Below are 144,179 nucleotides of genomic sequence, written 5' to 3'. Positions count from 1 at the left end.
AACTATACGACCTTCTAAGAAAAAATTTGACGATAAATAATGAACGATAACTAGTAAACATTGCAAATATGCCATAGATCCTTTTCAATAGGATTAAATCAACTACCAATAGAAAATAAGTAAAAGAACTACTTATAGATTAGCAACTGAATCTCATAGCTATATCCGAAGATATCTTGTTCGCTAGATTTCGTAATGAGTTACTTTATATGGTTGATTAAACTGATCTCTTTGACCCTTGAGATCAAACAAACTTGTCTCAATAACTCTCAAGATAATGAATTGTACCAATGAACGATAATGATACAATCAAGAAAAATCCTTAAGCGCTCAAATATTTTATCTTCTTTGATCAATGAAGAACCTTCAACAAAATCTTCACTATAGCTTCAATTCAATCCATCTAACTCTTCTAGGGTTCAAGGACTTATATAGGTTTCCACAATAGACCAGAAAACTAATTTTCAGTCTTGGACTAGTATTATTTGTAAGGCCGTTCGAACATACGAAATTCCGTTAGAATACCTATAATAAGTTGGACTCAATATGCCCGACTGTTTGGGCAAACGTGTTCCAACGCCCATGAGGGCAAACATGTTTGAACTGAGTAGACAGTTGAATGTAAAGTGGTTATTCCTATAGCCTTGGATATTTTTTTATATTATTTCAACCATCATGATATTGTTTGAGTACTTCAATAATGATTTTAAAATCATTTTAAACACTTTGACTTCAAAATTAATCTTTTACTTCAACCATTTTGTAACTTGTCAGAAGTTGTGCATATGCTCATATATAAAATCTAGACACATTATGATCTGTTTTAGGCCTAATCAGATCACCTCATAGGGGATATTAGGTTCGCTGGGTTAAACTAGGTTATCATCGAAATTTTTGTTTCAATGGTAGTAGTTTCAAGCTGTGGTGTTCAAATAATCATCAACTTTCAAACACCACATGCACATCAAAGAATAAACGATCTCGAGTTCTGGTGTTGGAATGATTGCCACCCGGTGTTCGAACGCCACAGCTCCATCGAAAAATAAGTGCTCTTGGGTTTTGGTGTTCAAACGACGGCTGCTCGATGTTTGAATGCCAAAACATGCTAACTACTCTCAAACACCAATCCAACAGCGTTAGAACACTCGATGCCAAGATCATTATGTTATAATTAATTTGAATTATTTTGAATTTTTGTTAACCTCTAAATACGTGAAAGGTAGCCATTTTGGGAGGAGGAAAGAATATCGACATTTCTATTGTCTCCTACCTCATCTTTCTCAACCTACTTCTTCTATCTAAGGCCGACGCTGTCAAGTGGACACCATTCTCTTCCTTCTCAACTGTCAATCCCCATAGTCCAACAGAGTCAACCATCTTCTCTCTCCTCCTTCAAACTGTAGCCCTCGACTAGTTTCTCCATTTTCATTCGTCGATCCCTCTTCTTTTTTAGACCGACCATCTTTTTCCCATTCTTTCTTTCTAAATCATAGATCTACCTCACGTCATCATCACCTCCATTATTCCTTCTGCTCTCATCATATAGATCTCACCATCTCCATTAATTCCACCACCAAATCACCCTCACTATCACATCAAATAAACCACTTTAGCCCAGTTCATAACATATTACATGAATAAAAATTATATTTTAAAATATAATTTATCGATTACATATTTACAAATAAAACCTAACAAAGTCATATTTCACCATTTTATTGATTCTTTTCGCATATACATATCATAATCTAGCATGTCATACACATACATTTATAACAATATTAGAAATGCTAGAATAATTATAAAAATGCCATCTAATAAATAATGTTAACTAATAAAAGGTTTTCATGAGTTATTATAGCTTGATTAAACTTTAAGGCAATTTTGTATGAGTTTTGAACTAAAAGGGGACTATTTTATCTAACTCCATATACTAAAAGCATATTTTGAAGAGTAATTCTTAAAAGTCATTCTTAAGTCTACTCACCCTTTCCCTATTGCATGTAAGCACTCATTGTTGGCTAGGACTAATCCTTCTCCAACTGAGTCCTAAAAGATAGTGAAATATGAATGATTATTACACATATATACATTTCCTCATGAATCTAGCCACCAGTCTTGACTAGTATAAAAGAGAAAATATACTTAAGATATATACATAGGATTTCTAGCTCCAAATAGTGCTAGACATTGACTTCTTTTGATATTGTTTATAGAAGTTTTGAGCCCATCTTTTTTCTTTTCTGTCCTTATGTAGTTAAACACTTCTAACATGATCATGTCATCTTGCATATGAAGTGGGGTTTTACTAAAGACATTCCATGAAGGTGAAAGTTGACTAATTAGACATGAAATCTTGTATTCCTCTAATTTTCTTTTTTATTTGTGTTTTCATTAAAATTTGTCGGCACTCATGAAGTTGCTCATTCATAGGTTTATCATCTAACATTGTGAACTTAATATATATAGAGGCATTAAATTTATTAACTCCCATATTATCTAGACCATTTTCAATTTTAAGAGTTTTCTATAATTTTTTCATATTTTCAAATTCGTGGCTGGATCACTTAGGGCACTAAGAATTCTACCATTATATTTTCTATAAATATAAATATTTTGTGATCAGATTTCAAACTCGGACAAGACTTTTTCAATGGAGATCAAGTTCTAGATTTCCTTATGAAGTATAATTTACATTAGGTGTGAGGAGAGCTATTAGATATTGATCAAGAGTATTTATGAAGTAATTAATTCCTACATATTATGGGAAAGAGATAGAACTTAAGCACATGAACGACAGAATTGTCTAAAAGCTTGTAAGTACTTCTTGCATCTAGAATGATATGAAATAGATTGATCTAATTATATAGGTCCATAGTTTTTTTACCCCTCTCAAAGAATTGAGAGTTTTGCATGTCAAAAGAATTATGGTTATATGTTTACCATGTTTCTATTTTTTTTTTCTATTATAATTTGGCTTTCTCCCTCCTACTTGGCTTTAGTTTTTCAAAGTATGATTTGCAATCGATCTTTTTAGTTTAAGTAGAATTAGTCTTTCCTAGTCCAAATTATATTTGACTTTGACTTGGACTTTGACTTTTCTTATATATTTTAATTGATATAAGTTTCTGTTATCTTAGAGAGATTGTATAGATATATTTATACTTAGAGAATATCAGCCGGCTGTCATGCCTCCAATCTTTGATCGATCTAACTCTATTTATTAGAAAGCTACTTTTTTTAAGTCTATTATATGCCACGTGCCCCCCTCCCCCCTCGGCCCTCGCTCGCTCGCTCTGGCGCGCGCGCGCTAGAATAGAGATCAAAATAAAAAGCGCCGCCTTTATTTCTCTCTTAATACTGGTAGTACATTAAAATTTAAAAAAAAGAAAAGAAATACCACTACTACTGTCACTATTATCACGTAATCTTGAGAACGTAACTCATAACATCGAACGGCGGTGGCGGCGGCTGCAGCACCTAATTTGAAATCTCGAACAGAGGAAATCGAGCATCAGGCGGCGGCGGCGGCGGTGACTTCATCACTTGGTTTGAAGGCAAGGAGGGAGGATTAAATCCCTTTGGAAGCATAGGAAATCGAGCATCCGGTGGCGGCGGCGGCCAATGTATCACTTGGTTTGAAGGCAAGGAGGGAGGATTAAATCCCTTTGGAAGCATAGGAAATCGAGCATCAGGCGGCGGAGGCGGCGACTTCATCACTTGGTTTGAAGGCAAGGAGGGAGGATTAAATCCCTTTGGAAGCATAGGAAATCGAGCATCAGGTGGCGGCGGCGGCCAATGTATCACTTCGTTTGAAGGGGAAGAGGGAGGATTAAATCCCTTCGGCAGCATAGGAAATTCAGTGTCAGGTGGCGGCGGCGGCGACTTCATCACTTGATTTGAAGGCAAGGAGGGAGGATTAAATCCCTTTGGAAGCATAGGAAATCGAGCATCAGGTGGCGGCGGCGGCCAATGTATCACTTCGTTTGAAGGCGAGGAGGGAGGATTAAATCCCTTTGGCAGCATGGGAAATCGACTATCAAACGGCGACGGGGGCACTTGGTTTGAAGGGAAGGAAGGAGGATTAAATCCCTTCGGAAGCATAGGAAATCTACTATCAATCGGCGGCGACGTCACTTGGTTGGAAGGCGGGAGAGGAAATCCAATAAACGGCCTTGCCGCGGAGCCGAAAGAGCAGCAATTCATCATCAGTATTATGATTGCGAAAGAGAGAGAAGCCCAACCTGCCATCTTTCTCGTACGTAGTAGAAGCTCCATAATTCGTCTTCTATTACGAGGAGAGGAGAGGAGAGGAGAGGAGAAGAGAGTAGTATGATCTAGGTGGGGGAGAGAAGAGGGAGTGTCGAAGGGTTTTTATAGGTGAAGAGGGTGGCACCATGCATGGTATGTCCCAGTTCCTCTGGGGTTCGTCCAGGACACGTGAGTTGCTTTTAATGGATTCACTCCTCTTAATCAATCCGTTTCCTTTTGGGTTTCGTGCGCGACAAACTAAGATTTGCAAATATTTGGTTGACTTCTCAGATTACTCGTCAATTATTGCAGGCTTAATATCTCCTAATCTTTTATTTTATTTTTCTTTTTCCTTTTTCTTTCTCTCAAGGCAGTTTTGGTTCTACGTAATGCTGCATTCGGTAAGAACTATGCTTTAGTAAATCATTATCCAGCTATACAATAGGTTCGGAGGGTTGTGACTTCATGCATCTGCAATGCCATGTTTCCAGACTTATGAACTGTTCATTTAGTTGTAAATATGTGCTTATCATGGATTCGAAATTAAGATATTTCCCTCTCCATCAACTTCTTGAAAAAGAAATAAGGATCTTAAAGTTTCTTTCAGCCAATTGACTTCCCATCCTAGGCTTCTCTTGATTTTGCTAGATCACTTCAAAAGCTGGAAGATCCCATTGCATGTTTGTGTGCACTACGTTTGATTTCATATTTGTCGTGGACAAAATGCAAATCATTGTGTGGATGTTCAGAAACTGGAAACATATGAACTCATAAAGATGTAATTTATTGGTTTCATCTCCTAATTGACCCTCTGATGAGATAATGCTGAAAACTTGCATGCCATCTCTCTCAATGCTCACAAAATTATTTCTTCCAGTTTCTGGTCCATCTTTGAGGTAGTGTGGCGGCGAAATGCAATTTCAAACTTCTAAATGCTTTATGAGAGTCTAACCATTCACTTGTACTGATTCTTAGCTCATTCCTTCTCATAGATTTTTATCTTCACCTGCCCTTTGTGTAACTTATGTTTGCAATAAATAGATAGGTGCATCAATTTGGACCACAGCAATGCCATTGTATACAGAAGCTTTAGGATATTGTTGGATGTTTCTGTAAATAGACAAGAAAGTAAGGTAAATACACCACATTTTATCAGCAGAAGGAAAAGAGATCATGTTGAAAAGATGTATTACAAATACTAACAACTATCTAATTGCATATCAGAGATGAAAAAATAAGTAGCAGGCTAGCTACAATGATTTAATATCATCTCTTTTCATGTTGTATATTTCTAATTCAATCTTTATGTAAGCCCTCCAATCTCATTCATCTCCAAGAATTTCTGACAGTAGCTTTTCTCTCAAACAGAATAAATGTACATTTATTCGGAAGCCCGATGAATGCTCCTGATATGAGAAGTGTAACAACCCTGTAGATCGTTGCGTCGAAACATTCTCTTCCACCAGAGATCCGACCGGTCGGCCGCCTCGTGCCTCCCCTTGGCCATTTGGGAGGCTTACCCTTCACAAGGGGAAGTCGAGGGCACATTATTTTTTAAAAATCTTAAGTCATCTTTTTTTTCTCTGGAGCCTACTTGGAGGATTTTTATGTCCTTTCCTATTAGTAGAATTTGAAGAAACCCAACCATCAGATTTCCATTCTTGATATCCAAGGTCAAATCCTTTGTTCTCATTCCATAGGTTTGTATTCGACAATCTTTCAGAGTTTCTACTATTCAAATTATTTGATGTAGAAGATGTATTTGCATTCCACTAACTACCCATTTCGCATGAACTATTTGTTACATTACTATCCATATGTTGACTTGGTGATTCTATCATTTCGGTCCAATCCTGTTCATTCTAACTTATAAAATATACCATCTTATCACAAGGCATATATGGTCCAATCTCCTTTATTGACTATGCAAATTCAATGGTATTTCGTTGCACTTTTTCAAACTGGGCAAATCTCCATAGCTGCTATTTACTGTTCGTTGTTGCATGAATCAGTTGGTTCTCTAGATTTGGCTGCTACTAAACTTTTTCATCTCCCAAGATAATACTTTTTCAAACATTGTAATCATCTTTAGTATTATCCTCAAATGTGGGCTTACCAAAACCACCATCCATTCAGGGGATAAGCATTTTAAAATCATTCTCCTCCTCAAGGTCATCAAAATCTTTAAAACATGCACTATTTGACTTTCTTTAACTAGATGTAGTCCTTACCAAAGACAAGAAATCATGTAAGACTTTCTAGTGTCTTTTTCATCTGCCTTGCTACTTACAACAGGAATTAGGTGAAAAAAATCACGATAATATAATACATAAAGTCTACCTAATTAATAAATGTAAGGCTTCTTAGGTGGACATACTCTAAACCCATAATAATTATTTATGGATTAATTAATTAAGTAATTTAGGTAGGTTTATGCTTATGCTTATTACTTTTATCGAAGTAGATTCATTATCATGTGAGAATGATTTGTGGCTCAGTTGAAGTTGCTTAACTTAGAAGCGATGTCAAGTAAGTGAATTCTTCTAGAAATAGTGTAATATTCAAGTGATGTTTTAATTTATAAGTTCATCACATTCATATTATACATAGGTAGATGTTATTCATTATTCAACATAATTATATTTAATTTACTACTTATAGTTATTTATGGATTATTGGAGCATTTTTTATTATCATATCTTTGATGTGCATGTCTTATGATTGATGATATTAATTACTACGCCACCTGCATGTATCACCTTGTATTTAAGTTTTATTTCGGCAGTGCCCGTTTACTCGCTCCTTCTAGAGTTAAGGGGCAGAGTGTATATTTTTTACCTACATTTATATTAGCTAATACCAAGGGTCGTGAGATCAAGAGGGGACTATCAAGCATTGCATTCGTCAATTTGAGCAGGCGTAACATTGCCGAGTACTAATAGACACTGGGTGATCTGAAATTATGATTAAGAGTTAGAAGTCGTAGACCTATCGGTAATTGATGATGTAGGGTTAAAGCGTCTATTAAGCTGTGAGCTATTTTCTGCTGTATGCAATGATTCTGCTCTATGTGATGATTCGGTTGCAAGTAATGATTCTGCTTTATGCAATGATTTACTAGAGCGGTGATGATGTTGATGATAATGGGCCTACGATTGGGGTCCTTAGTTTGATAACCACAGACAACTAGTCATATGCAGCGTTATCAGGCATGTACAGGCAGCTTACCGCTAGTTGTCTATCCTTGCTCGATGTTTGAGATGATATGTGAGCCTATATTTATTATGTTGTGGATAGTTCTTTAAGCATATTATGATAATTATTATTACGACTCAGTGTGAGTTTAATATAAATGATTTGTGAGCTTGATATAAATGATTTAATAGTTTAAATGATATATATCATATATTCTTTATTTAATGCATGTGAGCTATTGATATAAATATATTGCATAAATGCATTACTATAATCATGTTGGCATACATATACGCCATATGACATATTTCTTATCCTATTTTTGGACTGTAAAGATGTATACTTACTAGACTTTATACTCACCATCTTTTGGTGAAAATATTTTTTTCAGATCAGTAGATGACATCGAGTTTGTGGATGAGCTAGTGAAAATTTGATTATACTTTTCTTTATTTGAAATAGTATTGTAAAATAATTTATATGAATTGTAGCCCCTACGTAGGCATTTGTTTTGATGAGGTGTATGGATACGTATTTTGGGGCTTGTTGCAGCATGTGATAATTTAAACTCTATTTAGCTTATTTTTTTTGTAAAAATATTGAGTTTTATTCTTTATATTATGTACAAATATTAACCAATAAGTTATATAGAAATCACGTGGTATCTATCCACGTAAGGGTGCACGTGTATTTGGAAGTAGGTGTTTCAAGAAGTATATCAAAGTAGAACACATATTTGGAAGAGCAAACTTGTCAATTTTAAGTTAAAACTACTATAACACAATTTTGAGGTAATTGACTGATTAATGCAAGAGTTCAGCATACAAGCCTCCACAAGTATGAATATAAATACTTTTTTTCTCTTTTCATTTTTGTAGTAATTGACTAATGGTATGGTAGAAATCACCTAGGTGAAAAGCAAATCATGATAGAAGTAGGGGAAAATGCTTATTGCTGAATGAATTATGGAATACATGTAGTTGAAATTTACTTTTGCTTCAATCTCTTCTCTAAACTTGCCGGTGCTCATAGAATTGGGATAGGGGAAGTAGCTTTCCTCAAGGCAATATTTTGTAGATCAAATAATCTGGACAACATTTCCCCTTTAAGGATGTAAGCAATTTTCTACTTGTTCTCATCATTGTAGGATTACTTAGTTCTCTAATTTCTTGAGCTAATCCTTTTAAATCTCTTATCTCCAAACCAAGTATTTAGGATTAAAAAGGTAAATTAGGAGAGTAAGCACACGAAGCTAGCTCCAAACTTAGCTTGGTGGTAGGATTGGCTAGCCCAAGCTGTCTCCCAAAAGGCAATCAAAGCTTGAAGAAACAAGGCTTCGTTCATCCTTTGGTCGATGATAGTGGGAGGTAGTGAAAATAGGGTTGAAATAGGAATAACAATCATATTAATTATTATCAAAATGAGAGGTTTATTTTAGAATAATTGTTCTTATACTCACTAATATTTTGGAATAAATGTGTAATAATTATCTTTGAGTTGATATATAATAAAGAAAAGATAAAAAAAATAATATATTTTTTATAAAATTATGAGAAATATCTTTTGATTTGATATAAAGAAAATTGATAGGATATATATCAATGATTTAATTAGGTTAGTGTCTGATATAAAATGTAAATTTGATATATAGCGTTTGTATTGTAAAGCATGGCTATTATGATGTTTACATGTTATTTTGCAATAAGAGATTGTAGTGTAAAATTAAAAAAAAAAAATTATTCCTAAAGTGAAGAGCGCACTAAATAGAAAAGAAGAAATAAGCAATCATTGTACCACCATTCAAATGACACTACCAAATGGAAGAGAGCACCTAGGAGCGACATCCAATGAACAAGACTTACACTTGTGCAAGGAATCACCTCTGACATAAATATTAGATAACAAACCTCTTCAAATTTGCACCGACTACCTATAACAATATCTTGACCTACAAGCCTTCTTCTCACCTAACTTATCATTTGAGAAGTGGTTCCCTTCTTCTCTTCCTTCTCTTCTGTTCTCCTCTCCCTTCTTCTCTCCTTTAAGTGACAAGTGCTTTAGGTGTGCCTAGATGAGTTACTATGTCTCAACTTACCAAAATATAGTTTGCTTCTTCTTCCGGTGTAAGTATTTAGGGCAAGAAAGCTTCTCTTATAAACATTAAAGCTCAATGGAGGCTCTAGTGCGAGTGGAGAAAATCAACGCCTTCTTCTTGGCCCACTCGTATGTCAATGCCACCTACATCATGCTCTTTTGTGTTGTAATAGTACTTGCTAACAACTTTGTCATGGCCACTAGTATTGAGTTGGCCCTGGGAGTATGTTCGAGCAAAATGAGAATGGATATGGTGGGCTATCAAGACTAAAGAGAGCTAGTTCATTGCCACTTTTCCTACTAAAAATCTATTCTAGGAGACAAGTGCTTAGGTGTCGATTCCTAGCGATAGGAGGAGAGTTCATCCTAAAACCATGGTATGTGAACTAGAGAGCTTCAAAGATCAATTTTTCTTACTGTACTTTACTAGAGTGAGATTATTAGAGCTTTTAGCATCTTAGAGATCCTTAACATGGATTGCTGATGGCGCAAAGACTTGACCTAGTTTAGGGTAATCATCTCTTGTGATGATCTCGCATGAATACCAAAATGGATTTGGGTGATATTTATGGTGCAAAGACCTGTCACCACCTTTGACGCATATTGGGAAGCAACAAAAGTGTCTAGGTTAGTGGATTTGTTTCTCGAAGAGATTTGGTTGAGCAACTGGAAAGGAAAATGATCCTACACAAGTTGGGGACAAAATATTTTGCTTACCTGTCACTACATTTGATGACTAGGTAGACTAGGACTCTATAGGCTAATTGGTAGCCAGTGAAGCAAAAAGATGTCTCAAGATCTCATACTAAGCATACCATCTCATTACAAACTCAAGTTACCTCTTCCAACCCTGCGACTTCAGACTCTAACCTCTTTGTTTCCACCTTAATAAGATCTTTTTCTACTTGAGTTGAGCCACTAAAGCCTCCTAAGCTTCAAATGCATACCATGTTAGGCAAAATTGTTATAAGTTCAGCTTCCATCTCTAACCCTTATGATCTGACCCCTCTAATTAACACACGGGTAAGCAATCCAATGACCTCTAATTTTATAGCAAAAGCCTCACTGATTTAAGTAGTTATAGCCAACTACCTCTGTTTTACTATCTTTTTTTATCAATAATAGTGCCACTAATGCATACTATCGAGGACAATGAGCCACTACCTCAACAGAATAACCTACACATACTTTTCCTTGCTCTCCTTGCATAGAGTGCTTTCTTCAACTTCCTTAGTACCAACCATTTGGGCTCTTAGACCAAGATAAAGATCTAGAGGAGGCCGATTCATTAGATGGAACTTGATCTTCATCTTCGAAATGATAGAGAAGCAAGGCATTTTCCTCTCCTTCCTATTGCTGGACACTACCACTGAGCTTAAATTTTTTTATCACCAATTTCTATAGCCCTAATGACCACTATGCTCAAAGATCTTTTTTAGTATGATATTAATTTTTTAGGCCCAAAGGATAACGTTCTATGGTGCATTTGTGGAGATTCCAACTCCACTCGCTTTTCTATGAAACTAACATCTTCAATCTAGAATAAAATCATATACCTTGATACTCAAGAAGATGCCACCCTCTTGACCCAAACCTCCCTTGGCCTCGACATTCCCTCAAAAATGAACTTTTCAAAATTCTACAAGATGAGGAAACCATTGGCTCTAACAATTCCATCAAGTCTAGTTATAAAAAAGAAACAACAATATTAATTTTTCCACAAATTCACAAATGGCTATCATAGAAGAAACCTTATTTTATCAATTCATCCATAGGCAAGGAGATCACCTATCACAAAGCCATCCTCATATACTTCAAAAATTATTTCAACAAATTATTCAAGAAGTTTGGGCCTAGATTGGTGGTGAACTAGTCTAGACCCTATGAGACTCCTCTAAATCTGCAACATTTAAGTAGCCTATTTCAGGAAGAGAAAATTAAATGTGTCATCTTTGACCTAGCAAGATATAAAGCTCTTGAGCCAAATGGCTACACGACTCATTTCTACCAGCGATAGTGAAAAATAGTCAAGACTAATTTAACCAAAGTCATTCACAACCTCCACTCCAATGACTCTCTTCAAGAAGATGGGCTAAAACATTCATCATTCTTATCACCAAATCAAGTGAGGCTTTCTAGACTGAAGATTTTGTACGAATTAATCTAATTAATTATAATTTCAAGATCTTCACCAAAGTTTTTGTAAATCAACCGGCAACATTGCTTGATAGACTCATCCTCCCCTATTAATTAAGGTCTTTAAAGCCGACATATTCTTGCCAATTATGTGGCTGCACACAAGTTGATCCATTAGAGATCTAGGCCATTTTTGAACATCTCAAAATACTTCAATATACAGCTAATGTAAGGCAGACTCCATCAATGTCTTTAACCTTATAAATATTATATATTTATTTAAGATTGTCACAAACTTGAAATAAATTTTACCAAATCCTATATCTTGGGTGCCATTAGCAGCCTTATATTTCACAATAGATTTCTATTCTGGGTTGCCCTTTAGGAAACTTCTTCATCAAATTTCTTGGACTCTCACTTAAGATAGGTAGTCTATATAAGGAGGATTAGGAACCTCCTCTCATCTCTAAGATCGACAAAAGGCTTAGAAGGACTTCAATCACTCTTCTCAATTTGGTCATCTTTGCCATCTATTTCTACTACATCTCAATATTTTGATGTTGGTGTCCATTCTTTACAAAATTGACAACATACGTTAGGCTTTCTTGTGGCAAAAGAGAGGATTGTTAGATTTAGGTTGGAGTTTGAGTCGTAGTTCACCCAAGTCCGTGAGTCGATTGAGTCATTTTCTCCTTGTATTGGTTATTTGTTTATTATTTTTTATTTGGGTCCATGTATAGTTTAATCCAAACCAAATTTGCTATTGAATTATAAGGTGATATCCAATTTGGCTAAAGTGGCTCTAGTCGATTAGCCTCCTATATAAGTTGTGGAGTGCTATCTACTTGATGAAATTATTGAAACTAACTTAAGTGCCTCTTCTCTCTCCTCTTTTTCATCTTTCACCTATCATAGCCAAGCACTTCCCTCATGTGCACAACCACCACTCATAGTCGAGTGCCACCCTAGTTGAGAGCCCTCCTGCCCATGGTCTCTTTCCTTCCTTCCCTTATATAGCCCTATATGTGGTTGGTCTCCCCACCATCCCATGGCTAAGACTTAACCAAGCCAACTCTAATGGTAGCACACCAATCCTATGCACGTAGCTCACCGAGAGGACCCTAGCGCATCTTGGGTTGCCCTTAGCCCACTTGAATTGAGCTTGATTACTCCCTTCCCTAGGGTTGTAACAAGAACGAATAATTTTCACTGCATTATCAAATGGGACATTGTCTTCAAATCTAAAGAACAAGAAGAGCTCGACATGATCAATCTAAGATCACAAAATATGGCTGACCATATTAGGAAAATGGTGGCAAAAGTTTTAGGTTTCATCGCCAATTTTCTATGGAAAAAATTAATTTTTTAGGCTTATCATGAAAGAACAATCTTTATTTTTTTTGACGCTCATTGTGGAAGAACAATCGCCACTTCCCTCCAAAATCAGAATTTTTTCTTTTAGCTAGCAACTTTAGACAAGCTACAAACTAAGACTTAACATATCGGAAGGGTATCATAGGCCCCCCTTGTTTGCAAACACTGTTTGCAAGCACTGTATGGACGATATCGGTACTATCCAACATCTCATGTTCCAATGCTGCTTCACTAAATACTCCTTTTGGATCGAGTGGAGATTCACAAACGTCCCCTCCTCCAGTCGTCCCAGATTGCAGATGTTAATTGTCATGATCTGGTGGCAAATATGGAGGAAATAAAACAACAGGATTTTCCAGTTCAAGACCCTTACTCCAGCAGGTTCTATGCCAAAAGTGGCGGGGCTGTGATTGAAATGAAAACCCCTTCCTAGAATACCTCTCTCCTCTATCTAAGTCTTCTCTCGCATATATTTGGGTTCTAACCCCTTTCCTTCTAAAAGAAAATTAACATATGAAGCATATTATGGAAAAGTAACTCAATTTTTTTTTGACAATCATTAATAAGTGTAACAAAAGCATGCTAAACAAAATCAAGTGTGCTGCCTAAAACAATCTAATAACCCTAAAAGCTGGTAGAAGTCAAAAGTCATTTATACTGTGCAATAGAGGCTGACTGTCTTCGTCACTGCTGCAATGTTGGCAGTTGAATTAACCCGAATCAGCAGCTCATCCTTAACTGCAGTCCTGTCGACGAGATCCTGAAAGGCACATTGAGAAAAAAAAGAGGATAACCTTTGGGTAAGCATCATGGTTATAATATAAGCATAGAGAATGAAATATTTTTGCTCATCTGACATGCATTAAATAGCAATCAACCAATAAAAGACATTCCTATTCAATAAAATTTTGATAGTAGAGACTAGGAGCTGTACAAACCTCGCATCAAATGGCTCACCAGGACCTATCTGGCATTGTTCTGATCACAATCATTGGAATGGACATCACAGCCTGTAGCACAGAACTGGCAAACCCTTTTTTGGCTAAAGGTAAAACATCCTTCAACGTTGATAAAAGAAAGCTATTCCAAACTCAGGCAATCTCACATAACTTGGAGGGTAAAGCATAAAGCAAACAGTAAACCATTTTATCAAAACCTCGGATAACAAGATAAACCCTACTTGGAACAAAAAGAAACCACAAATTAGAGAAGTAATCAAACTCATCTTTGCTGGACAATACTAGTGTATGATGACTATAAATAAACATAGGGAGATGCAGTGAGCAACTATTGAGCGAACTCATAACTTTCCATCACTCCTTGTAAGTGACATTAATTTCAGGTTCTGTTTCTACCCTTTGGCTCTGAGAAGTCAGTGGCGCCTTCATTCTCAGATGTGCAGTTGTACCTGCTTGCTGTTGTTTCTGTGGATGCAACAGCTCTTGGAGATGTCGTTGATGTGCATTCACTTGATGCAGCTGCTGTTGCGGTTGAATCTGCAGTTGCTGCTGTTGTGGTTGAATCTGCAGTTGCTGCTGTTGCGGTTGAATCTGCAGTTGCTGGAGTTGCTGTGCAGCCAAGAGAGACTGCATTGCTTGGTTGTGGTGATAAATTTTCTGACTTGCTCCAAATGAGTGGGGCCCAAAATTCATTGCTCCACCATTGGCCATCTGGCCCGTTGCTATCTTCAGCTGCTGAACTTCCTCTCTCAGTGCATCGTTTAAAGCTACAACAAGACAATGTAATACTGTTTTCAGGTAGAACAAGTTGATAAATATAAGCTTATTTATCAAACGTTCAGCTTCTCTAGAGCAAGAAATCAAAAGTAAATCAGATGTGCACATGCAGGCAGACATGCACAGAGAGGAGAGACAAATCTGAAGAAAATTACTCATTTGTTGCCTGATTAGACAATACCATGGAAATATATGACCAAGAGCAATAGTAAGTGTAAATATGTAAGGAATAAAGCTTGGCAGCAGATTCCAAAATTTGTAGAGGCAAGGAATTTAATCCTAAGCTCCAAAGTTACTACAAGCTGAGTACCAAAAATTTGCAAATCTACAAACCCACCAGAAAATGCATAGTAATTTGATAAAGTTGTTATTATGAAGAACAATTTAGCAAGACAAGAAGCACGATACCAATTTTAAGAAGATAGCCAGAAAACCATGTACTCATCTTTGATGAATGAACTGCCTACACTCTTTAGCACAAGGAAACAAAAAACCTACCATCTTGCAAGTGAACCTGTTGCTCCATAGTTTGCAGATGCAGCTTTAGCTCACTGTTTTCAGCAGTCAGTCCAGTAGTGTCTCTCTGTCCAAGCAATGACGGGAAGAATTTTCAAGTCAATCTCAACATGTAACACTCTTTCTTCCAAAATGACATTTATATAGAAGAATGGATATTATAAATGTAGAGGAAAAGAAAGCATGTTTTGATTACTCATGTATTTTGTATATTTGCATATGAATTTTCGTGCTATAAATCAATTATTATTCTTCTAATTTGTCAATTTCTTATAGTATTTCACCCATAACTTAGCTTTAACTTAGACACAATTTTGTGGTCCTTTTAACTTAGCTTTCCGATGTAACTTGAATCAATTTGAATCCTACTTACACATGTCTAGTATTTCATCCATAACTTTCTCAGCAAGTCTCCGATTGAGTTAATTTGATTTGCAATCAAAAGCTAAGCTAAAGAGCCACAAAATCATGTCTAATAACTATTTCAAAATTTGAACATGTAAGGAGCCAAAAATAGGCACAAAGACAAATAAGGTGAAATTTAGCAGATTTGCAACCCCTTCCTTTGACGACCCTGCATTGCTGCTATTACCAAAGGAGAGAAGGCGTATCAAAGTTTATTATAAAGGTCAACCTTCCACCAAAACAGGGCTTTTGGCTGGTTCTCTCATTGAGGAATTTTAGTTTTATTTTTGTTGTTTTCTTCTTCTCTCTTCTTCAAGCACCATTGTAGAAACTTTAATTTAAATTTTTTAATGAGAATCGTGAGACCATCATTGTGTTATATTACTTGTGCTATGGTAATGATAACAATGAGTAACTAATTCTCCTTCTTAGGAGAAGATGAAGCCTAAGTTGAACGGCTATGTTAATGTTTAACTTTTGATATTGGTTTTATGCTTTATTTCCATAATATAATGTTATGCTTGATTAAATCAGAGAAAGATTCAAAATATTTTATGATTCTATAAACTCCTTGTATTGTGAAGATAACCTATGCCTAGGAAATAGATTTTCATAAACTAATTTATTTTTGACTTATTATTACTTCTATGCTTGTTGATACATCATGTTGCATTTCAATAGATAGAATATGCCTAGGTGAGGTCAAGTACTTTACATGATTTCACGATTCAAAGCCATGAACTTAAGTGGATTCTAACCCAACATTTTCTTAAATTGTTTTTTCCTCAAGTATTCAAGTTTATTCAGTGATTAGTTCGATCGCTTTTTAATTATTTAAATAAAATTATTCATCTCTTTTACCAATGACCTTTAATTTTAATGAAATTGTCATTTTCTCCTCGAGGATTCAACTTGATATAATGCTATAGTCAGGTTTAGAAGCATAGATCCAATTTAATATTTGATTCATGTTGTGGTTTTAATGATACCATTTTCAAATAATCATGTTAAACATATGTTCTAACACATCCATTTAAAAGCATAATGACAAAATAAATCAAATTCTATTATGGCTGAGAAGATTGAATTCACTTGTTTATGTTATGATCTATATTAGGAAATCATGTTACAATTTTCTTCTGATTGGTGGATTGAATTTATTTGTTTATCTTAATTCTTACATTACATCTTAGTTAGTAATATACTACATAATATACTAGACCTTTTGTTATGAATAGCAGTTCTTTTAATGGAAAAATTGGAGATATCCTTGTATAAACAATCATAACGAACAATATTATATAATTACTCAATTATAAATGGAAGTTCACTAATATATATATATATACATATATGAGCTACGTAACTTAAGCATATTGTATCCTTAAATTTCATGATTTATCGTATCGGCATATTTATCAGTAGCTATATCCCGTATCACGTATCCTATATCCCATATCCGTATCAATGCTTCATAGTTAACAAAGATTTATGTAGATCTAGGTTTAGACAAGATCACAGCTTTTCAATTTTATTTTTCTTTCCATACAACTGAGAAGCATTTGATTATACAAGATTTTTACCTTGTCTCAACCTGAATTCTCTTCTTCAAAAATTTTTACAAGATGATAACTATCGAATATGATTGGCAAAATGTATACCTGTAATAATGTCAGCTGAGCTGACAATGTTGTTGCTTCAGTTTGCAAAATTTGAAGTTTGCGCTCTAGCTCACCAATGTAGCGCATTTTCCTTTCCTTTGATCTTGCAGCTGACTGTCGATTGGCCCAAATCCTATCACATGATATCAAAGTACACATTAGGACAAATCATGTAAGGGATAAAAATTTAGGACCAGAACAATTCAAGAAACTGACAACACATTTTTCCAACTAGTGTTATGTCAAAGACTACAACCCTTCTTAGAATCTTAGTGCCTCGATATCATCAGTGGTGCTTGTTTTGTGTATAAGAAGTACTTATTCATGAATTAGATTTTTCTTAAATATATTTTAATCAAATGCTCATTTATGTATATTTTGATCAAATCTTGCATATCGTAAATCGCATGCACAAAATCTTATCACAAGGGGAAGAGTGCGTTAAAGTAATGCATGTTTGTTAAGTAAAATTTTTATTAGCAAAAATTGACCAAAATACTCTCCTTTTATATCTAACCCTTTTTCACTTTCCATTTCTTCCACCACAGTACAAAAACCTTATGTAGATTTCCATTAGCACCAAATGACTAAAATACCTTCTTCTATAGTTAAAGTACTTGTGATCTATTATAAATGACTAGTAAGAACAATCATCTCTGCATTGCAAGTTGTAACTATTTATCTTCTTCCATTCAGCTTCACACTATCTACTACGAGGGCATTTTAATCTTTTCATCTTAAGCCTTGTTGACCAAACTTATTCACAATAGTAACTAAAAACATATTCTCAAATAAATTTATTCAAAGTAATAATTATTGTTTTATCCACACTTTGCAACAAAATAACAAAATATGAATAAAGCTATTAAGTACCTAATTTACATTTAAAAGTTACGCATAAAGTTATCTTTGAAATATCTTATGCATAAACCAAATGAGGCCATAGCTTAACACAATCGGCCATAGTTTATCTTTAAATTATTTAAGTCAACGCGTTCACAAGCGTTCGCAGGTATTTGAACACACCCTAAAAAGTTCCACACGTTCACACATATAGAAGTGCAGTTTTGGTTGTTCGAACACACTTGGAGGCTGTTCGCACGCAATCGCAAAACTTTACAAAATTTAGAATTCTGTGAGACCTAATTTGATTTAAGTTTGGCTTTATCTTTATAAAAAATATAAGGGTTGGAATACCCTAACCCTAGAGGTAACCGGTATTGATTAGAAGAGATATTTACTTTATCTCTAAGAGATATATAACTTAACTCTAGAGAGGCAATCGATCATTATCTAAAGATCATATTTTTTATGGGTCCATCATCTTTTGAATTCATCTTTTGGAGACCATTGAAAATTATTTTTAGTCTTTAGTCAAAACGTGCTGAATTGTTCTTATCTCAACGCATCTATATAAATTACGTCTCGAGAATCACTGAGATAGAATGATTAAGCTCAAGAGTTACTGAGGTTTGAAAACCTATCAGGAAAGCAGTATGTCGTAGAGTTTAGTAAGCAAAATTTATACATGTTAAGTCGTAGGAATCGGCGGACGATCTATTAGCTTCTTATTAACTGCTACAAGTTTTAATGATTGGTTTCGATCCGAATTTAGATCTATAATTTTTTTACCCGGTTTGAAATTTTTCTACGTAAAAATCTTGATGTTTATCTTTACTTTATTCATTGATTATTATTCCGCATTTTTTCACTTAAGCAAAGAGTTAGGAATCCTGCCTAGGGTTTTTATAGATATATTCGTGTATCTTTAGTTTTTTTAATATCCGAATAACAATAAGAGTTGTAGATGGCATGGGGATTTCATGAACAAATGCCAATTCAATGTTAGCCTTATGCCTAATGCATTACATACATATATTTATTGCACTATACTGGTTAAAAAACAAAAAGACTTTCCCTTAAGTGGATATGTGGGAGAAAAAAACAATAGCGCAAGAAGACTTATGAAGTGAAAAAGGAAGAAGAGGTCACTGTTTAATATTTAAAAAACAAAAGCACTAAAATATTGAATTATTTACTTCTGGTTATGACCATGTCACCACGACATCTTAGATAATGTAAGTATAGATTTGCATGCAAAATAGTTGGATAAAAGGCTTGCTAGTTGTTGTAGCTAAAAATTGCCAAGAATTATGTAGAAATGAGAAACAACCAGAAGGTTATAAGGAGCTAATGAAAAAGGGAATTCTTGCCCTTAATTGCCAAGAATCTCTTTGGACTTGGCACAAGTCTAGAAATTATATAATATTCCATAATGGTACATGATTTCTTTGGGTATCAGGATCCTATTAATTACATTTTTCTGATTTTCCAGAACAAAAATCTGGAATATTGAATTTCCATATCTCTAGAGGGAGAGTCCAACATTTCAATCCCTTGACTCCATTCAAATTTGCTTTTCCAACAACTATCCATCAGAAAAAGTTCATTTGTTGGAGAATTCCTCTACTTTTTCCCAGAGTCAAAACAGACTTTAAAGTAAAACATGGGAGCATGAGTGTTCATAGCGCATGACAAACTTATAATATTTACATAATAATGCTGGAAAGTATTGTTATTAGATCAAGAAAGTAGATGCTTCATCGAATGTTTGTATTAAACATTGCCTAGTATAATTAAAAACTTGCTGGGAATGCTTGTAATGGAAAACAGAATCAGAAACCAGAGCATTATCATATGTAGATATTTTTCAGTTCAGTCAAAATTTTAAAGTAATGTCATGAAGAACAATAGTGAAAAGACTCAAGAGAGATTACTAAGAAGAATACTAGAAGAGCATTTAATGGATCTTGTTACATGTTAGAGCAGGCTTGTAAGTTGTAAGGCAACAATTTCAGAAACATGAGCCAATTAGCTATTCTCTATGTAGCTATTGCAGCGCCACTGCAGCTGAAATTTAGATTACACTCTCAATTCAATCAGATTACTAACGAATGTCACAAACAACAGTACATGCATAATCAACCACATATTAAGTAATTTGTTTTGATTGCCTGCTTTTTCAGTTCAAGAAAACTCAGAAAGAAAGTAGAAGTAAGTAAACCGAACCTCTTTGCCCTCTTCGGGTCTACCAGGGCAAGGTCAGCGAGCTTTGCGGCAGATATGGCCTTCTTCGTCTCCACCAGAGATGTCCCTTCTCCACTCGACCCCAGCAGCTCGGGTTTAATAGAGGTAGAGCCATCCATAGACTGGCTGTGTTGGTGCCTTGCCCTAGGTCTCTCATTAGATCTTGCCCCCAAACTCTCAGTCTGCAAAGAACCAGCAGCAGAAGCAGTAGCAGGAGTAGGAGATGCTTCCACCATCCCCGATGACTCACCCTCCATCAACCCCAACGAAGTGGCACACGAAGAATTCAATTTCTCAACGTCCATGAACATCGAGAAGAGCTCTTCGTCGTTCTCGTTCTCATCAGACAACAAGGGGCCGTCATGGCAATCAACAACCCCAAGGTCAGTATCGAAGTTTAAGTCTTCAGGGAGGCACAGGATTTCCGAGTGTGCCCGCCGGTGGCCGGGGTTCTTTGTAGGGAAATCCGGCATCCGGCTGACATCGTGACTATATTTCCCGGCGTCCGGTTGCGCCGAGTGGCCAAAATGGTCAGAATTTAGAGACGGATGAGAAGAAGAGGAAGGCGAGGGGGCGGCATAGCGTAATGAGTGAGGTGGTAAACCACTACTACCGCCGCCGCCGCCGCCTTGGATTATGGACTTGTCCCTGTCCATGGTTGTTGATCATAGACGCCTAATTGTTTCTCAAGAAGATCTCCAGATCTGAATCTCTTCTATAACGAGGAAAGATGCTTCCTTTCTAACAAAACTGCGGCAAGACTATAGTTCGCCGCAAGGAGACTCACGAACCCTAGCAGAATTGGATCTAAGGCTGACGAGAAAAGAGGGAAAGACTCACCATTTCCAACGAAACTAAAGGTGGAGTAGATGGACTCCACGGGTGGACACAAGGAAATCGAATCAGTGGTGGCTCCTTTTACTTGGATCGTAAGAGCGTATAAAGATAGGTAAAAGTAAAAGGATCGAAACCCTTGAAATGCCTCGATCTGGAGGTTCGAGGAGGCACGATAAGCCCACCGTCTTGAAAGGCGGGGAAGAAGAAGGCGAGTGACAGGAAATGTGAGTCCTAATTATTAGAAAGGGAAATTATATATATATTTTACCAATGGCAGCATTAGGCCTAAATTTTATTTTATCTCCTATAACTTTATTTATTTTTATCATATTTAACCAATCAATAAATTAATAAAATTATAAAAAATTAAATAAATTGTCGACTTATGTAAAATAATATCGATTAATTTTTAAATAATAAATATATAGCAAATACATTAAAAACATATATGTTTCTATGATTTTTGTAATCTGAAATCTAATCAATATTATTTTATATATATTGAAAATTTTATGTAATTATCTACAATTTAATATCTATGATTTAGTCAAATATAATAGAAAAAGTTATTTTAATTTTAATATGATAAAGACAGAGTAAAAGTATAATTTTCTATTGTTAGAAAGCAGATTAGTTGACACAAAAAAGTATTTTAATAAATTTTGGAATAACACCCTAAAGTAAATACAACTTTATAGATGTTGTGTATATTTTTTAATACAAATAGATTTTGAAGATAGTTTGAAACATATAATTAATAATTTTTTATCTTTGTGACTATGAATGGCTTGAAGGATTTTATAGCAATAAACATCTTAGTGTTTGGGCATATGTGAAAAGAGGAATGGAAGGATGAATGCATTCTTTGATGGCTATGAGATAACTCTTGAAATAATTTGTGGAGCAATATAACAATGGAACTTTGCTGATTATAAATCTTTCAACTCAAAGAATATCTTATGATATTGCAAAATAATTTCAAAAAAAATTATACTAATTCTAAATTCAATGAGTTTCAACATCTATCTTTATCAAACGTTTATGAAGAAAGAAGTACTTTTTTTTTCACTTAGTGAAATAAGGAAAGATTTAATTTTCAGTATCATTCTCCTTGATGAAAATGAGTTTGAAGTCCATTGCATATGTTATTATTATAAACATATTCTTTCATTACTCACTCATAGAAAATTTTAAAATGTTCATCCTGAATATATTTTGTCACAGTGGAGAGAAGACTTGAAATACAAACATGTATGACAACCATGCCACTCACACAAAAATTTGATAAATTATGTAATTCTTAAAAAAATCAAAGTCCTTTCTAATTTAATACCACTCTAAAATTTATAATTTTAATCTAACGATTATAATAATCAGTTTTAATACCAAAATGGCTCACTCCTCGATTAAATGGCTACTGCAAAGATAATTATTATATAATATTTATTTTGTAACATTATAAACCTCTATAATTTATCTTTAATTTATCCAATTAATAAATAAATATAAATCAATGAATAATATACTCAATTTTTTTTATATCTATCCTTACGAGAAATAGTGTCCATAAGATCAGCATTATATATAATGTAAGACATAGAATTTTTTAGCACTTTGTAACTTATGCGTATATAACATATAATATTTCAGCCACTTTGTAACTTACGTTGATAACTGATAACGTATTCAAGATATATTTAATAATAAATTTGGGGATAAACTAATTAAGTAAATGAGTTTATATAAAGAGGTCCAATTTGGTCAAAAACTAGAGAATCTAATGTTATCATTACAGAATTTATAGGAACATTTCTACCATAGCTATAAATAAATTGAGACATTTACTAGTAGGCCTCAAACTTATGCCATTAATCATTAAGGAGAAATTACCAAATTTATTAACATTAATATGGCGTATGTTCATTTACCAACAAATACGGATAATTTTTTAATATAGATCAAATAATTTTCAAATAGATCAAATTTTAAACAAATTAGATATTTTTTTGAGGTAATTAAAATAAAATATTAAAAATTTCACAAAAAAAAATTACATATCAAATACATAAAAATTTAGCATAATAAATCTCTACGTGCAATACAGAACATATTATTAGTAACAATATCAATATTCAACGGTTAAATATACAAACTAAAAACTATAAATTATTTCAAAAATATGTAAATAAACGGATATCCGATATTCGTATTTGAAAAATAATATTCGACAAATATCCGTCTCCGAGTTTATTACCTGTGTATGAATCTATATCCAGTTTTTTGTTAAAAAAACCTACCCTTACTCTTATCACTTACTCTCATGTATTGCTTAGAATAATTTCCATGTATAACATTAATGGTATCATTTTAGCTCTATACACTTGCATACAAGAAACATCGAACATCCAACCACATATACTTACCCTCTTAATTGCTTAAGATTTAATTAGGGTTGTCCACCAATTTGTCTAGATACTTGCTTGAGATCCAGCATTTATGTAAGCCCTATCACATGTACGGGTCCACCTTCAAGACTTTTAATTTGGAAATTCATAGTATGGCCCAAAGGAGATGCATGCAATATAAACTCACAGCCCCTCTTGCAGACCACAGTAATTCTTAATGTTTCAGTCTTTAAGAATTTGAATCCAAACCCTTACTTAATAAAATACTCCTAGGAATGTCCTAAATTTTATTGTCGTAGCAAATATTATCCCAAGTTTCAGCATACTGCATATCCTTCCTTCTCTGAACGCTAGAAAGCCAAGTGTTTTTTCCCTTCATTATGAAAACCATCTAAGTTTCTAAAATCATTATTGATCCATCGTATCATTGAAGAAAGACACAAAAAGAAATTGCTTTCTGTAGCCAGATGAAATTCCACATTTTCTTTACTCATTTGACTTTGATTGTGTAATAGCTTCACCGACTATTGTCATTTATCGTTGATGGGCAATTGCTATTGCAGACTTGCAGGTAGTAGTAGTACCTCATCAACATCTTCTTCATCACTTGAAATGTCCACCCAAGAGAAGACCCACATGCAGTCTTGATCAACCCATATTCTGCCATCATCTTTATGATCTAGTAAGTTGACTCTTGACCAGCCCCCATGTTGTCAATTTGAGATGCACTGCCAATATCTACAATAGTGACAGTCTTGATCCAATCCTACTTGAGTTGCACATTATTTTTCTATATTAACATCATCTGTCCCATGGACTTGACTATTTATTAAATATATATCAATTGTGTGCTCCTAAGAATTTACTTTGAAAATCTCCAATACATCTCTAGCACCAAGTAACACAACAAGTGGGTGGACAACAAAATAGATCAGACAAATTCATTGTTTCAATGAAAGATTTGCTTAGTAGTATTAATATTATTATTAACAAAATATATGCAGCAGTTCAACAACAAAATACCAAAATAAGAGAAAACAAGTAAAACTTCATCTGGCAAAAGAACTAAAGTGTAATGGATATGAAACAGGATTATAAATAAAGTTATGTTACTACTAAAAGAACATTAATATTGAAGCATGGAAAAACAAATTTTTTCTGATGTAGTCAATGACTATTAAATATTAATTGGTATGACCACTGGAATGATGAAACATGAACTGACCATTCCTATCAGCACGAGAAAATCAACAACCATAATATCTCTAAAGCATTAAAAAATGAAGAAAAAAGAATCTAGCTACAGAAAATCAAGAGTAGATATATCTGAAAGGAAAACTGACAAGCAAAACTATGGATGCTCATCTACAGCAATTAACGACCAGCTAAAATTTCTGAACTTTATCTTAAATAAAGTTTAGAAATAACCTCATAACAGTTCAGATTTCGCAAACTCTCGACCTCTAATAGAAGATATAACAAGAGGGAACTCTTTCCTTGGCCACTGCATGCTTGAGTGTATTTTAGTGTTATGTACAAAACAAACCAAATCTAACATTTTGGCTAAAATTAACAGATGAGTGGTAAGCTCGTGTGCATCATAAGTACCAGGTAATATCAACATCTTAATATGTTGACAGACTTCAACGACATATAGTGGATGTGTTGACGTTCTCCAAATCCTATGCAGAACTCAATAACTTACTACACTGACACATTTAAACTACATAGATAAGGATGTCAAATTTGTGCTATGAACATATTAATACCAAAAAATGGATTAAGATAAGAAATCAAAGAGGTCAAAACTCTCTAAAATAATTGACACACAAAAAACATGCCCCATTGCCTCAGGCTAGGGAGGGGAGATGTTCGCAACCTTATTCTCATTTCTGAGGAAGCTATTTTCAAAACTTAAATTTGTAATCTCCTAGATGCAAGGCGGCAACCCTTATTGTCACACCAAATGACGGCCTCAAAATTTATTTCTTCTATACTATACTAATATGGACCATCATAAATATTATTTACTACTACAATAGAGAATAACATTCAAATTCTTGATAGTAATCTGACAAGTAACCAACACTCTACTTTTTGTGCATTAATTAATCCAGAACAATCTAAATAGGGTTCATTCCCTACAGATACAGATGGTGACTAGGTCGCACTAAGTTCCTTTCTAAGAAATAGACTGTAACTATAGAAAATCAAAATCAAAATTATCAAGGTACAATCAATGAGCCAGTAAACTGCCAGATGCAACTTACGCAAGCAATTGCTCACTAGGAAAGCTTACCTAGCAATGAATTGAAGAAATTCTTAGCTATTACAACTTGAACAATCTAAGTGGCTATCCAATAACAAAAAATGTCAGCATCAAACAGCAAAGTAGACAAATTTCAGAACATAATTCTTAATTAAGCTAGTAGAAGCTCATTCCAGATGCATATGCTCCAGATTCTAGGTGCACATTACTAGTACAATTCTCAACTTATAGCATGAATTAAGCTAAATTATCTTAAAGCCTCTTATTCTTTAACAGACCTATGCTGAGACAAAAAAAAAATGAGGACACCATTTTGAATATACAGTCAAAATTAGTTCCAGACATATAAAAAAAGAAGAAAGCATTCAAATGTATTCTTACATGTTTAAAAACATCAGGTCTTTGGTATTCTCTATGGGGATTATCATTCATTTCCAAAAGAATATATAATATTTCATCACTTCCAGATCTCATGTGCCCAGATTGTGGCACAAATTTAAACTACAACCAGTAAGGAGTTGCACTAGGCTACCAGGTGGGCCTAGAGAACCAAATGTGTGCTCCTTTCTCTACCTGAATTTGTAGTCATAAATTTTCTCTTGGTATTTCAAGGGTCCAGAGGACCAGAGATCCAAATGTGTGCTCCTCTCCTATTGTGCATGCCTAAATTCCTAGGCAATCTATATCAACTCAAAAGGTCCCCCTCCCATAGACTCTCAAGGTGACAAGCCATCTATGCACAAAATTTCTAAGCTTAGAGCTAAAACTGAAACCCCAAATTTTCTTATTTGTTATGGTTCATAGACCAATAACTGTAACCTTAATTAACAAGTTTCAAGAATGAATATCAATTAACATATGATATTAGAACGTAGCAGCATGGATTATCACATAATCCGGCACGAGCCATACCAAAAGCGTACTAAGAAACACAGAAGTTCCATACTCTCACCATATCTATATCGGTTTGTACGATACTCATTGGATACTTTCGGATATGTATCATATAACTTCTTTAAATATCCTAATTTTTAAAAATAAAACTAATGTTGTGGATATTTCTTAGGAACTTCTTAGATACTTTCAAGATTCCTATTAATATTAGGCAGAAAATATAACCTTAAATTTCTTATTATATCTAGAAGGTTTCTCTTTCTGAAAAGATTTGGTTCGTTAGTTTATTTTACGATCTAATGATTTATATTAGGAAATCATGTACAATAGTCAATATCTTCTGATTTCTAGATTGAATCGCTTGTTAATCTTTAGTAATATAACATGTAATATACTAGTTATTTGTTAGGAATGGTAGCTCTTTTCATGGATAAATTGGACGATTGGATCATAGCCATCTACTTCGGTTTATAGGTAATCGACGTAGGTCCATCTAAAAAGTAAGATGCAATAAGGTCTTTAACAACAAGTTGGTCTTGCCTCAAGAGGTGGTTTTCAAGGTTACTATCCTACTCTCTCTCCCTATAGACGGAACCAAATCTGGCGGTCAGCTATGCCAGTTGAGGTGATGCAACCAAGTGCAACAACCTTCATGGGGGATTGGGAGTTTTCATCAAGCCGGGTCCTTCTGTTACCCTATCGATGAGATGTCGGTCTCCCTCGAGCATTGCATTTGCCCATTGATGGGTGAAGCAATGGCTATATTGGCGAGACTCGAGGAGGTGTGCAACCTCCAAGAGGGTGAATTGGATCAACTCGCATTAGTCTAGCCAGACTAGGTAATCAATATATCATGTAGTTCTCAATTGTAAGCACCTGCTGGTGATGAACCCTTGGCTCAAGTTAGGGTTCACCAGCAGTGCGCAGCTTGGCTAAGCATGCCATCCTAACAAGGTCACCAAGCCTCTAGTCTGATGAGCAGCCATATGCCTTTTTGTAATACTTTTTAACTACATGACAATGGTCCACGAACCTTCCCTAAAAAAACATAGACAAAAAAATCAAACGTATTAGTAGAGAAAGGTGGCTGCTCAAAAAATTGGATACACATGAAACCTACAAGTCAACTAAGCTAGTAAAGCAAGCAAAATACGATTTACTACCCATCACCTCCATCAGCTAATGCACTTGTTCAGATAATATTCGTACAACCAATTGAAACATCAATAAATTGATAAATTGCGTGTAACAAAGCAAAAGAATAGAAGGATTTATTAATTGTTTGAAGCATGAATCATCATTAGAGTGTATCTGTCGGAATTCCAAACACAGACCCAAAAAGAACTGACTAAACAAAATCAACTAACGGAGTATTAGACTCTATCAAAGAGAGACGAATAACTAGTGACAATCCTTTGATTTCCTCTCCTCATATGTGAGAGCTTCTTCAAGTTAAACCTGCAATGTAAACCAAACCAAAATTGGTTATGGTACAAGACCAAGACTTCAACTGCTTCCTGGCTTAGATGCTTCAATCACTTAGATCGTACCTCTTGTGCTCATTGGGAGGTTCTTTGGAAGATTTCACTGGACTTGGGTCTGCATGAATTGCACCTTCTTGTTCAACTCTTCCATGTCATCTGGTTCAATTTCGTGTAACAAAGCAAAAGAATAGAAGGATTTATTAATTGTTTGAAGCATGAATCATCATTAGAGTTGTATCTGTCGGAATTCCAAACACAGACCCAAAAAGAACTGACTAAACAAAATCGACTAACAGAGTATTAGACTCCATCAAAGAGAGACGAATAACTAGTGACAATCCTTTGATTTCTTCTCCTCATATGTGAGCTTCTTAAAGTTAAACCTGCAATGTAAACCAAACCAAATTGGTTATGGTACAAGGCCAAGACTTCAACTGCTTCCTGGCTTAGATGCCTCAATCACTTAGATCGTACCTCTTGTGCTCATTGGGAGGTTCTTTGGAAGATTTCACTGGACTTGGGCCTGCATGAATTGCACCTTCTTGTTCAACTCTTCCATGTCATCTGGTTCAATTTCCTTCTTAATTTATTCACTGAAATGGGTCTGGTACTTTTCAGGTTCATCCTCCATCAGAGTCTGGAAGGAAGAGCAGACACTGGAACTATGTCACTGTTGCTCAGTACATGATCAAACTTTCACAGAACCATGACATAATGAAGACCTTTCTTGATTTAGAAGAAACACAATTTCTTGTTTCGTTTTCTCGACCTATACCATAAGACTAAATTAATAGCATGATTTAAAAGTGAACTTTTATGTGCCTTCAGAGCAGCAACTAAAAGCAGAATATGGATCAGAATGCATAAGCAAAGTGACGAGTAAGATACAAACAATTGAACAATTATGATGAACCCTCATGTCAGAAGCAACATGACCACCAAATATGTACTTGCGGTGAACCTCGGCATCAAGTTGCTTGCCATTCTTCTTAAACCCAGCAAACCTCTTATCACTGTCTGGAATATCGATACCACCATCTAATGCTCCCTGCAGTCAACAAAAGGAAGTTAGCTAAGCACATGAACTAATAAGACAAATTGCTAATTATAATTCTTCAAAATATATCTCATTTAGCCATGAAAGGATAGAAGGTTCATACAAAATACTAATGGTTGGCCAACATTAACAAATCAAAAGATGATCTGGACATAGTAATCAAAAGATGATCTGGACATAGTAATCAAAGTTATATCTAGACTAAATCTAAAATAAATAAATAAATATATATATATATATTAATTATTTAATGTCTCCATTGGTTAACCGACAGTTTTGGGTATTACTGTAAAGTAAGAACTCTGCAAATCAAATGGTGTGGGACATAATGTAACTAGCAAAAGCCCAGATAGAAACAAGAAATTATAAATTTTGTGGACACCAAGTTACTTCACAGATGGACGTATTTCCTGCGACTGATTTTCAATATCAAATGATATTATCTCATTTACTTTTAACATACAAGTTATCTAGAATTATTCAGGAAACAGAAGACCCATTACCACGATAATAAGTAGAGCACTAAATGATATTTGAATATTTCAGAGTAGAAAAGGTTCTTTAAGATTAAGACAAGGAAGCAGTAGCATAAAAAGAAATTATGAGAAACAGAAGAAAGAACAGCTAAACAAAAGAGGATAAGAGGGATATGAAAAAAGTCAAAAACACAAACATATCTTGCTACTGAGAAGCAAGAACTGCACTCCAAAGAGGTCTTGAGGAAAACCACTAAAGAATGTGTTCCCAAAGGAAAGATGCAAGCAATGTATGTAATGGGCCAGATCACCAGGTAATAGTTGCATGATCTTCTAATATCAAGTTTACAACCCACTGTGCTCCATTGATGTTTGTCACTATATCATTTCTTAAGTCTCTCCAATGGTGATTAAAGAAAACTTTAATATATATAATCTCTATTACTATCATTTTAACTGATAAATTAGTTTTACAGTACAAAAATCACTTGGATAACCTAAACCACTATTCTCCCGGAGATATTAGGTAAACTATTAAAGAAAGAAAAGAGAGCTGGGAGCATAATACTTCCAACTAAATATTCAATATTTACCTTTTCTTTTAAAGGTTATCCATTGCTAAATTCTTAAAAGTAATTTTCGAGGCATGTAATAAGCAATTGATCCTACAACATATGTCATCTCTCTTGTTAGAAAGATTCATCAAGTAATTGTCAAATAGCAGTTCCATAATTAGATGCACAAGAAAGATTGTTGAGTTGACTATGAGAAAAGAACTTAGTTAACCCTTGGGAGTGCCAAAGACAAGATTTCCAGTAGTAGTCCTGACAAGGCCAACATCAAGGAGAGAACAGAAAGGCTCCTGCTTTGTGCGGGTTCAACAGAAAAGTCTTCTCCAGTAGCCTATGGGGAAGTCAATCAGACATGTAAGCCAACTAGAAACAGACCACAGATGAGCTAGGCCTGCTGTAAACGTGGAATTTAGATGGAAACCTCAACATTCCCCTCATATTCCTGGTCCATTTCAAGCATCTTCAAGACACGGCATGCCACGAGAAGCCCCGTGCAGTAAGCTACGTGTCAGAACACAAACCATTAGATTGCAAATAAAGTTTACCAGCATGTGCAAAAGATGCAAACTAAGTGATATTCTTAACAATGCATGACTGACTACCTGCAGCATATTTTCTCCAAACTTAACTTCTGCATCCTCTCTTACTAGAGAGATATTACCTACTACACCCTATGTTTTTTTTACTATCTAAAATGGCACTGGTTTATAGATCATACAACACTAACAGTTAGGAGATTGTATAATATCTGTTCGACAATCACAAATTATTGTCTTAACTCTTAAGTGACTCAAAAATGATGAAAAATTAGCATGAGAGTCAGGAGATTGTTGAAGTTAGTATCCTGGTAGCAAGAAATCAGTACAACGGGAGAACAATGTAATAGCCACATTAGGTTTCCCTATTGATGTGTTGCAATGCAACCCTAATATGATGACGAGAGACAGTCATCATCATCGCGGTCATCAACGTTGGCAATTACCACTCAATTATGCAGGCGTCACAGAGACCTGCATTCATGCACTGCACAAGAACCCATCCATTGGCTCAAAAGAACTGCATCCTATATAGTTGATTGATATGTTTCCAGTGAAGCAATTTAGCATTCATTTACTTGCAAATATAGTAGTACAGAATCTTCACACAAAAATCAGGAGTATCAGACAACATCATACATATAGCATTTGTCTCCAAAGCTAGTGATAACAAGATAGAAGGCTACAACAAGTTATTGACAAAATATTAAAGAAAGAAAAACATGAGAGGTCTGAAAATCTATTATTTTATTAAATGGAAGTTGAATGCTAAGTTCCACATTAATGGCCAAGGCAAGGATAAGGGCACCACTATGATTATTAGATAAGAAGTAAAACTTAAAGTAAAATATATACATGAGATCCACTTTGACTTGCCCACTTCTAACTGCACATACAAGATTGTGATTGCCTTGCAAGTGGCTTTTGAACCATAAACACTTCCTCTCGAGTTAGATTAGATGAAGACTAACAGTGAAGAGGGCCAGCAAGGTCTGAAACTAGCCTTGAATCTCGAGTGGTTCCAAGCATGTGGCTGTACATCCTCCAAAAATTTAAATTCTACGATCTGCAATGCATCCAGCAAATCAAATTCATGTGTTTCATCTCGATGTCAAACTATGAATGGAACTGTGAAACAGTCCAGATTAACTCTGGATCTCGACATACTGTAGCAAGTTTACTAGCACATAAAAGGGTACAGGAGCTAGAGAAATACAAATATTCACATATAACAATATCATAAAGAATAAAGATCGAAAGAATTCAATAGAGAATGGAAAAGGATAAAAGAAATTCAGAACTTCAATGAGAAACGAAAAGGAGAACTTCAATGAAAGTTACATAGACATGCCTGAGGCAAAAAACTACAGCTCCTGTTCCCAGTCCCTACCCCGTCTTCCTACCAATAGGTGCCTGATCTTCCTGCATTTAGTTATTCTAAATGCATCAATGTAAGCAGATATCCTCAAAATTAAAATGTAAGATTCCTCCTCATTACACAAAGGAAAATTTGGACAGGACATGTAAAATTATAACCTGAAGCATCTGTTGATATATCCACTGCATCCTTGAATGACTTCCAGCAGCTTGCTGCCCGAACTGGCTAAATTATAAGTGTAGATACTTTTCAGAAAATGCTTCAAGTATAATTGTTAGTAGAACTCAAAACACATAAGCGATATGGTATAGACCTGTAATGTATTTACAGACTGCAGCTGGTTGGCAATATGATGTTGGTGATTAGGATGCAGTCCAAAGTGGCTACCGAATGATAAGTAATTTGGATTAACTTCTTCCTAAAAAAGATTAGCATAATAACAAAAAAATAAGCATGTACAATATTGTATCATATCTTTCCTAAAGACGCGTACAAAAAAATGATAAATTGACAACCATAAGATCAGCGCCTCCATATGTCCTGATATGTGTGCCATGATGTGAAACAGTTGAAGATGAATGAAAGGCATTGGTTCGACTCCCATTGGATGATGCCCTCAAAGTTTCCTATTTGTAGAACATCTAAAGCCTTGTTATAATCAATAAGAAGGTCAATTAGAAAATGAATTGAAATAACTTCAACAAATTACCTTATTCTGGCTTTCAGTTAACATTGTCTCCATGTTTGTCTCTTTCCTTTTTTTGGGAGGACGCCCTCTACGCTTTGCAGGCAAAGAATTGGGAACCTTGTTTCCCTCAAAGATATCCTGCTGTGCATGGGCATTAAAGTCGTCACTCTGAATTGACCTCTCAAATGGTAAAAGTCTCCTTTGCAATTCTCGACATATGTCATCGTCTAAAAGAGACATTTGCACTTCATTTATTAATTTCAAAGTAAGTTGATACTTCTCATCAGATACCATGCCAACCTCAACAAGGCGAAGACAGCGCATAGAGAGATAATCATAACGCTCCATTTGGTTATTACTTGCAACATCTTCTAAAGAGATATCCAAAGTGTGCAACTGCTTAAAATCTCTCCTCCATCGATATAGTACATAACGACACGGAATCTCATACACTTTTTGCAGCTTCAGTACAGATAATGCATGACGACACAAAATGCCATTGAACTGGAAAGATCCACAGTTACATTGCACCTCAAATTCCTCTGAACTATGTACAACCTCATAACTCTTGTTCATTAAAATTCCACCCCCTTCAGTAAAAGCACACTCTTTGACTTCAAATGTAGAGATCGAGCCATCTATCTTTGCTAGCAAAGCATGACAGTTAAGAGTTGCTTTCAGCTCATCCTGAAATTTTCTGAAAATGTTCAGTGTATATAATTTGGATAGCTGCTCTTCCATAGGAAATTTTGACACAAGTACTCGGTTTATGTTGAATGACTCAAAATCCGCATGGGCTTCCATTTCATACTTTCTCTGTGCATGGATCAAATAAATATCAAGATAACACTTTAATGTAGTTTTTGGAGTAATAGACCCCTCAAAAAAGCTACTCAAACTCTTTTGATGTTGGACAGTAGACAACCCTGCCCAGAAAGTATCCTTCAGAAAAGCAGGGACCCACAAATGCCGATTTTCATACAAATATTGAAGCCATTCATGACCTTGAAGCCCAAACCTGTCTATCAAATTTCTCCATCTTTCATCAAATTCAATGTCTTTTAAAGAGTCATATACTGCATTCTTCAATTCCTTTTTAACTGTTTTATACTCTGTAGTTCCTCTAAACTTGTCCAAGATACTTCTCATTATATGCCATAGGCAGATGCGATGACGAACTTTTGGAAAAATTACCCCGATTGCAGCACGAAGAGTCACAGACTCATCAGTAATTATGGCAGTAGGAGCGCATCCTAACATACATGTCTGCCATGCCTTCAATAGCCATAAGTGACTTTCAGTGCTTTCATCGGAAAGTAAACCACAACCCAGCAAAACTAACTGACCATGATGATTCACTCCAACAAATATAACAAGAGGAACATCAAAGTTATTTCTTAAGCAGGTTGTATCAACACAAACAACATCATTAAAATATTGATATGCTGCTCTAGACCTGGAATCAGCCCAAAAAACATTCCTTGCATGACCTTCTACATCAAAATCTATCAAGTAAAAAAAGTTTGGCTGCTTAGCCTGCATTTGTGCAAAAAACTGATGTAAAGCTTCACTTCCACCCACTCCAAGCTTTATTTGCCCCACTTCAACAGAGTCTGTGTATTCCTTATCGCCATAAGATGAATCTTCATGTCCAGCTCTTTGTACAACAGGATCTTTAGTCATTCCACTAGACATCTTCTTATAGCATCTCAAGAAGCGCGCTGCCGAAGGACTTACTGGATGATTGTGTTCGAGATGAGCTTCTATCAAATGCAATAAACCATCACCCCACAGTTTCGCAATAATCATGGCTTGACAATTTGTCTTTGCAGTAGGCCTCGACAGGTAGCACGCATTTCCCCGTCCCTTTCCACCTTTGGTGCATACAAGTACTAGCCGGCGACAAAGTCCATAGGTTGTAAAAGATGACTTTTTAACAGCTACACCAAATCCCACATGCAGAGCATATCTCTTGTAAAAAGTAACAACTTCATCATAAGTTTTAAACACCATCCCCACCTTAGGTGTTCTATCATCATCTCCTCCCGATATTTTGCAAACTTCATCTGCCTTAGAATTGTTATCCTTTCTATCATCATCATCAGTGCCCTCGATGGCAAGCACTTCTTTATCGCCATTTACAGCAACGCTCTTTGGAGATTCAGGAAGCATATTCTGAAAACATGGAAAGACTGAAGTCAACATAGAAAAGGGCCAGAACTATTGTGACCACGAAATGTAGATGTTGAGAGCACAATGCCAGGAGAGCTAGGAACAAGATCAAAAGGTAGTCTTTGAATACCCACCAGACCAATTTCACCATCACCAGAGGCTACACCATCATCCAGCCCATCTTCTCATAATCCTTGTAAAAACAAGTACCACCTTTTGCCAAACTTAATCTTCTGTTCTAATCAAATCTCCTTTCTAAGCCAGTGTGTTGAAACATTACTGGAAATGGATAAAAAATTGAATACATGAATGGCAAGTAACACAAGCAAGGCATACGCCAGGACTCAAATAAATTAAATAGCATGGTCCGAGCACAGAAATAAAAAAATGTGGCACCAACAAACAAAATCATGTCAAAAGTCCAAACTCATGACTGATTGAAACACAAAGCAACTGTCAACAACTCTAAGCAATTACTACAACTTGTGTGCTAATCTACATCAAATATAAAATTATGAACGCAATAGATGACAATAGAAAGAAAGAAAAATTCTGAATGGCACCAAAAGTTATCAACTTTATCACAAATAGCAATGCATTGCCGGTTGACTTAGTTGCTCTGTTAAGAAAAACCAAATTCAAATTGGATTGGGCGTCAAAAGAACCTGTTTTTTACGATAAAAAATCAGCCAATGCAAGCAAGAGAGAGATACCTACAGAGAAGAGCTAGAGTTGCATATAAAATGGCCCTCACTTAAAATAGAGCAGAATAATGGAGAATCTTTTTCAATTAAAAAGAATTACTAACATTCATAGGACATAATTTGTAATTATTTTAAGTATTACGTAAATATATATGTGAGAAAGTAGGCATCCACAAGCAAATCGAGTCCGCCTTGAACAAAGATCAAATTCTCGCATACTCCTAAGATGTCCGATATGGTAAAATCACAGCTGATCTTTGTGAGAATTTAATTTGAGTCATGGTAATATCACATCTAAGAAACAAAAGAATTTGACCTTGGCGACAGCGGAAGCTAACCGCGAAGGGAGGGGGGCTCTCAAAGTGAAAGTCAAGCTCGAGGTAGAGAGGCGGAGGCAGACCTTGGCGACGGCCGAGAGACGGTGGCTTGGCGGCGGCGGAGGAGAGGCGGAGCTTGGTGACGAAGGTAGAGAGAAGCTCAAACGGAGCTTGGCGGAGAAGCAGAGACGGAGGTTGGTGAAGAGGTAGTGGCTTGGCGATGGAGGAGATGAAGGGGGTGTAGCTCGTGGTGGCTAGGGCTAGAGATGAAAGATGAATAGACGTCGGGATGAAGAAAGAGTGAGACAGAGAGTTAGAGCCTTGAATGAAAACGGGAGCTGAGGCCTCAACCCGACCCATTATTAACAGCCTAATTGGTGAGATTCTAACAGTAGCCGGGTAGGCCATATAAATATATAATAATTAAAATTATTATTTATAATTTATGTATCTGAATTCAGATATTTTATACAAACCCGACCTACATCCGAATCTGAATTGCTATCCAAGTGGGGTAGAATTTTTCAACATGAATCTGATCCGAATCAAATTGCGAGTTAGGGTTCCACGGCGAGCCAACACCGGCAGTGGCCACGGGTGGTGAATGGCGGCGACAGGAGAAACCTATATCTAATAGCAAAAATAGATAAATAAATATAAAAATTCAAGGTAGAGGAAAAGAAACCCTAACAGAACGAGGGCAGCAAGAAAGGAACTCCAATTTGATTCCTTTGTGTCTATCCAGATTAGCTTCATTTCCAGCCAAACTTGATCACGAGGAGGTTTGTTTACGCTCCTCTCGATTAGAGTTTAAACAACTCAAACTAGATTTCATCGAGATTCAATTATAAACTCGATTGTTCTTAGAGATCAGCCTTACCTCGAACGTAGGATGAAAGAAAACAAAACAACTTGATTACAGCAACTATGCTAGAAATCTATTTAAAACCAAGATTGGAAAGAACTCGGCTTTGAACAAACATGACTAGATTACATGGGCATAACAACAATCAAAGCCCGATTAATCAAATCAATCTGCAGCAAAATTAATCAAACCACCTCTGCTTTCCTGTCATGCATTATATCATACAGTACATTGTGCATGGACATTATATCATAAGAACTTCACAGAACCGATCTAAAACATCAATAATACGGAAACTGGATCCAAGTCCAACACAACAAAAGTAGAAGATAATTTATCAGATTGATCAGGCATGAAGCAAGATTAGAGTGTATTGTCGGAATTCCGAACACCAAGACCCAAAAAAGATCTAATTTAACAAAAATGACAGACTATCCGAGAATTGGACTCTGCAAAAGGAAGGAAGAAACAATGACATAACTAGCAACAATTCTGGCGACAATTTCACTCGTCGTCTTCATCCTCATCGTAGTCACCTGCACCAGCAGATGAGTTGAGGGCATTTAACCGTTCAATGAGCTTAGCTTTCCTCTCCTCATATGTGAGCTTCTTCAAGTTAAACCTGACATGTAAACAAAAAAGTAGTTATTATACAAGGCCAAAACTTCAGTTACATCCTAGCTTGGATGCTTCAATCACACTTGGTCCCAGGCTTGCAGCATAAGGATTGATAGTACCTCTTGTGCTCTTTTGGAGGTTCTTTGGTAGATTTCTTGAGACTTGGGTCTGCACGAATTGCAGCATGCACCTTCTTGTACAGCTCTTCCATATCATCTGGTTCAACTCCCCTCTTAATATATTCACTGAAATGGGTCTGGTACTTTTCAGGTTCATCCTCCATCAGAGTCTGGATGGAAAAGCAGAAACCCGAACTATGTCAATGCTGTTATTTGCAAGACTAAATTTTCACACAATACCATACAAGTGCCAAGAATATAGGTTTGAGGGATGAATATGGATGAGGAATAAATTCTACAGTGCAATCCAATTAAATGATAGCAAATACAAGTTTCACATGATGAGCATAAAAGGATAAAACATAATTATTTCTTGCAAAATGATTTTAAAAAAATTGGGTGTCCCAGTGGAAAATTCTAACAACCTAGAGGGAGATGTACAGTCATAGCTTCATTTTTTAAGAGGTAGTTTCCAAGACTTAGAACCCGTCATCTTAAAGAGTTTAAGATGCAAAGAGCAAGCTTTGCCATTGCAATGTGATTATTTCTAACCATGGTTCACCGTATTAACCGATCCCGATATGGATCGGTCAATCCGGATCGAGATCAGCCAATCCATATCAGGATCCGCCAAACTCAATCCCGGTCCAAGTCCGATCCGAACTATTTCTCTTTCACTCTTTCTTTTCACTCTCTCTTACTCTTTTTCTTTTTTTTACTCTTTCTTTCTTTTTTTCTCTCCTTACATATAATTATTGTTTCTCTTACGGAGAGATCTAACTCCGGTAAATTCCGACAAACTCCAGTATATAATTTTTTAATTAATTTTTTTATTTCTCTCTCATTTTTTTCACTTCTTCCACTCTCTCCCTTTTTCTTCTTTTTCTTCTTCTTTATTGCATCATGAATTTTTTTTATTTTCTTCCACTCACTCTTTTTTTAATCTCTTCTTTTTTTATTGCACTACATGTTTTTTTTCTTTTCTTACTTTTAGTAAGTTTTTTCTAAATTTTTAGAAGTTTTCCTGCATTTTTAAAATAATATTTAGAATTTAATGTAAGTAACCTAGATGACCGATACGGCCAACACGTATCATTTTTTCGGAAGACCAATCCCGATTTTTCGAACCTTATTTCTAACAAACTAATTTTGGAACTTACTGCAATTGTCAAAATTAAAACCAAAATAGAGAACTTTTTTGATATAAATGATAACCCTATACATTTTTCCTTCCTCTCAACCTATAGTAGAAGACTTCATTAAGTACACGATATGAAGTAAAATAGTGTTTAGACCTTCAAAACAGCAAGTGAAAGCTAGAATATGCATCAGAATACAGTAGCAAAATGAAAATTAAGCTCAAACAGAAGAAATAAAATGGCTAACCCTCATGTAAGAGGCAATATGACCACCAAAGATGTACTTGCGGTGAACCTCTGCATCGAGTTGTTTGTCATCCTTTTTAAAACCAGCAAACCTTTTATCACTGTGAGGAATATCAAGACCACCATCTAATGCTCCCTGAACTCAATAACACAAAGTTAGTTAATCACAAGGACTAATATAACAAATTACAAATCAAATGTTCAGAATTATCTATCATTCATCCACGACTACGGGTGTCACCAAGCCAAAAATGATTGATTATATTCAGCTCAAAATAAATTTGATCAAATTAGAACACGAGCTAAGCTAGAAAATAGAGCTAAATTCTAGCACGTGTTCAGATTTGAAAGAATTTGAACCAACTCATCGTCAGCTCATTTGGCTTGTTTAGCTTAACCAATCATGTCAAGTACATTATAACTTAACTTTCTTAGGTGGTAACTCAGCTCAAGGAGCTCAATTCACCTAGACCAAGTAGTGACTAGAAGAGATATTAATTAATAATCAATTTCAACCATTCCATTTGAATATGAAGACTATATATACTTATTTATTTTATTTATATAAATCATTCAAGCTATATTGAGGCAAACATGAATGAGCTAAGCTTTGCACATGTTCGGCTAGTTTATAGTCCGAGCAAAACTCATGTTCAACTAATTTATCTAATGAGCTAGTCAACCTCAATCAAAATTTTACGCCAAACACGAGCTGTTCACGAACAACAAGCTCCATTGATAGCCATAGCCATGACAAGATAGAAGGTTTATACTTTTCAATAAAACTTATTTAATGTCCCCAGTGCTTAACCGATAGTTTTGGGAATTACAATCAGGTATAAACTCTGCAAATCAAAAGGTGCGGTCCTAACATAACTAGCAAAAGTCCTGATAAAACAAAACAATATAAATTTAGTGGACATCAAATTACTTCACATATGGACAGATTTCCTGCAACTGATTTTGAACATCAAATTGTTTTTTTTTTACTATAAAGCACAGTTTATCTATAATTATTCAGGAATCATAAGACCCACCACCACAGCAATTAGAGCACTAAATGATATTTGAATATTTCAGAAAGAAAAGGATCCTTAAGGTTAAAACAAGCAGTAATAAAAACAGAATTGGTGAGATACAGAACAAGAACAGCATAACCAAGAGGCTATGAGGGAGATGAAAAAATACAAAAATATGCTGCTATTAAGAAGCAAGATCTGCACTCCAAAGAGGTAAGAGGAAAACCACTGAAGAACATGTCTGCCAAGGAAAGATGAGACAATATCTGTAATGGGCCAGATAACCAAGTAATATGCATGACTAGTAACTTCACATGTTTACAACCCACTGTGCTCCGTCAATGTTTGTCACTATATCTTTTCTCAAGTCTCTCCCACGGTGATTAGAAAAGACTTTAATATATAATCCATTTTACTATCATTACAACAGATAAACTAGTTTTACAGTACAATAATCACCTGTATAAATTCACTCTTCTCCTGGTAATATTAGGTGAACTCTTGCGAAATAAAGGAGAGATTTAGGAGCATAAATTCATAATGCTTCCAAAACAGAGATGTCATATTCTCCTTTTCTTTCTCGAAGTTATCCCCTCGTTAGATTCTTCATAAGTTAATTGAGGCATGCAATAAGCAATTAATTCTTGCAATATAGGCCATATCTATTGTTAGAAAGATTCATGAAAGTGTCAAAAATCAGTTCCTTGAAAGAGATTCAGGAAAGGCCCAATTTAGTTCATTCTCTCATTAGGGAACAGCTTGAAAAATGAAAATGTCCTCAGTTCCTTGATTCATTCCGTGGTGCGAAATTCATCTTTGGCTAAACAATCATTTGGTGTGACATTTTCGATTTTATACTTAGCAATACCAAAAAACTGCCGAATTCAATTAGAGAAAGGAAATATGTCAAACCTTGAGGGCACCAAAGACACGATTTCCAGTTGTAGTCCTGACAAGGCCAACATCAAGGAGAGCACGGAAAGGTCTGCGGCTTTCTGCAGGTTCAACAGAAAAGTCTTCTCCAGTAGCCTGCAGGGAAGTTATTTATAAATATTATCCAACTACAAAGGGACCAAAGCTGCACATATGGAATTTAGATGGATACCTCAACATTCCCCTCATATTCCTCATCCATCTCAAGCATCTTCAAGACACGGCGTGCCACGAGAAGCCCCGTGCAGTAAGCTATGTGTCGCAACATAAACTATTATATTACGAATAAAGTTTACCAACATGTGCAAAAGATGCGCACAGAATGATATTATTAAAAATGCATGACTGACTACCTGCAGCATAATTGGTGAGACCCACTTCTAGACCATAGCGAGGTAACTCATGAGAATAAGCAGCTGCAAGGACCAAATCACCAGCAATACTTGCAGAAATGATTTGTGCAGTAATGTCCTTGTTGGTCTACACAAATTGTTAGTTAAGACTAAAACTGATTTACCAATTGTGAGTTCATCATATAAAAGCATCAAAGGTTTCCAATCAAAAAACTTCAGGATACAAATCGGACGACGAATCTGTACTTGGGCGTATTATATTTGTTCTTATCCTGGTTAATAAGTCTAATCCTTGCCCGGTAATCGGTCTTCCCCTCTGCATACACATAAAAAAAATAAAGAATAAATAACAAAAATCATTATAATAACACATAACGTGTGGTAAGTGTGGTGGTCATACGTCTCCTTCTCTTGAACTTGACTTGAAAACGCTTAAAGTATGCCCTACTCTTCTGGGACTTGACGAAAACCTAAAACACACGTAACAGCACTTGAATTAGAACGTAAGCACGAAAACAAGAGATCTTACATAAAAGCCAGAAGCTTTGCAAAACAAATACATAAATAGAGCCCCAAAGAATGATCTTTCTTCCCCAACCAAACTATATGTACCATGGAGATCGATTCCATTAGAACCAACACAAAGAAACAGAATAATGCAGTTAACATTGTGAAAAACTTACCTGAGCCGCAGAATAAGTACGACATTATCACAACAAACAGCATGAGACGAATCAAAGATCCAGAATCAAAGATCCAGAATCAAACAAGAAATTTCCAGGGAAAAAAGAGATCCGAGAGAGTTGAGAGAAGGCTTACCATCTCCGCGCTGTTCTCTCTTCGGTGCTGCCTTAGCCGGGTCCGAAGGCGAGAAGAAAAGGAGTGTTTTATAACGGCGCCGCGGTATAAAACCCTAATAGCTAAGATAGACGGCCGAGATTGAATTTCTCACGTGATCGCGGCGAGGGAAGAAGTTGGAGAGTTTGCATTTCTTTTGGGTTTTTTAAGAAAAATATGATAATTTTATAAATTAGCGATTATTTAAAAATATATATAAAAAAAAACTCTAGGAAGCCATCAACTCATATATATATATATATATATATATATATATATATATATATATATATATATATATATACCTAAAACCTAAATATCTACCCATGTTAGCAAGCCAATCAGCGAAATTAGTCTCACGAATATGTGTTTAACTACACAATTATAATAATTGCTAGTTAAATTTAAAATATCATTTATGATGGATTCCACCGACCATAGAGTCAGAGAAGTACCCCTGACGATGTTGATTAGAAGAAAAGAATCAAACTTTAAATATATATTGGTAAAATTTTTATCCTTAAAAAATAAGAGTATCTCCCTCATAGCTAAGCTATCAAAATTAATCTATATTTCTCACACTTGACCCCTACAAAAATAAGATAACAGTTAGCTTGTCGAACCACAAATAATCCATCCGAATTAATTTTAAGAGTTAAATACATTTTACCTTCTTGTATTTATGTCCAAAATCACTTTACCCCCATATACTTCAAAAAGTCTCAAGTCAGTCCTCACACTTATGACTAAACTAAAATCATTAGTTTTTCCATTAAACTTAATAGAATATTATCAAAATGACCAAAATACCACTATCATGTTTGTTACAGAAGACTTATAGATTTTGATATAATGTAGCAAAATTACAAAAATAGTCGTGGTACTCGGTTAAATATAATAGAAAAACTAACAATCTCAATTTAGTCATAAGTATAAGAACTGATTTGATATTTTTTAAAGTATAGGGGCTAAAGTGATTTTAGATATAAGTACAAGGAGGTAAAATATATTTAACCCTAATCTTACTGTAGTTCGAAGAAGGAGGCTTTCGACGAACTAGAAATACCAAGTTGGGGTGGGTTTGTAAATCTAGCAGAAAAGTTTGAAAATATTTATTTGTTAAGAATAAGGAACAACTCCAACACTTTTTAATTTTTGTTGCTCATTTTTTAAGACTACCTTATTACAATATTTTCATATTTGCTAGAAAGTAATAGCAATAAGTGCTCTCATCTAAGACTTAGTCTTTGCATTGAGATCATGACTCTCTAGAAGTCAGAAACCACTAACTCACTCATCCCAAAAATTATGAGTAACATCAAAATTAACTCTCAAAAGATTTCATAAAGTATGGAATCAAAATTAACTCTTAACAGAACTCATAAAGTATGGGTCATCCTTCTAGGGAAAAATACTTTCATCCAAAACTTAGTCTTTGCATTGAGATCATGACTCTCTAGAAGTCAAAAACCACTAACCCACTCATCCCAAATATTATGAGTAACATCAAAATTAACTCTCAACAGATTTCATAAAGTATGGAATCAAAATTAACTCTTAAGAGAACTCAGAAAGTATGGGTCATCCTTCTAGGAAAAAATAAGTAGGGGACGATTTCCACCTCCAAGAAATAAAGAGGGCAAAGAGCATTAGTAACCAGATTTAGGCTATTGAGATAAGTCTTGGTAGAGTTTTTTTCCCGACAGATTTTCCAAAGAAACATTATGATTTTGAAAGGAATTTTAAGATGCTAGAGAATTTTCCAACCTTCCCATTCAATTTTCCTACCCTCAGAATAATAGATAAGATTATAGGCAAACTTGGACGAGGCATTTCCCAAGGCTACAACTTTCAAATTTAAATATCATTTTTTTTCCTAAGGTGGATAATAATACTCATAATTCTACCACCCAAAACTAAATCAAAATAGTTACAAATCAAGTCAATGTTTCACACCCCATTCAGAATAATGTTGGACACATAAGCAATGGAATTTCTGATTTCCATATTAATATAGGTAGGTCATTTATCTAAATGGATGATCGAGATCCAAGAGTCACGCCACATATTTGTAGCCATAAACAAACCCTTCTTAATCTCATTCATAGCCATAAGCAAAAGGCATCAAATTAAAAAAAGCTTATTGGCTTCTAGTAATACCAAGGATGAGAAATCACATACCTACAACAGCCACCTTAGCCCAAAGTTTGTCAGTACTATTTAACACATGCAAAAAAAATTTAGCAAACAAAAAATATCGTATAGTGAGCAACTCTCTAATAGCTAGACCATATTCACATTTAGATTTAGTGATATTATCCAAACTAATAAGCTATTTTCATATAGAAATTTTTGAGAAATCTTAGTAATACGATCAACAACCGCCAAAGGGGTCCAAGTAGATGCCATAAGAAGAACAGGCATAAAATTAAGGACCAAGTTAATGAGAACAACTTATGAGAGAAAATTCTAAAGGTCTTTTATTGTGAGATGCTTAGGCGAGATTTTTCAACCCAAATACTTAAAAGGAAGGTACCAGCTTGCATGTTTAGGATGTGGGAGAAGAAAACCTGTCCAAGTCATTAATCCTATCAAAAGCAAAAACCTCATATTTTATTTAATTTATCCTAAGGTTTGTAATTTTCTTATAGGTATCAAAAACAGTAATAAGTGATCTACAAGAGCTCATGCAAGCTTAAATAATCATTAAGAGGTCATTATCATACATCATATGAATAATTTAAATGTTAACGATAATTTGCAAGGGAACAAGTTCACTCACAGAAGTCGCGTCATTCATAAGGCCAATAAAAATCTCAGAGATAATAAAACAAATAAGGTGAAGCAGGGTCACCCTTTCGAATTCTTCTCTCCCCTTTGAGCTAGCTGGACGGACAATCATTAATCAAGGAAGCAAAGATAGCAGATGAGATATAAGCTTTTATCCAACCTACAAATTTATAATAGAAGTTCATTTTGATTAACACTATGGAAATAGCTTTCTAACTTAATCGGTCATAAACTTTCTCCATATCAACTTTAATCATAATATACTTCCTTTTACAAACAGAGGAATTAATAAATTTTACAATTTCATGAGCATTTGCAATATTATCATGAATATGCTTCCCTGTGACAAACGCAGTTTGCTCAGAACTGATAAGATCCGAAAGCAAGGGCTTGATCATATTTGCTAATAATCTAGCAAAAATCTTATAATTGACATTACAGAGAGATATAGGCTTGAAATATGTGACCTTGACCAAGTTCCCCGCTTTTAAAATAAAATCAATAAAAGTTTAACCCCAAGGAAAATGAAATGAAACCACATTTTGAAAATAAACAAGCGAATTTACCAACTCATCACTCACATTATCCCAAAATTTTTTGTAAATATCCGAATGAAAACCATCAGAACCAAGAGATTTCCCCGTCGACATAGATCCTAAGACGTTTCTCACTTCAGTCAGGAAAAAAGGTCTAAGCGATTCATCATAGTAGGAGTTATTTATATAATGGAGCTCTGGTCAGTGATCTCGGGTCTCTTGTACCTGAGCCTCCTTACTCGAGAGCTTGGTATAAAAATTAACACAGACATGCACAATATCATTATAAGCAATTACAATAGCATCATTATGATCACAATCTTAGATATAAATGTCATCCCACCTTAATAGAAATATGAAAGAATCTAGTGTTATCATCACCATCAAGAATCCATTTAATGTGAATTTTTACTTCACCATTTCAAATTAATTTATCTAAGCAAAGCAACATAGTTTCTATTCAAAATAGACAGTTGAGTACTATCATCAATGGAAAGCGGTATATTACTCTCCTGCCTCTCTAATTCAGTAATAGCTTTCTTAACCTTGTCTAGCTAAACCTCAACACCGCCTAAACAAGTTTTATTCCATTTTAAAAGTTTTTTTTGGACAAAACTTATTACCAAAAGAAAGAAGAAGAAAGGTAGAAGAGGAGGCCGAACGAATGAATTTACGAAAGCTTAAGACTAACAAAAGAAAGCGAAAAAGGTCGACCACCAACTTTATCCTCAGAAAGCTTAAATACATTTTACACCCCCACTAAAAATTATTTTACCTCTGTACAATATTATAAACCAAACCATCCCTTGCACTTAAAGTAACACTATTAATATTTTCAATCCAACTTAGCCACACAAAAAACTCATCTATCATCCCCTACAAACATTTACATTTCATCTCATCAATCTAAATCAAACATTTCCTTCCTCGCTCAAGCTCCCCTCGGCTATAATCTCAACCTCCATCAATGACTAATGGTCATAACCATCTCTTCCTCACATAAACTGATACGAACCAGATCAGATCGGATCACATCAAAGGTATATTAGGCTCAATTATCAATTGGTATCATAACTTATCATTTGGTATCAAAGCTTATCAATCTGGTACCATGTTGTCATCGACACCTAGCAAGTACACGAACTGGCTCTACGATCTCTATCTCCTCTAATGGCTTCGATAGAACCGATCCAACGATCTCATGATATCCAATCCGCTCCCTTAGTAATAAAACATGAAAGACATGATGCACTCTCGACCCCTCCGACAGCTTCAAACGAAATGCAACCGGACCAATACGCTCCAACACCCGAAACGGACCACAGTAGTGATGTACTAACTTTTAGTGTAAAGGAGGAGAAGTTGTTGTAAAAGAGGAAGGTTAAAAGCTAAAAGATGCCAACCAAAGACTTGGGCGGTGGAAGAAGGGAAGTGGGAGAGGGCGCTAATGGCTAGAGACAAGTAGAGGAGGAGATAAAGGCCAAAGCCAATTCCAATATCATCATCATCATATTTCAATTAGGGGTTTCCTCCACATATATATAGAGGCTCATCCTAGGGACTCATCAACTAAATTAAACAACTCAAACAAATCCTAACAAATCAACAACTAAGTTAAAACCCTAACAAACCAACTAAACCAATCTTCCTTATCTTCTCTGATTAACTCTCGGATTAAGCTTTCATTTTATCATAGATAGATTCCGAATCTAGAGAAGTAATGAATATCAAAGTTGTATATCTGGAGGTTGGCGACCTTATCCAATTGGTTTGATATTATTTGGACATGTGTACAATATTCTAAGAATATTTTTCTGAAACTACATAGAGCTGGATTTAGCTAATTAAATAAAATCCTAACCTACTAAAACTCTAACTAAACCAAATAACCAAATAAGATAATTAAACTCAATCCATTGAGCCTAATCTCCCTTTGATGTGATCCGATCTGATCCGGTTCATATCATAAACCCCCACCTAACAATGGGAAAAAAAAAACCTTAGCAATCAACCCCTCTTCTTTTTGTTTCTTTTTTTTGATAAAATTGGCAATTAATACCTCGAAGAGAACCAAATTTCAAGTATCGAATGAGATACTTGAAATATCCCTATACACCAAACTATGACATTTAGAGGGTATAGAACCCACTCAAAGAGCTGCAAAACCCTATTCCCATCCTTTGTTAGCTAACTAGTTAGCCATAGGATTAGCTTTCCTAAAATAGTGAAAAGGGGCACATGAATCAAAAAAGAAAAAAAAATATCAAATACAATTATGGGTGTCAAAATAAATGAGTAGCTCGGGATCGACTCGGGCTCGATTCAAGCTAAGCTAAGCTTGCACTTATTTTGATACTCAATTTAAATTCTGAGCCGAGCCTAACTTGAAGCTGGCTCGATCAGGCTCGGCCCAATAGCCTCGTTTACACCCTACTTGTCTTCTCTTATTTTTCATCCAATATAATGTAAAATAGTCACACCTACTTACAAAGAAGGATGTGCTATTCTCCTACATTGTATATGAGTCTGCCCCGTCCCATCTCGTCTAAGTTGTGTCAGCTTAGTAGACTATTTCCACCACCAACTCTCGCATTCAATTCCTCTTCGCTTCCTCCGACGCCACCTTCTCATTCTCTCTCTCCTATGACAAAAAAAATACTTAAAAAGGAGAGTTTGCTTAGTAGGCTGGATTTACTTTTTCTTCGTGCCATTTTGGAGAAATAAAAAGAGAGTAAACAAAGAGTAGGTTTTAATGAAAAATGGTGTTCTCACCGCTTTCACATCCTCCTCCTACTCATCCAGCCTCCTTCTCCTTCAACAAGCTATCGCAGCCGTCGACTCCGCCTTCAACCTCCTCGTCTGACCTCCTCCTTCAGCAAGTCATTGTCGCCACCTCCTCCTCCTTCAGCCTACTCCTCATTCGACAAGCTATCGTCGCAACCTCTTCTTCTAATTAGGCTCGGCTCTGGCTCAAACTGGCTTAACTCAAGCTCAACTCAATTTGAGCTGAACCAAGCCTAAAAATCAAACTAGGCTCGGTTGAGCCCGACCTAGAGTCAGTTCACTCAACCTTGGCTTGTTTACCACCCTAGATACAATGTGTTTGATTTGCCAAGATATAAGAGCTTATTGACACAAGACTTTGACCAAAATTTTAGAATCCACTTTAAACCTAATGATTTTCAAGTCTTTCTCATTAGCAATAGTGAGTGCCCTTCTGGTAGCCTCCGCTTCACCTTGGAGAAGGCTCGCTGCCAAGATATTGTTAGAACATAGACAGAAGAGATAATCTAAGAATTCAGACCAACCACTATGATTATAGCATGCAAAGCCTGAAATTGAAAATGGAATGTGTAACCTAGAGCTCCCCCTCCCTCTAACACAGCACAATAACCCTAGAGCAACCTCTACTAGCAACTGTCTCGGCACGCCATTGTGAGCCCAATTTGCTAGCAAATTTCAAGGCATTAGTAGCATCAGTCCTAGTTTTAAGCAAAATAAATAACTTAGGGTTAAATAAAAACTTATCTCTTTGTGTTAATTTATAGTGTCTTTTTTGGCCATACCTCTATATTTCTATGAGACTATCATCATTAATCACCGACTTGGTTGGCCAGCTTCATCGGCATACTATCCCTCGAACCCATTTTTCGCTTAGAATAAGACTCAGGGGCTTTCTTCTTAGCCTTCTTATGCATGAACTTTCGAGTACCAGCTCCATAATCCTCTCTAGATTTTATCTTGGAACTAAATTTCCTATCACCCACATCCATGTTTGCCTCCTCTCGCTCATCCTTGGAAAGCTCAATAGGCCTCTCCTCTAAGTAGATTGTCTTTGAATGACTCTCTTAGAACGACATGGACTACCTACTCAGTCAACACCTCATGGTCGTCTTTGGCAATCTCCCCTAACACTAAGTTAGATCTTTCTAGAGGCAGACAAATGCCCACCCTTTGTAATATGGGGCTTTGGATTAGCAGCCATGTTTGTCGAAATAGTAAGACAAGCTATGGGTTTAAGATAGGTGGGAATAATAAAATGACTTGACCCAGCCAGATTTCTCCTAATTGTAGGCTTCATATTTATTTTAATTTTTCCCTGATCAAGGTGCCACCATTTGTGGAGTCCGCCCGCATAGCGCTGGTCTCAACCCACACCTAGTCAAATCGAGTGAGCTTACACCAACATCCTTCACTTTAATTGATTTAGGTGTCAAACTTTGCTTAATCTTTAGTCTTGAGCTTAGAACATCTCCTAAGAGTATTTCCTAGTGTGTCGATATAATATGACACTATTACTCAAGTTTTTCTGAAATAATCCTTTTAACTCACCACTTCCACGTAGTAGTCTAGTCCCAATATTTGTGATGAAAGGTTGAAAATCAAATGGCTTCATATGTAAAGGAACTATATGAGATGATCCGTTGGATGAACTCCACCTCATTAAATAGTTACCTCATCTAATTAGGATTTGAAGTGTTTTTTTTAACTTGATGTGAGATGGCTTCGAGACCCCAAGTAGAAAGGTAATGATATAGGCAAGCATGGAGGCTTGTGTTTCATTTCGAGATGTGCAAAAAAATTTTGATTATTTTTGTGCGTTACGAGGGAACAACCTATTGCGCTTAATACTCGCATGGATAAAGTATGTATTGGTTAGTTAGCTTGTCCATTGGAGAAAAGTTTATAAGAGAGATTTTTATTTTAGAGATTTTGACTTTTGTAGTACATTTATGAGTATAGATTTGCACTCTTTGTTTGAATTTGGAGATGGGTCTAGTATATGATACTACGATTTTTTTCTTGGTTGATAAATTTTCACATAAATCTTACATCCTTGATTTACTTAGATATTTTTTATAGTTTAGACTAAGCTGTACACAATACTATTGTAAGCAATATATAGGTCTGCCTTAATTAGCGAATCTATATATTGAAAAGGGCTAGCTCTTTTATCTAGTCTATAATTATTGAAAATATTTGATAATATTGATGGAGCAAATGTAAGATCTTTAATGCAGATAGAGGAATGCTTAAACTCGAGGTGATGATCAAGTTGATATACAAATACTTTACTCCGAGATCGTTATATATATATACATATATGATGCTTTTGGATAGAGATATAGTAGTTATTAAAATCTTCTCTTAATTGAATAGACTTTTGAGAAATAATGCGTTGAGAGCATCCTAATTAGGATAAGGATGACCTATTCTAATTGAATAAAAATAATATTTCTCACTCGTCTTTCATGTGGTATCAATCTCTAAAAATAAAGAATAATCTATAAAAAAAAATAAAGCATGGACCACTAAGATTCATCTTAATAAAGAAAAATAACTATCTGAAATCATAGTTTAATTAATTATGATACATCTCATTCAACATAGTTTATTCTTAAACCATTAAATGTATATAATGAATCATCAGGTCTAACGCTGGCAACATGTCTAGCCATAATATTAGTAAGGTTTAGTGCATGTGCTATGCTAATAATTACTTGGCACAGAAAATTAAATAATTTCTTTTCTTTTAAGAAAATATAATTATATAATATATAATAGTTTTGAAAATTGGTTTTAAATTTGATTTGCAAAGTGAAAAATATAATAAAGTCAATAAATGATAGAGCTCCAAAAAAAATAAACAAGTGACAAGTAAGTACATATTTAAGTATATATTCAATAAATCATCCTCGTTCAATTCATGTCATAAAAGTATCAAGTTAGCCATTCTTAAAATACTTCCATTCGAATGCAGATATAAATGCAAATCAAATTATCATTATAAGCATATCATGCTCTCTCCATAGAAGGTGGTATGCAATACGATAGGGATATTAGGCACCCTATTGTCTAGCATGCACCAGTTCATCTTATAACATTACATTTTTTAGTGCTCCAAAACACAAATGTTCAACTATCTTACAATGACATTGCCCTTATCTCACGAACACATATGTCATAGCATCTATTGGTCATAGCATGCTCCCGCACTCAAATACACGACATGCTTAAAATGCCTTATGACTTACCCACTACGGCTAATAATATCACATTTTGCAAATGACATATAGTAAAATTTATAACATATACATTGCCACGCACTACATGACTATATATCCACACTGCGAAGCATTACATAAATATTATTAGCACTATCACACACTATATAGTTATATATCTGCACTATCACATATTGTCATATATTATATAGTTATATATCTATATCGTCATGTATTACATGACTATATATCCACACTGTAATACATTTATAAGTTCACATTTATTCTTAATGCTGATATATGGATTATTTTAAACCCGCATTTGTAATAAAAAAATATATATTTTTAAAATATATATATTATTAGTACCATTTCACACCTTATCAAATGTATTTTCGTTATTTGGTATAAAACATTACTAATTCCCTATACGAATTCACTATTCTCTAATACTTTTATATTACTTTTATGTTACATCAAATATAATTATTAATACTTATATAAAAGTTGAACTAAACAATATAATAGCTTATTCTGATGTTAACTTCCTTATACTAATTTGAACTAAATTCGTTTAGGGGATGAATAAAGCCGACTTGAATTTTTTTTTTTCTAAGGTTGAGTAGAATGATATTTCGCAAAAGGAGGCATCATTAATCCAAGAATAGCATCCAAATATTTAATGCATTTCTATCTAGCAGAATGACCTTTTTTTTTAAATAGAGAGCTATATTAAGCTTTCGCCCAGCTAAGCTGAGGAGGTGCCAGCCAATTTTGCAAATGAATGCGGGCATACAGTTTTGCTTGATTGTATCTATTTGATTAGCACGACAAATTATGTTGCAGTACTAAGAGCTACCTATTAAAAAAACCCTAAATGTGACAAATTGATGCATCAGATTGCAAAGGTCTGGCTTCCAGAAATACAATAAAAAATACCTTAGAGATATCAATTGAAGATCAACACTCGGTATACAGAACACCAATAGGTTGGCTTCTATTATGTTAACATATTATACTTTTTGCCAGTTTACAAGATAGAAACACCTAAAGTTAACAGTTCAAATAACTCATTTGCTAAACATTAAACCCTTCATACAATCATACATCCAAAACTGGAAAACCAACCAGAACCTTGTTCTTATATGAACATCACCGATGTACCCACACGCATTGCTTCTTCTCCAATTCTACATCTAAATTCTATACATTATCAGGGCAGTTCCAGGAAGGCTGCAGTCCAAGCAGAGCTGGTCAGCTCAAGAAAAAACAAAAGCATCTCAACTTATGCAGCAAGGCTCAGAAGGGGGCTCCAATTTAGCCTCGGGCAGGAGACTGTCACTTCGATTATGATGAGCTCTTAATCATGACTGAGGTGGAGAACTGGTAATATGCAATTCTGCCTCCGGAGTGTGGCCATCTCTTAATTTCAAGCTCGACTGAGGTGAAGATCCACAAGTGTTAATGGACTTCCCTTCAGGGGGCAAACATCGTTTCGAGAAGTACATAGCTATCCCTTTGGGTCCTCCACCTTTCTCTGACAAGAAAATCAACATCAGTTGTGGAAGTATTGCAGCCAAAAGCAAGAAAAAAAAACAGTTAGGACATAATTGTTTAGAAACTTCAATTCATCAGTGATGCTTATGTTGTGCATGTGAGTGCAAAAATAAACTGGGTACCTGGAGAAACAGATACGCCTAGCTTGTCCAAGACCTCCTTCTTAACCTGCATAGGCCACAGAGACAAATAAAACAATCAAGTAATAGTTGGGGTCTTTCTCATGCAGCAATATAGAGATCAGCATTCAGGGTTAAGCAGAAGCACAATTCTCAACTACCTGCCAGCGGTTATCAACGAAATCAGATATCTCACGCACTTTATTTCGCAATTGTGACTTGGAGATCATTGAGAATTTTTGTTGCAATAAATCAACCACCTTACTCAATCCATGCGAGCAAGATTGAATCACCCTAACCTGTAATCCAAAGTGTAATACTTATCCATTAAAAGAAGATGAGATCATCATCAAGGAAACAGATGGCAGGAAACAAATAGAACAAATCAGTGCCCAGCCACCACCAGTATATACTTTAGAATAAAATATTCATTTCACTCTCTTGTGTGCACTTACAAATTCTGGCAAGTCTGAATCTGGAATAGCTGATGATGAGGTTGTAGGTGTGTTTGTGTTCTTGCTATTTGACTGGCAAATACCTTGATCCTCTCTTGATGGATTTTCCTTTGTTGTCATATCAATGATGGAGCCTCCAGGATAAGCTCGCATGCAAAGAGCTTGCAAACAAAGCTGCTCAAGTTTAACCATCCCTACAAGATCTTGAGCCATCATTAATTCAGATTTTTCATGATTTAGGTTGGATATCACCAGTGGCTGGTTCTTCCGAAGAGCCTGTACAGTCAAATCATGAAGAATTTTCTGCTGACGCAGAAAACACCTAGACTCCTCAACGTCAACATCTGGCTTGCCTGGGAGGCTGCTGGCCTCATCCTCATTGACATCTGATGGACTCCCGATATGAACTCCCTGCATATAATAGGATGAAGTTGAATTATGATAAATACCACCCTTTAGTCAGAAGAAAACGAAAATTCAGCTTTATGGAGAAAGGAGTAGTTAGCTGTGTCAGCTAAAGATTTACAATATGTTTCAATCAGCTCCAACCAGAACACAGCCATTTAAAAAATTTCTAGCAAATGTAACATCTAAATCATGGAGGAACTGCAAATAAAACATAAGGACACTTGATTGATAACTGACTAAATAGAAACACAAGTTTGGTTCAAGCTACAAGGAAGCAACATCTACAGTTCCACTGGAGCTTGAAGGAGTCCAAATAAACAATTTAAAACTGGAAACCAATCTATACAAGCATCCAAATGATCAAATGCTTAAAATCGTCAAAATTCCGCAAGTATTCCTCTTACCAATTTTTCCCTTTTAATATATTCAAGTAACCCTCTTGGTAGTCTGAATAAAAATTACGAATACAAACTGCAATTCCAGTAGATGGGCCATACTTGCACATAATTATCATGCAGGCATTCTTCCAATTATATAGCTCTATGTGTTTCTAGTTTCTGAACGAAATGTAAACTCATCTCATTATGGCATCAAACACAGCAGTAGGATGGTGTACTCATGTCCTTCTAAATGCAGAGTAATTAATATAGTGAAACAATGATCAGGAAACTAAATTGAAACAGGGCAATTTAGTTATACCCACTATGTACCTCATTTTCTGAGAGATAACTATCAGGCACAACAAAACTGTCTTCACTTTCCTCTTGATCATCGGCCCTACTATTTTCTTCCTCAAGATTTTCTTCATTATCCTTGTCACAGTCAGAAAGGCTTTCACCTGGATCCTCCTGTGAATAAAATAGGAGGTTGACACAGTTTCTCTCATAAAAAACAAACAACTGTTATTATTAGTTAATTACCTCTTCCCACTCTTCATCACTATCAACATCATAGTCCAACATAGGATCCTCCTTGAGAGGGTGCCTTCCTCCAATAACATCACTGCAATGCACACATTCTGAATAAAACATCACAAATTGCAAATGCACCAAATAGTAGTGATATAAGGAAAGAAGTACTCACCTTTTCTTGCTCCAAGTACCATAATATGCTGGCCTGTGACTTTTGTCAAACTGTAAAAGCTTTTTCTTCACTAACCGAACAGAAGCTGGGGAAGTATCAGGACCAACATGACATGGCATGTCATTCACAAGAGATACTTTTAATTCATCCAAAAGTTCATCAGCACTTGGTTCACTCCCTTGGCTCTCCATATGAGAGCATAATTTTCCATTTGGAGATGCAAATTTTCCAAGAGGGTGAGCTTCAGAAGGTTTTTGCAGCTTAAGCTCCTTAACTAACTCAGTCTTAGGGTTGCGTCTAACACCCCATCTCCCAAACTTATTGCAACAAGATAATTTTCGCCAGCCCATGACATGGGATCTGCATTATGAAACAACCAATTATTCGTGAGAATAAACAACTTATTACCAAGTTATCAAAGATGTTTTCCACAATCACAGATGTGCATGTTTCAAAAGCCACATCCCATTTAAATAAATTTCTTAAAGGAAAGAAAATGAGATATGCTAGCACCAGATGTTGTAACTAACCTCCAATGGTCCTCCAGTGAACCCTTGTCTTCCTGAGAAAAGATGCAGTCCATTGATGATGTAGCAGCACCAACCACCTCTTCTCTCTGACAAAATGACTCGACGTTTGGGCCCTTGGTAGGTAACCCGTTGTCAGAATCACCTGAACTTTTGCTACTCTTCTTAGTTTTAAGAAACCGTTCCATCAAATTTGCTTGCTTCTGAATGGCGAGTTGTTTCCTCAGTTCTGCTTCTTCCTTTTCACGGCGTTTTTGTTCCCTTTCTGCTTCTTCCTGCTGCCTCTTCAGTTGCTTCTTCATTTCAGCCTCTTCTTTTTCACGAATCTTGACTTCCTTCTCAGCTTCTTCTTGCACCCGCTTAAGTTCCTTTTCCTGCAATGTGAATATGGAAACTGTTATACAAAATCTGCAAGGGTGAAAGTCTACAGAAAACAAATAGTGTTTCAGAGCAATCATTAATAAATTAATCACACATAAGAAACGGCCAACTAATCTACAGGTTAAATAGCGTTCTCCATTTCATGCTGAACACACATCTAGGTCAAAGTGAATTGATTTTGACTAATTAAAGTTAGAAAACTTATTGTACTAGTTCCTATGATAATGGAAACAGGATCATCTACTCAACTTCCATAAATATAAGAAAAAATTGCCTCCAGTCAGTTGAATTTTTCTCCAACAAGTTTGCCAAATAACGACTTTCTAATTTAAGACTAAGGCAGCACATGGAAAGTACAATAAAATGTTAAAAATAAAATCCAAACATGGAAATATAAATTATAGAACTCACAATCTGCAATTTTTCTTTCTGGATCTCCCGATCCATTTTCTTCTTTTCTTTCTCAACATTCCGTTTATTTCTCTCCATTTCCTTGATTAATTCTTTCTCTTTCAATCTGGCTTCCTTCTCAGCCCTGTCATGACAGGAGGTAACATCATTAGAAATTAGAGTATCAATCAGGAAGATGGAAAAAAGTAAAGGACACTACACAACTCTACAACGAACAGTTCCATACATTTCAACATTGTTCCTCTGTTTCAACTTTTCCAGCAATGAACGAATGCCTTCAACATTTAAAACTTTCCCAAGTTTCATTGAAGCTTTAGTTAAGTCACACTTCTTACTATCATGAGCTTCTGGAGTCGTCAACGCTGATAAAGTTGCTGCAACAAGCAGAAACATGCCATGCGCTCACAGGTAAGAACTTTTTACTTTTCCTTTTTGTGTTGCAAAAGGAAACATTCAATCTCATCAGTATTCAGAAAAAGTAACATATCTAATTTAAATTCAATATTAAAAGGACGGTATAGAACAATGCACATACAGCAGATATTCAAAAGCCTAGAGCAAGGTTCCAGGTACCAGTTTCAATCTCAGCCAATGGAGAAAATGATATATGTCACCCATATCAGCTGTTTTAATATCAGATTATTTTTAATTGTCTAAATCCTAAAACTAATCATAAACTGCGAGAAAACCCTAAAAGTTCAGAAAAATGACAAGAAAAACACGGAAATTACCCTCTCCTTATCCCTATGCCCATCTGTCTATTTAGACTGGTGCAGCAACAAAGAAAGGACTGTTGCAACATCGAAAAGGAATGCTACAGAAGAGAGGAATAAGGGAGATAGGGGCAGTGGAGGGAGGGAGATAAAAAAGGAACAAAAATCCAAACCAAAAAAGAGAGGAAAATTTTACCTCGGCTTACCAGATAACTCTTCAGAGGTCACTCACGTTGCAAAACTACTCATAATCACTTGCTATCGCCGGATCTGGATGGATGGGATGCATCAGGGAAGGACAGACCAAAGGGGAGAAAAGAAGATGGGATAGAAAAGGGAAAATAGCTATTGTGCTTTCGGGTCCAGTCGGATCTGACTCGAACAGACGAAAAGGGGCAAAAAAGCACCAGTTTAGGCTGATCCAGGCAATTCCTACCTGAAATCAGCAGGAATAAAGAAGACTCCTTGATTGTTGACCTCATTACAAAAAAATAAAGAAGCCCTAATTATATGCCCTTAGCATACTCCTTTCCATTATAATATTCTATTTCTAGCAACTCCTCTTCGGAAAAGAGAACGAGGATACAAAGTTAAGCTTTCACTTTATCAATTTAAGATAATGCTAAATTAGACAGAATTTGAATTGTAATAATTTCCACTAGACAATATCTTCCAGACACATTATTGAATCCAAACAAAGAACTAATGCTAGAGTAAGTTCTACAACTACACTTACTTTTATTCCCTATGACTAAACCAGAAAGACCTTATTATCTCATAGTTATGAGAAGGCATTAAAGGAAAATACACTTCTTTTGTCATAGCACAAATAGAAGCCTCACTATTCTTGTTCAACGAATAAATTGCTCGCACAAGCTGGTGACCACGTAACTGATTCAGATTTCAGGAAAAAAGCAAAGCTTTTCTTGGAAAATGTTAATTAATTTTGATACAGATATACAAACTCTACAAGACCGCCTACTCAAATCCTATAAGTAGTTCTTTCTTGGGATCCTTACAATATTGTAGACTTAGAATCCAACATATATTTGTGATTGATCAGCTTCAATTATGACCAAAGACTTGATTATGTTGGTTCAGTTTGTAATTGATTCTTGTTCTCCAAAAGATCATTCAGAGTATTGCTCAAAAAGATCACAATCCTCTATTAAAAGTTGACGGTATAGCCCGCATTAAAGAACTGATACAATTAAGGGCAGCCTGCTAGCGCAAATTTCTTCCCTTTCTAGTTGAATCATAACAATGTTGTCACCCCTCAGTTCAGCAAAGGCATAACATGAGAATCACAATAATTCAAACAAATTGTTTCTTTTTCTTGAGTTCTGATCTCATCAACTTACAGAAAATTAGGCACAAAAAGATAACTCTATGAACATGTATTGCTTTTACTATGCAACCAGCTCACCAAAAAAAAGAATATAAGGAATATGGACTAGTACTGGTGCATGAGGATATTATGTACTATGTACTATGCAGCTGCGCAATATTTTCCTTCTAATAAACTCCACTGCTGATCTGCTGTCATCTGCACAGCTGCTCCTCAAGAGTGACTCAAGATTCAATCATAATCCTCAAGTCCAACAAGAATTATGCTCTAAATAGGTTTCTCTTTTGTTCTCCCATTCATATTTCTCTCTAAAAGGAAAAAACTTTATTAAATGGACTACTGCTACCTTATTTTAAAAGTAAAGTTATTAGCCGGTGCCTGATATATTCACGATGAAACTTTCTACTTGCTCATTCCATGCTGTCCGCATCTCCATGGATGACCGACATTCTTCACAATGATGCCTATTGCTACAGAAATTAGTTGCAAATGCTTTCAGGAAAAGATTGCAGAAAACATATATAGGCCTGAAAGGGCTGAACTCAGTTCATACAATCAAAGTTTGGTTTTAGTTTTAGCTTGGTTAAAAAACAAAACTTATTTTTAGTTTCAGTCGGTTTCGGTTTCGGTTTTAGTTTCAAACTTCTTTTGATAAATAGTTTTTTTATCTTATTTTTTCAATGTATCACACAAAATTTAATAGCATTTGAGCAATGAGGTTGACATTGATTAGGAACAAATTGGTTTTAAGATAAATCCAGCTTAGAATTTAAAACATATATTAACACAATTATTACTAAGGTTGTTTTGGTTGGATGCTAGTTTTGGGGGCAGTTTTAGATCGGAATATAGACCGAAATGCGAAACGTTTTGATGAAATGTCTTAGTTTCAGACAAAACGTCAAACCATGCATACAATACCCAACTCTTAAATTAAAAAAGTAAGGCAATTGGACAGATTGGCAAGCAATTTCGTTTTTCCATTTCTATTGTTTTTGTCACACAATCGTTGTGAAGTGTGCAGGATTGCCTGCAATGTTACAGTCAAATAAGCTCAGCAATGAAAGACTTTTTGGCTGTGGTCTGCTATTGAAGTTATTGGACCATCCTCAACTCGTTTAAATGCAGTAATGCACACTACTGTAGATCAATAAGAAAGGATTACCAGCTGCCACCCCTCATCCTCTCAGCCGCTTCCATCATGCAATCTGCTTTAAGAAGTATCACTGCCCTCCAAATCTAAAAGACCTCTTTCAGAATATTTCCTTACACCATCAATTAAACATCCTCCTTTCTCAACAACTCTCATTGTTATAGAAAACTTCCACCTTAAAGCCTAGGCTCCCACCTTAGATAAATTATAACTCTCTGATTAGGCTTCGTCTAGGTGACTGACCGCCTTAGCATATCATCATATTTTAGTATATAGATTGACTCTAAACTTCAAAATTATAATACATGTTGATGAGTTAATGAGTTCTAAAAGCTTACTATAGTTCTTAACAAGAATATTTTTCTATATTGTTTAGATTGTATGTATTAATTTTACTAAAAATGTACTACTATAATTATTAATAAGATTGCATGTTGATGAGTTAGTGGATTCTAATAGCTTACTATAGTTCTTAACAAGAATGCATTACTATATTTCTTATTTTAATTTCTTTTTTAACCATCTTGAATTTTGGGCCCCTGCTAGGGGTTACATGATCTCTTGTCGGGCTACTGCCTCTAGTCTCCGGTCTTTTAAAACCTTGATGGCTTTTCCATTTTCCCTACACACAAATGCATGTCTGTGGAAGGCAAAAATTTAAAATAAAAGGAAAACTTGTTCCTCATTACAGAAAATAGTTACTTACTTGATATACAACCCCAATTAAAAGGAAGAAACAGTTTGATAAATGTTCAGGAACTTCTGCACTCATATGGACATTCCTCATTTTCCCGATGTCCAAAAATTTAAGCCTCAGCTATGTATAGCCATGCAAATGCTCCAGATAAAGCATCATATAAAAGTTACTATACATACAGACATGGGCAATTCGTAGAAGCAGCACCATGTAGTTCTAATATTGCCAAAATTTTCGTGGACATAATTGTAATGCCAATTAAATATCAATGGGGAAGCTACAACTTTCCAAAACAAAATTTACTTATTCCAGTGCCAGTACATAAGGAATTAAGAAAGATAAGTAATTAATTAAAGTTACTCACTATCTGAGCATTTGGAGCGCCAACCAATAATATTATGATAATCTTACCTGAAAGAGCAGATATCCTCTCATAAATTTTCTTCCGAGCAGTACGTCGGATAGCTAAAGTTCCACGTAGACCTGCCGATAACAACTTCAGGTCCCTTGTCTGTTCAACAAGCAAACAACAAGAACCGACAAATAGTAAACATCATTGTACATGCAACGGAAACAGAGAAATGACATAAACGAAGACCAAGATTTTACCTCCCAACACCATAGGCATGACTCCGACTCATCTTCCAGTACGTCAGCATCCGCATTAGATGTTCCATACATTGTTCTCTGCCCGACAAAAAGCACAGAACTGCGCACCATAGCCAATGTAATCCCGTCCCGTGCCTTCATCCTTTCAAAAATCTTATCCACCAACTTAGAAAATGGAAGGTTACTCTCCTCCAGCAAGAAAGCAATCGTTGAGTTGTTTGACAAATTCACACCCTCTTCCAAATGTAGCAAAAGCCCTGAAACCTCCTTGTAACACTCAAAAAGGTCTTCGAGCTCCTTGTGGCAATCTGTAATAAGAGCTTCCTTGTCATTATTGAATGAAGCCTCATCAATAGAAGCTCTCTTTCTCTTCAGCTGTTTCTTCACCCCCTTCTCTTTATTCTTCACAACTTGGGATCGTTCTACTGCTTCTAAATGAGATCTTTCATTAACAATGGAATCTCCTTTGACTTCAACACCTTCTCTGCCTTGTAACTCTTTAGACAATTCGGCTGGATAACTGTCGAGGATCATCGGATCGCCGTCAAAATCAGGAGCATGATTAAGAACTACGAGATCTGCTGCATTTGGTCGCAATTGTTTCAACCCATCACCTGAGGCGTTATCAACAACTATCGGGTCCCGATCGACTTCCGGGACCTCGGGATTAATAGTACCAAGAATCATTACACCTTCCACAGGAACCCCTCAATGAATCCAACACCAGAAAGCCCCAAAAATGGTGTAGAGAAATTCTAGGTAGCCAAAGTTTGGATCTTTTACTGATCCCTCAACAAATGAAGGGCTCAAATATCTACCGCTAAGAGTTCAAAGAACCCTCGCCCTTGATCCCTTTCCTCTTCTCTCCCCCGGCGTCACCTCGGGAACAGTGGCTACAGGAAAAGAAGATAGAAATTTCGAGAAAAATATAAGAAAATTCCTCCCAACACAACAAAAAAACACAAGTTCGAAATGATGTTACCCGAAAAAAGTCCTGAACCCGTTGGAAAAAATAACGTATCAAACCCCCAATTTATCCCATTTCCAACAATAAAAGAAATCGCGCAGAAATCAAGGGGGAAAACAAAAACAAAAACAAAAATTGGATTCCTTACCTCTCGATGCAAATTTGGGTGGACCGAAATTTTCGAGGAAATGGATTGCTTCGATCGAATTCCTCCGCGATTCAGCGAAGATTCACCGGCCTCCTCCCCCTTTTCCCTTCTCTTTATTCTTCACTCGAGTAGAAGGGACAGTATCCAAATTCATCTGAGGTGCCTTAACAATCGTGCAAGGCCACATCAGATCCGACGGCTAACCTCGACCGATGTTACTGCATGGGAGGATGGAGACTCGTCAGCCGTCTGATCGAAATTGATGCGAGGCGCGTCTCTTCCCGCCAATTGTTATCTTTCGTCACCTCGTGCCGCTTCGCGGAAAATTGAGCATGGAATGTCTCGCGGAGGACGTTGAGGTAAACGTGTCCGTTGATCTTGGCCGTCCATTTTGATTGATTTTGGTTACGATAGACTGATACAGAGATGGAAACTATTAATTAATCGAGTGGGTTTCAGATTAGTTCTATGGGCTGAGATTGATTATAAATAGCATATATTGTTGTATAGGAAGAAGGGCTCGTTTTTTATTATAATTATTTATAAATTGCTTATTACGCCTCGTAGGGTTTCCTAAAATAAACATCCAATGTTGCACCTACTAGATAGATAAACCCTAAATAAATATACAATGTTGCACCAACTAGCCACATTCATTGTATTGAATCCAAAATAATATGAGCCTTGTTTGTTTTGAACTCATGAGGTCAGTGAACTTGGTCAAGACCCCAAATCTGGTTCAGTATAGAATACTAAATTAACTGATAAATTAATTATTTTTTCTAATCAAATTTAGTCTCGAATAAATAAATATTAAATTTTAATATTATTTTGAAATTGATTCTAATTTTATCTTTGATATGACTTAAATCTATTAATTCTATGTCGTGTCAATTTTACCTCACATCTCTCTCTTCTTTATTCTAAAATATTTATATTTTATATTATAAAATATATCTGCATATGTGGATATATTAAATCATGTCCAATCGAGTCTCTCTCTTTTTTCAAATATACACTTAAGCTCGCAAATGTCTATTACAGACATTATATAAATCAACAAATTATTTTAGATATTATTTAAACTCACAACTGACTATTATAGACATCATAGCCATCAAATCCTTTCAAATATGCACTTAAACTCTCAAATAACTATTATAGAAACCATATAAGCCAATAATCTTTTTAAATATGCACTTAAGCTTGCAAATGTCTATTATAAATATTATATAAACTTATAGATTTTTTCAAATATGCACTTAAACCTGCAGATACATATTATAAATTTTATATAAGCTAGCAACTTCTTTCAAATATGTATTTAAATCAGTAAATCCCTATTATAAACACCATATAAATTATTAAATTATTTCAAATATGCACTTAAGCCCTTAAATGACTTTTATAGATATCATATAATATTTATATATTATAATAATGACCACTATCATGATATGAAAAAGTTATCTTTGTTTATTAAATTTACATATCATTCATTTTCCTCTATAACCAATATGTTTTCACTGTTTTATATCACATCACAAATATAAAATGCACTCTTAGCCTAATTCAAAACTAAACACCAAATTAACTTAGCCTAGTTCAATGTACCTAAATCAAAACTAAGAAATGAGGCCAACTAATCTAACTCAAAATTTAGCTTCAACCCAACCAAGGTCGAATATATTAATTAATTATTGTTTTTCAAGTTGATTTTTAAATCTCGTACAAAAAGTAGATATTCATGATCTTTCCTAATATACGGTGTCTTCCATAGGACAAATTAAAAGTCTTACAATTGTTATTATAATATGTAGCTATAGAGGTGGCAAATATTGATTCAACTCGATAACTCGATACGATAATCTAGGTCTTAATTGGGTTTGGATTTAGGTTAATTGAATTCGGGTTGTAAACATATTGTTTGGGTTTACATCAGTGACCAGTTTGAGTACATAGGTCGGGTCGGGTTAACCCGTTAATATATAGACAACTTTTCTAAACCTAACTTTACCTCAAATAAATCTCTGTTTGCCTTACCCAGCTGCCTGCATTAATCTATTATTGCAGTGTTTATTCTATCTAGACAATGTGTTTGTTATTATTGTTAACTCACATTTTATGTTATTCTCTTTTTATTTGAAGATCTTTGCCTAAAAAATATTTGTGATGGAGATATTTATTTCCCAAATGTACATTGTGGCTTTGTTTGTGAATTTAGTAGTCTCTATTCATTTTAGGAATAATTTTTTGTTATTCCAAAATATAACTCTTTATTCTAGAATAATAACTAAACACTATACTAATCTTATTCTAGAATACAAATATTATTCATTAAAATTGCATCGTATACCACACATTAACACAATTACTTATTTACCCTTGATATTTATCTCATGAACCTATTTTATATCAAATTAAATAGTATTCATGGTAATTTTATAAAAATAAAATATCATTTTCTCATCTTTTTCTTCACTTTATATCACATAGACTCAATGATTTGTTCGGTCCTAGTCTTACCAAGAGGATCCTTGGAATCCACCTCCCTATTATTAGTGCTCACGACATTTAGGTTTGGCCCTCAAATCCTTTCGGGTTAGCAACTGCTAAGTCGATCTACAATATGCTCAATATGATTGATCCAACGAACTCGACAACTTGGAAAGACTAAAAAGCAATCTAGTAGTTCAGAGTGCTGCCGAAAATTAAGATGTTTCTTTGAAAGGTATCCTAAAACTGACTGCTAATAAGAACCTTGCCAAAGGGTCGAGGACTAGGCTGCCTCAATGTCTGCCGCATCTGTGGCCTGCATGAATTTTGTAATCATCTATTATTTATTTGCTCTTATGCAAGGCTGTATGGGTAAAATTTAACAAAAGTTGGCTCATAGGTGTTCTAGATCAAACTTGGTTCCAAGGTAGTTGGGTTATGTCTCTTGATAACACTAATAATTAAAATTGGTCCTTAATGCTGCTGCTTATAAGTATTACCCTATAAAACATATAAAATAATAGAAATCATATTTATTTCAATAGGATAATAAAAAAAATTGTTGAAATTTTATGGGAAAAGATAATGGCCATAGCCTATAAATACTACCAAGTTCTTTCTCCTAGATAAGAGAAACTTTGGAAAACATCGCACTAACTATATATCTCTTCCCATTGACGGCTCGTTTTTGAATCCCAATGAGCTCGGCAGGGTAAGCTACATCCTACACTCTTCGTCGGATTCTTTGATAACTACAAGCAGTCGTTGCGCTTATTTCAATCCACTATCATAGCAGAAGTCGTCGCTATAAATGAATGACTCCTTATAATTCGGATGCAATGTCACACTCTATAAAACATATATATCAAGAAGCTAACAAAGTAGGAGACTAGTTAGCTTTATCTGATAGACATGACGATTTTGGATACACCTGGCAAGGGTCTTTCCCAACCCCTCTAGTGCGAATTTTGCTCGCTAGCTTATGTAATTAAGTTTAGCACTTTAATAGAAATTTTATCTTTAAAAAAATGAACATGGATTTTAGAAAACTGCTACCATAATAACTTGTTACATATTATTGTTATTAGAAGCTTAACTTTTTAAGTAATTTTTTTCAACCAAACAATTTGAAAGTCACATGTAGTGATAATAACAAATTTAGCTTCAATGGTTAATAAAGTAATTGATTGGCTACTTTTTTATGACCATGACATAACCCTTAATCTCAGCATAAAAAATATATAAGTGCCCATTTGATCATCTAAATTCCAACATAATTACTATCAGTGAACTTAATCAACTATGACATCTTTTTTTCTTATAGAAAAATCAAAATTTGTAATACCCTTCAAGTATAGAAAGATCATCTTGGCTACTAAGAGATGTATTTCTCTTAGATTATTCATATACTTGCTAATATCACTTAGCAACATGTATGATATCTGGGATTGTTGTACTTAAATGCATCAAGCTTCTTACAATTTATTTTTATAGAATGTCATCAACTTTCTTTTCTTTATAATTTTTTTTATATTTCAACCCAACTTTTCATGGTGTCTTGTTGCAATTGTTCATCTGAACCTACCTAAATAACATAAATATCTTCTGAGAAATAAATATTTTGTCAATATATTACACTACTTCTAAGTTAAGAAAGTAATAAATCATTTCAAGATCAAACATATCAAATTTAAGTATGAATGACTACATAAAATTTTCAAACATTGCTATATTATTTTTCGTATAAATTAAATTATCTGCATGCAAGCATACAATAAACATTTCTCTCATTTTCATGTTTTGTGTAAAGAGCATGCTCATCTAAACATTTTTAAAATATTTCCATGAGAAAAATAAACATGTATATAACTATACTAAGCTCTAGATGCTAATTTTAGTTCATTTAAGTTTTTTTTCCAATTTATAAACTTTATGCTCTCAACCAAGTTTCACATAGCTAGGAGGTTGATCAATATATAACTGCTATTGTTAATCTCTAAGTAAAACATGTTAACTTTACATTTAGTAATTAGATCGCTTTGAGTAGCCAATGTAATCACTACTGTAATTGTATTATAACTTGTAATAGAAACATAAACCTTTTCATAATCCACACTAAACTTTTGTTCATAGTCCTAACCCACCAAACACATTTTTTATTTGTCAACTTTATAGTTTACCTTCAATTTTGTCTATAAGTAACACCAATTATTCTCCATTCTTTAGAACATCTATTTAACATCTAAATGTTATTATTTTTAATATGTGCAATTTCTTCATTCATTGTCTTATGTTAAATTGCCACTTTTTTTCTTGGCAACTTTTTCAAAAGCTACAAGATCAAAAATATAAAAATAGAGCAAAATGAGTAAATGAATCATCATTTTGATTAAATTCAAGTATAATTTGGTAGAGATTGATCATAAATCCTAAAATATTTCTAGTTCAATCCCTAAAAAATAATATGATTTATATCTATATTAAACGATAAGTAAAATGAGATTAGATTTGAAGAAGAATCCATTGATGGAGGAAATAAAGTGGGAGATGATCTTTGTGATAGTCTTTATATTATATTCTTAGTGAATATCGTAAAATTCTTTTTGAAAAAGAGATATATGAGAGAAAATTCACGAAGGCAAAAGTGGGGACTATTACCCCTAAAATGAAAACTATTTTTTGACGGTTATAATTTTCTTTATTTCTAATTCTGCCTCTTATAAATAAATAAATTACATAATAATATTTACACATAAATTCCATGACAATTATACCCTTAAGCTAATTAATTAATAAATAATTAGATCACTTAATATTAGGCATTTTTAAATGATAGCATACACATTTTAATTATTTACATGTGTGGCAAAATTACTGAAATTAATATAAATTAATCTAACAATCTTCATTGAGATTATCACTAAATTTAACTGATTGCAATAAACTCAATATTTTATTTCTATAGAAAATAATCTAAAATATATAAAATATTTAAAGTATAAGATAAAGTAATAAACGGAAAATAATACAAACTCCCACTAAAATAAAATATTCGTAAATAAAAAAAAAACACCCATATAAGCAGTGTGCTTATGAAAATTATTGGGTGGTAATCATTTTGTGAGCGAATATGCTATAATGGAGTTTATATCAATATGATCTATAAATATGAGTCCACTATGCACTCTTTTTTTTATAATTATGAATTTGATATTAATATGTTTTAATTTTGTATAGCTCTTATTGTTATTGTCACAAAATATTTTGAGTGGTCTTTCAATACCTTCTAAATGCGCAGCGCAGTAATAAAATTCGACAGTCATGTTCCATGATTAGATGTCTCATAATATATTACAAACTATATTAACATGGTGGACGAAGCTGTGTTTGTCTAGTAGAACTTTAAAAATAGTTACACTAGCCAATAGGTAAACATTAGCCCAATGTGAATCTCATGTTATCTTGGCATCCAATAAAATCCGAGTCAGAATACCCAACAATCTCTAACTGATATATGTAACTATATACTCCTTTGTTCTAAATATCTCATATATGTGAGTATATATTTTCAATAATCCATACCGAGGTTACTTAAATATCTGCCTAACATGCTAATAATATATGCAATATCTAGACGTATACATATCTAAGCATACATTAAACTCTCTACAACTAAATCATAAGGAATCTTCTATATTTTTTTAATTTCAAAACTGTTCTTTGGGCACTGGATAAAACTGAACTTGTCTCCTTTAGAAACAGGGGTGTCACCTAGTTTGTAATTTTATATCTCAAGTCTTCTGAGAACTTTATCGATATAGCTCTTTTGAGACAATTCTAGAATACTCCGAGAACAATATTAATGTATTTGGATTCTTAATACAAATGAGGCGTCACTAAGATCTTTTATCTAAAATTTCTCGATAGAATTCTCTTGGTGTCATGTAGTATGCATATATCATTTATGACAACAATATGACATTAATATATAAAACCAAGAATATATGTTTACTCCACTAAACTTGTGATACATACATTTATCAATAATATTTATCTCAAAACCAAATAAGACAATGACTTCATTAAATTTATAGATGCTTGCTTGAGCCCATATATAGATTTGATTAATTTATAGACTATATTCTTTAGGGTACTGGATACAAAGTTTTCTAGTTGCATTAGATTGTTTCTTCAATACCACCATTGAGAAATATTGTTTTGACATCCACCTAATGCAACTCAATATTAAAATATGCAACAAGATGTGCTTTTGTAGAAATCAGAGAGATAATCTCTTTAAAGTCAATTCTTTCTTTTCTAGTAAAGCATTTAGCTATAAAATGTATGCTTTATACCTCTGCACATTACCATTTAATATTTTTTAAAATATCTATTTATAACCAATGAGCTTTGCACTATTTGGTAATGAGACAAGTTCCCAAATGAAATAAACTCTTGAAATTATTTAATATAATTATTTAAAATTATATTTCTCTTTTCTCTCATACATTACCTTAATGAAATAAACTCTTGAAATTGTTTAGTTTGTTCATTAGGAGCAATTACATCATCTTGAATAAGGGGTTGAACAACATTATTTGGTTAAGGATCAAGATTAGTAACAAATATAAAAATATGCATATCGTCAAAAACACTAGTAGGAATTCAGATTGATCCCTCCAAACTCAATATTCTCAAAAAATATTATAGTTACTAACCTATTTGTAATATCATAAAATTTGTATCCACTTGATCGCTCAGCATAGCCTATAAAGTAGCCGTTTACTATTTTAGAGTCCAATTTTTTTTCATGTAGTATATAAGTCCTAGCGTCAGTTGGATATCCTCAAATATGTAAGTATTTTAAACTACGTTTTCGGTCTGTCTAAAGCTTATAAGGTATTTTTGCAGCCGTTTTAATTAGTACTTGATTCATGATATAAGCAGTATTGAGAGCTTCACCCAGAGTGACTCTAGTAAAGTAGAATGACTAATCATACTCTTTACCATATCCTTAAGAGTCCAGTTTCGTCTTTTAGAGACACATTCATAATAGGTGACCCTAGTATAGTGTATTATGGGACGATTTTATATTTCTTTAGGTATTTAGCAAAAGAACCTGAACGTTGTTCACTTAATCTTTCATATTTATTATAAAATTCATTATCACGGTGAGATCTGACACTCTTTATCATTTTGTTAAGTTATAACTTAATTTTAGCTTTAAATGTTTTGAATATATCTAAAGCATATGATTTATCATGTATAAAAAATAAGTAACCATATCTTGAATAATCATCTATGAATGTTATAAAAGTACTTCTAGCTATTATAAGATGTCATATAAAATGATTCACATATATTCGTATGAATTAATTCTAAGACGTACATAGTTTTTTTTTAAACCTAATTTTGTTGTTTTAGCTTGTTTTCTCTTGATACACTTAACACAGACATCAAAATCTAAAAAATCAATGTATTCTAAAATTTTATCAGACACAAATTGTTCAACTCTAGATTTAAAGATGTCATCTAGGAGTTTATGCTATAATGGGGCTGGATTTTCTTTACCTAATTTACATTTAATACCTTGTAATTTCACATGCAGAGTTTTCATTGTAAGATGGAGCAATTTTCAGTAAATATGGATTATCATAAATATTAAGTAAAATAGTTTCAATAATATTTGAATTCATAGATAAATTAAATTGATTATTTTCAAATAAATAACAATAACCAAATTTACCTAAAGTAGTTTAGAAACTTACATCTCAAGATACATAATACCTAACATAACATTAATATCAAGTTTTTCGATAGTAATATTAATTGTAAGTGGTACTCTTGTTGTAATGATCAAATATTGACAATGATTTATGTCAAATAATAAATTTATTTTTGGACTGATTCATTATTCATATTATGTTATATTTATAATTATCAAATATTTACCATCATAAGTGTGTATACAATTCTGTCAAATATTAAACTTTCTTTGGGCCGATTATATCCCCATGAATTTATAGGCATACTAACATCTAATCATTCCGAATAAGCCAATCTACACAAGAATGTTACTTTAGTAACATCTTGTTTCAATTGACCCATTTGGAGTGTTAAATAATTAATTTAAATAATAGATATTACATGTAATTAATTAGATTTAAAGATCCATGTGAAACAAATCAAACTATTATACATATTTATGACTTTCTGACAATAAAAATAAAATTAAAATTAAACCATATTATAAGATCAGAGCCTTCTAAGTTTGAGCGGAAGCAAAAGAAAATTTGACCCAAAATAATACATTTATTACTTAACCCAAGTCATTATTTGAGTTAACTAAACATGGCTTACAATCAATTCAGAATTAATATTTTTTATTAACCATAGCGCTTCGTGCGTAAGCGGTGCTATGTATGCAAGTAGCGCTGCAGTACAGAGATCAAGATGGCAAATGCCATCTTTCAAATCATAAACAGTGCCAAAAACCATTAAAAAAATATATGAGCATGTGCATATAATGGAGTAAATCTAAATTAGGTTAACTTCAGTTTTAATTCATATAACAATCATCAAAGGATTAAAACTCTAAAATATATAAATGTATGAACTATACAAAATTCTTCATAATTAATCTCCGATATAATCAAGAGACTTAAGGAATTAAGCATAAATTAAACTCTGATACCACTTGTTAGAGATTGATCATAGATTCTAAAATATTTCTAGTTCAATTCGTAAAAATAATATAATTTATATCCATGTTAAAATCATAAGTATAATAAGATTAGATTTTCGGAAGCATACTTGAATTTATTGATGGCATGTGATAGTCTTCCTCATTGTTCTTAGTAAATATTATAAAATTATCTCAAAAAGAGATATATGAGACAAAAATCACCAAGCCAAAAGTAGGAACCATTGCCCTTTATTTTTAATTTTACCTCTTATAGAAAAATAAATTACATAATAATATCTACACATAAATTTCATAACAATTATACCCTTAAGCTAATTAATTAATAATTAATTAGATCACTTAAATTTTAAGCTTATTTAAATGATAGCATACACATTTAAATTATTTTCATGTGTGACATAAATATTGAAATTAATATAAATTAATTCAACACCATCATCCTCTATCACCGTTGGCCTTTTGCTATTATGTAAAGACAAGTGCTTGATAGTATATTTGATTGTTCTCCTAATTGATTATTTAATTATTCTTCCTCATTCTCTACAAAATTAGAATTTTTTCCACGATTATTATTTAAAATTGAACGATATTGATAATATTTATGGCAACATTCAAACAAGAGGATGCATTCTGAATCAAAATATTATGAGGATTTTTTTGGATGTCAAGACAACATCAGTTGAAGATTCTCTCTTCTCTCTAAGCTTTTTACAACCAAATCTTTCTACAAATTTATTTGCTTTAGTGGAGTTCATCTTGTACAACAATTGTTATTTAGAAATTTAAAATTACTCATCTGATTTTCTCCTACATTTAAATTTTAAAGATTATATGGAAATCTTAGCATATATTTTAAAATTTTAAAATTATATTTGAAAATTTCAAATCCTACAAAGTTCAATAGATAAGAATCCAATCTGGTTTGATTACTCCAGTAGAATTTCCATTTTATAAAGTAATCGAAGGTGATATTTTAAAAATATATTTTCTTTTAAAAGAAGGGAATTAATTTGTAAATATGAAAAATGACGGTAGTAATGTGCAAATTACCTTTCATTCAAAGAAAAGTTCACATTTATATTATCGCTACACTTACGCTCAGAATTAAGTTATCCTTAGGTTATAAATATTTTAAGCCTTTTTTTAATCAAATTAGTCCCTGCATTAATGACTTAAAATGAAATTTTTAGATTTTTTATCCAACTTAAAAAAGTCTGCCAATATAACTTCCAAAATATTGTTGAGAGGTAAAAATAAGTTTTGGTGGGGTGTAAAATGCGTATTTAACCAAAAGAAATGCAATCACGTGAGAACTTCAATCCCAGCCGTTCATCTTAGCAATTAGGGTTTCATACCGGGGCGCCGTTATAAAAGCCTTCTTCTCTTCTCGCCTTCGGACCCCGCGAAGGCAGCAACGAAGCGAGAACACCGCGGAGATGGTAAGCCTTCTCTCAACCCTCTCGGATCTCTCGTTTCACGACTTGCTATGCATTATTTCTCTACGCTTTTGGATTTCCCTGGAAATTTGTTGCTTGCTTCTGGATCTTTGCTTCGTCTCATGTTGTTTGTTGTGATAATGTCGTACTTATTCTGCGGCGCAGGTAAGTTTTTCACGATGTTAAACTGCATTATTCTGTTTCTTTGTGTTGGTTCTAACGAAATCGATCTCCATGGTACATATGGTTTGGTGGGGAAAAGAAAGATCTGTCTTTGGGGCTCTATTTGTGTATTTGGTTTGGTGTAAAGCTTCTGGCTTTTATGTAAGATCTCATGTTTTCGTACTTGCGTTCTAATTCAAGTGCTGTTACGTATGTTTTAGGTCTTCGTCAAGAGCCAGAAGAGTAGGGCATACTTTAAGCGTTTTCAAGTCAAGTTCAAGAGAAGGAGACGTATGACCTCTCTATTCACATGTTATTTGTTAATATGATGCTTAATGTTACTTATCCTTTCTTATTATTTTTTCTATCTATGCAGAGGGGAAGACTGACTACAGGGCAAGAATTAGACTTATTAACCAAGATAAGAACAAATATAATACGCCCAAGTACAGATTCGTCGTCAGATTTGTATCCTGAAGTTTTTTGATTGCAAACCTTTGATGCTTTTATATGTTGAACTCACAATTGGTAAATCAGTTTTAGTCTTAACTAACAATTTGTGTAGACCAACAAGGACATTACTGCACAAATCATTTCTGCAAGTATTGCTGGTGATTTGGTCCTTGCAGCTGCTTATTCTCATGAGTTACCTCGCTATGGTCTTGAAGTGGGTCTCACCAATTATGCTGCAGGTAGTCAGTCATGCATTTTTAAGAATATCATTCTGTGCGCATCTTTTGCACATGTTGGTAAACTTTATTTGTAATCTAATAGTTTATGTTGTGACACATAGCTTACTGCACGGGGCTTCTCGTGGCACGCCGTGTCTTGAAGATGCTTGAGATGGATGAGGAATATGAGGGGAATGTTGAGGTATCCATCTAAATTCCATATGTGCGGCTTTGGTCCCTTTGTAGTTGGATAATATTTATAAATAACTTCCCTGCAGGCTACTGGAGAAGACTTTTCTGTTGAACCTGCTGAAAGCAGGAGACCTTTCCGTGCTCTCCTTGATGTTGGCCTTGTCAGGACTACAACTGGAAATCGTGTCTTTGGAGCCCTCAAGGTTTAACACATTTCTGTTCTCTGATTGAATTTGACAATTTTGCGGTGCTGCTCAGTATGGAACTGCTATTTGGCACTTGATGAATCTTTCTAACAATAGATATGGCATATATTGCAAGAATCAATTGCTTATTACATGCCTTAAAAAGGATAATATGACATTTCTTTTTTGGAAGCATTATGAATTTATGCTCCCAAATCTTTCTGTTTTGTTTTGTAAGAATTCACCTAATATTACCAGGAGAGGAGCGTGAAGTTATAAAGGTTATTGTTATACTGTAAAACTAGTTTATCTGTTGTAACTGCAGTATTAGGGATTATATATTAAAGTTTTTTCTAATCACCATTGGAGAGACTTGAGAGACAAACATTGGCGGGGCACACTGGGTTGTAAACATGTGAAGTTACTAGATCATGCGATTATTACCTGGTTATCTGGTCCATTACAGACATTGTCACATCTTTCCTTGGCGGACATGTTCTTCAGCGGTTTTCCTCTTACCTCTTTGGAGTGCAGATCTTGCTTCTGAATAGCAAGATATGTTTGTGTTTTTTTCATCTCCCTCAGCCTCCTGGTTATGCTGTTCTTGCTTCTGTATCTCACCAATTCTGTATTTATTACTGCTTGTTTTAACCTTAAGGATCCTTTTCTATCTGAAATATTCAAATATCATTCAGTGCTCTAATTGTTGTCGCGGTGGGTCTATGTTTTCTGAATAATTCTAGATAAACTTTGCTTTATAGTAAAAAAAATCTCATTTGATGTTTAAAATCAATTGCAGGAAATTTGTCCATATGTGAAGTAATTTGGTGTCCACTAAATTTATAATGTTTTGTTTCTATCAGGACTTCTTCTAGTGACATTAGGACTGCACCCTTTGATTTGCAGAGTTTATACCTGATTGTAATTCCCAAACTGTCGGTTAAGCAGTGGAGACACTAGATAAGATTATTTTTGAAAAAAACATTTTAGTCTAGATATAGATTTGGTTACTTTGTCCCCATCGTCTTTTGATACGTTAATGTTGGCTAAACATTTGGATTTTGTATAAAGTATAAACCTTCTATCTTGTTAAGGCTAGGGCTATCAATCGAGCTTGTTGTTCGCAAACAGCTTGTGTTTGTCGTGTTTGCTCGAAATTTTGATTGAGATCGACTAGGTCTGTAGGTTATTAGATAAATTAATTGGACATGAGTTTTAGCTCGTAATATAAACTAGTCGAACATGAGCAAAGCTTAGCTTGCTCATGTTCGGCTCAGTATAGTGCTTAGGAATGATTGGCTAAGGTAAACAAGTCAAATGAGCTGACAATGAGTTGGCTTGAATTCTTTCAATCTGAACATGAGCTAGAATTTTAGCTCAATTTTCTAGCTCTACTTGTGTTCTAATTCAATAAATTTTATTTTGAGCCAAACATGAGTAATCATTTTTGGCTTGTTGACACCCGCAGTCATTGCTAAATGAAATACAATTCTGAGCATTTGGTTTGTAATTTGTTATATTAGTCTTTGTGATTAACTAACTTTGTGCTGTTGAGGGCAGGGAGCATTAGATGGTGGTCTTGATATTCCTCACAGTGATAAGAGGTTTGCTGGTTTTAAAAAGGATGATAAACAACTCGACGCAGAGGTTCACCGCAAGTACATATTTGGTGGTCATATTGCTTCTTACATGAGGGTTAGTCATTTTGCTACTTCTGTTTATGCTTAATTTTCATTTTGCTACTTCTGTTTGCGCTTAATTTTCATTTTGCTTGTATATTCTGATGCATATTCCAGCTTTTACTTGCTGCTCTGAAGGTCTAAACAATATACCACTAAATATCACTTTCTTAACCATGTCTTCTACTATAGGTTGAGAAAAAGGAAAAACATATAGGATTATATTTTATATTAGAAAAGTTCTCTATTTTGGTTTTAATTTTGACAATTGCAATAAATTCCAAAATCATTTTGTTAGAAATAATCACATTGTGATGGCAAAGCTTGCTCTTTGCATCATAAACTCTTTAAGGTGATGGGTTCATTTCTTGGAAACAACCTCTTAAAAAATGAGGCTATGACTGTACATCTTCCTCATGTTCTTTCCTTTTATGCTCATCATGTGAAACTTGTATTTGCTATCATTTAATTGGATTGCACTGTAGAATTTATTCCTCATCCATATTCATCCCTAAAACCTATATTCTTGGCACTTGTATGGTATTGTGTGAAAATTTAGTCTTGCAAATAACAGCATTGACATAGTTCGGGTTTCTGCTTTTCCATCCAGACTCTGATGGAGGATGAACCTGAAAAGTACCAGACCCATTTCAGTGAATATATTAAGAGGGGAGTTGAACCAGATGATATGGAAGAGCTGTACAAGAAGGTGCATGCTGCAATTCGTGCAGACCCAAGTCTCAAGAAATCTACCAAAGAACCTCCCAAAGAGCACAAGAGGTACTATCAATCCTTATGCTGCAAGCCTGCGACCGAGTGTGATTGAAGCATCCAAGCTAGGATGTAACTGAAGTTTTGGCCTTGTATAATAACTACTTTTTTGTTTACATGACAGGTTTAACTTGAAGAAGCTCACATATGAGGAGAGGAAAGCTAAGCTCATTGAACGGTTAAATGCCCTCAACTCATCTGCTGGCGCCGGTGACTACGATGATGAGGATGAAGATGATGAGTAAAATTGTAGCCAGGATATGTGCTAGTTATTTGCCATAGTTTCTGTCTTTCTTTTGCAGAGTCCAATTCTCATTTTTGTTAAATCAGATCTTTTTTGGTCTTGGTGTTCGGAATTCCAACAATACAATCTAATCATGCTTCATGCCTAGACAATTCGATAAATTTTCTTCCTACTCTTGTTATGCTGGACTTGCATGTAGTTTCATTATTATTGATTGTTTAAACTGGTTCTGTGAAGTCCCTAGAAGTACATCCCCAGATCTCACAACTATTCAAAATGTAGTGAATGATATACTGCATAATTGGAAAGCAGACGTGGGTTGGTTAGAATTGCTAGTACAGGAGATTGATTTGATTAATTGGGTTTTGATTGTTGTTATGCCCATGTAATCTATTCAAGTTTGTTCGAGCCGAGTTCTTTCCAAGCTTGGTTTAAAATAGATTTCTAGCATAATTGCCATAATCAAGTTGTTTCGATTTCTTTCATCCTACCTTCGAGCTAAAGGCTGAGCTCTGGGAACAATAAAGCATATGATTGAATCTGAAATTTAGTTTGATTTATTTCAAGTCTTATCGATCTTGAGCGTGATCAAACCTACCTGTGATCAAGCTGTAAATGAAATTAATCTGGATAACACAAAGGAAGCATAGGGAATTAAATTGGAGTTCTTTTCCGCCCTAGTTCTGATACAGGGTTTGGTGCCAGGTTTTCTTTTCCTTCCTCTTATCTCAGAGGATCTTTTATCCTGTCACCGCCGGTCGGTCGGACCGTTGTTGCTGCCGCTATCGCCTCCTCCATGCTTCCTCCCTATGATTGTCTTTGTCTACAGCATCTATGGGTGGGAAGTTGTTATTTTCGGTCAGCAGCGTGTCTGTGCCTTCGCTCTTTTTCGTTTGTGTAGTTATTTGTTGATTGGGTTCGTATTAAAGAGTCAAAGAAAATGTTTGGCTGGAAATCAATAGCTTCGTCCAAACTTAATTTAAGAAACTAAACAATCGAGCTCAACTCTTTTAGGACTGAATCTGGCTTAGAGGATTGCAACATTAAGGCAATCTCAACTAAAATTAGGTTTCTAAGTCATCTAATTCCGGATTCTAAATCAATTAAGTCGCCTAAAGTTAGTGTAAATGAGCTATGGTTAGAGAACGAATTAGTTCATATTGCTTAATCTATAATTTTAAAATTTCATATGGCTTGATTCTGCTCGGCTTTTAAATTAAATAGATAATTTGAAATAAAAAAAATATAATTTACCTTTTAATTTAAAAGTCAGTTAGGTTTTAGTAGTTTCACGTTTTCCTTGCAGGGAATTTCTTTTTCAAAAAAAATACGAGCAATAATATAATTTTGCTCTCTCACATCTATTTATATAATATATAAAATAAATATGAATTAGGTTAAATAATTGCGAATTATGTTATGCATATTATTAGTATGAGTTTTTTTTTTCTAAATATAATATTATGTCACTTTTCTCTCGAAAAATATGTAGATAGTAATAAATACTTACTTTCTTACACATATTTATATTATATGTAACATAATCATGAACTACTTATATTATGTGAATTAGTCAGAATTTTTTCTTCAAATGTGTTATTTTGGGCTATAAATAATTACTTTATCACACATAGATTTACATAATACGGAAAATAACTTCGAATTACATAAAAAATTATAAATTATATTTAATACCTATAAATTATATTTTATAAAATTAGTCTAATTTTTTTTTTAAACGTACCACTATGTTTGTTTTGGTTAGGAAAGAAGGAAAACAATAAATGCCAGCTCTGTGACACATATATTTACCTAATAGGTAAAATAAATACAAATTATGTTCAATAAAGGATAATACTATAAAATTAATAATTGAGAATTACAAGATTAATAACTACGAGCTATATAACTATAAAAAGATAATTACAAACTACAAGAATAATAACCGTAAAAAGTAATAATTGTGAGCTATAATAGTAATAATTTATAATTAGTATAAAAATACTTGTATTTTCGATAGATTGTTCTTTTTGGTGGAGGAATCACAAGGAAGATAATTTTTTTTATTATTATAAACTATCAATATATTAAGGGTTGCAGATGGTTAGTATAGGGCTATCACATGTACATATTACTATGGGTAGGAGTGTAAACGAGCCTAGCTTGAGCAAGCCGACTTCGATTCAAGCTCGACTAAAAATTAATTTCGAGCCTTAAATTGGGCTCAGGCTCGGCTCAGCTTAACTTGAGTTGAGCTCGAGCATGAAATGAGCCTATCATCAAGCGTCATTCAAGTCGAGCCGGATCGAGTTGGATCAAGCTAGATTAAGTCCAAGCCGAGACAAAGGAGGAGGAGGAGGAGGAGGCGGGCCATCGCAGCTGCTTGTCGCTGCTGAAGGAGGAGGAGGCGGCATTGCTGCTGTAAAAGGAGGAGGAGAAGGCGCACTGCGGCAGAGGATGAGGTGACACTAACGGAGGATGCAATGGCACCCTTTTATATCAAGCCTATCGAGCCGAGCCTAAGTGAGCCAGCTCCAACTTAAGTTTGGCTCGATATTAATTTCGAGTTGGTTTTAGCGGCTCGGGCTCGGCTCAGTTTTGACCGAGTTGAGCCGAACTCAAGCTTTAGTCGAGCTGAGCTCGAGCCAAACTCGAGCTGCTCTTCGAGTTTGACAACCCTAACTGTGGGGTTATTGGCGCATTGCTAGTCTATGACATATCGAAGCGTTTCGACTATATGTATAGGTGGCTGGATGAGCTAGGCTGCCATGCTAACAAGAATATCGAGATCACGATGATTGGCAACAAAAATAACTTGGAGCATTAGAGAGCTGTAAGCATCGAAGATGGTTAGCGATGTACGATCTATAAGCTGGTGCCATTTTAGATGGTGAAAACAAAACATAGGGTGTAATAGGAAATATCTCTAAAATAAAATAGGATGTAGAAGTAAAGATTTGGTGAAAATTTGTTTCAAATTTCGGTGTATTTGTTTTTGATGTTCTTTTTAATGCCAACGACCAAAGCTGTCACTTTTAATTTGATATATATTTTTTAAGATAAAAATGAGTAAGTCTTCACCTTTTTTGTTTTGTTTTAATAATCCCAAACCTGTAATTCGGAGATTATAAACATCCTAAATTAAAGAGGAGAGAAGGGTAAATAGGGCCAAAATTGCCGCCATGGCTATCTTTGATAGGCCAACATGAGAACGGGGGTTAACTGTAAATATCTTGATAGTAGTTATGCCAATAAATTATTATCCAGGGGGTAGAATGCATTTTACCTAATTTTATCTTTAAAAAAATAAAAGAGAAGCAAAATTCATGGCTTCTTGCAACTTTTATCCGTAGCAACTGCCGTCCACCGACGGGTTTCATTTATTCCCGCGGCGATGTTACTTCAAACCCTCCTCCCTAAACCCTCCTTCTCCTTCTCCTTCTCCTTCTCCTTCCTCTTCTTAAACCCTAACCCTAACCCTAACCCTAACCCTTACCCTAGATCACCGGTACTCTCCTCTTCTTCCAGAAATTATGCCTTCCGCTTAAAGCCCCCGCGTCCCTTCGCAGCGGCGTCATCGACCTCCGACCCGAATACCCCAAACCCTAAACCGAACCCGCCGAAACCTAAAGGACCGCGTCCTAAGCCCAAACCCTCCACCGAGGTAGCTTCCAGCGACGGCTTCCTGTCGACGATCCCTCGGAAGCGGCGGCGCGGCCGGCGGAGCGAGGCGACGGCAGTGGAGGACTTCGTCCGGGACCGGCTCCAGGAGACGTTCGCCTCCATCAAGGAGAAGGATGCAGGAGTTTTGGAGGGGAAGGAGGAGGCGTTGAGGCCCGCGGCCGAGGAGCTGGAGGGGGAGGAAGAGGAGGCGGAGGCGGAGGTGGAGGAGGTGGTGGAGGAGGAGGATCCGGATTGGCCTTTGGATGCTGATGTGGGGTGGGGGATCAGGGCGTCGGAGTACTTTGAGAAGCATCCGATCAAGAACGTGGTGGCGGACGGGGTGGAAATCGATTGGGAGGGGGAGATGGAGGAAGGGTGGGTGAAGGAGATCAATTGCTTGGAATGGGAGAGCTTTGCGTTCCATCCGAGTCCACTGGTCGTTCTAGTGTTTGAGCGCTACCGAAGGTAACATATATTTCTTGTTCTTCTATTTCCTTCTTATTAAATGTAGAGAGAAAAGCTAGTATGAGTGCTTCACAAACTTCATAGATAGAGTTGGAAGTAATGGAGCAAATGACGTCAGAAACTTCCCTAAATTTGAGATAAACTGGATGTAGTCATTTTATGCCTAAATGTTGCCCCTTTTTATATGCTCAATCTGGACGCTTGTTTCATCGTGGTCAGCCAACATAATATGTAAATCTTTGTGTACGAAATACCAAATTGCATATATTTCTGCATAATCTTGAGATGAAAGTATTAGTTGATTCGTAGAATCTGCAATTCAGGTTTAAGCCCACTAAACTTGATTGGTTAACAGGCTGCCACACCCATTAACAGTTAACACTTTCCGAGCTGCATCTGAAATATTGTGAAAAATGATGGCGGGTGTAGTCACTGAGGTCTACACATAATATTCATTTATCACAGTTGATTTTTTTTGCAAAGAAAGCACTTTCTAATTGTTTATTTCCTCATGAATTAGCTTATGTTACCCCCTTTCACAGGGCATCTCATAATTGGAAACTTTTGAAAGAGCTCGAGAAAGCAGCTAAAGTGTACTGGAGTGCTAGAGATCGTCTACCTCCCAGAGTATGACAACTATTGCTTTCTTATTCTAATTTTTCTTTGTTCTTTGCCAATGTTCAAGATTCATTAAATGTGGGTTCCCACAATTCTTATTCTGTTTTCAAGTTCAAATTATTTGGATTCTTCTATCCCTTCTAACAAGTTCATGCTTCTATTTGGTTAATAATGATGTCTCCATTTTTATGCGACAGACAGTCAAGATTGATATTAACATTGAGAGGGACTTAGCTTATGCACTTAAAGTGAAAGAATGTCCTCAATTGTTATTCCTGAAAGGAAACAAGATCATATATAGGGAGAAAGGTGGGTACAACATAGTTAACTTCAAAATTTTGTGCTGACAGGATGTTTGATTTCTCTCTTGTGTATCTAATCCATAGTTTACCCCTATTATTACTTGCACGGGTCTTGCAAATGTAGAGATGAGAACTGCTGATGAACTGGTCCAAATGATTGCACATTTCTACTACAATGCTAAGAGACCTTTGTGGGTTGATGCTGCTGCAATTGCTCCTCCATTTTGAGATGATTACCACTAGTCAAGTTCGCATCTGAGTTATTCTGGTAAATGTCCATTTACATACCATAATTTTCTTGGACAAGCGATCCATTATCATATTCATTCTTATCTTTCTAGATTTGCTTAAGCAAGAATGGCGTACGTTTTTGTTTGTTATTATGGTCATGACCGCAATATTTTGATTTGGCCTTCCTGCATCTACTTTGTTACCAGGGACTAGTTTGCTCGTGAACTTGGAACCATGCCCTGCGTGTCGCCTGGAAAATTGACAATCAAGAGGCAGTCCTGCATTTCATCAAGAGGCACTTGTACTTAGGTTGCTCGGCTCTTGCATCCGTCCCCTCGTCAGTAAGCAGATTGATGGAGTTATGTGGTTCTATTTGTAATTTAAACGTTGTCAGCACATTGAAGTGCAAAAATCGATGCATTTCATATAGTGAATTGGGCAAAGAAATCTTTCTTAGTGTAAGAAGGATAATTGCAATTAATTGCCTTACAGTTATCAGGTGATGTTTTGCATCTTCTTGTAAACGAATACGACAATACCAGTTAGTAGGATCCATTCTTTTATTTCTGTTATTTTCCTATAAACTCTTGACTGATAATTGAATCTAACAGTTGGGGTTGACAGATAGATCAGCACTGCTATCTGTGTGTAAAAAAACTCCCATCTGTGGCGCCACCGAAACAGCAATTTGTCTAAGAATGGGCCTTAGAAACTGTTGAATTGGAGGACTTTATCAGTGAGAATTTATGGGATTCGGATCGGATTGATCGATATCCATCTTTCTTTCTTCTCTGGATAACAACTGATGAAGGAAGAGAGTTTGCTTGAAATTATTTTCTTTGTATCAATCATGTGGGTTCAGCACCTAAGTGGTGGAAATAATAGAACCTGAGTGCCAAAAACAAATGCTGAAACTCTGATCGCACTGCAAGTTAATAGGTATAAAAGCCATCGTAAATTCTCTCTCTCATCCATAAATAAAATTGAAGTTTTAAAGAACTTAAAGAACAAAAACAGACCAAGACATTCAAAGTAAGCTATTCTATGTAGACAGGACAACAACTGAGGCGTTGGATGTCTCTTCTTGGAAGTTGGGAGAAAAAAGAATCCAGTGGGCAGTTGGTATACTCAAGTATATTTGCAATTTAATTGCATTTATATACTCAGTTTTCAGAAACCCAAATTTGAAAAATAATTAGTTAAATTGCAAAAGCCCGCAAGTATCGCAGCTCAGGCCATAATCCAAATTCTGAGGTCCTCTCTATCAGAAAAGAGACGAGTTTATTTAATATCAGTGCTACAAAATGAGCTTGAACTCAGCTTAATATTCGAGAAATTGTGACCATCTGAACTTGATCATCCGTTGGCTTCTAGTTATTTTGGGTTGAGAAGCCCCCTGAAATCAGTAGTTTCAACACTATGAGTGTGAAAGACGAGTACTGAAGCTCTCATGAAGAACAAATTCATATTTGCAAAATTGTTTACATGTTTCTGAGTCCAGCACAGTCCTTCAAAATGCTGGTAAATTACACGTGAGTACACACGCAGGGACTATCAACAAGCAGCTCTATGTACAAAGATAAAAGGTGAATGAGAAGTAGAAGGAAGAAGATCCAAAAAGGGGGGAAATTGGCATGTCATACAGATCTCACCATTTTGTTTTTCATATATGTATAAACTACTAAGAAGATTAAACCAAGAGGGCCCTTGATCTATGTATCTCATTTGATATATTTCCTTTTAACTTTCGACCAAAATCGAGAACTTGCGAATAGTCCATCCACTCCAATCAGACTTGGCGAATTTGACTTGGAAGCAATTGCCTACTGAACCAAACTCTTGTTTCCTCATGTTGTCTCAAGATCCAGAAGGAGTTGGAGAATCCTTATTGTTCTTTGTTATCAGATCATAGTTTATGGACGCTAGTTGAGACACATTCTGGATTCAAAATTGAAGGATCTGTAATCAGTTCATTAGATTCTCAATGGGAGAGACATTAGATCCAGACCTGAGTTCTACCTTAAACGAGAAGTTACTGAACGAGTACTTCACAGAAAGGTTTGGAGCTCCAAGGTCTGCCATACTACCAAATTCATCGCCCTGTTTACATAATATAAAGTGTAATACGGGTGAGAAGCTATAAAAGAGTCAAATATATTAGACTTAATTAAAATAAAGTAAACTTTGTATATCTATACATCTTCATCATGGTTGCAACTTTGTGGAGTGCTACAGCAACTCATAGTGCTTGCGTCACTCAGATCATCGTAATCATTAGATACTGCATCAGTTTGATCATCTGCTGTGATCCAGGGATGGCGGCAAGTAAAATAGCTTGTATCATATTCATCTTCCGCTGAAGGAATGAATGCAGCCTGAAAAATGAAGAATATGTAGTGGTGATCATTCAATTGTATCTGCTGTACAAATTGGAAAGTGAAGAATTACAATCATATGACCTTCTGCATTGCAAGCATGTCCCAGTTGATGTTTCTAAAGAATGGATGAGCCTTGACCTGCCCTATGACAAAACACACGTCAGGTTCTAGTAGATCAGCATCCAAATCCGTTCAAATGAAATATTGTTACCTCTCCAGCACCAGTTGCACCAATTCTTTGGAGTGGGTTCTCGATTAGCAATCTGGACATAAAGTAAAGATGAAATGCGCAATAAATTTAAATGCATACAATTCTTTTTGAACTTCCTGAATGTACATTGTAAATTGGAACATTATTTAGACTCATCAATTACGAAAATATATGAAAAAGCAAAAAGATACGAAAATGAGAACATTCATTACATCTATCTATAACCTATGACAAAACTAATAAACAAAATATATCATCAATAGAACTGTATATTGCTGGAAAAAGAAGAAAATAATGATTTATCAGCACTTATATTATCGCTTTTATGTATTTAATGACCCCTGCATTAGCATAATGATGGACCCACTCTATATAGCATGCTGCATCATTAAATAAAAAGGAGAATTTTAATTTAGAAACTCTTACATGTTTTTCCATGGAACTTCATTTGATACAAGCCCTTGTTCTAAGCAGAGATGAATGAAGGAAAATGAAATCTACATAGTTGATCTCAAATAGTTTGGAGTAAGTCCTTATTTGTTGTTTTTGCTGCTCCTACTGCTGCATTTTGTGCTTTAAATCTGCCCACAACTGGAAGACCCCTTAATTCATTGTTGCCATGTCTAATGATAAATCTTTGTCATCATTCTACTTTGACCTAAAAATGCTCCTTTGACCTAGCACCATAATACCTTTATGTAAGTTCCTAAAGTTTCTACATCGTGATTTTCCTTGCTTTATTAAGAAATATGTTTCCTATTACTTACAAAGTTGTAAATATCTTCATTAAATAGACAAAACCAGTGGGACTAGCTGCTAACTGACTCGCTTATGATTCTTGCCTCATTCATAGTAGCATCTTCCATTTAACTCTTTAGCTGATTATACTTTGAGGTGAATGCAATCCCTGAGGCATCTACTTCATTGGTTGGATTGCAGTTTAGACACATGCATCTGATGAGAAACAGTCTGAAGTCTCTCAAGTCTCAAGGCATAAATATAGTCACAGGGAAAAGGAAAAAGGGACTTCTTTGAGATATAGGGTTGTATACTTTGTTTTTCTAAAGTTTAGCTGATAAACAGACTTACTCTTTTCCTGGCAAGCCCCTTTCTTGTGTACATATGGCTTTGCTAGGAAGTTGGCACTTCAGCAAGATGACATCAGGTTGACGGCTGGTTGCCGAAGCCAACTAGACATTTTCATGATGCCCCTCAAATGATTGGTTTTATAATTTCAAAATCTTCAATAGAAGTTCAATATTTAAATTTTGCATTCAAATTGCTTGCTCGTGAATTATGATCCATAGTATTTTCCAAAGAACAATCTCCATCCGCCAGTGTACAAGAGGAATCTTTATTCCCATCCTCTATTTGTGTGCTACAATTGTACTTCCAAGATGAAGAGCGAATATATTGATTAATGGAATCAATCATCAACATATACAATGCCTTTCCCACTCTATGGCATCAGCTTTTGGGCATAGGATATTTGGAATGGCTTCATAATGTTGAATTGACTTGGCAAGTTTATAACTTTATGTCAACTATATACATAGTTCCAAAGGAAAAAAAAAAACTCTCTTACTTGTTGATCAGATCATAAGCCTCATAGCTCATTTCTTCTGGTATCTGAGGCCAAGGTATATCACGATTCATGATGTTATCAAAGATTATCTGCATTGAAGTTTCCGTTAGAGCAGAAGTATCATATATTGTTGTAGATAACTAACTCTATGCACTTGATGAAGTTACGTCAATTTCACAAGTTATTTGAAAATTTTCTAGATTTATGTAGTTTAACATACATGAAATCTGTGTTTAGATATGAATAATCAAGACTTATTTTGAACCTATGCTTGAATGTCTTTTAATGGATAGAAATGGAAAAAGCATGCTGGAGGTTGTGGATGAAAGATTTTTGATTGATTTTCTACAAACTAATTGTTTGTAATCTATATTATCTCTGATAATCATAACTAGATGCTTAGTGTGGTTTCCAAGTTGAGAAATGGTTGACTACAAGGTATTAGCAACGGGTTAGACATATCACATTTCAAAAGCAGAATATTTATAACTTAACAACATTGTTTGCCAGATGAACATAAGTACATCTCTATCTGCTGGGAAGATGACTGGAAAACAATCTCAATAAGTAACTGTATCACATAAACAAGTAGAAAATAAAAATTGCAATCTATAAATGGTGGTGAACTTCAAAAACAAAAACTAAGACATGCTAGGAATGTCCATAGTAGTTCAAAATCATCGAATAGTTCAGCAAATCAGGAATTGGCTACAGAAAAAATAAAAATTGAGGAGCCCGCAGAGGTGCAATTTGAACAACAAACATGAGAAGGTTGAGAGTTGTGATGTACCTGTGGATGCTCTGCATTGAATGGGGGGATACCTACAATCAATTCAAATAGAATGACGCCCACAGACCACCAATCGGCAGTTTGGCCTATGGTGTAAAAATCATGAGAGGATATATTATTTTGTGCTAGTGTTGAGGATGAAGTGTGACTAGTATATTTCTATTGAGCATTGTAATGACAAACCATGAGGAATCCCCAAAAGTATCTCTGGTGCCAAATAATCAGGAGTGCCAACAGCTGACTGTTTTCGTCTCTGCTCTCTCTTTTGTGCTCGTTGTGCTGCTCTAGTTGGTCCACTATCACCTGAAAGAGAAGCATTGCTGACATCTGGACCGGATAAATCATCAGTGCTGTTGATAAGACCAACCTTAGAGAGCCCAAAGTCAGTCAACTGCACCAAAAGATATTAGAGCAGATGTAAGGACTTTGTTAAATGACATTAGGGTAGATAAGAAATCTTGTCAAAAGCAAATGAATAGAAAAGATCAAAACAGTCTGTATAACTTTGAAGTCTAAGAATTTCTTGAAGAAGACTAGGTAGTGTAAATGTGTAACATAGAACAGAAATATGAATTTTAATTGCTAATGTGTATCTGTACGTGTGTAGAGTCCTTATTTTGAATCTGAGAAACATTACTTCTTGCATTTATATATTCTTTATCCTAATGAGAAATAATAGACCTTTCTCCCCTAACGCCATGTTTCTCAGTTGAAGTTTGAGTTCTTGAAAAGACCATCAGGTATGTCGCACAAGTTGGTTGGCTAACTAGGCTTTTTCCCCAAAAAACAAAGCCAGTGAGTTCTTCTTCTTCTTCCTCTCTCTCTCTCTCTCTCTCTCTAGATAACATGAGTGTCCTAGTCTTAAGGCGAGACAGTGACCACCTTCATAGTTCATACCCGTTTTGCTGAGATCTGGAAGGGCTGGAGGTCTTCCTTCCACTTCTCTTCCTAGATTTCATTTGAGTCTTTCACTGCCCTCGTCTCGCTGTAACATTTCCCTCCCCTCCTCCTCTGCCCCTGTACATCCCCATTTCTCAAATAATATAACTGGGTTCAGCCCACTTTTCTGAAAAAAGTGAAGACAAAATGGACGAAAAAGGAATTCTAAAGGGTGTGTGTCTGGTAAAGAAAGCATTGGTGGTTTCTTGGCTTCCATTAGCTCCTCTAATAGATCCATCTTCAAAAAGGTGACAAAAAGAAAAAAGTGAAGTTCCTGTCAACAGCCTGATCGTAGCCAAAATCTAATAGAAATAAAAGATATTTTCACATAGCACACGTGTACCAGAAGAATTTGCTTCATGCTTGCATATTAATCCCAACTGAACATGCTACTGTTATAACAACAATTACTTAAGGATCCAATTGATACATCTGAACATACTTCATATAGGTAACCTGTCTCATTCTTGCTTTCATCATTACAATAAGATTGCAGGTGTTTACATACTTCAAATGAACAATTCTAGGTGATCAAGCTACAATGAACTAAACTTTTATTTGTGACACTCATATCTCATATGCAAATTTAAAACCTTTTTTATGTACAGGCCAACTTCATACGTGAAGTACCTTAGCAAGGCAATAGATGTATTGAACGTCCTCCTAATTAAAGAACTAAAGAGTCTAACATTACACACCAGTTTTCCTTTTCATCTAGTTCCTGCCATTTTCAGTAGATAAAATGACATTATCAGCCTAATAACCAGATTTACATTTAACAAAAATTCTCGCAATCGCTTTATTTAAGCTAAATTGAATTGGTTTTTACCTTGAAGGAGATCTTTCAATAAGCAGGAAGGGTAAGTAACATATTTCAAATCAAGAGAGCAACACATTCATGTTCTAGATAAATATTTACTCAACAGAACAGTTCCGAAAGACCTACTTAATTAGCCAATCAGAGGAACTGACAAGGAAAAGTAAAAAGAAACTTCAGGGAAGTTGTTTATATGCTTACAGTATGTGATTCAAAAAAAGAAATCAAAGAATTACTCCATACACCAAATTATGAACGATGAAAATCATCCTTGTATATGTTAAAAATGATAAAATGCCATTTAAAACTTACACTCAATCAAAATCAAAGAAGGAGAACTATGCAACTAGTGAAAGAGTTGCTTAGGTCGACTTGCAAATCATGTGCAAAAAGAATTGGTCACACTGTTTTAAAGAATGGACCAAATTATTATCAATAACTTTCTGATACATAAAAGAAGACTGAAAGGGAGAAATTGTAAGAAGATCATTGATAAATTGATCACGTACATTCACTAATCAAGGGTGTTGTTAAAAAAGAAATTAACAGTGATCAAGAGATTAAAAAAAAGTGGTGCAGTAACCTTGATGTGGCCATCCCGAGAAATTAACAAGTTATCTGGCTTCAGATCTCGATGAATTACATTCAAGGAGTGCAGATACTCTAACGCAAGAACCTGAAAAAGATAAATTCTGCATTTATATCTTTATTGACTTCAAAAGGGGTCGTAACAATTATTCATTAGAAGTAGATTAAGATATGGTATCATGCACTTACTACTTCTGCTATGTATGTGCGTGCCATTTCTTCTTCCAGGCAACCTAAGTTTCTCAATAGAGAATAAAGATCCCCTCCGTTCAAGTACTCCATGACCAGATAAAGATTATCCCTACATGTGAAGGAGTAGAAAAATCGTACCTGTCGATCAACATGGGAGTTAAAATGAAGTCATATATTAGGATACAAGTCTTAAGACTTGCTTACCACAAACGGATTCCGAGCTGATATTAGAATGTTACGCTCAGCCAGGATACTTTCAACTGCATTCTTCCGAATCATATCAGCCTTCTTGAGAACCTACTTTTGTGCTCATATGATGTTAGTCTTCTGGAGAATTAAACTTTCTGATATACTAATGGTTCAAGGTAATTTTCTTGCAAAAAGATAAGAAGACTATTCTAAACAGTGCAAAATTTTACCTACCATGAGCTTGACATGAAAAAAAATATGGATTTCTGAATAACATTCAGTTTTTCAGTAGTAATGTTCCAGGCACTACATGCCCATGCATATGAGAATGACATTGACAATACAGATGCACTACAGAATGCAGAATGAAAACTTCTAGGAATGAACATATTGATTCACCCAAACATCTAGCTGTGAAAAACATCAACCTATAATTATTCACGTCATACATTCTAAGATTTAGGCAGGGTGATCATGACGATGATGACATTCTAGATATGGCCAATAGGAACTAGTGAATGGAAGTAAACTATAATGAGCTACACAATCTTGATTGTATACTAACTAAAAGCAAACAGTGTAAACATCCACAAGAAAATGATCCTAGAGAGGAGAAAGAACATAAGAATGCTACGACATGATATGTATTATAGGTTTTTTGTCTAACATCTTAAGCTTTTTGTAACTAATAACCTGATAGTGTAGCAGAGCTACTCTTTTTGAAGGTTATGAGTTCAAAGCTTGTTTTACTTTTATCTATACTTGTGCAGTGCGGAGGGACACAAATCCTCTTATATATTGTTTTTCTATATGCGGCACACAGGGACTGCATATGAGAAGGTGTGTTATGACATGATATATATTGTTGGTTCATTACCTTATATTTTGATCTTTTGGGTCAACCAGTTACCTGACAAAGGAAAGAGCCATTTTCTTATTGTTGCCAAATTTAGTAGAATATATACTGACTACTGTTTTGCTATTCTAATAACCTCAATTGGCTTACTAGCTCTCTACAAGTAAAATCAGTAATTCTCATTTATGAAATAGACATTTCTCTTGCCACATCATATTCCAAGTTTCAGAGTTCATTCATTCTGTTGCTCAAAGCCAAGGAACATTTATTACTTGAACAAGGAATCCTATCTATATCTTAGCTAAATTATTGTTTATGGTGTAGACATTTTTCTAATCACAACGTCATATCAGTCTTCATAAGAAAATTATTAAGACTAGAGATAAATCTCTGAATTAAGAATTTCCGCATATTAGTTTTGTTGTGCAAAGTAAAAAAACATGCACTTGAACAAGAATTATACTATAACTGTAGAAAAAGGGAACTTCTAATGTCAGAAAGCATAGATTTTTACTATGTTGATGCAGTGTAAATATGTCATATATATTATGCACATACTCATTACAGGAAATAAATTAATCACCTTTATTGCGAAAAGGTCGCCTGTGACTCTTTTCTTGGCAAGAAAGACTCGTCCAAATGCCCCTCGACTGATTGGTTTTAGAATTTCAAAATCTTCAATAGAAGTTCGATCCTTAAATTTTGCATTCAAACTGCTTGCTCGTGAATTATGACCCATATTATGTTCCAAAGAACCATCTTCGTCCATCGGTGTACATGAGGAATCTTTGTTTGAATCTTTATTCTCATCCTCTATTTGCGCACAAAGATGTATAAACTTCTCCCTGTCAATTTACAGTGTTAAACAAGGCCAGTACTGGCGAAGAAACTTGGTCAATACTGGCACCCTTTGGGCTCCATAATTGCACTTCCAAGACGAAAAGGGAATATATTGTTGATTTACACATGGTTGAGATAATGTTATAAGATATCAAGCACCACGTAGTGTAAATAATATTTGAAGTCATTATGAATTTAACTAATTTGTGGGACTTACTGCAGCAGTTTCACTATTCTTCTTCCAAATGTTTCAACAACAAGAGCATCCACCTTTCTCGTGTCAATAACAGCAGTTAAGTCATCTAGATAGGAACTCAAATCCTCCAATGAGCTGTAATCAGAAGCCTTTGTACTCACAATGCCATGGGCGATATCTAGCAGGCTATCAATCTGCAAATATATGATGAATTACTAGCTCATTACAAGTTGAGAATCTGTCTCAAGTCACATTGCTAAAATTTATAGCTGATAGAGAGATAAATTATTAGAAGTCCTGGCCAAAGCAATACCATGTTAGGAAATTTCAAAATAGACAATATAATCAAATATAGGAGAGTGATTTTTTGAAGTGAAATGCCATAAGGTGTAAGTCTTTGCAAACTCTGTCTATCAAAATATAGTCTTATTAACTTGTCAATTACTCTAAAAGCTTAAATTGTGAGAGAACAATAATTTTTATATTTTATATTCTAACACCTTCCCTCCCCTTTGAGCTTGAGAAATTTTGATCGGCTGAAGAAATAGACTTGATTTAAATGGTTGGAGGTTTTGTATCCTAAACAACCAATAGGCCTAGCAGGATCTAAATTCTAAACCTCTGCTCTAATAATATGTTAACGTACCGGCTACTCTAAAAATTTAAGGTGTTAGAGAATGCTAGTTTTATATTTTATATTTTAGCAAATCTCATATAGGAAAAACTTCTAGCATCAACAAAATCTGGAAATTGCAAATCATCAATAATTACATTTATGAACTTGGTTACTTGGTAATCTATTGGTTCTAGCAAACTGCATGGGAACTTATGAAAAATAAATCCCTCTTCCCTTCAACTTGCATCAAATATAAGTATTTCAATAGGAATATTTGGACCAGGAAGTTACATGATCCATTTTTCCTCCAAGATAATTCTCATGGATAGACCTGAATTTTAAACCCTGACTGATCCATTCCACCAAGTTCAAATCTAATTTGAGAAAGATCTACTGCATGAGCCCAACTTTTGTGAAATTCGGGTAAATTAAATTTGAAGGGACTAATATATGATAAGATGGAATTCCTTGCGTTAGAATGCTGATAGAAATAAGATACTGAATATTAGATAATGGTTATCTATAAAAAATTTAAAAAATAGGAGATATGAAGTTTAACTTGGGTAGAATCTATTGCAACCATTTACTTGAGAAGGCTTCTTTTCTCGCTGTTCCATCCTGCCTTAGGACAAGTCTCCTCCAGTCTCACAAGGATTTCATGCTGATATTATGCTTGGTACAGATTACCAAATCAACAAAATGAGAGGTCTGTGGAGTGCATATCTTGATGCATAATACCTATATGGGAAGCTTCAACTCTGGACTTCCATTATGTCCATCACAAATGAAAAAAAGCTGGGTTTCTAAATCTGCATGACATTGTTTTACGTATACTCATGCTAAACAGGCCTACTATTTAAAGCAACTGTTATTCTTCACTAAGAGATCACTGCAAATCTTGCAAATGATGATCAACTGAAGAAAATACCTGTTGAAAGTTTTCAAGCTCTGAAAATTGCTTATTTCCACTCAGTAGCAAGTCAATCTGGCTAGTTTTTGGTGTCACTGATCGTGATTGTGGTGTCACACTTCCTGATGATGGACCTGGCGTATCCTGTCAATTATAGTCACACAATGTCAGTGGTTCAAGGTAGTCACAAATCATCCAGATTAGTCATAATAAGAAAACTAACAACTTCTGGAAAGAAGTCTGCGGCTGTTGCTGGCCAAGAATCACATGGATTATTCTGACTTGGAGAAATGCCGTCAGGTTCTTCAGTTACATATGAGGTGTTGACTCTTGCAATCTCACGATTCACTTCTACACCATCTAAACCTTTTGTTCTACATGAGACCAGAATCTTCTCAAGTATCTCAGCAATTCTCTGCAGACGCTCATCAATGCTTAAGCCCTTCGAATCACATCTATCAGCCATTGTACATACTCTAAAGTGACCTTCAGCATATACTGTTGGTATCTCAAAATCACAGATCCTACATATCATTTTTGGCTTCCCATCGGTTAGAATTTCTTGATGTTCGGAGTATGCTATAGATATTTTTTCTGTCTTGAATGATGAATCTACCAAGCTGGATAAACTGTCAGAATGAAGATCAGTGGAACTAATATTTGTAGCAACATCATCAATAGTAACTTTAGTTTTATTTATATCAGTCAAAGTATCTATCACCGTCTTTCTCGGAGATACATCCTTCACATCATGGCTTTTCTTCTGGTTCCTCTCAGCAGCCGATGGAAGTTTCTTCCATGATGAGATCCTATCTCTACTCGCTGGTGAAATATTGTCCGCAGAGTGCGTTATTGGTCGGTCTGCAAAATCATGACTTAGGTGCCTAATCTCCAGGATCTTCCTCCTTAGGAGCCTTTCCTTAATCTCCTTCACACTCAGTGTGCTCTTGCGGCCTAGTTCACCTGAACCAGTCTGAAAATGATAGAACCCTAAATCGCTCAGCTGATGGAGCCCGAGGACATGCTCATCCTCACTGTAGGCCCCTTCTTTCTGGAACTGAAGCAATCGAGTACACCTCGTGAGGATGAAAAGGATCCGTGTGTGGGCTTGCTTCAAGATTCCCATAGGAAGATCCTGCCGGCGGTCATCCAAATTCTGAACGATTTCTTCACACTTCACCCAAAACTCATCGGTTGACATCTCTGCGCACTTCTGTGCAATCACTAGAAGATCCTCCAAAGGCACCCTCCACTCGGGATGCTCACCCCAAGATTTTTCAAGTACGCCAACTAAATCCCCAGCATAAATACCTAACTCAGAGTCAACTTCTTCTTTCAATCGATTGAATTTTGTCCGAATAACACTCATTAATTCCTACAGAAACAACAAATCTACCAAATCGGTAATTGATTGGGAAACAGTTATTAAGATCTTCAAATTATCTGACGGAATGGAAAGAAAGAATAGGATGCAGTGGTTTACTTCTGGGCTGCTCAGGCCACGGAGCTTTCTCATTGGAAGATGGTGCAACCCTTTGGAATTGAGTTCATGGGAGAAGCTCTTCACATCAGCTGGGCCCCTCTTTCGGCGGCCACTCGTGGCCCGAAGGATGGCGCGGAAACGCGGGGACTCCATCTCCTTAACAGCATCAAATGTCACACGGCGATCACCTCCCTGCAAGATGTACACGATTAAACATTATCAATGTACAATGCAAATCAGCTTCATAGAGGAAAAAAGGCAAACAAATGGTACGCATCATAACAGATAAATCTAAAACCACAAAATCTTCAAGCTTTGAGAAAAAAGGAGAGAAATTTGATTCTTCCTTTACCTCCATCGGTAGAAGATGTTTATTTTTTGGGGTTAAAACCTGAGGTGTTGGTGAATTTGATCTTGGGCCTCTCTTTGCTTGTATCAATCGCAAATAAATTCTAAGAAATATATTGGCAAAACGAATTCCAGATGAACCAAGAACGAACAAGATAACATACAGCGAGATCCACCAAAACGGATAAATTTTTCGTATCCGCCTTCATCTCTCTCTCTATCCTCTCTCTCTCTCTCTCTCTCTCTCTCTCTCTCTCTCTCTCTCTCCCTCTCCCTCTCTCTCTCCCTCTCCCTCTCTCCCTCTCTCTCCCCTCTGACCAAGGAGAAGGGTAACAATGTCTATAACGGGTAAAACGACTGGCTAAGATCGACCAAAGGTTGACGTTCTAGCGAATGAAAAACTGCCACGCGCGGGGATGGAGGTTAATTAATTTATACCCGATGCGGAGAGTTTTTAACGGAAATAACCGCCAGTTGTATGTCCTTTCTGGACCTTTCTCGGATCTGCTGCTTGTTTATTACATCAGTAATTGTTCCCAGAAGTAGATTGCCCCCAAACCTAGGAATGGGACTTTACGGCATCCTCCCATTGGCTGGTCACCTTCAATCGTAGTCAATTCCTCCATTAGGGCTGCAGAGGATCTGCTACTAGTTTTCTTTTTCTCATTTTTAATAAAATAATATCAAGTGTGAGAGGTTAAATTTATATACTTAATGGCTAATGGTTGTGACTGTCCACTACGTGTGGGATCCTAATCAATACGCCTTGTCTAAGTCAATGACTTACTATGATTTATTTATATAAATAAGAAGAACAGATGAGTGTTGATTTGCTTCTAAAAAAAATCCATCTGAGTTTGCCTTGGTGGCCGTTCGATGCTTGTTACCTCATCAGTTGTGTTCTAATGTGCTAGGGACTCTATCTCGCAACTCTCATAATATGCTAGATCCACTTACTGTGAATTGTTTTAAAAGATGATTCCATTTCAATGTTATGTAATGTGTTTTATTAGAGGAGGATGCTGAGCCATCTTGTAAAATAATACCCATCCCTATGATTTAAGCCCAATTATATATTACCCTGTCAGATTTTTAACTTAAGCACATAATCACATTTGGTTAATATTTGTTAGGTTTTTAGTGTTGTCAATTGTGTACAAAATATACTAAGTGTTTTTATATATGTACATGAGCATTTATATAAGTCTAGAAAGTATTTGGATTGAAGAATTGCAAGATCAAAAGAGAAAGGTTTCTGCGTTCACACCGCGTTCAAATGCCACATTCGAACGCGCTCTCAGGAGTTCATACATACAGAGAACGTATTCAGGCCGTTTGAACGTGACATATACGTTCGCACATACAGAGAACGCGTTCAGGCCATTCGAACGCGTGTGCAAGAGTTCACACATACAGAGAACGTTTTTCTGTCGTTCGAACGCAGTCAAGGGCCGTTCAAATACATCCTGCATACGTTCACAGCACGTTCACATATACAGAGGAGTGTATTTGTGCGTTCGAATGCAACCTGTGAAAATTAAGTTACCGCGTTCGAACGCACTTGAGAACAAGTCAGGCCGTTCGAATGCATTTGGGCCGCGTTTGAATGCACCTACGTAATATGCAAATTTTGAACTTTTGTGAGTTTGGATACGACTTGGATATAGCTCTATCTTGGGTACATATATAAGCATTGTGATGTCCTAACTTTAGGGTGGTTGGAAAAAGGCAATTGAAAGAAAATTCTTGAGGCTACGTCGTTTCTTCAACCAACATGATCCGTCTCTTCTATAAGGTATTAAACTTTCGTCTTAAGGGCAATTTAGACGAATGATCAATCTCAAGGGCTACTGAGGTTGGATATTAATCATGGAAAGTGGTGAATCGTGGGTTTTAGCGAGCAAAGACCGAGAGGAACAAAGTCGTGGGGATCGACGGGTTATTTTGTGAGTTAGGCTTGTAACTGCTACTATTTTTTGATTAGTTTTAATCCGAGTTTGGATATGTGATTTTTTTCCATTTAGGTTTTTCCACGTTAAAATCTTAGCGTTCATCTTTGTTTTTGTTTTTTAATATTTCTTCTGCTTTTACTTAAGCAAAAGAGTGATATTATTGCCTAGGGTTTAGATACATACATGTATCTATGTGTTTTTCAATATTAATTTGCAGACATTAAAATACTTGTTAATTGAGATATTAAGAGACCTAATGTACCAAAAATTTTAAGTTACCCTCGTCAATATCCACAATAAGCTATGTTTAGTGCATAGGGGCTGTTGCAAAGGTTGGGTATGTAAAATTTGATCAATGTCTTGGCTATTTATTGTTGTGTGTTTGTGTTTGGTGATGAAGGAGGCCTCCCCCTTTTCTCAATGGTGGGAACTAGCGAGCTTCTGCAACAGGTTCTGGTGTTGGCCAAGCTGCGAGTGAATCTTTTGTGATTGATGACTTGTTTTTGAGAAAAAAGTGGGCTTAACCTAGTTATATTTCTTTTGGTGGGAGGAGGTGGGAACTCGCGAGCTTCTGCAACAGGTTCTGGTGTTGGCCAAGCTGCAAGTGAATCTTTTGTGATTGATGACTTGTTTTTGAGAAAAAAGTAGGCTTAACCCAGTTATATTTCTTTTAGGGTTGAGGATTGTTAATGGTGGCGACCCCTCTCAGATGCATTCAATACCCATATCCTAGGCTTATGTAGCCTTGGGAAAGGGCTTGCCTAAATTTAATGAACAGATCCCTAAAGATCTTCTAGCTAAAATTGCTCAGCAAACTAAGGATAGGATTTGTGTTGGATCTTGAGGCACTCCAGAAAGAGAGAGAGAGATAGTGTTTCTCTCTTTTGTTCAGATCATGAGATGGCCAATTCCTTAGAGATCCTTAGAGAAATACTATGTGGAGCCTATGCTAATATAGAGGAATATTATATTACTGAAATGAATAATGAATTTTATGTATTTCATTTCTTTTGATGAATCTAATATGCCGTTTGTTTTTACAGCGTGACCTTGGGTGTTCCAAGATCAAGTGCTTAATCTCATGAAATGGAGTGATACTTTCAAGCCATAGTTAGAAGACTATATTTCATTTCTTTTGATGAATCTAATATGTTGTTTATGCTTACCCTGAATTCTTAGGTATTCCAAGATCAAGTTCTCAATCTCATAAAAGAGAGAGATAATTTTAAGCCACAGTCGGAGGCATTTAAGATTGCCCTAGTGTGGATTTGCCTTCCATATCTTCCATTTGAATAATAGAAGATCCAAAAACTCGTCTCAGTCGCCGCCTTCAATAAACCTATTTGTATCGATGACTCAACTGTTATCATTGAGAGAGGGAGATATGCGAAAGTGTGCATTGAGTTGGATCTGAGAAAGCCCTTGAAAAGTCGAGTATGGATACGACCGCTAGGGAAAAATGTGTTTTAGGCAACAATGTAAACAAGGCTTGTGGACATGATGTTGAGGTGGAGGATGACAAATATGGGCCATTGATTATTGTGCAAAGGAGGCCAAGAGGAGATGGCTAGGGAAGTCAAGGATGCATAACCTTTGAAGGTGGTAGGTTGGGTTGAGCAAAGTAGGGTTGGTTCAGGATGTGTCTTGGGTTTGACTCACTAAAGGAGCTGTAATAACCCAAATAGTGAAAAGAAAAATTATTATTAGCTGGGCACGATGTGACCGGCCATGCTGTGGCCGGCTTCATACCCAACATGCTTTGCACTCTGTGGTAGCGGTGGAGGTGCCACGCACCTAGTGGCACCTCCACCGAGCCACTCTTCTTGGCGTCGCGGCCACTTCATCGCCGCCACATGACCACCCTAAGCTCTCTCTCTCTCTAATTTTCTCTTTTTCCTCCTCTCATTCTCTCTCTCTAACTCTCCCTCCCCCCCTCTCTCTCTCCTTCCCTCCCTTTAGTCCCCTAGTAGCCACCGACTGTCGGGAAAAGCCACCGTCTAACTCTCCCTTTAGTCCCTTTAGTCTCTCTCTCTCTCTCTCTCTCTCTCTCTCTCTCTCTCTCTTTCTCTCTCTAGTTCTCACGGTTTCCTCTCGAGGCCACTGAAGAATTAAGCTGCCGATGAGAGGCCGGTTGTTAAGTGGCCACTAGTGGCCGTTCCCCTCCCCTGCGGCCTAGTCCCCGTTTCCCCTTTCCTTCACCTCCTCTTCCTGCTCCTCCTCATCCTTCTTCTTTTTTTTTTTTTTTTTTCTCCTTCCCTTCTTTTCTCTCCTTAGGCAGATTGCCCCTGGCTGCTTGGTGTTGGGCTCGGCCTAGCACCTGCAGTGTTGAGGTGCTGGGCTGAGCCCAGCACTGAGTATAGTATTTTTTTAAACATTATTTATTACTATTTAAATTATATTTGATTATGCTATTAGTTATTTAATTATCATAGTTAATCTAATGTATTTAATTTATATGAATGAAATCTAATTATATCATGGTTAGTAAATAAATCTAATTATACCAGGTTTAGCAAAATACCTATAATATAAATTACTATATTAATCCTAGCTAGGTATAGTAATTATTAGAGTTATGTACATATATTCATATGTAATTATTTGCATTAATTTAATTCTTATTTTCTTAATTATCAAAGAGAATAATAGGCAAATAATTATGTTTTATATACATTATTAGATAATATAATTATAGTTAATAATAACAAAAAAAAATATGAATTAAGAGTATATGATTATAATGAGAAATTATCTTCTAGTCAAGCTAATTTTAATTAATGGAAAGACTGACATTATATGTTATAAATAATTTCAGATTTCGACCCCCCATGTTCAAGACCTAATGGATCTTTCTATCAAGGACTGATCGTTGTTGTAGCAACGTGAATGAGTGGTTGTTGGTAACTATAATTGTGGTGAGTAGTCTTATTCCCTAGATGCCTTTCTCAAATTAGGTTATATTATATATTATGTAGATGTATGTTTTGACCTTCAGTATGATTATATAATCTTATATAAAGATGATTACAATTAAGCATGTTTTATCATTCATTTGATTAGATTAATTTGTGATATGAATATATTGATAATATATAGAGATAATTGGAGATGAATAGACTGTTTATACTTTATGTCAAGTTGATCTATAGCATGAGTATGCATGTGATAGACTAGTATGGGTATGTATATGTTGAATACATGGTTGGAGACTATATTGTATCATTTTTCTCTCGACTTTTATTCCATCTAAATTTTTGATATGTATTGACTTATTATCGTACTGAACATATGCATATAATCTATCATTTAGAAGGAAAGCATGAAATCTCATTAATATGATAGTTGATAGAAAGCGTGATGATATCCTAGTAGGAGTGAGGGTTAGAACGCGCTTGGTCGATAAGTGATCATTTGACATAGTTGCAATCTTGTGGCTTTATGGTCGAGGTCGTTAGTCTATGTGTATAGTAGACATTTGGACATATGCCGTTCGTTAGGACATATGTAGCGAGTTATCTTCACGTGGTTTCTATCAACTAGAAAGGTGCCTGGTCTGGATAGATGTTGATACCCTTAGCGGATGGCAGGGTACGATTATGATTGAGATACTTTTTACGGATGACAAGGTATGCTTTAAGCTTTCGAGCTGGATTTGAGATCAGGTACCAGGTGTTGACTGTACACAGTAGTCTAGTATGATGATGTTATACTAAGATGTCGGTGATGATTATGATACTGAGAATTGCATATGATTATCGAATAATTATCATGCTTTAGATACCATTGCATTTGACATTATAACATGGTCAAAGTTGGCATACATCATACGTGTTATATTTGAGAGTGATACAATGATAGTATGACATGGAGGTTTATTTATATATTATCAAGGGCTTGTGTTTTTAATCAGTTATAACATGACCTCTACTATAAATATGAGATTATCGAGGACTTGCTTATATATTCATTCATAGTATGATGTTTATTTCTGATTCATATTATTCAGTACATGATTTACCCTCTGTTTGAGATCACTGATTCGGAGTAAAATCTATTCACTAAGCCTTTAGTTCATGACTTTTTTTGTTTTTTCTTTTTAAAAAACCCAGGTGAACAAGTGGAGTAGAATACTCCTTTAGAGGTCTTGCCAATGGGTGAAGAATAGAGTGTGGTTAGTGTTATACACTAGATGTGTTATGTTATATGATATATTAGTTAACATTTCTTGAAGTGTCTTTATCCTCGTCTTGTATAATCATGTATATATACTACCATTGTGTATATTTAATAGTGAAATGCTCTTGATGATGTGTTGTGGTCTGTGTAGGGCCCTACTAGGGTTATCTATACATTGTTGACAGTCAGACTTGAGTTATTCTTAGTTTAGATATTGTGGATAAAAATTATGATATTAATACATATTTTTGATTATCGATAATTAACCAAGTTGCCAAGTGCCTTGCACGTGCTATGTGAGCTCGTGTAATGCACGTGTTTAAGGTTTTGGTGTTACATTTTAGAGTAGTATTAGAGCCTAGGTTTGATAAGTATCCAGCATATCAGTAAGAGCACTTGTACATTATCACCTTGAGTCTAGAAAAGTATTGTGATTTTAGGATTACACAAGAGATAAATTTTAGAGTTTTGCTTGATCACTAATCAGTTTATGAATTTGACTATTTTCACAGAAAGATGCTGCCCGGTTGCAGAGGTTCACAATCTAGGGTGATCTTCACGGCTGAGCCCCTATGAGACCCTAGAAGTTTCTCCATCTATAGAGGAGTGTGATCCTATTTCACACCTCCTCGATAGTCAAGAAAGACTTCTTGAGGAAATCCTACGGAGTAGAGGAGCTAGCATATCAGTAGAGAGTTCTGAGCCACTTCCTACAACGGTTATCACCTTAAATAAGTTTATGCAGTTAAAACCTCCAATTTATAGTGAAGGCGTTGATCCACTAGAGGCCAGTGGATGGTTATCGGACATAGAAAAAATGTTGGATACTTTAGGATGTAATGATCAGCAAAAGGTAGCCTTTGCTGCCTTTATGCTCAGGGGTGAGGCGGAACAATGGTGGAAACCCACAAAAAAAATAATAAAATCAAGGATAGGAGATGTCGTCATCACTTGGGAGTTATTTCTTGGTGGTTTTAAGGATAGGTTCCCACATCTGCTAGCCAGAGCTTACCGTCTTCGCAGTCACAGCGTCGCCTCATCAAGTTTCTTTTTTTCCTCTTGTCCTCAAATGAACTCAAGTATTTTGCAATAGATAACAACTCATCATCAGAAAATTTGAAAAACAAGGACATTTCATAAAATGATTAGTACCTGGGTTAGATTTCCTCTTGCTTGAGAGCTTCAAAGCTTTTGCTTTGCCCAGATTCTCCCTTTGTGCATGGGTTAGATATCTTTTCCACCACCACCATTTTCTCCTTTTCAGTCTCCATATTAGATAATTTGATTGATGTCCTAGAGAATTCACATATATATATATATATATATATATATATATCTTCCTCTACCTTTCTATTCCCTTTTTTTGTTTGTCTTCTACCATATTCTCTCTTTGTGCCATCTCCTTAGATATCTTTGGCCTCCCCCTTATCTTCCTTATTTACATCCTCTATTACCCAAACACTCTGTATATATATACCTATTTATTCCTTTCATTTTCAAAGTAGAACATTTACCAGGACTCATTCTGACATTCCCCCCTAAACTTCTGTAGTTTTTGTTACTGCTCTGATCAAACCCTTGTGTAGTCATTTCCTAATCCATGTATAAGCCTTGCTTCTTCTTGCTTCTGAATTGATCCTTCTATTTCACAGTTCACCTCAGAAACCATCCTTTCAATCATGACAATAGTTTTGATAGAGATATCTACGACATCTTTCAACATCACTTGCAAGAACGCTGATTTTAAATGTGTCTTTCTACTTATTCTTTCATCAACTATCACCAATAACCCAGATGATTCTATTATTTTCAGAAAGTGAATGCAATTCCAATATTATAAGGGAATACCTAATATATCAATCTACATTGTTTCTCTTCTGCAAAGCATCTTTAGATCTTCTCTCCATGGGATTCATTACTTCTTCCATTCTTTGTACTAAAGGAAAGTCCACCATTCATGTCCCTAATCCCACAGCTTTCCCAGCACCAACTCTAAATTTTTATTAGAGATTTGGCCATTCTTCACCGGCACCAGCACACACTGCTTCAAGTTGAACTCATTCTATCTCATCTCCTTTGAAGCAGTAAGCATCACCAATGAACCCTCTAGCAAAGGGTTCCTCTCCTCTATCTTGTGCAACTTGCAAATGTTAAACAAACCTTATCTCCTAACCAGGTTTCTGTTGCAACTCCAGATGATAAGCAATCTATCAGTTTGTTACATCAATCTGATCCAGATCATTCCGGCTCTTTAGATTAGCTTAAGCATATCTTCTGTTTTAGTTTGTTTATTTGTTACTATTGAAATCTGTTTCACTTGGATCTATCTCATAACAAGCTTATTATAAATAGATTAATCTACTAAGGTTTTGGGGTGTTGGCCAAAACCCAATTCTCTTCAATCTTTCTTTCATGGTATCAGAGCCTTTTTTGGGCTCAAGCCTGATCTTAACTTATAATGTCTTCCTCTTTAGCTTCCGCCTCTTCCTTTATTTTACCAAATATCGTCCAATTAGCTTCGGTAAAACTAGATGGCTCGAACTATTTGAATTGGATTTCTCAGTTTATGCCAATCTTGAGGAGCAATGATCTTCTGGGTTTCGTGGATGGCACAGAACCGTGCCCAGATGAATTTTTGTCCACTTTGGAAGGAAAGTCGACCACTGAGGTGAATCCTGCTTTTCGCCTCTGGCAAAAAAAAGGACCAATTTGTCCTAAGTTGGCTTAATTCTACCCTTCATGAAAAAGTTTTGTCAACTGTTTATGGACTTCATACATCTCAGCAAGTTTGGCAAGCTCTTGCCAATCGATTTGCTTCTCTGACACCTTCGCGTATCAGTCAACTCCGGAGACAACTTCAAGGCTTACAGCAAGGCAGTAAGAGTTGCATCGAATTTATTCAAAGTGCTAAGTATTTAGCTGATCAACTATCTGCCATTGGGAGACCAGTCACGGATGAGGAACTTATTTCATATGTCCTTTGTGGCCTTCAAGCAAACTATACTCCATTTATCTCTAGTTGCTCTTTTGCCATGCGTGACAAGAAGCTTTCTTTTGAAGATTTTCAATCTGAACTTCTTATTTTTGAGTCTATTTTGGATACTCAACATCGCACCACCCAGTCCGAGCACCAAACATTCGCTATGATGGCTCGTCAATTGGCCAATAAGAAGACTAATTTCAACAACAGCAAGAACTGGCAACAATGCTCATCTCCTCATAGCTCAGCTCCTCCGCAGCGATCTCAATACAACAATCAGAACAATAACAATAGGACACCTCCTCCTCGTCCTATTCCATCAGCTTCTAATTTAGATCAATCTTCTTGCCAAATTTGTGGTAAGAAAAATCATGTTGCTCTTGACTGTTTTCACAGGTTTGATTACAGTTATCAAGGGAGACATCCTCCTCAGCAACTGGCAGCTATGGTGGCTAGATCAAATGTTCTTTATGATGATACTACTTGGTTTGTGGATAGTGGAGCAAACCAACATATTACTCCTGACATCACCAATCTCACCAACTCTGAGCCCTATAATGGAGAAGAGAAAGTAGCCGTGGATAATGGTAATGGTCTTATTGTTGAAAACATTGGTTCTCTTATTCTTCATGCACCGAAATCCAAGTTACATCTTTCCCAAGTCTTACATTGTCCTAAAGCTCTAACTAACTTGCTCTCCATAAACAAGTTTTGTCTTGAAAATTCTTGTTATTTTCTTTTATCTGACACTCATTTTGTGATCAAGGACAAACTCACGGGGCACACTCTATTATCAGGACAGAGTGAAGGAGGGTTATATCCAATCAAAGTGAATAAGAAGACAATAAATAAATGTCGATCTAGTATTGCTTTGTTAGGTGTCCGAACTTCCATAGATGTGTGGTATGCGCGTTTTGGGCATCCTTCATCTCAAGTTACCTCCAATATGGTTAAACAGTTCCAATTGCCAGTTGATGGTTCTATTCTATTAGCCTTAAACAAATATGTCATTCGTGTCAATTAGGAAAAGCCAAGCAACTGCTGTTTGGTGAGTCTCAGCATGTGTCTTCTTCTCCTCTAGAACTCATACATTCTGATGTCCGGGTCTCCCCTGTGATATCCAATAGTGGTTATCGATACTATGTTTTGTTTGTCGATGACTTCTCTAGATTCACATGGTTGTACCCTATTGCTAATAAATCTGATGTTTATATTTGCTTTGTTCAATTTAAGACTCTTGTTGAGAATATGTTGTCTTGCAAAATCAAGAAATTTCAGTTTGATAATGGAGGTGAATTTACATCAAGTCAGTTTCAAAATTTCTTGCATTCCAATGGTATTCACCATAGGCTCACATGCCCATACACGTCTCAACAAAATGGATTAGCTGAGAGAAAGCATCGTCATGTTATGGAAGTTGGCTTATCACTATTGGCACAATCTTCTCTTCCTAAATCCTATTGGGTAGATGCTTTTATGACTGCCATATATTTGATTAACTGAACCACCACCCGTCTCCTAGATGATGAGTCTCCTTTCAGCAAGTTGTTTCACAAACATCCAGATTACCAATTTTTAAGAACATTTGGATGTGCGTGCTATCCACTATTGAGGCCTTATGCAAATGACAAACTTGCCTTTAGGAGCAAGCAATGCATTTTTCTTGGTTATTCTCCTAATCATCATGGATATAAATGTTTTATCCTGTCTCTTGCAAAACTTACTTATCACGACATGTCATTTTTTATGAAAACTTGTTCCCAGCTCGGATGTGGCTCTCTCAAACTCCCTCCCTCAGTAAGGATATGTCCTCATCAGGTATGTCTCTTGATACAACTCCTCCTACCTTTTCATTACCCCATGAGATTTTAGAGCCTCATATTGATCATACAATACAGTCTGAACAAGCCTCACCCTCCCAGAGTCACACTTTTGCTCAAATACCACAAACAACTCCTCAACCCTGGCATCATACTAATGAAACTCCCATTTCCACTACCATTGTTGAAATTCCAAATCTATCTATTCCTTCCACATCAGAATCATCTCCATCTCAACCTCTCCCTCGTATGACAACTAGGTCTCAAACCGGATCACTTCGTCCCAAAGCTTTCCCAGATTTTCAAATGTTTTACACTACAAAGCATCCTCTCCAAGCCCTTACTGCTGTTTTAAACTTTAAAGAACCAAAATATTACTCACAGGCTTGTGTCTCAAGAGATTGGCAAGATGCTATGAATGCTGAATATAATGTCCTTATTGCCAACAAGACATGGATTTTGGTTCCTCGACCTATTGATCATAATGTTATCAAGACTCGTTGGGTATTTAAGATCAAACAAAAGTCAGATGGCAGTATTGATCGCTTTAAAGCAAGACTTGTAGCAAAAGGGTATGAGCAAGTGAGTGGATTAGATTTTTTGGAGACATTTAGTCCGGTGATCAAACCGGCTACTATTCGGGTGGTGCTTGCTATAGCAATTTTCTTTGGCTGGACTATTAAACAACTTGATGTCTCTAATGCTTTCCTCCATGGGACGCTACATGAGGAGGTTTATATCGAGCAACCGCAAGGCTTCTTTGATCCATTATATCCGGATTATGTTTGCCGCCTTAAGAAAGCTTTATATGACCTAAAACAAGCACCTAGGGCTTGGTTCCTTCGTCTTTCAACCAGCTTACTTGATCTTAGTTTTGAAGGGTCCAAAGTAGACACTTCACCTTTTACGTTTCACAGAGATGGTCTTCACATTTTTGTTCTTATTTATGTGGACGACTTACTCATTACTAGATCAGACCCTATTGCCATTTCATCCCTCATTGCTCGTCTTGGCCAGGAATTTGCACTAAAGGATCTTGGCATGCTCAATTACTTTCTTGGCATTGAAGCTACTCGAGATGAACATGGCCTTCATTTGAGACAAAGTAAGTATGTTATTGATATTCTTCATCGTGCACGCATGATTGGTGCTAAGCCTTATCCAGCTCCATGTGTTGTGGGGGGGGGGGGGGGGGGGGGGGGGCAAGCTTTCCTCACAATCTGGTACACCATTACATGATGTAACTGAGTATAGACAACTTGTTGGAGCTCTTCAATATTGCACTCTTACTCGTCCAGAGATTGCATACTCAGTAAATCAACTTTGTCAGCATCTTCATTCTCCAACGTCATGTCACTTGCAATCGGCTAAGCGTATTTTACGCTACTTAAAAGGCATTATTGATCATGGTCTTTACTTCTCTCGTGGTTCTCTTAATTTACAAGCCTATTGTGACTCGGATTGGGCCGGTGATCCTAATGATAGGCGTTCTACAACTGGATATGGTGTGTTTCTTGGCCCTTGCCTAATTTCTTGGTGTGCCAAGAAATAAGCAGTTGTTTCCCGTTCTAGCACCGAAGCAGAGTACCGCGCATTAGCTATGGTGGTGGCCGAGTTATATTGGCTTCGAATGCTTTTATGTGATCTTCGCTTACCACTATTATCACCACCAATCATCTGGTGTGACAATCAAAGAGCAATGCCACTTGCATCTAATCCTGTGTTTCATGCCAGGACTAAACACATAGAGGTTGATTATCATTTTATTAGGGAGAAGGTTACTAATCGAGATGTATGTCTACAGTTCATTTCTTCCTATGATCAAGTTGCAGATATTTTTACCAAGGGCCTTTCCTCTAGTCGGTTTCAATACTTGAAGGCTAAACTCATGGTGACTGAACCCACCATTCGTTTAACAAGGGCTGTTAAACAAACCTTATCTCCTAACCAGGTTTCTGTTGCAACTCCAGATGATAAGCAATCTATCAGTTTGTTACATCAATCTGATCCAGATCATTCCGTCTCTTTAGATTAGCTTAAGCATATCTTCTGTTTTAGTTTGTTTATTTGTTACTATTGAAATCTGTTTCCCTTGTATTTATCTCATAACAAGCTTATTATAAATAGATTAATCTACTAAGGTTTTGGGGTGTTGGCCAAAACCCAATTCTCTTCAATCTTTATTTCAGCGAAATCTCGAACGATGCCCAAACTTTTCACACTTGTAGCACATGATATTATTCCGACAATAATAAATTTTAATAAGAGCTCTTTAAGTTACTTAGTAATAACCCAGATAAAGAAAAAGCTTTTGTGTGCTAAATTGTAAGGTTGAAAAGCTATCTATAAAATATTTGGAGTTGCCTCTATATGATTAGTAAGTCGAGAAAATAGGATTAGTGACCGGTGATGGAAAAAGTTGAGAAAAGATTGTCAAAGTTGGAGTGGGGAGTTATTTTCCTTGTGAGGTAGAATTGTAGTGATTAACTCGTGTTGAAATCTATTCCACCGTATTACTTTTCCTTCTTTCGCGTGCTTGTTGGGTAGGATATGAACATGGCTTTACTTGCTAAGTAGTGGTGGGGGCTGTTAAATTTTAACAATTGGTTATGAGTTGAGTTGAGGTGGTGATGCAGAGATATTAAAAAATAAATAAAAGCTGAATAAAGTGGAGATTAATTAGGTTGTGCAGGAAGGAACCAAACAAATGAATAATAATTTTGAAGTAATTTTGATTAGGAGAGTGTAGTCTGGTCATCAAATTTCCAGACTTGTTTAAGATCATTCTTGACGAGTAATCTGAGAAGTCAACCAAATCTTTGCAAATCTTAGTTTGTCGCGCACGGAACCCAAAAGGAAACGGATTGATTAATAGGAGTGTATCCATTAAAAGCAACTTCCGTGTCCCTGCACGAACTCGTGAGGAACTCGGACATACCATGCATGATACCACCCTGAACACTATAAAAACACCTGAACACTCCCTCTTCTCTCCCCCACCTAGATCATACTCCTCTCCTCTCCTCTCCTCTCCTCTCCTCTCCTCTCCTCGTAATAGAAGACGAATTTTGGAGCTTCTACTACGTACGAGAAAGATGGCAGGTTGGGCTTCTCTCTCTTTCGCAATCGTAATACTGATGATGAATTGCTGCTCTTTCGGCTCCGCGGCAAGGCCGTTTATTGGATTTCCTCTCCCGCCTTCCAACCAAGTGATGTCGCCGTCGACGCCGCCGCCGATTGATAGTAGATTTCCTATGCTACCGAAGGGATTTAATCCTCCTTCCTTGCCTTCAAACCAAGTGCCGCCGTCGTCGTTTGATACTCGATTTCCCATGCTGCATAAGGGATTTAATCCTCCCTCCTCCCCTTCAAACGAAGTGATACATTGGCCGCCGCCGCCACCTGATGCTCGATTTCCTATGCTTCCAAAGGGATTTAATCCTCCCTCCTTGCCTTCAAACCAAGTGATGAAGTCGCCGCCACCGCCGCCTGATGCTCGATTTCCTATGCTTCCAAAGGGATTTAATCCTCCCTCCTTGCCTTCAAACCAAGTGATGAAGTCGCCGCCACCGCCGCCTGATGCTCGATTTCCTATGCTTCCAAAGGGATTTAATCCTCCCTCCTTGCCTTCAAACCAAGTGATGAAGTCGCCGCCGCCGCCGCCTGATGCTCGATTTCCTCTGTCCGAGACTTCAAATTAGGTGCTGCAGCCGCCGGCGCCGTTCGATATTATGACTTACGTTCTGAAGATTACGTGATAACAATGACATCAGTAGTCGTATTTCTTTTCTTATTTTAATGTACCACTAGTAATAAGAGAGAAATAAAGGCGGTGCTTTTTATTTTGATCTCTATTCTAGCGCGCGCGCGAGAGAGCGAGCGAAAGAGCGCGAGAGGTAAATCCCAAATTGGTTGGTTGTCTCTACACGTGGCAGATCCTAGACTTCACGCCCTGCGAGTACCTCTTCCATTCCAATACCATTGATAGTCTAATAAAAAAGATCCAGTACATCTTACATTCAAAGAAAAAAGCCATCGCAGGCATGAGATAACTCCACCTATCCAGTAAGAACATTTCATCTCGCCATAAAGATCGAAAAAAAATGAAAGAAATGTGAATATTTATGGCATCAAAGAATGCCTCGTTCACCATTGTAAACCATGAGAATGGCTGCTTCAATTACGGGGCTTCGATGGTGTTGGAGAAGAAGGCGGTTTAAGATCGTCGTACTGCATCAACGAAATCAGAGAAAAGGTTTAAATGCATCTGAAATGCAAGACCCCAATATTGACAAGCTATGCTTTGTAACTAGTTTCATTCTATCAGATGAAGTATCTTCATGTAAAGCATGCCTATACACTTCTAGCGCGTTCGAACACTAACTAGCAGATGATATGTATAGACAATCACATACGTTATTCCATTAATTTAAGGCATTAAGAGAATCTGAGTTCGAGGGTTCGTACATTTGGGTATGGAGATGATGATCGTCTTTGAGATGCGAGTTTTGCTTCTGGAACAGTTTCAGTATGTTTAGCGTAACCATTCTCTTTCTTCAGACTGTCCGGCAGGATGCTTGGAGAAGCCAATGCTTGTCCATTTCCAGTGTCTTCCCTGACATTAATCTCTGAAAGGGCTGCTTTCCGTCTCTCCTCTTTTCTTGGATAAACATGCACAGATGGAGGAAGACACTTTTCTTGAATTGCCTAGATAAGAACAAGAAAGGAACCATTAGCGAAAAGATATAAAAACCTTCATTCTCTAATAACTTAAACTTTTAGAGCAATCGGTGAATTAAAAAAAAAGACACTATATCAAAAGCCTGTGTTGGATTTACTACATAAAGGTAGTGGAGGTGTGATCGTGGTTGGCTTTTGTGTGAATATCATAAAGTTTTTATTCTAGAATCCACATTGAGATCTATAGGAGTATAGGATAAGTGCATCCAGCAACAGATTAGTCAATATATCATCTGAGTTCTGAAATAACTAATTAAGTGCAAGGGGAAAAAGAGGAACTAACCTGCCATCCATCCTTGCCTCTGAGTCCGCCTTTGATTGCATATGCCTCTTTAAAACCATTCTTGTACAATAGTTCAGCCACTTTCAAAGAATCACCATCAAAGCTACCTTACACGCAGAATTAAACTCAGCAATGACTAGCAATCACAAGCTTAAACAATGAATATCCAGAAAAGGCCATTTCATTAATATATGTATAGAAGAGGCAAATGAAGTCCCTAAAACAACTGCATCTGTGGTTAAGGAAACCTAATCCTTCATCTCCCTATAGAACTGTCAATAGAAAGAAAAAAGAAGAAGAAGAAGAAGGTTTCCAGATTACGAGGCAACCTGAAGGAGAGCTCTATTGTCTGCATAACATATCATCTAAGAAACATGGAGAACTTTCAAAGAAAAACAAGCCAAGTATGATGTGTTACATGTCTCACTACAAAAATATTCATATAGTCACTTAATTATTCCTTGATATGGAACAAGATATATAATATTTTTCATTTATGTTTGTTTAAGTCCTACTTTTTTCGTGTCAGACAAATTTGACAGATAAACCTTTCTTAGGATGTAGGTGATTTAGTAAAGTGCCTTAAGATCAGTATCTCCCTTCTTGGTGTCTCTAAAGAAATGAGCTAGAGCTGCAACCACCTGTGGGTGGGAATAAAATTCAGAAATGATCTATGCACACAATTATGGAGAAGAAGTAAGTGAAAGTACCTTTTCTACCAAGAATGAAGAAACATAGGTGCTTCTTGGTTTTGAAGAAGTATATAACTAATACACAAGCAATAAATTAATTTGACATTGGAGAATGGGTTGTTCGGTTAAACATGAGTCACGGACAATGAAATTTAACTTGTACCAAAGCACTTTAAGAAATTCAGTTTGTAGGGAACAAAGCACTATTAATATGTGTAATCTTTTTCCGTAAAGAACATATGGTCACATACTCTTCAACCATAATAGTTCATCATATATGTCTGCTCTCTTTCATGATGCTTAAGTTATTCTTTAAGTAGCGTCGGTTATGCAGCACTGCATCTCTCTCTCTTCCCATCTAAATTTTCAATTATTTTCCTGCCAAAATGATAGTCCTCTGCTTTCTTTCATATTTACTTTTGGAGGCTAAATGTTTACCCTCTAAACTATATAACTTATTCATATGAATTTTTCAATGATACTTGTGATAACAGAAGAATACAATCGTCGAAAATGACTAAGGGAAAAAGGGAAGACACCTTTAATTAGGCATCCGAAGCTCAGGTGTTCATAAAATAACAAATGATGATACTATTTATTAAGAAACTACAGAAATATCATAGAAGAATTATCATGGAGGGAAAAAAGAAATAATCTCATAGAAGTACCAATCATATGAAAGGTATGCAATCAATACTGTTCTTAATCATCTAACTAGATCCTCAATAGAAGTAACAAAATTTCAAAATATTTAGTTACTTATAATTCCACAAGACGTATAATTTTCTTAAATTCATAAATGTTTAATTCTTTCCTGATAATTTATAGAAATGTACAGCAGAATATTCTTAAAAACTCACTTGTCAAGGACACAGATGATGGTGTTGGCAGGATCTCCATAGTTCTTCAAGATCTCCTTAACGAATCCCTCCTCTTCTCCTTCGGAAAACTCCATCTGAAGCACATTTTTATTAAAAATCTTCAAATTGGGAGGGGCCATGAACATAACACTTTGCTTCCTCCTAATATCCAGTAGCTGCGCTTCCGGCATATCCTTGAGCTTCCTGAAAGCATCAATTGCAGTGATGGGCTTATACTTCTTCAGATACTCTTGGGTCAGTGGAATCACCACAAGCCAAATAAATGCGATTCCGGGGACAAAGAACGGGGTCCGGGTAAAGAAATCGTCGATTGAAGTAAGGATGGTCTCTAAATTTATCTTCTGAGATACCTGCTCAGTCTCAGCCGCAGAGGAAGGGAAAGGGAGAGAAATGGCAGCCATTTCGAGGGAAAATATGAGATGGGTAGCTATAGAACCAGAGAAAGATGTCGCCTTTTTAGTCAAAACAGGAAGGCTTGGAGAATTTACGACTTGGGTACCGGAACTTTTGAAGAACGATGAGATTTTTCGTGTAGAGAGGTGGTTTCGGGTAAGATTTAGAAGATGGGTACGTGAGATTTTTGGAGGAGAAGGATGAGAGAGAGGATTGGATTTGGGAACGAAGTGGTGGCCATGGATGAGAGCCATTGGAGGAGCGAGCGAGCGCGAGACACAGAGAGAGAGAGAGAGTTATCCAGTCTCTATATCCGGGCAAGCGTGCGAGTCACTTGAAAGGACATGAAGTCGGCGCCGTATTAGGTATGTAGTTGCCGAATTCATTACAAAATGACTTTTTTGTTTGGGACATGAATATCTCAAAAATAATGGAAAAGCTTACTTTATATCTGGCTAGGGGTGGTAATCGGGTCGGATTAAGCGGGTTCGAGTCGGATCAGATTCGGGTCGGGTCAACATTACTTTGACACGAACACGACCCGATTAATAAACGGGTTGCATTTAGTAAACACGAACACGACCCGATTAATAAACGGGTAACACGACACGACCCGCCTAACCCGTTTAATAAACGGGTCAAGTTAACACGACACGCTAACACGACCTGTCTAACCCGTATACTTAAACAGGTCGTATTAACTCGACACGTTAACACGACCCGTCTAATCCGTTTAATACAAATTATATATAAAATTTAATATTTACTGATTTATTATATATAAATGGTGTATTACACAAATACAATCCTAATAATTCATACAATATTAAAATTAAACGGGTTAAACAGGTCACCCGACCCACCCGACCCGCCTGACCCGTTTACTTAAACGGGTTAAACGGGTCAAGCGGGTTAGAGGCATAAACCCGAACACGACCCAATTAATAATCGGGTTAGGTGGGTTGACCCGTTTATGACCCGAACCTGATTAATCTAAACCCAAACCCGATTAACAGTCGGGTTATCGTGTCGGGTTATCGCGTCGGGTCAAGTTTTGCCACCCCTATATCTGGCGATACTCTAAGCCTCTAAGAAGGAAAAGAACTTTATATGTCAGCTAAAAGTATGATACATGTGAAGGTGGCATGTCTTATTGTCTTAATAATAAGTTTAATTTGTAGTTATAACGGCAACACCGATTACTTAGGAAAAGAACACTAGAATAGAAATTAAAATAAAAAGCACCTCCTTTATTTCTCTCGTAATACTAGAAGTACATTGAAATAAGAAAAGGAATACGATTACTACTGCCATTATTATCACCCAATCTTGCCATAACATCGAACGGCGATGGAGGTGGCGGCTGCCGCACCTAATTTGAGGGCTTGGACAGAGGAAGTCCAACATCAAACGGCGGCGGCGGGGGCGACCGCATCGCTCTGTTCGACGGCAAGGAGGGAGGATTGAATCCCTTTGGAAGCATAGGAAATCGAGCATCAGGTGGCGGCGGCGGCCAGCGTATCACTTCGTTTGAAGGGGAGGAGGGAGGATTAAATCCCTTCGGCAGCGTAGGAAATTCAGTGTCAGGTGGCGGCGGCGGCGACTTCATCACTTGGTTTGAAGGCAAGGAGGGAGGATTAAATCCCTTTGGAAGCATAGGAAATCGAGCATCAGGTGGCGGCGGCGGCCAGCGTATCACTTCGTTTGAAGGGGAGGAGGGAGGATTAAATCCCTTCGGCAGCATAGGAAATTCAATGTCAGGCGGCGGCGGCGGCGACTGCATCACTTGGCTCGAAGGCAAGGAGGGAGGATTAAATCCCTTTGGAAGCATAGGAAATCGAGCATCAGGTGGCGGCGGCGGCCACCGTATCACTTCGTTTGAAGGGGCGGAGGGAGGATTAAATCCCTTTGGCAGCATGGGAAATCGAGTATCAAACGGCGACGGGGGCACTTGGTTTGAAGGCAAGGAAGGAGGATTAAATCCCTTCGGAAGCATAGGAAATCTACTATCAATCGGCGGCGACGTCACTTGGTTGGAAGGCGGGAGAGGAAATCCAATAAACGGCCTTGCCGCGGAGCCGAAAGAGCAGCAATTCATCATCAGTATTATGATTGCGAAAGAGAGAGAAGCCCAACCTGCCATCTTTCTCGTACGTAGTAGAAGCTCCATAATTCGTCTTCTATTACGAGGAGAGGAGAGGAGAGGAGAGGAGAAGAGAGTAGTATGATCTAGGTGGGGGAGAGAAGAGGGAGTGTCGAAGGGTTTTTATAGGTGAAGAGGGTGGCACCATGCATGGTATGTCCCAGTTCCTCTGGGGTTCGTCCAGGACACGTGAGTTACTTTTAATGGATTCACTTCTATTATTAGTCAACCCGATTCCTTTTCGGTTTCCTGTGCGACAAACAAAGATTTGCAAAGATTTGCATCCCATCTCCAAACGCATCAAAATTAGGTTTTGGAGATCGGCAGCAATTTCCTAACTTTAAGGTCTTAATGCCTTGCAATAAAGAAGTCAAATCTTCCATTTTTCTTAAAGAAAACATTTTCTTCAAGTAGAATATTAAAGAAGGAAACAAAGATAATAGGAAGGTTCCGATTTCTTTGTTGTATATCAATTACTCCTTTTTTTTTTCTTCTAAAATAAAAAAAAATATCAACATCCTCTGTTTCCCGATTTATTTGCTGAAACAACCTTCCATTAAACGTATAATATATAATTTCACTTAGACCCTCTTAAGCATTGCTATTTTTGGTATACACTTCTTAAATTTTTACTACATATGCCCCCTAATTTAAAAAGTTTTGTAGCTATATAATTAGTTTCTTTTTAGTTCGAAGAAGTATATAAACGTGAATAAAAAAAAATAAATATAAAATAATAATAGTTCAAGATAAAATTAAGATAAAATGAGTACCCATTGCCCATGATAATAGATTGAATACCAATTAACATATGCAAATTACAAAAGAAGAAGTATACACGAGAGTGAACTTATGAAATTTGAGCACATTGTACAACGAACGGTAACTTAAAACTTTTAAAAATATCACTTTTTAAAGAGAAAAATAAAAAAAAATAAAGAAGTGATAAAGTAGAGCTAGAACCAAAATAGACCTAAAGATAAGGCTTTCTTTTGGCTCTAGTACCCTTCTTTTCACTCCCCATCTCCCACAAATTCTAAGGAGATCATACGAAGAACATTTTATTCAAATAACACAACAACCAAATTGTTCTTTAGGTGGTCATTTTTTTTTCTTTGGTTGCAAACTAAGAAATATATTTTACCTTCTTGATTTTGATTATAATTTAATTTATTTGTGACCCTTACTTCTTTATAAATTTTGCATATATGCAATCGATAATTATTTAATCTAAATTAATTGTTTAAAAAAAAATCAAAATAATCGCCAAAGCTGTCATTTGGACAATCTTGCCTTCTATCTTCCCTCTATCTTGATTGTTCTTAATTACTATAATTTTATAAGAGATAGTGGAGATTTATAGCATCCCATTAAATCATAAACTAGAAATTTTTTCTATATTTCCTAATTTTCTTTTTATTAAAAGTCGAGAGAAAGTATTTTTAATATTTATTTTGTTAAAGAGGGTGTCGAGAAATAACTAGTGAGTTCAATTTGGCCATTGAAAGGATATCTTGTGAGATCCATGAACTAAAAACTAATTTTTATGTTGTGTTTTATATGTGAAAATGCACCTTTTTTCAAGTCCTTAATTACTAAGATATTAATTAAGACAACTAATTACTATAATTAAAAAGAACCCTAAGATGATAGACAATTGCAAAAAATAAGTCATAACCATAAGTAATAAGTGTTGTTGCAAATAAAAGTTCTGAGTGGGTACTGGCTAGCATAGTAAATTTTGGGTCCTACTTAAGAGAGGTAAAATCTCAAATAGAAATAGTCAATTTAGAAAATATACGAATAAATCAGTACTCTATAATTTACCTATTTTGTTCTTTACTCTCAGTCTTCTAAGGTTTTATATCTCGACCCATTCTTTTTGCTTATAATTTTCAATCTGAATTAACTTAGACGGTAGCAGTAAAAGAATATTGTATTATAATATATTAAATTATTTTTAAAATTCTTAAATTATTCTTGTCTTTTTTATCTTTTCATTCTCTCTCATTATCCTTATCATCTCATCGTGCCCAAGTCAAAATATTTTGATCTCCAAATCGAAGAACCCTTTTTGTAGCAAGGATAGGTAGAAGAATAAGACGAGGATAGAGAGAAAGGGAAAACGAGGGAAGGTGGGTGCTAGCGGGCCACAGAAGAGGTGGTGGCTGGGGAACGAAGGAAGAGAGAGTAGATATCTAAGAGTAATTTAATAATTTTATTAATATATAATTAATCAAAATAACATCAGATATTAATAAAATATTATAAGAAAAAGAGAAAGGCATGAGAATTATAGAATAAATAAATATAGAGTGTAATTTATAAAAGAATTTAAAAGAATTTAAAAATAACCTTAAAAGGAAGAAATGACTGATGAGTTGATGACATATACATATGTAAGTCATGTCATGTGAGCTATCCCTTTACCACATGTGACATGACAGATGACCGTGATGATATATGCATGGCTAATTCGAACATAATACCAACACTTCAACCATTTAATTACTAGGTTTTTTTTTTAAACATATATACTCTTTCAAAATATTTATTTGTCTGTACTCTTTAAAATTTCATATTTATGTCTATATTATCTAAATTATAATTTTTGCATGAATGCCCATGAACTTAATTTTTATCACCTATAAACTAAAAGCTTAGCAATTTAGTAGACTCGAAATGGTCAAGTAACAAAGAAGAAATTAATATAAAAGATATAATAGCACCAACAGAGGTGAATATTGTTGACATATTGGCAAATAAACTTCCTTTTTGGGGATATTTTACAAAATATTCTCAGTGGACTTCACAACATTGGCATGAAAATATATCATGAATCTATTTAGTTGTCTAAATTATTATTACATCAACATATGATAACTCTCTTATCACTAAACGAGAAACTACCATCAACCAACTAATCTTTTTGTCATCCAAGAGGCCAAGCTAGATAGAAAGAGAGGAGCTTTTAATTTATTTTTTTTAACATGCATAAAGATTATAGTATTAAATATGATAAAAGGAAACAATATAGTGATTCTTTTGCATATAACCACTAACTTTTAAAGCCATTTCAAGAGAATTAAAGCCTCCCTCCCTTTTTTGACATATTTGCAGAATGACTCCTGTTCATATATATATATATATATGCAAAGTAAAAGAAAGATCATCTCCTATAGTTTTGTGAACTTATATCTCTCTTTTAAATATAACAAAAGAAAAAGAGAAGTTGATTTACAAATATGTGAAAGAAAAAAACGGAGGATTTTCCATAATAACCATAAAGTCTTGATGGTAATTTGCAAAAAGAGACCCATTACACATAGACCTCAACTAACTCAAACCTCAGGATTCCTCCGCCGCCTCCTCCTTCGCATCCCTCGCCGCCGTCGTCCTCCTTGCAGCAGGAGGAAGCGGTGCCGCCACCCTCCCGTCGATGCAGGAGGCGCACTTGGTCTCCACCCAACCCTCCAAATCGTACGGCCCGCCATACCCTAGTATCCTCCTCCCGCAGCAGATCCGGCCGAAGATCCCGGCCACCACGGCCAGCAACGTGATCACCGCCAGAACCGCGATCACCGCCCCGATCGACCCGCCCCCGCCTTCCGATCTCTCCGGCCCCACCAGATGCGGCGGCGGCGGAGGCTGGTCGAGCGGAAGCGACATAACTCGAAAGAAACCCCCCAAAAAGGCGACAGATTTCTCACGGCTCCCCAATGCCGGCGGTTGCGAAAGCGGCAGATCTCAGACGGGTCGTCGGAGGACTCGAAGAACCTCCCACCTTTCTGGGTTTTGGCGATCAAAACGGACCCAAAGGCGAAGCTCCCTCAAGTGTGTTTTTACTAAAAGAGAGGGTGTAAATTGTAAAAAAGAACAAGCATCCCTCACGGTGGTCGGTCTCTTTGGAGGTCAGCTTAGGGTTTAAGGGAGGGAGAAGAGGGGAGAGGGAGGAGGAAATAAAGGCGGTGTTTTTATTTCGGTTTCTCTCTCTACAGAGATTTGTCCGAAAGCATTGTTCTATTCTAGAGAGAGAGAGGGCAATCCTAGATCGGCTGTCATTGACACGTGGCAGATCCAACGGCTGGGGTGAATGTTTTAGTGGTTGGTTAATAATACCTTAATAAATCTAGCATATCTGGGTGAGATCACAATGTCCATACAAAAGGGTAGAGTCTTATTAACGAATAATATAATATAATATAATATATTTCTAATATATATAGATAGAATATCTCCACTATTGAATGATAAGGATAGTAAAGTAAAAAGGAAAATGGAAGATATTTAAGCGTTAATAGGGGGGGTGGGTACTAAGAATGCGTAAATAATGTCGTTGATGTGGATGGATTTTCTACGTGATCGGCTGTTGGAGTTGTAACTGCAAATGTAGCTTACTATAAGACATGCTACCTAGGGGTGGCAAAACTTGACCCGACCCGATAACCCGACACGATAACCCGACTGTTAATCGGGTTTGGGTTTAGATTAATCGGGTTCGGGTCATAAACGGGTCAACCCGCCTAACCCGATTATTAATTGGGTCGTGTTCGGGTTTATGCCTTTGACCCGTTTAACCCGTTTAAGTAAACGGGTCGGGCGGGTCAGGTGGGTCGGGTGACCCGTTTAACCCGTTTAGTTTTAATATTGTATGAATTATTAGGATTGTATTTATGTAATACACCATTTATATATAATAAATCAGTAAATATTAAATTTTATATATGATTTGTATTAAACGGGTTAGACGGGTCGTGTTAGCGTGTCGTGTTAACTTGACCCGTTTATTAAACGGGTTAGGCGGGTCGTGTCGTGTTACCCGTTTATCAATCGGGTCGTGTTCGTGTTTACTAAATGTAACCCGTTTATTAATCGGGTCGTGTTCGTGTCAAGGTAATGTTGACCCGACCCGAATCTGACCCGACCCGAACCCGCTTAACCCGACCCGATTGCCACCCCTAATGCTACCCTCACGTGTTTCGTATTTTTAACTGTCATGCAATGCAGAAAATCCTACACAGTGATTGTATTTATTCAGCATATTCTTGGATACATATAGCATTGTTAATTAATAGGATATGGTGGATTTTTAGAATTAAAGAGACGCTCTCACGTGTAGGATTTTCAGTCAACGAGGTTGACTTGTCAGTGTTCACTTATGAATTTCATAAGGTCTATTTTAGAATAATTATTCTAATAAGAGGGAAGAGGGAAGAGAGAAGAGAGAAGAGAGAAGAGAGAAGAGCGAAGAGGGAAGAGAGCTATCGATGTCATTGGATGTGAATGGCTCATCGCCTCCGGTAATGGTGGGTGGTGAGGATGTCATTCAACTACGAGCTTGGTCCTCCAAAAGGAAAACAACTACTATCAAGTTGAGGTGGAGCATGGAAAGAGCAAGAGATGAGCCTCGGTAGCATCCAAAGCGCATCATGAAAAGATCTTGCATGGCCGAATTTTGGAAGAGATTATGGCAAAGCTTAAAGAATAACTTGAGGACCGTGTCATTGTCCACCCAACGTTGCGGCTTAGGAGGTTGCGCATTTGATGGTGACAAACAAGCAACGACCTCTGTTGATGATGTTGAAAATAGATATGGAAAAAACTTACAATAGAGTAAGCTCGGAAGCTGTGTTAAGTACCCTCTGATGCATGGATTTTTTGGCTAGCTGGGTGGCTTGGATTAAAGCTTGCCTATCATTGCCGAGATACGACCTCCTTATTAATGGACCCTCATCAGATTGGATCTCCCCTCACTAGGGGTTGCGCCAAGGGAATCCTCTGTCGCCATACTTGTTTATACTTATTTCTCAAATACTCATTGCAACTTTGAATTCGGCTGTCATGGACCATCAATTTGCTAGGTTTAGGTAGGCAATGCATAGCTCACGCATTTGTTGTATGCGGATGATTTGCTCCTTACAGTGCAGGCCATAGCTGTTAATACTAATTGTGTGATGGATAGCTTGGAAAGATATGCAGAAGGTGCAATTGTGTGCATGCTTAGGGCTAAGGGTGGCAAGTTGATACAACTAGCAACTAGGGTTAGACCTTGTTGCTTCGGAAGGAATAATCTCCTATTTTGAAGAATAAAACTTTCTGGCTGGGGTGTTCGAACACTAGGAAGTCACGTTCGAGCGCCTCGTTCAAATGCATGCACCCGTTCGCACATACAGGGAATAGGTTTTTGTACGTTCAAAGGGACTCGTGACTGTTTGAACGCGCCACGATGAGGATGCATTATTTTTAAGGTTATTTTTTTTATTATTTTGGGGTTGTTAGGTTAGTCTTTAAATATGTGAAAGACAACCCTATTGAATCTATTGAAGATTATTAATATTCTCCTTCCTATCTCTACCTTATCTCTTTCTCCTACTTCTATCTCCTTCCTCTCACGGTAGCCATTATTGGTCGTCGTCACCTTCCACCCTCAATTTGATCGTGCCCCCTTGCTTATCAAGGATGTGTCCAACCTCTTCCTCCTCATTTAGTTTTAGGCTTTATTGCCATTATCGCTGCCATCAACAACTTTTTAAATCCTAACCCTTACCATTATTTTATCTTTCACCTTCCATGTCCATCCCACCACTAGTGATCCCCGATTAGTATTCCATCACAACTTCTGATTTATACCTTCGATCATTGTGATTCTAATTGTATTGGATTTTTGACTTTCAAGAGGATAATCTATTAGGATCTTAGATCTTTTGGACGATTGGATATGACAGAGTCTGATTCTAGATCTATCTAGAATTGGTCCTTGTTGCGATAACAACCATCTTGAGGTGATCGTATCACAAGTCTACCCTTCAAGTACCTAGGCGTCCAACTCTCCGACCGACACATTGGAGTTGCGGAACATAGTGGACTGATTGACTGTGTGAGGAAGAAACTGGCGGGATGGAAGTGTAATCTTCTATCCACTATGGGTAGGCTTACCTCAATTAATTCCACTTTATTATCATCCCGACCTACTAGATGAGATGTGCTTAGCTCTCAGAGGTAGGTACTCGATGCCATTTCAAAACTAGCTAGAGACTTCTCCTAGGGCAAGGGAAATGGCCGTGGCATCGATCTACTAGGTTAGGAGATAGTCACCAGTCTCAAGGAGGATGGCAGGTTGGGGGTCCGACAACTAAAATTGGCACGCATAACACTCACTACGAAGCTAGTGTTAATGGTGCTAATAGAGATAACACCCTATGGGTGAGGATTGCGGTGAACAAGTATGGTATGCTAGACCTTTAGAATGTGAGGGTGGCCATTAGTGGTTCATAGATGTAGAGGATGATTTGTCGCGTTGCGAATTGCATGAAGCTAGGTTGTAAAAAATTAGTAGGTGATAGGAGGACCACACATGCTGCTACCGAGCCTTGGGTTACGTCGACACCATGGTGCTTGCAGTTGAGGGAAATACATCCAACCCTTCTTGATAAGAACCTCTTGGTCATGGAGCTTGTATCTGATAGTAATGGCAAACAGATAGACTGATCAAAGAGGGACGCCTTGACCTAGTGTTTGAGGTGGCACCTCTCTTGTTGGGAGATACCACCACTTCCTATCAATGGATATGATAGCCTTACCCAGTAGGAAGGCCTACGATTGAGTCTATTTATAGATTCCATCTAGCCCACAAAACCCCACCAAAGAATGGTTATGCAATGTGTAGTAGTACGTGACTATGCGATATGTGATAGTGTGTAGCTATGTAGCGTATAGCTATGCTATGCATGCCTATGTAGTACATAGCTATATTGTGCGTGATAATACGTGGTAGTGCATTGCAGTATGATTATTTATTTGACATGACTATTTCCTAAAAAAAAGAGAAGGAATCTCATAAGTAGCTAAGGTGATATGTAATCAAGTGATATCTAATTGAGGGACAATATAATAATTATTGATTATTATTAAAATATTTTTAGAAAATATTGTATGGTATAAGATAAGAGAGTGATGAATTACTATACCAGAATAAACTAAGTTATTTAGATACTACACTAGAATAATGAGTCTAATTTTAGAATAAAGCTATTTATATTCTACAAGTGAGCGGTGGCTTAGATTCTAGGCATCATTAATGGCATAAGTCATTGACTTAGATTAAGATAAGAGATTCTAAGCACCTCACGTTGAATGTAGAAAGTATTAAAATTTAGATCACGAAATAAAGAAGGGTTATCAATAAAACTCCTACGACATCATTTGATCAAACAAGAGAGAGAGGGAGAGAGAAGAGAGAGAAAAAAAGCCTTTTTTTTTAATAATGTTATATTATGTAGTCTTTTCCATTATTTTATTTTTTTTAAAATAACAACTAATGCGAAAAACTTCTGACTCTTTTATAATATTGTTGAAATAACATATTATCATAGTTTATTATATTAAGAGATAAATACTATTTTACCTCCTAAACTATTACTTTTTACAATGATTTTTAATTTTTTTTGATATATAACAATCATTTAAACTATCAAAAATATCTCACTTAACTTCTTCTATTATAGGATTATTATGTACTAAAAATAAAAATTTTAGGGAGTAATTATATAAAAAAGAAGAAGAAAAAGTTCAGGGTGTCATTGGTATAGTATGTTTAACCATTATAAAAAAAATCCCACACTAGTAGCATTATTAAGCATATTCTTGGTTAAGACAATAATGACTATTAAGAAGACAAGTGTATCATATTTTTAAGGGCTCTTTTTGCATATATATCCTCCAAAAATCCTTTCTTTTTTCATATATATATATATATTCAGATAAGGCTATTATATGTTGTATCTAACTCTTAAAAATAAGATATTTAACAAGAGAAAAAAGAAGAAGAGAAAACCTTAGCCAAATAAAACATATATCTAATTGTCACAAGCTAATTAACTTGGATGATTAGCATGATAGATAAAATCAGTTTAAATTTCCTGCAGGAGGAATAGAGTTGGGTGGGAGAATTTAATTTAATTTCCTTTCTATTCAATTAATGGTGGAGTAAGTACAGAGAGACATGTAGACACACACATTCATTAGGAGGTAAATATTGTTGAAATGAATTAATTGCATGCATTTCTTTGCCCTAAGAGTAGCAACCTAGCAGGGTGTGCATGAAATTCTAATGGAGCTATCTCAGTGTGGTAGTGATTTGAAGATTGGAAAGGGAAATTATTAACCTTTAGCTTATTTTATTTTCTAGGAGAAAAAAAGGAAAATTTTGAATAGATTAATAGAGGGATATGTGGATGGATTGATCATTGATGATGTAGGATTAGGGTGGCAATTAGGTCTGGTTGTGTTAGGAGTTCATGATAAATCCATCTCTCACGGGTGGCAGCGGCGGTAAGCGGCAGCAACAATAAGTCTTCTCTCCCTCTCCAACTATAGCTGCCCCTCTCCGACGACAATAAGATGCTAATCTCTCTGTAATTTTGCCCCTCCTATAAATGGATAGTAGTAGTAATTAAGGGTAGTATGGAGCTTTTTTAATTTTCTAGTTATTTTAGAATCATCTTAATTATTTGAGAAAAAAGACTAGTTATAATTCTAAATTTTTTAGCTACTAGTAACTTATATTCTCAATATTAATTTTTAGCTATATTAAAATATATCATATATCATATATAATTATTTTTAATTTTTTATATATTAAAATACTATACTATCTTGGCGTCCGTATTGGTGCCTGTGTCAACCGGTAACCAAACGCAAATTCTTGTATAAATTTATTTAAGGTAGTCATTACATTTTACAACTAAATAATAAAATATGAGTAAAATTATAAATCTACCTAATTTACATTTAAATAGTATGCATTAAGTTATCATTAAAAAAAATTGTATGTATGAATCAAACAAGACCTGAACTAAAAAGTCTGGCTGCTGGAGTCATTGATTATATCTTTGAAGATCTAGAGATAGAATATCATCACAATAAAAATTATAAAAGAAAGAAAGTCCAATGGGTATAATCCTGTAGAAATTAATCTATATACTATGATCAATTATGACTTCTCTACTATGCCAGAAAGAATTTTTTCACTTCTTACATGGGCAAAGAATGTTTCCTTTCATGAGATGCCTTTTTAAATGCAAATTGAGGAATTGATTCAGTCTCTCAAAATATGTATTGTTTATTCTACAATTATAAATGCAATAAAAGTTTATATAAAAATTGGTATAATAAATTTTCTTTTATAGTAACAAACTTATTAGTAAAGTGATGTTATAATACATTTTGATATGTTAATCTAATTTCTATCCATATATGTGATCCTCAATGAGAATATCTCATCTAAACCACAGACCAGGTAAAATACTATCCATAAGATAAAATTTGTACTTTAATTGCCTATATTGAAATAATCTCATCTTTCATGTTCACTAATAAAAATTAAGAACATGGTGGTTAGTCATCTCTTCCATAGTCTCAATAATCTTGCCTAATTAGAATCAAATGAAAATTGTAAATGTAACAATGTCAAGTCTGGCATATAGATAATGTATAATTCAACGTATACACAATTTTGAAATATAAACTTTATGTGAAGTAACATAAAAGAAAAGAAGGGTCAATTGTATTTAATCCTCCCCGCGGTTTGTCTTGATTCCGGAAAACATCGTGTCCTTTCAACTTAAGCATTTAACCACTCTATATTGTTGATTAAATTATAACAATTATTGTTTTCATCATATTTGACCAATATGTAAAATTTAATTAAGCTTCTCAACGTATGCAAAATTATTAATTAAATTTTAGATGTCAATAAAATAATAAAAAGATATATTTGTTCAATATATTTATCAAATCAACATACATAGATGGGAAGATGAACGATTTATAAGGAAAAGAAGTCGTCAAAACGCCAATATGAAAAAGTGTTCAACTAAAAGACAACATTGGGCAGTAGGTTAAGTCATTTGATATTTTGGCACCTCTATTTAACATAAAGCACTCACACTTGATCTAATAAGTGTATGTTAAGATGGTGTGATTTAACAAAAGACTGGTATTATGATAGTTAAATAGAACTATCACTTTAATATCGCAATAACAACAAATTCCATAATTGACTATATAGAAACCGTCGATATAGGTTGATTTTATTGATTTCTTGATCTAAATGCTAATACTTTCTATATTGGATATTAGGAGTGTTACTTGGGTAACTAGAATCTTTAATTTGGTTTGAAATTGGGAGAAGGGCTAGAGTTGTCAAAAAAGCCTATGAGTTCGACTCGAGCTCTAAATGAATCGAGCTAAGTTAGAATCAGCTTGCTGGAGCTCGACTAGAATAGACTTGATATATAATATGTGAGATGATATTATATATTATATAGTTGGTTAAAATAGCTTTCATTAAACCTAGCCATCTTGAGCTCAAATCCTATCATTCACCATTTATTTACTATTTTCCCATATAACACTATGATTTATCATGCTATAGACCAGCCCATTAAGCCCACAAGCCGTCGAGCTAGAAAAGCTGAGCTAAATTTTTTCACCTCTCGAACCGAGCCGAGCTAAGCCCAACTTACTCAAGCTCCGCTTATTTACACTCCCTAAGAAGGGTTACCTAGACACCCTACACGTGAAGGCTTTTCTTTCTTTTAAGGGTTACTAAACTAATAAGAATAGTGTTGCAAGTCTTTAAAAATAAATAAAAATATTTTCAATGACTCTTTTGTGATAAGAAACAAAAGTTTAATTCATGAAAATGTGATGTTACTAGAAAATGCAAGAGTATAATATATGGGAAAATAATTTGTGTTAATCAAGTCATTCATCGATGGCATTACAAGGAACATTTTAAAAGACCAAAAATACATATTTTTCCTATTAGTTGTTAATTTAAGAAATAAAACAATAAGAAAGGGTCCTTAAAAATCCACTTAGTAGCCATTTTCTAAAACGCCTCACATATTATGGGGGAAAATTAAGCTTTATTTCATAGCCCTTACAAGTTAAAAAGATAAAAGCAATTAAAAGGAAATATCTCTTTACTCTCTCTTTTTCTCTATTTTATTATATATATTTTTTGATCTAAATCTTAGTACTTTCTATATTCGATCTTAGGTTGGATAATGGAAGAGGTGTGCCTCTCAGGCCCAAGTCAATATATATATATATACCTCTTAGATTCAAGTTAAATCTTAATAATTTAATAGAATAATATTCTTAATTAAGAAAAAATTATAAAAACTAGAATAAATATATTTTCATTTTTTATGTCCAAATTATTTAAAATAGTTAGTTAAAATAAGGGTTTTAGATGATATACATGAAAACCATGAGCTTTTAGGGGATATATATATAGTTTAATTCTAGGGTCTTAGAATCAAGGAGAATTACCATGTAGCTGGTAATTTGATTATAAAAACAAAATTATGTCTCTCAAATAGCTTGGAGACAAATCAAAACAGTAAGTTCCAACAAATTAAGATCAAATCAATTAAGCGTCTAAAACACTAAAAATCGTATTTAAACACTAAATCCTACCATATCAATGAATTCAAAACTAATGTTAATTAATCTCAAAGATTATATTTGAGAAGTAAGATAAGGACAATCTAGGAAAATTAAAATGAATATATTGCTTGAAATGAAAATGATTACTTTTTATTCCATTCTCAAATGCTTGTTAAATTAAACGTAAACACTTGTCATAATTTTTTAGCAAATTGAAAGCTTTATTTATAAAATAATATATTAAATTTGAGTGTCTTTTTTTTGGTAATTTTTTCTAATATATATTTGAAGTTCTCTCTCTCTCTTATCCAAATTTATGCTAGATTATTAGGTGAAATATGATACCTTAGGAGTAATAACTAGATTTTATCCATATATTGGTGAGAATAAGAGCCCTTTTATTCCTTGATCAACACTTATAAAATAGGAGATAATAGCATAATAAAGAGGACTTAAACCATTCCATACTACTAAACCTCGAAACGCCTGATACCTTTTAACTGTACCAACTACCTCCGCTACCGCCGCCGATGCATGCTAAGACGTGCATGCTTCTTGACCTTACGTTCTTAGGCGACCGGCGCGGCGGCCGCGTGGTCTCCTCCGGCGAGAAGGCCTCGCGAGGGAATTCCTCCGACGAGCGGTGGCGCCGGTGAGCCTTGTCGCTGTTGAGGAGGAGCGTTTGGCCGCTCGCGGCGGCGGCGGCGCCGGCGCCGGAGGAGAGGCACTTGTAGTAGTAGTACATCCTTGGCCTCCTCCTCCTCCTCTTTAGCATTGCCTTGCAGATGAAGGGGATGAGACCTTCCATTAATTCCTTGCTGTTGGGTTGTGTTTGATGAGAGCTAAGCTGAGAGAATAATGATAAAGAGAAGATTAGAGTTCTAGAATGGTATTGATGGTTGTTGGACAAATAAATTTATATAATATTGGTGGTATATTTTGATAGGCCAAACAAGTGGATTTAATTTAAATGGATGGAAGTTTTTATATTTTAAATAATAGATAGGTTTGACTTTGATAGTATTCGAAATAAACCAATTAGTATAAATGAGATTGCTCTGAGACAGTTAATTAATTATAATCATAGATTTAAGGGCCCCTAACCCTATTTTCTTTTTAAGCTAAAGCTAAATTTATCCTACAAAAACCTAAACTTATCTCTGCAAACAAATGAATGCGACAGGTGTGGACTTCTTTATGACATGCCGGTTGACTTTATCCACCAGTCCACTTCCACTTTGCTTAATACCAACTCCGAGCAGAGTAGTAGTTGAGGAACACCTAAACATGTTGAAATGTTCAATACTTCTTTATCCTTCCTTCCCTAGAACAATATATAATTTTCTTTCTTTTTATCAATCCACTTTTCACACAATAAACTAGAATATGAACCTTATCTTTCTTTTTTCAAAAGAGAAATTTCAAATACAATGATCATAATCATGCCTCAAGTCTTGAGATCTTACCCACCCTTTTTTACAGCCAATTTGCAAACATTTTTTCCAACAAAAGGATGATCCATTTTGAACAAAAATGCACAAGGACTTTTGACTAGGAGAGATCATGCTCTAGTCAATGTGGTTGAATAAGATACCTACCACTTTCTATGATGGATAACTAACTGCCCCTTGAATTTGTCTCTGTGTATAGACAAATGGAAGACAAGAATGTCTGGACCACAAACCATATGGCATATACAAATTGAAATTAATTGACATGTTCTTTTCTAAATCCTAATAGCAATCCAGAGATTGTCACAAGCAGCACCAAATCTGTTGACAAAATAGTAGGATTTACTCACTAAAACCAAAAGGAGGGTATTACAATCAATGCCATCTGACACAAAAGGGATCTTTACCACCAAAGATTTAACACTCTGAATCCAGATTGAAAGCTCATGGTTGGATACCCATCTGGAAACATGGGACCAGCTTCAAGTTTTCACTCCCAAGGAACAACACTGGACTTCCACTAGCCAGAGGAAGATGATGGTCAAACATCGTATATTTGATACTGCAAAGAATTGCTGCTGTTCAGAACAATATGACTGCAATGTGCAGAGTGGAACATTATTGCTTCTTGTCACAATGCAGAAATAATAATACAACAGAAAGAAACGGTCTTCCTGCTTCCTTGTGAAGATCAATTTAGATCACGCTATTCTGACATACATTGTACATCATTTGTTCTGTTGTCAGGTAGGAGCCAAGCTAAGAAGCCAACGTTTGTTTCCCTTCTCAGCCTTTTGGATGAATACTCGACAAGCATGTTCCACAATTCGCCTACCGTCCATCCATGATTCAATATCCATTGAGTCACCTATCAGACAAGAAACAAACTATGCATTAGCAAATTGTTGCTGTTGTCTTAGCCAGTCGGTAAGCAACAATAATAACATGAAGATATTTGGTCATTCTCAACATATTCTAATATGCAGAAACTCCCCGGTTAAAGATTATAGCAGATGAGCCTGCGTTCGCCTAACATTTCCATTTTTAGGAAATGTTTTTTCTTCACTTTGCATTAAGAGATTTTCATGTCAAAATAAAAGGAAAATGACTGGATTACCTGCTTTAATCCCTCCAATGATGCTTCACCAAATGTGTAGTAATGAATAAAAGGCCTAAGTGCCTGCAGAACAGAAATTGATAAAAAAGAAATTAAGAAGAAAAATCTAACATGCACGGATCTGTCATATTCAAGAGAACTGATGTTTTGTCAACACACACACACACAGGTACTGCAACTAAATACACAAGCATGGCAATATTATTGAAAAAGAAAGTAAGAATATATTAGACTGGTAACAGGAATCAGGAGAAACCTAGAAAGAATAATGGCCGGAAGACAGTCACTACATAGGAAACAAAGGAGAAAAGCTCCACTCTCGTGATGGTCCCTATGGAAGCAGTCTGATAGAGGAACAGCTGTTTGGTACATAATACATAGTAAATGGAGAGGACAGTGGGAAGAATAAAGCACACCTTTCTATCTCATAGAAGGTTGTACCCTACTAGGTATCTGATACTACCTAAAGGCATGTCTACAGAGGCGAGGAATCATCAGCGCCGATCTGGTAAAGAGTGGCTCTTGGATGTCATATAGGAGCTTTGCTACTATCTTCCTCAGAAAATAGGCAGTGGTGGAAGATAGAATTGAGGTCCATGATACAATAAATATCTCTTTCTCCAAGATTAGAATGTATAAGACCTTGCTCAGATCATAAATAACTCCTAGTTGGCATGGTTACAACTTAACTGGTTCTATCAGGAGGTTGAGAATCATGTGTAAATTGAAATTATTTACAGTTGATGGTTACAACTTAGCTGGTGCTACATGTACTCAAATAGGAGCTTATAAGAGGATGGCAAACCAACATGTGAGTAATACCTGAGATGCAGCAAGCCATTGAATCATACTCTTAACTTCAGGATCTCCACCAAAAACTCCACAGCCCCAGTTTCCAGTTGCAATGCCAATACTCTCTTTAGATTCTGTAGATTGACCGCCTTTTTTATTCTCAATCAGATCCACATTACTTGAACATTTATCGTCAGAATTCCTGTGGCTCCCGACCATTTCAGGAGATGCCTTAGAAGCCTGCTTAATGAGTAGGTGAAAGAAAAGGTAGTTACAATATTCTGAAACATCAAGTTCATAAAGTTCATAACCAATCATAAAGCATTGGTGCATATATATATTCTTAACAAAATTCTACACCCTTCTATGAGACCAAATGGTAAGCAGTTTTCTGGAACTAGGAGAGCAGAAGTAACAGAAACATGTAGCATAACTACAAGAATGGACCACCTGAGAAAATTTGAGGACGCTTTCATACTTTGATCTATCCAAAAATCCACAGAATGCTTTGTTTGCCTCCCTGCTCAAACATCCATATAAGAAAAAGAAAGAAATAAAGAACTTCAGTTTGACAAAATGAAATAATAATGTATGAGATGACGCACAAAAAATGATTCTTCAAGACCTTTGGAGCTCCATTAAGGATGTAAAAACCAAACACATGGTATCTAACCTTTACCATGTCAAACACATTTTCATAATTATAGCATCAAGTCAACTTCATCTTCTCGTTCAACTTAAATGAATGCAGAGACAAAGAATAATTGAAATTTGGTTCTGTCATTTAAGCAGCCAGCACAAGCAAGTGTTTGAATCCGAGATAGGCATGACCATCTAATTACCTAATGAGATTGAGCATCACCTTTTGACCTCATAAATAATAATTGGCCGGCTCTCATCAATCCTAATAAAGAAAAAAAAGCAAAGGAGCAGAAAGGAGGTAGATTTTTAACCAGCACTAGTAAAGGGACAACTGTCAGATATCCAAAATTCATGGGTTCAATGTATATTGTGCAAACTGCAAAGCAAAAAAGAATGAATAAGAGAAGCATGTTAACCAGATTGCCTTTTTCCTTTTTCTCTTTTTGTTGAACTTCATCAGTATGTGATCTAGCATCGCCACAATCACATCCACGTATTGTATTGTGAAATCTATGATGTCAGAGCTATTCTACTTATAAGTTCATTAAGTTATATGCTTGCATGATGAAAAAAGATTGTTGGCAGATGTATGGGATAGTTCAATCGTTAACCAGTTTTCTGCTTGGTAACCTTCTTAATTTCTAAAGAACTCCAATTCTAGGTTATTCTCTTACTAATGCTGCAAATATTGGATATATTGTTTGGAATATCTGTAGTAGATAAAGGTTTGATGATCCTAATTAAAAACAAGGAATGATATAAAGTTCTCAAAACTAAGTCCAGGAGGTATGATATAGTATGCAGACTTATATATATTATCATCTTTATGATGTTATAACAGGACTCCAAAGACAGGTGTTTATCTTTCCTTATGGGTAACATATGAACAAGTCTAACCAGTTCTTTTTGATGATAAGTAAATTCACATGATGGGTATCAAAATTAAGACAAAACTCTGGCGTACCTTAAAATACAGTCAATTCCATACTGTGCCATTTTTGGACTGTACAAAGCATCTATTGCTACAATCCTTGTTTTTCGTCTGCCCATTGAATCAAATGGCTTCTTGTCTAAGTAATCACCCACAAAACGAAAGGAGGAACCATACCTATCATACAGCAGCACAGCATTGGACAATGATATTGGACATATATTCAATAAAGTTGTTATTTAGCTGCAATATGGCCATTCATTAATCAAGATTGCTCACATAACAAAAATAAAGTGCACCTCAATATATAGGCTCTTAGTTCTCACCAATGCCTCTTTTTGGGGAAGATAGCAGTAAATAAGCAAGCATACCACTGATACCTGACCTGACCCTGCTCCACCAAGTCATATGGGCAATCTTAACCATCACACTGATTTCCTTATAGCTAACCCCACATAGTCAAGAAACACTTAATATTTACTGTCATCATACTATTCCTTGCAACATTATAAACCACCATTTGCTTAGCAAGGAAATCCTATTTCTATTATCAATAGAAGTACAAGCAAGAACACACCAGCTACAACGGTAGGATGAACTTAAAGTTCAGTTGTTCCACAATCTAGATATTAAGGGAAAAAAATGATGGTGATAGTGCTAAAGAGTAAAGGACAATTGTTCTGAATTCTCAACCCTTCACTTCCAAAGTCTCCTGTTGACTTCAGCAAGGTTTCTTTATTTCCAATCACTTTATAGTACTGTCAAATGCTATAAAATGAAGCACCATCGGACTTACTTCTATGATACCATGATAAATCAGAAGTCAACAATTGCTAGCTACTTTCAATAGAAGACAAGTGATATCACTAACCACACTTGCTTAATTCAAGTCAATTTTGTGTCTGAGGAATAATAGAATATATTTCAAGAAACATGATTACATGAAGAAGCAATTAAGCTTCTCCATCCCATATTTTATCCTTGTATCACTATAGCATAGAAGTTTAAGTTTTGAACAAGTCAATATAGTACAACTTTGATAAGCTACGGATCAATTCCTTTAAGATCTGAATTTATTGTAGGAAACAGTCTGCTCAATTGAGAGAAAATATTCACCAAATATTCTCCCGTAGTTAGAAAATTACGAAACCAAGTGGAATTGATCTGTAACTTTCTGATCTACGATTTTCGTATTTACGCCCTTTGCAGATTCAAATTACAACTGGGACAAAAACACGATAAATTGCGGATAATAGTGGTGGTGACGAGTGGAGGAAAGTTAGGATTATGGATAATAATGGAGATGAGGGTGGATGGGTGATGTTGTTTAAGAGATAAAGACGAAGGGAAAGAAGTGGTGAAGATCCCAAAGAAGAGGGAGGACTCAACAGACGAGGGAGATTAAAGTTAGGAGAGACTTTGCCAACGGCAAAGGTAGTAGGTTGGTGAAGAGAGAGGAGGAAGATTAGGGTAGAGAGAATAGAGAGAAGAAAGGAGGCAAGAAATCAATAATTCAATAGTATAATGAATTTGGCTGCCATCCATACCTTTATAAAGACTAGCCAACAAGCCCTAATAACAATAACTAACCTTAATCCTAGTGCAATCCCGCCGATCGCGTTCGAATGCATCCAATCGTGTTCGAACGCACAAAAGACGTTCTTTGTATGTGCAAACGCGATGCAGGTGTTCGAACACGCATTTCACGTTCTTTGTATTTGCGAATCTAATACAGACGTTCGCAAGGCGTTCGAACGCGACCCCTTCCGCGTTCAAATGCAACCTATAGGAATTTTATTTTACTGAAAATAAATAACTAATGCAATAAAAAAGACTCTAACAAAGTGTATCAAACTTTTCCTAATGTATAGACACAAACTTCTTTTTGACATGGGAATAGAAGTATCCATTGGATGCTGAATAGATCCATGGCTAATTTTTCATTATCCCAGCAGTTGAATGAGGCTGAGAAAATTATGAAAATGCCCTGGAAATGCTTCATGCCCACAACTCATAAGCTCTCATACTAAAAAATGTGTTCTGGTGAACCATACTCCCACATAGATGGGGGCCTTGGGAAGGAAGATATAAGCAATCATACCCTTATTTAGGAGGAGAATGTGTCCAAGACTTGAACCCACGATCTCTTTGATGCGATAGGCAAGTCTCATCATTACATCTTTATAAGAATGTGGAAAATGCAGCGTCACCTAGGACACTTGTTAGCATACCACTTTTGTAGGTAGAATGGCCGATGAATCAACACTTGTTTAATGTGAAGAACATGTTAATTCCATGTAAAAAAAAACCATGATTCTAGCAAGTCTTAAACTAAAAGACAAGAAACAGAGGGCCAGAGTCCCGGGTAGAAATACCCACTATTTGAAAACTGAGAAATGGAATTTGAGAATTGAAAACACTCAAGAAATGCAAACTACTCCAGCTTGAAACCTACAACATTTTTTTGAATCTGTGCATGTGATTTAACATGGGGTATAAGAGGGTCAAACCATGGTTATTATGGCATTAGGTGCTATAAACGGGTGGCTTTAGTGATTCATTTTATCATATCAACCATATGTCAGTTTTTCTTTAACCAATTCTAAGGTAATTGCAGAAACTCAAAATAGTTATTCAACTTCACATGATTAAATAGAACCTAGTGAGTGTATAAGTAAATGAAACGGTGCACAAGCTAAGCCACACAGAATATATAATCAATTGCAGTAGCTAATAAAGTACACGGCATAACAACTTTTATGCTTAGTTAATAACAATCATAAATTGAGTCCAAGAGATTCAATAGATTTTCATAACACTAACCCCATATATTGTGAAAACCTCTCTACACCAACAATTTCAATAGCCTCATTTTGTCGCATGGAAGCCATAAATAGCATGCCTATGATTAGTTCTGGGTTGATCATAAATCTGATCTCTTCCTGTTCAGCAAAAAGATAAGTCAGAATAAAAATTTAATAAATCAACAGTATGTTTAAGCACTCAGTTCATTGTGAAGAACACTCTAATGCTTAATGCTTTGCTAGGCCTCAATTTGGCAAAATTGATGAGAAGAGTTCTTTTGTCACAGTTCTTTCATACACATGTTGAGCACAAAAGGTGATAACAAGACAACATGAACTAGAAAATGAGTGAGAAAAAATCAAGAAAAATTTGTATATAAATACCCTGCTTTATAACGTAATTGTGATTTACACCCTATATTTTTACTATTTACAAATCGAACCCTATGATTTAGCAAATATGTATAAAAAAGACCCTGGAGTTATATTTGAACTAACACCGTGAAAATATTTCATTAAATAGAGATATATTATTTCTAAAATGACTAAAATACCCTTATTTCTAGAATTACTAAAATACCTTAAATATGACTTAGTTGAGGGTATTTTTGTGATTTTCTTAATATAGCTAACTTAACTCAGAGATTTAGTTAAGTTTAACTAATTGATCAAACGGTAAGGTGTTTTCTACATATATTCGCTAAATAAAAAAGCTTAATTTACAAATAGTGAAAATGTAAGACGTAAACCATAATTTCATTAAAAGATAGGGTGTCATATGCAAATTTTCTAAAAATCAATAATATCTTTTGGTTAGTAAAATATATAAAATCCTTTCCTAAATGTCCAAGGTTGAAGCTCTCTGAGTCAAGTATGGCCAAATCATATCTTACTTACAGAACTTAAATTTTGAATACCTCAATTTGAAACAAGTATCATCACAGGTGATAAGCAGATTCAATCTGCCATGAAACTGAAAAAAATCAATAAAATGGCCTAACATTCTTTAAGAAATGTGAAATTGTCATTTTGAGTTTTACATTTTGGGGTTCACTCTCTCTCTCTCTGTGTATATATATATATATATATATATAATAATGGACCCCTGATTGGCTGAGGCATCACAAAGAAATAAGGCATGCAGGAATCCCCTATATATAACCAGTAAATATACTATACAATATAGACAAAGGTATAAAATGTGCATCATGAGGCTTATTTGACAAATTTCAGGAGCAATAGTTTTGCTTCTAAAAGAAAAAAAAAATATATATCTAAATAAATTATTCACTGTAGCTAACTATACGAGCCTATATTTCACATTTAACTCAGTTCTATATTTTATCTTCAGAAATAACCTGGAAATCACTAATATTTTGCATATTTCATGCAAAAGTAGTCTAATGTATCTCTAAAATATTTTCAAAAATTCTACATAGATCATTTTCCGGTTGTTTTAAGTCCTTTCTTTCTTGTCTTCTACATTTCTCTTAGTCATTTTGGACAAAACACAAAACCAAATCTCAAAGCAACCAAAACTGCCAAAATTATGACCTCAAGAGCCCAGCTGAAAGTCTGAAAATAAAACTGAAAACAATACTGGCAACAAAAGCAATAAAATGAATACTAATAAATGTTGGCAACAAAAGCAAACTACACGTTCATCATACCAAGGGATGGAATGCTCAAAAGAAGTATAAATATAGATAAATTTGAAACTGCAAGGTCAAAAGCAGCTTTAACATCCAATGAAAGGTCATAAATATGACTCATCACAACTGTCGCATAGATCTAATTAAATCCAACCATGCTTGACCGCTTTGCCTGACATTTTCATCTCTAGTTATTATTACATCTAATACTAAATGACCAATAGCTTCAAAAATCAAGATGTTCTTACGACAGATTATAAGTCCCAAAAGAAATTAACTTGAGATTGAGAAAAGTGGCATCTACCTATCAAAAAGTTTAAGAAAGAAAACCTGCACACAGCCCCAATGAAGTGCACCACCTCCCAAATATTCATTAGCAAAGTCTACCTCAAGAGCATCATGCTGCTGATCCTCTATCAAGCCCAAAGGAAGCACCTGAAGATAAGGAAATTGTTATAACAGTTTCTTTTCCAGTCTAGGTGAGAATAGCTGGTAAATATCTTGCACACAATAAAATAAAATTTCTGGCTAACTGTGCTTTGTTATCAGAAGTATTCCATGAATCATCATGAATAAGAACTCACCAGTTCACACTCAGCAAAACAAGGATGGCATTACAAGAACATATCTACTCATCTTATGTCTTATCTAAGACCATCTTTTATTCAAGACCTTAAGGCATCCCAATTGCTCCCACAAGCCATACCCTCCTCAAGGTAATCCAAATTGCTCTACATCACATAGAGATCAACTACATCAATCAGGAACATTCTCCATCCTCATGCTATATGTCCTAAAAATGGTGCATGCACACAACCTATTGACATCGGGCCTTGTTTCTCCTACATATAATGAAAATATCGACCACTCTTTGAGAGTTTAAGCTTTTGACAGAATATGTTAATTGACATCAATATGTGCAATAGCTCATGTCTTGGCAACTTCTATCCGAGGATGGCCTTGATAGTCGGATAATCGGCCTCTGTCATGGGCACATGGCTGTGCCACTGGCACTATCCTATGTTGGACTGTCGACCCATGCTTGTCAGAACAAGTGCGTGCAGAATTGATATAGCTTTGTGTCGACCCGGGCAGCTCCTATTCATACTGGAAATTATGATCATGAATTGCTCTATCAATCAACATCGACTTCAGAGATATCTTATAAACATTTTGTAAATCCAAAATCCACTACCCATTAAGGTTTACTCAAAGAGATCCATGTAGCTTGACTGAGAAATAAATTATTTGATTCTTCCCACTATTCTACGTTCAACTATATTTTGGTGTTACTTATTGAACTATTGTCAGTTAATAAATATATTCAATCATATTATGTGCTGAATTATATTTCCATTTAGCTATTTTCATATCTTTAGTAAAAATAAGTCATTTACAACATTATTTAACGATAAAATACTCTAATGTAGATCTAATTACATATATTCAAACTAAAATTATATATTAAAAGGTTTTTTAGAAATAAAGAAACCCTAAAAATAAATTAGAAGTGTGCCAAAGGCATGTAGTGTATTGGGCCTCACTCACAATTGAGTGTCTTGAGATAGCACAGAAGTTGTAAGATTAATCATTTCAATATGACAAAGAAGTTCTTCTAACACCATTGTTGAGCTCAAGCTTTTGGATCCCAGCTATTTGATATATCTAATGCAAAAGCAACTGGTCACAGGAAGAAAGTTTGAAAAGGAAAGGTTCAATTAAGTTATTTTCAGCACCATATACAAGAAAAAGCAAGAGAAGCGTGCATTGGCCATGCTCCTCGTATTTGCAAATTGAGTTAAAACAATATGTTTAAACAAGCCTCTGGCTGGAGTGTAATATAATAATTGAAGAGAACATAAAAGATCATTTTCCAAGCCTCTCCCAACAGAGGTCAGAGAGATCAAAGATAACAAGAATTGCTCCAATGAATAGACATATTTTTAGGGCCGAGAGTCCACATTAGATCAACCCCCTGGAAGTAGTGCCTTAGCCCAAGCTCAACATTTAAGCACTAATTCAAAAGCTAATTTCTGAGGGTGGCCGAATTAAATTTTTGATAGAAGCATCTCCGCATGCTGATACAGATATGGATAGACATTCATCTGTCACAAACTATTTCTCCCTCTTGGAGATATATATATATATATATATATATATATATATATATATATATATAAAGAGAGAGAGAGAGAGAGAGAGAGAGAGAGAGAGAGAGAGAGCACAAAAAAGTAAGAAGTAAAAATTACCAGGTTAGGCTGTTGTTCATGTAAGACAAATTGTTTTACTTTTAATATTACCTTGAATGGGCACAGAGACACATTAGAATTTTCCCAGTCAGCAGGCCCAGGATACGAAATGCCATGAGAACTATTTTGGAGAGAAAGCATCTTCCTTTCAAATGAAACAGAACCTGTGGGTATGTGCATACATATCCTCTCGAAATAGTGAACCAGGCACTTTATTTTTTGTTCTTGGCTCTGCTTTGCACTGAGCTGAATGGTTCTGGAGAAGTATGCCAACGAAAAAAGTGAGACAAAACCAAAAACACTGTGCCCAAGACGATATTAAGTTTTCTAGAGAAAGACCATTGGAAATCAAAAGCGACAAAGAGACTTCAGGAAAAGGAGGGGAACCCAAAGCTATAATTGCTACTTGACAACATTTGGGATCAAATAGTTAATAACAGCAGAAGAACAAGATTAATTAATAAGAAAGACATTTCAATTAGTATCATAATAAACCTATTAATCCCATTTATGGATCTTGCTGATATGATTATGCTGAAGCCTCTGACAAAACAGTAGTTCCTCTTGCTTGCATACATAGAATCATATTATGGATGGGTCTTTTTCTAGCAATTTAGTGAAGTATTTTTATAGCTTTCCTACTTAGCTTAGGGTAGGCATAGAACTAAGCTCATCAACATAAGTTAGATATGTTCCAAATGGAACAAACTAGAGTGAGAGAAACACCTCGCATCACATGTTTTTCTTAATAGATAAAAACACCAAGCAATGCAGATTCTAATGGTTGCAGCATGTACTACATAATGTAAACATGTAAAGAAAAACAAAGGTCTGAATAGATTAGAGAGAAATTACATACGAGAACAAGCGGTCAAAATTGATAAGTGGAAGATGTTTGGCATCCCTATCATGGGTAGGAAACAGGCAGAACAATGCACAAGCAAGCAGAGTAGCAATCAACTCCTGGAATAAAAGTATGATAAGAAAATGTAGCAAGACCAAGCAAACCAATGCACAAAATGCAAAGTGTAAATTTCACCAATTCACCCAGAACAATAAGCTTTTCTTGCTTATCACTGCCTACACTGTAGCCTCATTGCAAATAAACTCTTCCTATAGTTGAAAGCCAATTCTGCCTTTTCAAGGTGCATTTGAGAAAGCCACCTCCAGATCTTTTTCAAGGGATCCTTTTTATAAGGAAAATCCTCAGTATAATCTATTTTGTCACTAGAATTCCTTTCCAATCTCCACATTTGCAGGAAAAACACAGAAGGGTACTTTTTTCAACAAAAGAAAAAAAGATATCCTGAGAATATTCCTGAACAAATAAGGGGTGGTTAATTTGCAAATATACCTGAATAAAGAGATTCTGATTTTTAATCATAATTATTTTTGCAATATGGCTCAAATGTAGGTGGTGTTTGGCAAAAAAAAGAAAGGCAGATAGTATAGGTACTAACATTATAAGAACAAGCAATAGATGAGACGATTAATTATAGAAGGACTGTAGAAATTTAAGCAACCTGACTTAGTAATACGACCCCTGCTTCTTGCCAATCCATTATCCGAAGCCCAAATCTACCTTTCCCAGATACCTTATCGGACTTCTTATAATGATCTTCTAAGAGAGAAGGCAACCGCAGCAACAACCTCGCCAGTGTCGGCACCACCTCCCCAAACCACACCCTCGAATCCATTCTCGACATCAACTGCTCACATAAACCAAAAAGAGAATCACCCAATTCCCGAGTTTGGTCAAAACTGATCAAAATCCAATCCTTTTTTTTTCTTCTTTTTTTTCTGTTTTTTGCAAAAGAAGGAGACATAACAGTATAATACCTCGTCGAAGAAGAGGACGTAGCCATCGGCGGATTTGGCGGCGAGCTTCTCGGAGGAGAGGCCGATAGAGTCGCGAAGGTCGAGGATGGCGTCGAAAAGGACTTCGCCGGAGTCGACGCGGCTGACGTCGGGGCCCAAGGAGAGGGCTTTGAGGGATTCGAGGGATTTGGGGGGCCAGAAGAGGGAAGACGAGCGCAGGACTAGGGGGAGGAAGGGGAGGATGGAGTCGAGATCTTCTCTCCTCTCCATTTCGATCGATCTCTCTCTCGAGAGAGAGAGGAATTGTGTATAAAAATTATAGCGGGAGCAATGGGTCGAAAGAGTCGAAGAGAGTGGGAAGAGGGTTTTGGGACGAGTTTGCAAATGTGATTATTAAATATAAGTTTATAGGGATTTTGCAATTTAATTATATTTAATTTTTTAATTTAGCATATAAAATTGAGTAATATATTTCTCATAATCGATATCCTTTGATACACATTAAAATTTATTATTATAAATAAAAAAAATTAAATATAATTAAATTACAAAACTCTTAAAATTTATCTTATAAATATTTTATCTCGATGATAGTAAATTTAAAATATATACATTTTTACCTCCTCAACTATCATCTCCTAAATAATCTAATTATATCACTAAAGCTCTTCTCCCAATTATTCTATCAAAAATAATATTAAAAATTTATCTAACTAATTAGATAGCGAAAATTGCCCTTATTTTTTCTTCCCATCTATTGTTATAAGTAGATTTTGACGGAATTAAAAGGGTATGAAAGAATGATGGGGATATTTTTGTCTATCTATTAAATTGGTCAAACTTTTAAGATAATTTTAATCAGCATCTCTAATAAAATATTGACTAAGAAGATTTACTAATGCATTTAAATAGTTTAGAAGAGTGTATACGTCCACCTTTTTTTTTCCTTGAAAGGATGAAAATGATACACAATGATAGTGGAAGGGTTAAGATACAATTATTTTAATTTATACACACGTTATTGTTAAACATCAATCAAAATCTATACTATGTTCTTCGCAAATAATAGTTGTTTTGTCTTTATATTTTTTCTATTTATTGATAATTGATCATTTGAATAATCTCATCACTGATTGGATCAAAGTAAATAGACGCTTGAGAGGAATGTTGCTGGTTTGCAATATTGCGGACAAGATTGGCCTCTTAACGTTATTTTGGAGTCTCACTGTCTAAATTTCGTTAGAATTCTATAGAAAGATAAAGAAGATTATATGTAGGGAAAATTTTACTTAGACTCTGAATTATCATACCACTAAGAAAAAACGTAGCTATATAGACCTCTAAATAAATAAATAAAGGTTCAGATGGTATATGTGGCAAAAAATAGTTTAGAAAATGTATGGAAAATGATAATAGTTCATGAGGTCTAATTGGAAATTTTCGCTTATACATTTATATAGAGTTGTTGCTGTGAGTTTAATTTCTGATTTTTTTTGGTAAGGAAGAGGATACTATCATTTTGCCTCTAAGCCCACGAACATACTCTTAGATGGTCGGTCAAGTTGTAAGATACTAAGATGCACATTTATTTTTTGCATATTAATGGTCGGTCAAGTTGTAATTATCTAAATATGATTATAATAAAATAGACCTTATTAATATGCAATATGAGTTCTAGTCTACCTTGGCTAATGTGTCTGATTATAAAATAAATTATTCTCTAATCTACCCACTAATAATTAGGTTTAGGTTACTAATAATCAAAGCATGTAAACTTGATTGAAATAATATTTTTCCACTAAAAGTAGTACAAAAACACTATAGAGCCCTAGGAGAACACCTAGAGGTAAAACCTACCTAGCAAGAAGAAACCCACAAATTATGAGAGGTAGCACTCGCCTAGTGAGAAGGAAATATTTGGGATTTACCTAAGGAAGCTAACTACTACGTAACTTGATTAACTTCTCTAAAAATATTAGAGAAAGATAAAATTTCCAATACATAGAAAATATGCAAAATATTAGCAACAATATGATATAGACTCCATAGAACTATTGATGATGTCCACTAGAGTATGAGAGTCAAATTCGATGACCAAGTTGGAAAGACGATGTTCTTAGGCTTTCGAGAGAGCTGCCCATAGGGCTTTGTCTTTCATATGCAACGGATTGTTTCTATGGTCCATAATAACTCTAGTGAGAATTAGGCTATCACAAGTATCACAAACAATATAATTGAGGTCTCATTTACAAGACAATCTTAGAAGCTCCACCGTTGTTCATCTTTAAGATTTGTGTGCACTTTTTAACTAATTTCACAAGTTAAAAATAGCATTGTATTGTAACTACATGACGATATTTTTGGAACAAACAGGTAAGCGTCTCCTCATTTTGAAAATTCTCTAGCATTTGGATTCTTCTAAAGCTACTACATAGCATTCACCAAAACCCAAAATTTTCTAGCTTCAACATTAAGGTTAGCATCTTTCAAGATCTAGCCACATTTATACTACATATCTTTAGCCGAGAAGGATATACCTTGTAGCTTTCTTTTAATAGAACCAGTTCAATAGTAACATGAATGATATAATCAGTTGAACAACTAGCGTGCTAGCTACTATGTCTAGACAAATGGAGAGCATGAGTACCAAATTAGAGGACATGCGTTAGCATACCCTTTCTTCACCGTAGGGTAGTTTTCTATTTGCATATCTTACTTCACTGGTTAATTTATGAGAAAAAAGTGGAGTAGAAATTCTAGGATTTAGGGAGACGTACATGCCATTTTGGGTTTTCATGTACTATTTTGACTATGTTATATTTACGTGACTATGCTTGACTATGATGTATTTAATGATTGGATAGCATGGTTATCTTATTATGCTAATTGATTTGCTAATAGTGGTTGATATACAAGAAGCTAACGTGGAAGAGGGTCAGGACTGGCAAAAGACTATCTTTTTCAAGAAAAATATGCTGGACATTGAACCATTATAAGTTATCCAATCTCAAGGAGTGAAAAAAAATATGCAAGAAGAAGTAAAGCCTATCCCCAAAAGTTACTACTAAGAGAAGTATTAGAAATTTCCTAAAGACAGGAGGATAAGAGCAAAGAATTGAGGAAAGAATTGCTAAGGTGGAAAGAACTAAAGCTTTGGAGTAGGAAAAC

General features: G+C 35.6%; 10 protein-coding genes across 39 annotated transcripts; 2 read left to right on the top strand and 8 right to left on the bottom strand.

Moving 5' to 3' along the window:
- Positions 1 to 13,586: 13,586 nt before the first annotated feature.
- LOC140772564 (transcription factor RF2a-like) lies at positions 13,587 to 21,505 on the bottom strand. Its single transcript, XM_073114693.1, has 5 exons — positions 20,438 to 21,505; positions 17,369 to 17,501; positions 15,285 to 15,369; positions 13,989 to 14,776; positions 13,587 to 13,810 (listed from the first exon to the last, which is right to left on the bottom strand). Exons 1-4 carry the CDS (start codon positions 21,109 to 21,111, stop codon positions 14,364 to 14,366), a joined length of 1,305 nt encoding a protein of 434 aa, XP_072970794.1. The 5' UTR covers positions 21,112 to 21,505; the 3' UTR covers positions 13,587 to 13,810; positions 13,989 to 14,363.
- Positions 21,506 to 28,106: 6,601 nt separating this feature from the next.
- LOC140771891 (protein FAR1-RELATED SEQUENCE 6-like) lies at positions 28,107 to 36,612 on the bottom strand. Of its 24 annotated transcripts, none has more exons than XM_073113695.1 (14): positions 36,244 to 36,612; positions 35,358 to 35,502; positions 33,073 to 35,226; positions 32,879 to 32,989; positions 32,677 to 32,781; positions 32,522 to 32,584; positions 32,337 to 32,407; positions 31,841 to 32,051; positions 30,871 to 30,950; positions 30,664 to 30,780; positions 28,819 to 29,392; positions 28,606 to 28,727; positions 28,411 to 28,500; positions 28,107 to 28,318 (listed from the first exon to the last, which is right to left on the bottom strand). In XM_073113695.1, the coding sequence occupies exons 3-7, from the start codon at positions 35,221 to 35,223 to the stop codon at positions 32,372 to 32,374; spliced, it is 2,466 nt and encodes an 821-aa protein (XP_072969796.1). In that variant the 5' UTR covers positions 35,224 to 35,226; positions 35,358 to 35,502; positions 36,244 to 36,612; the 3' UTR covers positions 28,107 to 28,318; positions 28,411 to 28,500; positions 28,606 to 28,727; positions 28,819 to 29,392; positions 30,664 to 30,780; positions 30,871 to 30,950; positions 31,841 to 32,051; positions 32,337 to 32,371. The 24 variants fall into 24 exon arrangements, with proteins under 24 accessions (XP_072969796.1, XP_072969799.1, XP_072969792.1 ...); XM_073113698.1 differs by having other exon boundaries at positions 28,639 to 28,727; XM_073113691.1 differs by having other exon boundaries at positions 28,411 to 28,727; positions 28,819 to 29,113; positions 29,237 to 29,392.
- On the bottom strand, positions 29,159 to 32,026 carry LOC140772044 (large ribosomal subunit protein uL18-like). The gene is made up of 4 exons (XM_073113930.1): positions 31,957 to 32,026; positions 30,871 to 30,950; positions 30,664 to 30,780; positions 29,159 to 29,392 (listed from the first exon to the last, which is right to left on the bottom strand). Exons 1-4 carry the CDS (start codon positions 32,024 to 32,026, stop codon positions 29,159 to 29,161), a joined length of 501 nt encoding a protein of 166 aa, XP_072970031.1.
- An 820-nt stretch (positions 36,613 to 37,432) lies between the features above and the next one.
- Positions 37,433 to 42,467, bottom strand: LOC140772395 (large ribosomal subunit protein uL18-like). The gene is made up of 9 exons (XM_073114451.1): positions 42,356 to 42,467; positions 41,937 to 42,006; positions 41,761 to 41,852; positions 41,537 to 41,663; positions 41,356 to 41,435; positions 41,163 to 41,279; positions 39,233 to 39,367; positions 37,847 to 38,016; positions 37,433 to 37,731 (listed from the first exon to the last, which is right to left on the bottom strand). Exons 1-9 carry the CDS (start codon positions 42,356 to 42,358, stop codon positions 37,614 to 37,616), a joined length of 912 nt encoding a protein of 303 aa, XP_072970552.1. The 5' UTR covers positions 42,359 to 42,467; the 3' UTR covers positions 37,433 to 37,613.
- Positions 42,468 to 52,677: 10,210 nt separating this feature from the next.
- On the bottom strand, positions 52,678 to 62,407 carry LOC140772673 (chromatin assembly factor 1 subunit FSM). The gene is made up of 13 exons (XM_073114850.1): positions 62,281 to 62,407; positions 61,166 to 62,058; positions 60,968 to 61,067; positions 56,872 to 57,019; positions 56,646 to 56,769; positions 55,857 to 56,227; positions 55,327 to 55,686; positions 55,164 to 55,245; positions 54,954 to 55,091; positions 53,836 to 54,246; positions 53,542 to 53,679; positions 53,384 to 53,429; positions 52,678 to 53,241 (listed from the first exon to the last, which is right to left on the bottom strand). Exons 2-13 carry the CDS (start codon positions 61,850 to 61,852, stop codon positions 53,069 to 53,071), a joined length of 2,778 nt encoding a protein of 925 aa, XP_072970951.1. The 5' UTR covers positions 61,853 to 62,058; positions 62,281 to 62,407; the 3' UTR covers positions 52,678 to 53,068.
- A 10,394-nt stretch (positions 62,408 to 72,801) lies between these two features.
- On the top strand, positions 72,802 to 76,983 carry LOC140772295 (large ribosomal subunit protein uL18-like). Its single transcript, XM_073114290.1, has 9 exons — positions 72,802 to 72,921; positions 73,302 to 73,371; positions 73,457 to 73,548; positions 73,646 to 73,772; positions 73,874 to 73,953; positions 74,030 to 74,146; positions 75,689 to 75,823; positions 76,418 to 76,587; positions 76,703 to 76,983. The coding sequence occupies exons 1-9, from the start codon at positions 72,919 to 72,921 to the stop codon at positions 76,821 to 76,823; spliced, it is 915 nt and encodes a 304-aa protein (XP_072970391.1). The 5' UTR covers positions 72,802 to 72,918; the 3' UTR covers positions 76,824 to 76,983.
- A 3,169-nt stretch (positions 76,984 to 80,152) lies between these two features.
- LOC140772101 (thioredoxin-like fold domain-containing protein MRL7 homolog, chloroplastic) lies at positions 80,153 to 82,664 on the top strand. Its single transcript, XM_073114001.1, has 5 exons — positions 80,153 to 80,950; positions 81,493 to 81,577; positions 81,766 to 81,877; positions 81,995 to 82,138; positions 82,308 to 82,664. The coding sequence occupies exons 1-4, from the start codon at positions 80,217 to 80,219 to the stop codon at positions 82,096 to 82,098; spliced, it is 1,035 nt and encodes a 344-aa protein (XP_072970102.1). The 5' UTR covers positions 80,153 to 80,216; the 3' UTR covers positions 82,099 to 82,138; positions 82,308 to 82,664.
- Positions 82,665 to 83,552: 888 nt separating this feature from the next.
- LOC140771658 (probable serine/threonine protein kinase IRE) lies at positions 83,553 to 95,302 on the bottom strand. Of its 3 annotated transcripts, XM_073113241.1 has the most exons (17): positions 95,044 to 95,302; positions 94,692 to 94,883; positions 93,432 to 94,583; positions 93,227 to 93,352; positions 91,704 to 91,876; positions 91,230 to 91,491; positions 89,806 to 89,898; positions 89,599 to 89,739; positions 89,405 to 89,497; positions 87,249 to 87,456; positions 87,066 to 87,151; positions 86,276 to 86,364; positions 84,691 to 84,742; positions 84,561 to 84,617; positions 84,300 to 84,476; positions 84,121 to 84,201; positions 83,553 to 84,039 (listed from the first exon to the last, which is right to left on the bottom strand). In XM_073113241.1, the coding sequence occupies exons 1-17, from the start codon at positions 95,047 to 95,049 to the stop codon at positions 83,959 to 83,961; spliced, it is 3,069 nt and encodes a 1,022-aa protein (XP_072969342.1). In that variant the 5' UTR covers positions 95,050 to 95,302; the 3' UTR covers positions 83,553 to 83,958. The 3 variants fall into 3 exon arrangements, 2 of the variants coding, with proteins under 2 accessions (XP_072969342.1, XP_072969343.1); XM_073113242.1 differs by lacking the exon at positions 95,044 to 95,302 and having other exon boundaries at positions 93,432 to 94,600; positions 94,692 to 94,825; XR_012106207.1 differs by lacking the exon at positions 83,553 to 84,039 and having other exon boundaries at positions 84,561 to 84,622.
- Positions 95,303 to 108,829: 13,527 nt separating this feature from the next.
- Positions 108,830 to 113,226, bottom strand: LOC140772658 (rhodanese-like domain-containing protein 4A, chloroplastic). 3 transcript variants are annotated; one of them, XM_073114829.1, is made up of 5 exons: positions 112,914 to 113,226; positions 112,543 to 112,746; positions 110,991 to 111,097; positions 110,435 to 110,674; positions 108,830 to 110,197 (listed from the first exon to the last, which is right to left on the bottom strand). In XM_073114829.1, exons 2-5 carry the CDS (start codon positions 112,580 to 112,582, stop codon positions 110,144 to 110,146), a joined length of 441 nt encoding a protein of 146 aa, XP_072970930.1. In that variant the 5' UTR covers positions 112,583 to 112,746; positions 112,914 to 113,226; the 3' UTR covers positions 108,830 to 110,143. The 3 variants fall into 3 exon arrangements, with proteins under 3 accessions (XP_072970930.1, XP_072970929.1, XP_072970928.1); XM_073114828.1 differs by having other exon boundaries at positions 108,831 to 110,197; positions 110,991 to 111,093; XM_073114827.1 differs by having other exon boundaries at positions 108,832 to 110,197; positions 110,991 to 111,093; positions 112,543 to 113,226.
- Positions 113,227 to 129,177: 15,951 nt separating this feature from the next.
- Positions 129,178 to 141,373, bottom strand: LOC140772538 (poly(ADP-ribose) glycohydrolase 1-like). Of its 3 annotated transcripts, none has more exons than XM_073114654.1 (12): positions 141,033 to 141,373; positions 140,717 to 140,902; positions 140,053 to 140,156; positions 139,245 to 139,449; positions 137,275 to 137,379; positions 135,312 to 135,430; positions 132,522 to 132,665; positions 131,366 to 131,435; positions 130,946 to 131,155; positions 130,124 to 130,186; positions 129,727 to 129,874; positions 129,178 to 129,602 (listed from the first exon to the last, which is right to left on the bottom strand). In XM_073114654.1, the coding sequence occupies exons 1-12, from the start codon at positions 141,279 to 141,281 to the stop codon at positions 129,589 to 129,591; spliced, it is 1,617 nt and encodes a 538-aa protein (XP_072970755.1). In that variant the 5' UTR covers positions 141,282 to 141,373; the 3' UTR covers positions 129,178 to 129,588. The 3 variants fall into 3 exon arrangements, with proteins under 3 accessions (XP_072970755.1, XP_072970754.1, XP_072970756.1); XM_073114653.1 differs by having other exon boundaries at positions 129,178 to 129,568; XM_073114655.1 differs by lacking the exon at positions 132,522 to 132,665 and having other exon boundaries at positions 129,178 to 129,568.
- Between the last annotated feature and the right edge of the window lie 2,806 nt (positions 141,374 to 144,179).

This window comes from Typha angustifolia, chromosome 12, assembly GCF_048772165.1.
Source record: "Typha angustifolia cultivar Huaian chromosome 12, ASM4877216v1, whole genome shotgun sequence".
Taxonomy (NCBI): domain Eukaryota; kingdom Viridiplantae; phylum Streptophyta; class Magnoliopsida; order Poales; family Typhaceae; genus Typha; species Typha angustifolia.
The sequence above is the reverse complement of the archived record's forward strand: the minus strand, read 5'-3'. Positions and strand labels throughout refer to the sequence as shown.

Bases quoted from the DNA above. Each gene is read 5' to 3' on its own strand.
- LOC140772658 (XM_073114827.1), bottom strand. From the start codon at position 113,210: ATGGCTCTCATCCATGGCCACCACTTCGTTCCCAAATCCAATCCTCTC. The intron at 110,675-110,990 runs GTTAGTTCCTCT...GTTCTTATCTAG, and splicing joins GAGGCAAGGATGGATGGCAG to GCAATTCAAGAAAAGTGTCT. The intron at 110,198-110,434 runs GTACGAACCCTC...TCGTTGATGCAG, and splicing joins CATCATCTCCATACCCAAAT to TACGACGATCTTAAACCGCC.
- LOC140772295 (XM_073114290.1), top strand. The intron at 74,147-75,688 runs GTTTAACACATT...TGTTGAGGGCAG, and splicing joins GTGTCTTTGGAGCCCTCAAG to GGAGCATTAGATGGTGGTCT. The intron at 75,824-76,417 runs GTTAGTCATTTT...TTTTCCATCCAG, and splicing joins ATATTGCTTCTTACATGAGG to ACTCTGATGGAGGATGAACC.
- LOC140772101 (XM_073114001.1), top strand. From the start codon at position 80,217: ATGTTACTTCAAACCCTCCTCCCTAAACCCTCCTTCTCCTTCTCCTTC. The intron at 80,951-81,492 runs GTAACATATATT...CCCCTTTCACAG, and splicing joins GTGTTTGAGCGCTACCGAAG to GGCATCTCATAATTGGAAAC. The intron at 81,578-81,765 runs GTATGACAACTA...TTTATGCGACAG, and splicing joins GAGATCGTCTACCTCCCAGA to ACAGTCAAGATTGATATTAA.
- LOC140771891 (XM_073113690.1), bottom strand. From the start codon at position 35,223: ATGCTTCCTGAATCTCCAAAGAGCGTTGCTGTAAATGGCGATAAAGAA. The intron at 32,585-32,676 runs GTCTATACCATA...TAATTTAGCCAG, and splicing joins AGTCTGTAAATACATTACAG to TTCGGGCAGCAAGCTGCTGG. The intron at 32,408-32,521 runs GTTATAATTTTA...AACTAAATGCAG, and splicing joins TATATCAACAGATGCTTCAG to GAAGATCAGGCACCTATTGG.
- LOC140772673 (XM_073114850.1), bottom strand. From the start codon at position 61,852: ATGATTCTTGGTACTATTAATCCCGAGGTCCCGGAAGTCGATCGGGAC. The intron at 55,092-55,163 runs GTAATTAACTAA...TTTTATTCACAG, and splicing joins GTGATGAAGAGTGGGAAGAG to GAGGATCCAGGTGAAAGCCT. The intron at 53,430-53,541 runs GTAGTTGAGAAT...TGGCCTATGCAG, and splicing joins TCGTTGATAACCGCTGGCAG to GTTAAGAAGGAGGTCTTGGA.
- LOC140771658 (XM_073113241.1), bottom strand. The intron at 84,618-84,690 runs GTAACAATATTT...GTCATAGGGCAG, and splicing joins GTGCAACTGGTGCTGGAGAG to GTCAAGGCTCATCCATTCTT. The intron at 84,477-84,560 runs GTCATATGATTG...TTCATTTTTCAG, and splicing joins ACATGCTTGCAATGCAGAAG to GCTGCATTCATTCCTTCAGC.
- LOC140772538 (XM_073114653.1), bottom strand. From the start codon at position 141,281: ATGGAGAGGAGAGAAGATCTCGACTCCATCCTCCCCTTCCTCCCCCTA. The intron at 137,380-139,244 runs GTAATATTAAAA...CCTTATCTTCAG, and splicing joins TGTCTCTGTGCCCATTCAAG to GTGCTTCCTTTGGGCTTGAT. The intron at 129,875-130,123 runs GTAATCCAGTCA...CTTGTCTGATAG, and splicing joins CATTGGAGGGATTAAAGCAG to GTGACTCAATGGATATTGAA.
- LOC140772395 (XM_073114451.1), bottom strand. The intron at 41,664-41,760 runs GTATCCTGAAGT...CAATTTGTGTAG, and splicing joins ACAGATTCGTCGTCCGATTT to ACCAACAAGGACATTACTGC. The intron at 38,017-39,232 runs GTTAGCCATTTT...TTTTCCATCCAG, and splicing joins ATATTGCCTCTTACATGAGG to ACTCTGATGGAGGATGAACC.
- LOC140772564 (XM_073114693.1), bottom strand. From the start codon at position 21,111: ATGGACAGGGACAAGTCCATAATCCAAGGCGGCGGCGGCGGCGGTAGT. The intron at 17,502-20,437 runs GTTCGGTTTACT...ATCATGTGATAG, and splicing joins GACCCGAAGAGGGCAAAGAG to GATTTGGGCCAATCGACAGT. The intron at 14,777-15,284 runs GTAGGTTTTTTG...GTCTTGTTGTAG, and splicing joins ACAGGTTCACTTGCAAGATG to CTTTAAACGATGCACTGAGA.
- LOC140772044 (XM_073113930.1), bottom strand. From the start codon at position 32,026: ATGTACAGCCACATGCTTGGAACCACTCGAGATTCAAGGCTAGTTTCA. The intron at 30,951-31,956 runs GTTAGTCTTCAT...TCTGACACGTAG, and splicing joins CCTTGCTGGCCCTCTTCACT to CTTACTGCACGGGGCTTCTC. The intron at 29,393-30,663 runs GTTAACTAAGTT...TGTTGACTGCAG, and splicing joins TGTCTTTGGCACTCCCAAGG to GGAGCATTAGATGGTGGTAT.